Raw genomic sequence first — 144,179 nt, forward strand, 5'->3', positions numbered from 1 at the left:
TTGGGAGGCCGAGGCAGGTGGATCACTTGAGGCCAGGAGTTTGAGACCAGCCTGGCCGAATTGAACAATGAGAACACATGGACACAGGAAGGGGAACATCACATTTCGGGGACTGTTGTGGGGTGGGGGGAGGGGGGAGGGGGGAGGGATAGCATTGGGAGATATACCTAATACTAGATGAAGAGTTAGTGGGTGCAGCGCACCAGCATGGCACATGTATACATATGTAACTAACCTGCACATTGCGCACATGTACCATAAAACCTAAAGTATAATAATAAAAAAAATAAAATTAAATTAAAAAAGAAACCCATTTCTACTAAAACTACAAAAATTAGCTGGGCGTGGTGGTGCACGCTTGTAGTCCCACCTACTCAGGAGGCTGAGGTGGGAGGATCTTTTGAACCCAGGAGGTGGAGTTTGCAGTGAGCCAAGATCATGCCACTGCACTCCAGCCTGAGCAACAGAGCGAGACTCTGTCTCGAACAACAACAACAGCAGCAACAAAAAACATATCCAGTGAATTTCCAATTTTCCTGTTTTTTTAGGACTGGAGGAAGTATTATCAATAATGGAGTCCTAGTATGCACAGAGGGAGATAGAATAAGTCCTAACTTTGTTTTTTCATCTTAAAAAAATAATTAATAGTATATATCATCACAAGTAGCCTACAAATGTAAATATGAAACAGGCAAGTAATAAAAATCCAGGATCTTCAATCCATACAAGTTTTTAAGAGGATAAGTTAGACTCTAGGGTTTTGAGTAGTGGATATAATTCTTGGGTGTTTGGACACTTACTACACTCTCACAATGTAGGCTCCTTACAATTTCATTAGAGCCAAGAGAGACAGAGAGCAAAAGAAAGAAAGAGGAGTTAATTTACAGGTAATAGTCATAACTGGAATATTTCATAAAAAGAAGTCAAACACCTTTGGAGATGGAGTTGATGAAGTAAACTTTGAGAAACTGTAGACAGAGAGATGCAAAGAAATAATCATTCCAACTATAGGCAATAATGTCTATGAGGAAGATGCATGAGAAAGAGAAGATTAGCAAAATACTGCAGAGCAGTAAAATAAAATACCCTATGTCACTGGGCATGGTGGCTCACACGTTGTAATCCCAGCATTTGAGAAGCCAAGGGGGAGGGTCATTTGAGCCCAGGAGTTCGAGACCAGCTTGGGCTGGTAACAAAGTGAGACCTTGTCACTACAAAAAATAAAAAAAATTAGCCTGGTGTGGTGGAGCATGCCTGTGGTCCCAGCTACATGGAAGGCTGAGGCAGGAGGGTCGCTTGAGCACAAGGAGGTCGAGGCTGTAATTGCACCACTACACTCTAGGCTGGGTGACAGAGGGAGACCCTGTCTTAAAACATAAATAAATAATAATAAATATACCCTATGTCTATATATCTGTATCTGTATCCACATCCATAACTATGTCTGGAACAAATATGAACATACACAAATCTGTGTCCTAATCTGTCTTTTCAAATAAGTCCTCCAGCATCCTTATGATAATTGGAAGCGGATAGCAGAAGCACACTCCATTATTTGTGCTTTGTTGTGTGTAATATAAATATATCCAAAATTCAAAATTAATTTAATAGTAAACTACATAAAAGTTGTGGCTATTGTAGCAATCTTTTTTTTTTTTTAGATGAAGTCTTGCTCTTGTTGCTCAGGCTGGAGTGCAATAGTGCGATCTCAGCTCACTGCAACCTCCGCCTCCCAGATTCAAGCGATTCTTCTGCCTCCCCGAGTAGCTGGGATTACAGGCACCTGCCACCGCACCCAGCTAATTTTTGTTATTTTTAGTAGGGATGGGGTTTCACCATGTTGACCAGGCTGGTCTCAAACTCCTGACCTCAGGCGATCCACCCGCCTCGGCCTCCCAAAGTGCTGGGATTACAGGCATGAGCCACCATGCCTGGCCCTGTTGTAAAAATTCTTAACTAGTGATCATTCTCATTTAATTTTTTTTGTCCTTATAGAAACCTGTCAGATATAATTAAAGATACACTTTGGAACATGGCAGTCCTGGCTTTGTTACTCAGAACTGACAGTTCAGTTAAGCACCATCCTCATAGAATGTTGCCTCTACAAGTTGTGCTTCTGATGGCACGTTAAGTATTTTAGAAGTAATGATAAAAGAAAAGAGAAAGATTTACAGTCAATTCCCTCAACCTATGTAACCAACACAGTAAACAACAACAAAACCCACAAGATCCTTTCAAAGGGTAGGTTATTACTTATTTCTTTCTTGGCATACATTTGGACTTTAGCCCAAGAGTGGTCTTGAAAGTTAGTAATCCCTTATTAACATTTTGTTACTTGGTTTCCATCTGTGAGAATGCTAAAAGCAAAATTAAAATTAAAAAGATGCTAGGGAAGTTGCTGAGCACTTTGATATGAGTGCCGCACGGTATCAGCAGGCTGCGGTCTGATCTGGATGTGTCTGACACGGCAGCTATTGGAATATGTACGAAGAATTTCTGAGAAATCTGTAGGAAATGCCTTGTAAATGATCGACAACAATTCCGACCTTTGCTCACCGATCAGGAACAGCCACCAAAATGACAGTAAAACATTCTCCACAGCCACCTGGAGAAATTCCAGAAGTCTCAGTAGAGCCACAGGAAAAAGGGGTTTTCCTGCCTGTATTGGAACTAAATTTATGGAAAGGAGTAACAACTAAGGAACAGCATAAACTTATGATACTTACTGGCTTCTTCCCAAGAGAATACAAATGAACAGAAAATTCAAAGAGCACAGATATACTTTCTTCTGTCTTTACCTTTTTAAAAATATGTAAAATTATCAAGTTTCATTTTAGCTCTTTCAAAAGACTAGTGCTCATTAATTAAAAGGGAGAATAAAAAATAGCTACCACAAGCTTGGAGCAATTACGTATCTTTCTTTCTCTTTCTGAATAAACAAAATTTTCACTTTATTCACAGTGCACAGAGAAACATAGTTTTGAGCTCAATTTTCCTTCCATTCTGCCCAGATTTTTGCAGTGAATTTGAAAAAGTGATTTCTTTTTGTACTCCTTTTACCAACAAAAATGAATTTAAAGGATAATCTTTTGACCCTAGTAGTTGATGGCTTTAAAAGTGCTGGAATTTCAGGAAAAACTGTGTTATATAAATTTTAATATTGTCAGGTTGTTCTTTGACAATATATTATTTTAGATATGCTGTTTTGGGGAATCACATAGAGAAAAAAACACATTTTAGGAAAAATGAAATTGTGTTAAGAAACTATTATTTACTTGTTACTGAATTGGTAAATGCTTATTGAGTACCTGCCACAAGCTGGGCATGTGATTAGATACTATGCAATCTTTAAATAATATGACATTCATGATCCAATGCAGTATTCAAAGAATTATATGACGTTTCCGTTAATCAGGCCATATTTGTGGTGGCACTGGGTTTGAATTCAGGCTTTACATTTACTAGCTGTATGGCCTCGAGCAAGATGTTTAAACTGTTTAAGCCTCGGTTTGCTCGTCTGTAAAATAAGAATAGAAATAGTAGCTACCTCATTGGGTTGTTGTGACACTTAAATGAAATAATATATATGGCATAAAGATACTAATTTATTTTTAATTTTCCTTCATGACTAAAAATCAGCAGGAATGTAATGGTTAACTTTTTATTTCCTTTTTCTTCCCTCTTTCTTCTCATCTCCTTCCCTCCTCTTCCCTCTTTTGTCCTCTTCCTCTTTCTCTCCGAAGCAGTGTACATATTTTGGTGTAGATGGTGGGATGGGGTGTGAAGATAATTTCATTTTATGGCTTTTCTTGTGTGTGTGTGTAAACTTGAGCTCATTGTGGGAAATATACTATAGAAAGAAAAGGAAAACAGAAGTAACAGGAAGGAGGAGAAAGATTTTTCCTAGACTGGGAAAGATTTTTCCTAGCCCAGAGATATGTGAGTCCCATGATGAGCAGGAACTTGAGTCCAGATCTGTGGCAGTGGCGAGAGGTGGCATGACCTTGGTAGGCGCTCACACGGTGCTCCCTGTAGGTGGGGCCTGGCACCCAGACTTCCAGCCTCTCAACATCCCTACAACCAGGCTTGGCATGGACATGCTAGAACTGCCTGTTTTCAAAAGACCAAAGTGTTTCAACAATTTTATGAGAGTTTATAGTAAATAGCTGTCATAAAAGTGGGCCAGGTGATAGAGATTGGTCCTCATTTTCTGGAAATCCCATAAACCTTACATATTTTTTGGTGATCTTGGGAAGAAAGAAGTACCCATCAATAATTACTGCGATTGAATTCCTAGTCAGTTTGGCAGAAATTTGGTTTGGCATATAATTTAATTTGATTTCAAGGCTATAAGTATATATAACTTTCCAAATAGCAGGTACATGTATATAAAGCATTCAAGACAGTACCTGGCAAATAGTAAGCACTTAATAAATGACACCTATTACAATGGCATCTTTAATTCCCATAGAAAACATTTTATTACTTTAATCTTTCTAAGGTTGTAGCTGCTTGCAAGGGTTGTTAAATTTCCTGTGCTACATGAGTCACCAATATCTGAGTAGTTCATGTGCTCTCATGTATTGTATAATGGACAATGGCATCCCAGTTGCAGCACAATAAGAATGTATATCACATCCAGTTTAAATTGAGTGTTCCAAGTATTTTAAGATATGGAATGGGAGTTGTCAATTATATGGAGCTATCCCTCCATTATCAACCAAGATTCCAATGCATATGCTAACGTCAATGAGTTGAGATTCCAGAGTAAGACAGTTAATAGACATGTGAGTTTCTCCCTGCTCTCCTATAATTGAGCTTTGAGGCCTTATGCTGAACAGAAGTTATCTAGGTGGAATGGAATAAATCCCCAGGGTTTCTAACCAAGTCCAAGTCTAACCCAGCTGCAGGAAAGCTCATTTAACTTGCAGACCTTTGCATCAGCTTCTCACAAGCTCCTCCTTCCTGAGGATTGTGTTCTCAGCATTCATCTCTCACCCTCACCATGGAACCGTACTCTGATGAGCATCTAAGAGACACAGAAACTCAGAAATGAAACTATGTGGCTCTGGCACTGCTGACATAGAATCACTGACATTTCAAATATCAGAATTCTCAAAAAGAAATATGTAAACTCCCTATTCCCGTAATTGCTCAAATTACTATCTTTGAACACTTATATATTTCTCTGTTGGACCTGATTAAAGTACCAAGAATTATATTTTACTAAGTGTTCTAAAATGAACATTTGAAAAGCCTCACGTTAAACTAAAATCCCTATTTGTTCTGTAGAAGTTTGCCTTTTGGATAGAGCATGGGAAAATCTGAACTAAACAAACAGGTGAGAAAATAGAGGCAAAGAGAGGTCAGAGTCATAGGGTTAAACACAGGCAAAGCACGAGTTTAGACTCAGACAGTCTGGCTCTAAGCCCTGATTTGACCATTGTGTTGTACGTTTGTTTGATTGCTATTTACACTCACATTTCACCTTTTCCAAGTTGCTTATTGATGCCCTTTGCCCATTGTTCTGTTTTCCTCAGAGATATGTAAGAGTCCTTGGAATGTTAAACTTTTGCCATATACTTGTTGCAAATAGTTTTCCTAGATTGTCCTTTATGCTTTACGTTGTTGTGTGTTATGTGTTTTGAGGGTTTTAAAATTTTGATATTTAAAATGTTTTTGAGCCTTTTGACGCATTTAAAAAGCATTTTAACTTCTCAAATCACAAAAATATTTGTCTTTTTCATTTATAAATTATTTTTTCCTTTTTTAACTTTAATTCTTGAATCTGTATGGAATTCATTTTGGCAAAAGATAAATCTCCAACTGAATTTTTTCTCCCAAATGACTATGCAGTAGTCAAAAAAGAAGTTCATTGATTAATAAATCTTTTAACACTGATTTAAGTTACAGCTTTTGTCATCTATTAAATCCTCTCATAGAGTTGGGTCTCTGTCAATACCATTTGACTAAACTTAAACTGCATTGTTTCATGCATTTTTTCATGATTTTATTTTTATACCCTGTAATAGCCAGTACCAAAGGTCCCTACTTCATTATTCTTTTCCGGAAAGAAATTGCCTGTTTTGACTCAATGATATGGTTTGGATTTGTGTCCCTTCCCAAATCTCATGCCCAGTTGTAATCCCCAGTGTTAGAGGAGGGGACTGGTGGGAGGTGATTGGATCACGGGGGCAGACTCCCCCTTGCTGTTCTCATGATAGCCAGTGAGTGCTCTGGAGATCTGGCTGTTTAAAAGTGTGTAGCCCTGCCCCTTTCTCTCTTTCGCTCCTGCTCCAGCTGTGTAAGATGTACCTGCTTCCCCTTCACCTTCCTCCATGACTGTAAGCTTCCTGAGGCCTCCCCAGCCATGCTTCCTCTACAGCTTGTGGAACCCTGAGCCAATTAAACATCTTTTCTTTATAAATTACCCAGTCTCAGATAGTTCTTTACAGCAATGTGAGAATGGACTAATACACTGAATATTTGTGTTCCTTGCCAAATTAGTACATTGAAATCTTAATCCCCACTGTGATGGTCTTAGGAGGTGGAGACTTTGGGAGGTGATTAGGTCTTGAGGGTACAGCCTTCATGAATGGGATTAGAGTGCTTATAAAAGAGACCCCAGAAAGCTCTCTAATCCTCTTGCTGTCGCGTTAGGGTACAATGAGGAGTCAGGAGTCTGCAACATGGAAGAGGGCTCTCACCAGAACCCGGTCACGCTGGCACCCTAATTTTAAGTTTCCAGGCTCCAGAACTGTAGGAAATAAATCTCTGCTGTTTATAAGCCACCCAGTTTATAGGACTTTGTTGTGGCATCCCAAACTAAGATACTGACTGCCCTTTCTCTAAATGTGTTATTCCAGGAAAATTTAAGAGTAATTTTAGAAACAAGATCTCCTGTATACCCAAGTTCCAGTGAAATTTTTATAGGAACTGCATTGATATCATTAAGTTGATTGATTTGGATGAAACTGAAATCTTTAAATTATCAAATTTTGTCATCCAAGAACATGAGTTTTTTCATTCATTCAAGTCTTTTAATAGAGTTTTAATCATAGGTTTTCCACATTTCTTACTAAATCTGTTCATAGATTTTGTTTTATCTGGTTATTATGAATAATATCTTTTCCTTTTTTGTATTTTCTGATTGCTGTTTTACAAAGGCAAGTTTTTGATTTTTTTTAGTGCATTTTGAAATAAATACTAATTAAACTATTTTAAATAATAACTAACTGTGTTATTGAGCCCTCTTTTTTTATTATACTTTAAATTTTAGGGTACATGTGCACAACATGCAGGTTTGTTACATATGTATACATGTGCCATGTTGGTGTGGTGCACCCATTAACTCGTCATTTAACATTAGGTATATCTCCCAGTGCTATCCCTCCCCCCTCCCCCCACCCCACAACAAACCCCAGTGTGTGATGTTCCCCTTCCTGTGTCCTGTGTTCTCATTGTTCAATTCCCACCTATGAGTGAGAACATGCGGTGTTTGGTTTTTTGTCCTTGTGATAGTTTGCTGAGAATGATGGTTTCCAGCTTCATCCATGTCCCTACAAAGGACATGAACTCATCATTTTTTTGTGGCTGCATAGTATTCCATGGTATATATGTGCCAATTTTCTTAATCCAGTCTATCATTGTTGGACATTTGGGTTGGTTCCAAGTCTTTGCTATTGTGAATAGTGCCGCAATAAACATACATGTGCATGTGTCTTTATAGCAGCATGATTTATAGTCCTTTGGGTATATACCCAGTAATGGGATGGCTGGGTCAAATGGTATTTCTAGTTCTAGATCCCTGAGGAATCGCCACACTGACTTCCACAATGGTTGAACTAGTTTACAGTCCCACCAACAGCGTAAAAGTGTTCCTATTTCTCCACATCCTCACCAGCACCTGTTTTTTCCTGACTTTTTAATGATCGCCATTCTAACTGGTGTGAGATGGTATCTCGTTGTGGTTTTGATTTGCATTTCTCTGATGGCCAGTGATGATGAGCCTAGTTTCATGTGTCTTTTGGCTGCATAAATGTCTTCTTTTGAGAAGTGTCTGTTCATATCCTTCACCCACATTTTGATGGGGTTGTTTGTTTTTTTCTTGTAAATTTGTTTGAGTTCATTGTAGATTCTGGATATTAGCCCTTTGTCAGATGAGTAGATTGCAAAAATTTTCTCCCATTTTGTAGGTTGCCTGTTCACTCTGATGGTAGTTTCTTTTGCTGTGCAGAAGTTCTTTAGTTTAATTAGATCCCATTTGTCAATTTTGGCTTTTGTTGCCATTGCTTTTGGCATTTTAGATGTGAGGTCCTTGCCCATGCCTATGTCCTGAATGGTATTGCCTAGGTTTTCTTCTAGGGTTTTTATGGTTTTAGGTCTAACATTTAAGTCTTTAATCCGTATTGAATTAATTTTTGTATAAGGTGTAAGGAAGGGATCCAGTTTCAGCTTTCTACATATGGCTAGCCAGTTTTTCTAGCACCATTTGTTAAATAGGGAATCCTTTCCCCATTTCTTGTTTTTGTCAGGTTTGTCAAAGATTAGATAGTTGTAGATATGTGGCATTATTTCTGAGGGCTCTGTTCTGTTCCATTGGTCTATATGTCTGTTTTGGTACCGGTACCATGCTGTTTTGGTTACTGTAGCCTTGTAGTATAGTTTGAAGTCAGGTAGTGTGATGCCTCCAGCTTTGTTCTTTTGGCTTAGGATTGACTTGGCAATGAGAGCTCTTTTTTGGTTCCATATGAAGTTTAAAGTAGTTTTTTCCAATTCTGTGAAGAAAGTCATTGGTAGCTTGATGGAGATGGCATTGATGTACAAAAATCACAAGCATTCTTATACACCAATAACAGACAAACAGAGAGACAAATCATGAGTGAACTCCCATTCACAATTGCTTCAAAGAGAATAAAATACCTAGGAATCCAACTTACAAGGGATGTGAAGGACCTCTTCAAGGAGCCCTCTTTTTATTTCTAAATGTTTTTCAGTAGCTTTTTTTTGGGTTTTCAAGTCGACAAATATATTACCTGCCATAATGGTACTTACTGTCTTATATGTATGTTTGTGTATGTATACTTTCATATATATCCTTTACATTTTTGAGTATAATTATATTAGTTAGCATTTCCAAGTTTACTGTAAGTGAGCAGCCATTTTTACAGTAGACTTGAAATTTTCGATTAATTTGATATTAATCAGATTTTACTATAGTAGCATTTTTCAACTTATTAAAAGCCGTAGCCCCTAAGTACCTTATCATTCTATATTTTGTGTATCTCACACTGAAGAAAATATTGTCAATTTTGTTTTCTGGTGCTTTTTAAAACTGTGAAAACAATTTGTAAACGGAATATATATATTTTTCGAATGTATTTCTTTCCCATCCATCCCTATTCCCATCCTATATACTCTGGCAGACTGGGGCTGGAGGTTCTGGTTAAGAATCAGCATTCAGCTTTTAACCATATAGCATGGTTCCAGTTGTTTGCTGGATCTTAAGGTATTTTTAAAGGTCTGGTTAGTTATTTCAAATGTATCTTATAATTTCGAACTATCACCATATTACTGGAATGAACTCCACATGACATGATGTAGTATTCTTTTAATATTTTTTTAACATAGCATGAGATTTAAGGGTTTCATTTTAAAGAAATTTCCTGTAGATCCTTTCAGTATGTAACAAATCAAAAACCTCTTAACAAGATGGTTTCAAGAAAAGTGATTTAAATACTTGATTAGCTATTTAGAGTCAATATTTGATCAATTAGAAGTAAAAGGAAAGGCAGAAACTGTACCATTATAAGTGAAAAAAGAAATCTAAATTACCAAAAGCTGAGCTACATACATTTCTATGTATTGAATAACTTTGAATGTAACTATCTGGGGGCTAATTCACTGAGGTAAATGCTCTGATGGGCCATCAAGACAAAGCACCCAGAAGTTTAAAATGGTGGAGTTTACTAAATCTTTAACCTACCAAACAACAAACAGTGAAAACTACTTTATTCCAGCAAGAATCTTGTTTTGCAAAAAAAAATTAAAACAATATTGTGTTAGTCCATTCTCATGCTGCTATAAGGACATGCTGAAGACTGGGTAATTTATAAAGGAAGGAGATTTAATTGACTCACAGTTCAGCATGGCTGGGGAGGCCTCACGAAATTTACAATCAGCATAAGAGGAAGCAAACACATCCTTCTTCACACGGTGGAAGCAAGGAGAAGTACAGAGCGAAGGGAGGGGGAAGCCGCTTATAAAACCAACGGATCTCGTGAGAACTCACTCACTATCACAAGAACAGCATGGAGGTAACCATTCCCGTGATTCAATTACCTCCCACTGGTTCCCTCCCATGACCTGTGGGGATTATGGGAACTACAGCTCAAGGTGAGATTTGGGCTGGGACACAGCCAAACCATATCAAAGATTTAGTATCAGCTTGGAGAAATAAAAATTTCATAGACATCTTCTAAACTTCTATCTGCTGCTTTAAGTTTAAATCAGATTAATTTTAGCAGGAAAATTGCCAGTTATCTGTGCATAATTGAGACTGAGTTAGCCAGCACTTTCCAAGACACCTCTTGTGGTTGTCATTTTCTGTTGGCCCATTCAGCTCCGAAGTCTAGTTTAGTTATCTAAGTTAGTTGGACTAGTTGCAATACAGTTACCAGATTATCCAGTTATAGTAGATGGCCAGATGACTTATTTATTTTTCTCTTGGCAGGAGGAGAACTGAGAGGGTGGAGAAATGGGTTAAGTTAAAAAATTCTTAGAGCTTTACTTCTTAGGAAATTGAAATTTCTGAGGAAATGAATATATTTCTAGCTTTCTGGATAAATATCCATTCTTTCATTTACTTGTAAGCCCTGCAAGATAAATTAAAAAATAAAATGAAATTAATTTAGAAGAGTTAACATCAGCTAATTTAGTGTACTGAAAAATTTTGATAAGCCAGTATCCTCATGCCAAAGGACAGAGCTGTTGCAGTATTTTGATAGATGAATATATATTTATTGACATTGGTGGTATAGAACTCACAGTCACCACTTAATTGAATTTATTTCAGTTGGGGAAATAATTGTTTAGTTTCCTCTTAGCATGATGGGCGGGTATTGTCATCTTCTCCTGGCTTGATGGTACTAGTACAACTTTACTTGATGGAATAAAACAACGAATCTGAAGAGGAGGTAAAAGTCAGAAAAGTAAAAAAGAAAAAGTCAGAAAAGTAAGAAGTAGAACTGTGAAGAATGATTGTCTTAATGTTAGGGTTAGAAAAGAAACTTCTAAACTCATTATATTTTTTTAAAAATCACTTGGAAACTGTTATGGGACAAATCATGTTCTCCCAAATTCATATGTTGAAGTCCTAACCCCTATAACCTGGGAATGTGACTGTGTTTAGAGACAGGGTCTTTAAATAGATAATTAAGGTAACATGAGGTTATATGGGTGGACCTTAATCTAATATAACTGGTATCTTTATAAAAAGAAAAGATAAGAACACAGACAGCAGAGAGGAAAGACCACATAAAGACACAGGGAGAAGACATCCATCTACAACCAAGGAGCGAGGCCTCAGGGGAAACCACCCTGCTGACACCTTGACCTGGGACTTCCAGCCTCCAGAACTGCAAGAAAATAACATTTCTGTTGCTTCTGCCACCCACTCAGTGGTACCTTCTTATGGCACCCCTTGCCAATGAATACATATGGGGCAAAGTTCTTACTTACTGAGATAAAAGTGAACAAACATAATACTCCAAAGAGAAGTGATATGAAACTATGCATGATTCCATATTCTCTTTTCTCCTGATGAAACTCTACTTCCTATTTGATTGCTCTTATAAATCTGGCATCTGTCCAGTATTGAATAGTGTCACGGAGAGACGGAGAGGCCAATTACACTGTTTTGAGTACTCGTGAGTCCTAGGGCGACTGTGGCTCCAGGCCAGGGTTTCCAGGGTTCACCTTGTTAAATCTAAGTAGTCCTCTTTCAGTGGTTAAAGGACAGAGGATGCTAAGGCTGGAGTACTCTGGAAGGAGACCCAGTCTTAGGAGGATCGACAGGAGATTCACAGGCGTATCAGTGGCTTGGTGCATGTCAATTCAAATTGCAGATTCCTTGGTACCCTTTACATCTAAGTGGAGCTTTTTGAACTTAAAATCCCTCTTAAAACCCTGCCTTGTCTCCTTTTGTCATTAAGAAATATTGATGCGCACAAATGAGCAGTAAGGGCACACTGGCTTCATCTGTGTTTCTTCCCTCTTTCTAATGGCACCATCAAAGGCAAAATGGATTGAAATAAATAAAGATTGTATTTTATTGTATTGCCTCAGGCAACTAAGTCAGATGGGTATCTGTAGAAATGATGTATTTTCTGATTCTGCCATGCATTTGCTTCAATCTTCCTATCAAAAGTGAGGCTTATTTTTGTAACAACAGAATTCTTGCAATATAGCTAATGTGGTGTGATCCTCAGTGATTTACTGAATAGAAGTTTGTCTTACTAGACAAGTTACTTGGCCTGAAGGCAAATATGTTACCGTGTTATCTGCCCATGCTGAAGAGCAAATATAAAATGATGTCTGTGCATATGAAAGAGAATAAAAACAGGCTTTGATAGGGCAACTGCTTTATCAAGTATTCTGTGCCACCTGCCTTTTTTGCATTTTTTGATGCAGAAATCTGAGTTACTATTGGCTTCCAGTGACATTAATAGAGTGTAAGCATTTGATAACTTAATCACGTTTGCTTTAAGCACATTTGGAGTAAGGGGTTCTTTCTATTTAGATTTTACTAACACTTTTGCAAACCGTGGTCCCCAGTATGCAACAAACTTACCAGGAAGCATGGTGAGATCACATCACCAGTAAATGGCAGCATATGAGATCCTTTCTTTGTTTACATATTTTCTTGTTTCTTACACTGTTTTTCATGAGTCCTTAAGTCCTTATACAAACTTTGGTTTTGGCAATCCAAATAGGGATTAAGGGATCTGACTAAATTTCAGCCCATAATGGATGCTGAAATATTGATGCATTAAAATTCCCCTGGAAATATAATGAAATGGAGAAAATGATACTCATTAGAGTTCTTCTCATGGAGATGTTCTCTGTACAATTGGAAGGAGCACTTTGATATTGTACTCTCTAGTAGCAATGCAACCAATGTGTTCTTGGTTGCATGCAGGGTTTTATTTTGCTAAGTAGGGTATGTGAATTTGGGGCCAGAGTGGAATTGCTAGAGATAATAAGAGAAAGGGCAAACTGCAGCAGTGATGCATCATCACCTGTTTTCCATGAAGCTTTTGGCATCACCTCAAAATAAATATTAGACAAATGCTTCAAAATAGCAGTGTGACTATCTATAAAAATAACATACATGGCCCAACAGAAACACAGGGAAAAGATATAAATTGGAAGATCACATAACAGCAACCCAAGAAGCAAATATATACATAAAAAGATGCTCAACCACACTGGTTATCAGAGAAATGCTAATTAAAACCAGAGATATTGTTTCATACTAATCACATAGTCAAAAATTAAAAGCCTGGTAATATTAGGATATGAAGTTCATTATAATATTTTCTATAATTTTTGGTTTGTCTGTGAAATATTTCAACACAAATGAATTTGAAATAAAAGAATATTGATTTGAAGGGATGTTGTCTCAGCCTATGTAAACCACTTGTCATTTGGCCTTTTATCACTATCTTATGTGAAAGACTTTCTGATATTCCAGTTTCCATGCATTAAGCTACCGAATATCTTCACTAAAATTCCTCCTAGGCACTGGCATTTTAGGTTCCAGGCATTTTGTGAGGAGCTGAAGGACTTAGAGCTGATGGTGTAGGTGCTGGAAATGGAAGCAGGTTCCCAAAACCAGACTAGATGTTTGTTCCGTTTTCTTCTGAGAAATTTCAGAAATAAAAAGTTACAGATTTTATGTTGGGTTGCATATCTTCATGATTCTTAATAACAAGGCCAGAATTATTAAGCAATGCACTTTGGATTTAGGCGAGAAGTCAAATAAAAATATATTAAAGACCAAAAGAGGAAATTATTGCAGACAATACTATATGTTTACCAAATCATTTCATTCTCCTATAATGTACACAGGGAGACTATGTTGGCAACCATACTTGTTACTGCTTGTGAATATGTGACTGAGTTCTGGGTAAGGTGATTTTTGCTAATTCTAGACTTGGCCACAAAATATCTTGTGCCATCTTCTTCTGTATCTTTCCCTGTTCATATGTCTGGCAATGGAGGACTATGAGATGGTGGAACAACCTCATGGAAGGAATCTGGATTGCTTAGTCATGACCTGGAGTAGAGCCACCCAGGACAGCAAGACAACAAGGAATACCTACATTGGGACTGTATGTATATGCAAAAAAGTCTTTGTAGTGCTAAATCACTAAGATTTTGGGGTTGTACCAGGAATTTTCCAGTAATTTCTTATGGTAAGATATGTTGTCTTAAATGTCCTAGGAGGCTCTTTAAATGTGCCAAGACAGCTACCACTTATTTTAGAATAATTTAACTATTAGTTACACATTTAAAATAAACAGCTTTGAAATGACACATTCTGTTTTCCTCCTGCCATTGTCACTATAGAGAAGGAACAATGCCAAAAATACAAGATGCTGTATGAACAAATAACATGAAAGCTGGAAATGAAACTAGATTGTTGAACTTGACTACATATCCCTCAAGGTTAGATGTTAGTATAGACTATTTCCTTTGACATATTAAGGGTGAATAATTCCCAGGAAAATGCAAGGATCGGGCTTGCTTTTTCTAGCCATGGTGGCTCATCAAAACACATTTCTTATTGCTAGGACTCCTTAGATTTTACCAGTTTTAATCTTGGATTATGGCTGTCATGAAGAGTTGGCGTTTTAAAGATATTCTTTATATTGAAGAATTTTTACTTTTCAAGTAGGATAATGAAATGAAAAATATTTGAGATGTAATAAATTTGGTGGGATGAATCTGAGCAGTTCACACCATTTAGATGCTGAGAGGAACATAGGCCCCCTGAGACTGAAAACAAATAACCGTGGGATGGTAGATGACAGCCTTTCCAACATGTGCGGTCATGACTCAATTCAAACACTTTTTGGCCATCCCTGCCACACTGCCACCATCTCTCGCCTGGATTATTTAATAGCTTCTGGACCGTTCTGCCTGCTGCTGCCTTTGCTCATGGCTTCCTGTGTCACTCAGAGTAAAAGTCAACCCATAAAATGGCTTCCAGGTTTTACACCATCTGTGTCCTTCTCCTCCCCGCATTCATTTCTCACCTCATCAACAGTCCCTCATCCCTGCACTCACTTTGCTCCAGCCACGCTGACTTCCTTGCTCTTTCTAGAATATATCAGCCATGAATGACCTCAGGGCATGGAATTTGCTGCTTTCTCTATTTGGAACTCTTCCCTCTGTGGATTGAATGTCACTCCGATGTCACTTCATCAGTGAGACCTTCTCTGACCACCCTAAATATAGCAAACCCTTTCCCAGCACCCTGTCCTCTGGAGCACATTCTTCCACTCACCGTCCCAGTGGGTGCTCCTAATGTTCTCTACTCTTTATATTTTCCCCTGTACTGCATATTACCACTTGACATTTTTATGTTTTTAAAATTTTTTTATTTTACTTTAAGTTCTGGGATACATGTGCTGAACGTGCAGGTTTATTACATAGGTATGCATGTGCCACGGTGGTTTGCTGCACCCATCAACCCATCATCTAGGTTTTAAGCTCAGCATGCATTAGGTATTTGTCCTAGTGCTCCCTCTCCCCTTGCCCCCGACTCCCCACCAAGCCCCGGTGTGTGATGTTCCCTGTGTCCGTGTGTGCTCATTGTTCAGCTCCTACCTCTGAGTGAGAATATGCAGTGTTTGGTTTTCTGTTCCTGTGTTAGTTTGCTGAGAATGATGGTTTCCAGCTTCATCCATGTCCCTGCAAAGGACGTGAACTCATTCTTTTTTATGTCTGCATAGTATTCCATGGTGTGTATGTGCCACATTTTCTTTATCCAGTCTATCATTGATGGGCATTTGGGTTGGTTCCAAGTCTTTGCTATTGTGAACAGTGCTGCAGTAAACATATGTGTGGATGTGTCTTTATAGTAAAATGATTTATAATCCTTTGGGTATACACCCAGTAATGGGATTGCTGGGTCAAATGATATTTCTGGTTCCATATCCTTGAGGAAACACCACACTGTCTTCCACAATGGTAGAACTAATTAACACTCACAACAGTGTAAAAAGTTCCTATTTCTCCACATCCTCACCAGCATCTACTGTTTCCAGACTTTAATACTCACGATTCTAACTGGTGTGAGATGGTATCTCATTGCGGTTTTGATTTGCATTTCTCTAACAACCAGTAATGATGATAAGCTTTTGTTCATATGTTTGTTGTCCACATAAATGTCTTCTTTTGAGAAATGTCTGTTCATATCCTTTGCCCACTTTTTGATGGTTTTTTTTTCTTGTAAATTTGTTTAAGTCCCTTGTTGATTCTGGACACTAGATCATGTTTTTTTGTCTCTCTTTTAAAAACCATCTTAACCATTTTTAAGAGTACAGTTTAGTAGGATTAAGTATATTCACATTGTTGTGCAACAGATCTCTAGAACTTTAATTTTGCAAAATTGAAACTCTAAACCTATTAAACACTAATTCTTCCTCCTTCCGGCCCTTGGCAACCACCTTTCTATTTTCTGTTTCTATGATTTTGAACATGTTAGATACTTAATATAAGTGGAATCATATAGTATTTATCTTTTATGGCTGGATTATTTTGCTTAGCGTAATGTCTTCAAGGTTCATCAATCTTATAACATGTAATAGGATTTTCTTCTTTTTTCAGGCTATGTAATATTCCATGGTGGGTATACATCACATTTTCTTTACCCATCATTTGTTGATGGACACTGGGGTTGCTTCTGCTTCTTGGCAATTGTGAATAATGCTGCAATAAATACAGGTGTGAGAATATCTTTAGAGAGCTTGCTTTGAATTCTTTTGGATATGTACCCAGAAGGGAGATTTATCTCTTTTTAATTATCTATTCTGCCATCCCCAGAATGTAAGCCCCAAAAGGAAGGGAAGCTCTTTTATTCAATACTACATGCCCAGTGCCTATACAGGAACATGCAAAACATGCCTGTTGAACAAACAAGTGAATATTATCTCTTTATTTGAAAACTTTCTGCCTTTCTACTAGGGTGCAAGCTCTCTGAGGGCAGCAATACTTACTGTTTTGTTTACTGCAGTGGCCTTGGTACCAAGAACAGCTCTTGGTTTGTGGTAGGCTCTTGTCCTAGTCTGTTTTGTGTTGCTATTAAGGAGTACCTGAGGCTGAGTAATTTATAAAGAAAGTGGTTTTTTGGCTTATGGTTCTGTAGACTGTATACATGTATACAAGAAGCATAGTATTGGCATGTCTCATGAGGACCTCAGGTTGCCTCCACTCATGGTGGAAGGTGAAGTGGAGCCAGTGTGTGCAGAGATCACATGGTGAGGGAGTAAAAGAGATGGAGGAATGTTGGCCCCTTTATTTTAACAACCAGCTTTTGCGGGAACTTCTCTCACCCCTGAGGAAGGGCACTAATCTATTAATAAGGGATCCACTCCCGTGACCCAAACACCTCCCATTAGGTTCCATCTCCAACACTGGGGATCAAATTTCAACATGAGGATTGAAGGGGACAAATATCCAAACCATATAGCTCTCAAAAATATTATACATATTTTTAAATGAAAAAAATTAATGTTCTTACATGAGCAGACAGGTAACAGAGGAGCAAATATAAGTTGCCCAGAAAAATCTGAAAAACAAAAAAATTATTCTATCTAGAGATAAAAATACAAACTTACATGAGACCATTTTGCCCTATCAAATTAATACTTTTTCATGCATGTGTTTTAAGCTTTAAACTTAAAAGGGAAGTCATGAGAATAGTACAATGAGCTGAATTTCAGCTGCATTTGCCTTTGTTAGAATTTTTGTCAAATTTGCTTCTCTCTCTCTGTCTCCCTCTCTCAATGTTTATTCATTTATTTTGCTGTACTATTTGAATTTGATGCAGATATCATGACCCTTCATCTTTAAATACTTTGGCCTGTACCTTGTAAGAAAAAGGAAATTCTTGTACATAATCATTATTTAAAACTACCCTTAGATAAATTGTCATTAATATAATACTACTATATAATTGTAGCCTGTATTAGCTCATTTTCATGCTGCTGATAAGGACATACCCAAGACTGGATAATTTATAAAGAAAAAGAGGTTTAATGGACTCACATTTCCACATGGTTGGGGAGGCCTTACAATCATGATGGAAGAAAAAAGGCACATCTTACATGGAGGCAGACAATAGAGAATGAGAACCAAGTGAAAGGGGTTTCCTCTTATAAAACAATCAGAGCTCACTCCATTCCACAACACATGGGAATTATAAGAGCTACAATTCAAGATGAGATTTCGCTGGGGACACAGCCAAACCATATCATAGCCCCTATTCAGATTTTCCTACTTGTCCCAACCATGTTCTTTATTAGTATCTTTAAAAAAATCCAAGATCTACTCAAGGGTCATTCTTTGCATTTACTTGTAATGTTCCTCTAAGTCTCCTTTAATCTAAAACAGTTTTCCAGCCACTTTTTCCTCTTTCATGACATTGGCATTTTTTTAAAGTCCTTGCCAGTTGCTTTGCACAATGTCTCTCAATTAGGATTTGTTTGATTGCTTCTTTACCATTATATTCAGGTTAATCATTTTTGCAGGAATATTACAAAATTGGTATTGCATTCCCAGTGCCTCATATTAGGAGCATATAATATCAGTTTGTCCCAAATTTTTAAAAAGTTAAATTTAACCTCAGATTTAGCAAAAGTGCAGTTTATAGGCACTCATATACTGCTGTGTACTTCCATATTATCAATTAAAAAAACTTGTATGAATTTTAGACAGCATGTTTAGCAAATAAGTATTTTCTTTTGGAGGAAGAAAGATCAACTGTTTTCTCCTCCCCTCCAGTGAAGGAGAAACTGAAAAGTTTGCCAAGTAGACGCTGTGGACATTAGCTAAGAGAATTATAAATTTGAGATTCTGAGCACTGCAGCAGTTCTTGTCATTGTCCTTGGACAAGTTATTTAGTTGTTGGTTGCCTTGTTTTATCTTCAAAATCATGGGAAATCATGCCTGCTGCTTACCTAATCTCTCTCACAAAGGTACTGGTGGTCTGGGCCAAACAAAGGCATTCAAAGGGGTGCTAATTTTGTAATGTAGATAAAAGACATGCAGAGGCAACACTCTAGTATTATACAGACTGTTTTCATAATTAGCTTAATAGCGTTTTTTGGAAGCTGCAATTTCAGTGTATTGTACATTTACTAAAAAATAAACAACAGATGAGGCTGGGATGAGCATATCCTCAAGAGCAAATAATACCCTTATCTCCAAAATCTTTCCAGTAGTGAAGAATCTACACTCTTAAATGCAATCCTGTAATTATAATTAAGTCCCATTTATTATGAAAAATTAATTGGCCTTTTGTACGAAAGTGGTGTATCAGTTTAATGGATCAAAGCCTATTAGACTGGATATTGTCATGATTCCAGATGTGAAGGTGTCGGGATGATGGCATTGTAATTATTACACTAGTATCTGTGTAGAAAACAGACACTGTGTAGCTGAACAAGATTAATTATACTTTAGCCAATTATTTTTTAGATAAGGTCTACATAACTGTAAAAAATGCACATAACTGCTAGTCAAGGTGTTCTTTCTTCCTCATTGTCTTTCTTGGGGTTAGTTATTGACAAAGGATAGTGCTCCATGCAGCAACTTGTTCTCCCAGATCTCATGTACCAAAAAGACACAAAGGGCATTCTTTTGGTTGTCCCTTTCTTCCAGACCTTGGCTGTTTTACCATTGTGAAGCTTAGTCATCTAGCTAGAGCCTCCAAAATCCCATTTCTGCCAATAATCTGATGTTCTAACCTTTTGTCCATGTTTATTCAACATCTTGGGATCTAGCTGACCCATCTGCCCCAATTCATGCAATTGGAAATTTCAAAGTATATAGTTAGAAAGATAGATTGAAAAATAGATAGATAGATAGATAGATAGATAGACAGATAGATAGATAGATAGATAGATAGATAGAGATATGGTTTGGCTTTGTGTCCCCATCCAAATCTCATCTCAAATTGTAATGCACTGGTGGGAGGTGATTGGATCATGGGGACGGTTTCCGCCATACTGTTCTTGTGATAGTGAGTGAGTTCTCATGAGATTATCTTATAAGAGCTTTTCCCCCTTTGCTCTCTCCCTCTTTCCAGCTGCCTTTTGAAGAGGTGCCTGCTTCCTCTTCACCTTCTGCCATGATTGTAAGTTTCCTGAGGCCTCCCCAGCCATGCAGAACTGTAAGTCAATTAAACCTCTTTTGTTTATTAATTACCCAGTCTCAGGTAGTATCTTTATAGCAGTGTGAGAATGGACTAATACAGGTAGCTAGCTAGGTAGATTATTATAGGACCAGCTTCATGAGTATGCAACATGTGCAGTCATACAGAGCTGTGCTTAGAAGGACCTATTACATGGTACAATGCTCTGCTATTGCCATCTTGAAGTTCTTAATTTTTTAACAAAGTGCCTGCAGTTTTATTCTGCTCTGGGCCCCACAAATTATATAGGCAGTCTTGACATTTGTTACAAGTTGAGTTTCCCAGGAAGGAGATTCTGAGGTGGAGATTAGCAGAGGTTTACTGGGGATTGCTCTTTGTGTTGCCACTTCTGGAAGTGAAAGAAAGGAAGAGCACTGAGCAAAGGGAGGAGCTGATATTCTGATATAAGCAAAGGGAGGAGCTGAGTTCTGATGTGGTCTTGATGGAGACCTCAATAACCCCATAAAAAACTCTGATGCTAGGATGGCCTTTCAGAATTCTTCCAAATTGAGGCAAGGGAGCCAGGAAATTATACAACTATGTTACCCGGTCATTGGATGTGGGACTTCCCAAGAAAGGAACATGGCCTTGGGAGAGCTGAATCTCTTTTCAGCCAAGGAAATTCCAAAGGCAGCTTACAGCTGAAGGCTATCTCAGCAGCTGGGGGAATGTTGGCAGTTCAGCACAACATCCACCTCAACTATCCATTCAACAATTTGGCCTTTAGGTCTTTTTCAAATGCCATTCATCCAATAACCTCAAAACATTCCTTGGCACTTTGTCAATGCAGGGACCTGCTTTACATTAGAAATCTTCATGTCCATGTCCTCCCACAACTGCTGTGGCTGAGTTGATGTATGTTCACCATATAACTCCCTTTTCTGGGGACAAAGGCAGACTACATTTTCCTTGTATTTAGGTTGAAACTGAGTCCTTGTCAACAGAAATGTAAGTGGATATAATGGGCCACTTCCCATCTGAGACAGTTAAGTGTGGATATGGGTGCTTCCTACTTTTTTTATTTTTTCTCCATTGGTTGGCTGTAAAGATCTCCAAGACTGGGCAGAGTTACAAGATAGAAGCAGCTCAGGACTAAGTCACCTTTGGAGGAAAGCCTTGAGGGAGAACTACGTTTACCATATTGGACTGTGATGAAAGTGACTGGAGCACTGCTCTTCTTTAAGTCAAACCAAATCAAAACAGCTCCATAATACCCTCCAGGAAACTTCAGACTTTTAATTTCTGCTTGTATTTCCCCAAAGTTGTCGGTTCCTCTTGGCTGTCTGACTTCACAAGCCAGTCTGCAAATAATAGTTGATGAAAAGCAATCTTTCATCTACACCTTTATTTGCTTTGCACATTTTTCTCCTGCTGTGTTCCCTCAGCAAAACCCAGCTGAAGAGCAATTCAGCAACCCATTTTTTTTTACTCCAATGCCAGAATGGCTGAGGATTGCTGGAGACAATCACACAATTTATCTGACTAACATCACTGAAAAGTCGTGATTTCCATTCTCGGTGGAGTCTTTAGCATTGCCTGGAAGTCCTGTGTCAGAATCCTCCTCCTCAATTACCTCAAAAACCTTTTCCCAGTTTACCCCTCTCATATGTTCTCTACTCAGTCCCTATCCCACTTAATTTTGGAATCTTGCTTTCTTTTCAGAAAAAAAAGATGCTCTATGAAGAAACTTTCTCTAACTTCCTTTAACTATAAACTTTTGAACCATACTCAAGACAGACATGGAGCAGAAGGTGTGATTTTCCCCTTTAAATTTTTCTTCTTTGTGTTTTGAAATGAAATTACAAATTAAACTTGCCTTTGAGTTCCCATTCACCAGGGTTGTGAAAAATTCAATCACATTTTTGTCCTGAGATTGATCAAGGATCCTAGGAACTTGTGTGGGGCCTGGCCCATTGGGACTTCATCTGTTATGGTTGCTGATGATACTTCAGGGTCCAAACCTGAAGCCTGGCAGCCGCATTATTTTGTTTCTACCTTCTGCTTGTACTCTGAGAGGTGGAGTATTTCTCTGCCTGATGTCCAGCATCCCTATATTGGCCACATCTCATTCTCCTCTGAGTTTCAACCACCTCCTGAGATGCTCTTGAAGACTGGGTAGTGGGAGTGGGTGGCAGTGGTGGTGGGGAGCGTCATCTAGGTTTCTCTCTAGATAAGCCAACACCTCCATGCCTTCCAAGTTTAGGAAAATTCCATTACCATTCTTCTCTGTTTCAGCCTCTCCTCTTAAAGTTATTCAGCCTATCTCCCTACTTGCCAAAGAAATGACCTAGTATTGACTCTCTCAGTGCATTCCAGCTTTCAAACACAAAAACCGGGGTCACTCTGTCTTCAAGAAACTTCTGCTTTCTGCTTCCACTATGCAAATGCCCCTAAGGAAGAGAACACAAATGCTTGGCCACCTCATTGGGGAGAAAAATTTAATAAGATCAGATTCCAACTTCATAAATTTGTCACTTATTTTGCTACACTTAATTGCATCTATCTCCTTCCTCCCTTTCTTTAGGCTTAAGACAATTTCTTAAACTTTACCTGTATCTGTTCCCTTTCTTCTCCTCTGAAACATTAATAAGAAATGTCTTTTCTTTTTACAGCATCTTCAATGTTTCTCTCTCTTCTTCCATCACTCTGGAAACATGTTCCAGTCTCCCTCTGTCAAAAAATTGTCCTTCAACCCCATGTCCCTCTTGAGGCTTTCCACTACTCTCTTCTTTTTTATACCCAGACATTCTCAGTCAGTCTTCACTTCCTTGTCTTGCATTCATTTCTCAAAACCCTTTTATCTGCCCTCTGACCACGATTCATTGAAAGTACATCTGCTAAGATGACTTGTGACTTCCAGTTGCCAATGCCAGTTAGATAAAAAAATTAATTCTTATTTCACTAGACTATCTTAATGCATTTAAAATTACTGATTGGCTGTCTTTCTGGAGGCTGTCTACATGGTTTCTGCTTAACTCCAGTCTTTCTCTGACCCCTTGGAGGGCTCCTCTTCCTCTGGGGGCCTTTTACATATTGGTGATTCCAAGGGATTGACCAAGAATCACTGCTTTCCTCATTGTGCTCAACCTTCCTGAGTTATTTCATCCACTCCCATGTTTCTTTTTTTAAGTAGGTAAAAATTGGGTCAAAAATTTATATCCAGAGGTCTACTAAATAAAAAACTCCAACCCTAAGCTCTCTGCAAAGGCTCAGATGTTCATATCCAGTGGTTTACTGGGCATTTGTTCTGGGTGAGAAAAAAGTTTACTCTCAGAAACCCCCAAGTAGACATATATGGCAAAGTCCTACCACTTTGTTATGACATTTGTATATTGATTTAAAATATTGCCTCATAGATATTACAAAAGTATATGTATGAATATTTTAGAGACATTCACCAACCTTGCATGAATAGAATATAAGAGTTTAATGAGTTCTATAGGCTGTAACCTTTGTAATGGTGTTCTAAGCTGGATCCCATGGGCCTGAAGTGTCCCATGGGCCTCAGGCAGTCCAGATTCTGTGATACCATATGATTAAAACAAATGCTAGCCAAAGCTTGTCTCTGGAATGGCTTTACACTCGCCTCAGGTGAAGCTTTTCATGAAAAGTATTTTTGGAGCTGAAGGATAAAGAGCTGAGACTTTGTTATTTTCTTTTTCTCATCATTGTTAAAGAACAGGTTACACAACTGGGCTGTGCCTGTTTGCTAATTGTGGCAGATTGTATTTGCCAGAGCCAGCCAGCACAGATTGTATTTTCCCCCAGAAAGATGTGACCTTGTCATTCTCCCAGTAAGATACAGAAGCCTCTTTCTTTACCCCATTGAATCTGGAGAAGGCCTGTGGATGCTCTGGTGATAGAATACTGGCCTGGCAGTTTCTGCTTCCAATTGCCATGCTGTGGGGGGCCCAAGCTCTGTGGAGAGAATGTGCGTAGGTGTCCCGGCCCCAGCTAAGCTCCCAGCCAAAGTCATCATCAAAAACCAGCCATGTGAGTAGCCATCTTGGATATTTGCTTCAATTCATCCTCCAGAACCCCAACAGGAATGACCCCTGAAAGTCCTTAAGAACAAACAATCCGGCTGAGATTGGTCATATGTCAGAATTGTAAGAGGTAATAATCAAATTGTTTTCAACCCATTAGGTCTTAGGGTGGTTTGTTATGAGAATGGATAGCCAGAACACTAATAAATGTCTGTCTGTGCTACAGAGTTTGATGTGAGACCTGCTTTGTTTATAACCTAGCATTGAAGTTTTAGGGAGGTTTAGTCCTTACCCCCTACCTCTAAACATTCTTGGTTATTGAGACATAACAAAAAGAACATTAGAGTTGTACGTGACCAAGTTGACTTGGGTAGATAAGGTATTTTCCCCAGTGCTAATACAGCAAGAATTTCAAGGTCCATAGCTCAAATCTTAGGCCTGTGTGATGTGGTTTGTGGAATAGCAGAACTGTGGCTTCAAATATTACCATAAGTTACTGGTACTGACATGGCTTAGAGTACAAAGCCAACAAGCCCATAGATTCATAATTCTTTTGTCCTAGTGGGCAAAATTTCCATATACATTGCTAAGACAGTGCTTTTTTAATGCATCTCCTTAAGATAAAAAGGAGAAAAGGAGGAAATATGTCAGCCATTTGCATCCTTATCTTTGTATTGCTTATTTGCTGCTTCAGAAGTGAGCCAAGCAGAAGCAACCTTGCATGAGTCCAAGTCAATATTCTCACCCATTCTTGAACCTGGACCAGGTGGCCTAATGCAATACATCCACCTGAACACTCCACAGGCATCTCAAATGCATTGTGTTCCAAACAGGCATGTCATATTTCCTCCTAAACATACTGCTATTATTATCTTCTCTATCTCAGTAGGTGTTAATCTTCCACCTGTTCACCAGATTGCTCTTTCTACCTTACTTGGCACTTCCAAACAATACTTGAGGCCATCTAATATGACTTCCTAAACAGTTTTTAGGAATCCCTCCCAAATGCTGTGTCAAGAGTCTGTCCTTGATAGTGCTTCGCCTGGATCTCCTGAGTCACCTCCCTGCCTCCTCTCAGCTAGCATGGTAAGCTACCCACCATGTAAATCTGACCAGGTCATTTCCTAGCCTTAAATCCGTTGTCCTAAAGGCAGCACACTGGCATCCTTGCCCATCTCCCACGCCTCATTTCTCACCACCCCTGTGGTCTGAACTTTCATGCTGTTTTTTTTCTTTTTAACCTTTTTTCAGAATGCCTTTCCTGCTCACCAAGCTCCTTCTTGCCTTAGTGCCTCTTTGCTCATGCTCTTCTCTGCTCGACATAGCTTCTCTCCATGCCCTTTCCTACCTTCTCTGTTTTCATGTTGGATAGTTTCCACTCATTCCTTGGAATATTAGAGCTTTAAAAAGTCCTTATGCATAGGCAACACCCCAGAATTTATGTGAGTGAATTAAAAAATATAGGAATCTGAGTTTTAATAATCAGTTTCCCAGGTGACTTCCATGGAAGCTATGGCTGAGAACACTGCTTTAGAGTCAGGTTAGTCATCCTCTCTCCAAGGATGCCTTATCTGATCTGACACTCCTTTTCTCCTCAGATTGAAATGCTCTTTTATGATCCCATAATATTCTATAGCATCTCTATTATTGCACATTCCAGAATGCATTATAATGAGCTGTTTACAAGTTTGTCTCCCTAGAGGATATGAGCTCCTTTAGGGTAGGAGCTGTGGTTTCACTGTAGTTTGTATTTTCAGTATTTAGCTTAGTGACTGGTAGTTACCAAATGTTCAACCAGCCTTTATGAAAGAACAAATGAATGAGAGAACAACTAAGCTTAGGCTAATAAACATTTTCAGAATATTCATATATAAGTAAGTGAAACTGTCCTGTTTCACTCCAGTGCTGTTCCTTTTTTTTTTTTTTTTTTTTTTTTTTTTTAGCTCCAAAGCACCTAGGCATAAAAAATAAGGTTGGAATAAATAAAGTATGTTTTATTAATTTTGGAATGAAGATGATATGGTTCAGATCTGCGTCCCCACCAAATCTCATGTCGAGTTGTAATTCCCAGTGTTGGAGGTGGGGCCTGATGGGAGGTGATTGGATCATTGGGTGTATTTCTCATTAATGGTTTAACACCATCCTTTTGGTGTTGTCATCCTTGCGATGGTGAGTTCTCGTGCCATCTGGTCATTTACAAGTGTGTAGTCCCTCCCCGCACCTGCTCTTGAGCTTGCCATGTAAGAGTCCTGTTTCTCCTTTGCCTTCCCCCACAATTCTAAGTTTCCTGAGGCCTTCCCGGAAGCTGAGCAGATGCCAGCGTTATGCTTCCTGTACAACCTGTGGAATTGTGAGCCAATTAAACCTCTTTTCTTTATAAATTACCCAGTCTCAGGTATTTCTTTATAGCAATGTGAGAACAGACTATTACAGAAGATATTAACAAAGTTGTGCAAACACTGTGAGTTTTGAGCAGGGTCCCCTTGAAAAGGTACTGACAGGTCCAGGAATGGGACCCAAGCTAGTGAGCTGGCAATGGAAGGTAAGGTCCTGCCTCACAGAGAGAGATAGAAAAGGGAAAGATTTAGTATTTACTCGGTATCTTTGTAGAAAAAACGTCATTTATTTGCTGTAGGTTGACAAGAAACTTCAAAGGGATGGGCTAGATAGAATATAAATATGTACCTTTAAGAGTTGAAAATTGTATAAAAAGGACAACGCTAATTTAGAGCAGAATACTGGTAAAATGAGAATGTTTGACAAACATATAAACCTGCAAAACCATACTCTGAAACCACTTCACTTCACTAACCCATTTTTGAGCACTCACATTTCAAGTTTCTGTGAACTTCAACAAGAATGCCCCTGTGCCAAGAAACTTAGTTAATAATAATGGCAATGGGAACCAGAATAGTATACATATTTTGAGCATCAACTATGTGCCAAATATTGTCCAAAGATCTTTATGCGTGTGTGTCATCTAATCTTCCCAATAACTTATGGTTAACTTATTATCCTCACTTTTTTTAGATGAAGTGTACAAGGCTTAGGGAAAGTAAGTCATTTTACCTAGGTTGGTAGAATTAGGATTTAAACTCTTATTTTTCTGGTTCTAACCCATTCTGCCTCCCTAATGGGTGAGATTAAACATACACAAATGCCACCTAATAGGTGAGATTAAACATATAGTGATAAGATTTAGAATGTGCTATACGAAATTTAAAAAGTCCATCAGAGAATGTACTATAAAATTTTAGTTCTAACCAAGGGTATAGAAGCAGACATCATGGGGAAGGTAATATCGGTTAATAAGTCTAACATGAGGAGTAATTTTTCCCGTTGTTCTGAGTTTATTAACTCTCCTGAAATTTTTTCTTTAGAAAGTATTTATTACAGTCATATTCTGCATAAAGACATTTTGGTCAATGATAGACCACATAAATGCTATACCCTTAAGATTATAATACCATATTTTTACTGTACCTTTTCTATGTTTAAATGCTCAAATACTTACCATTGTATTTCAATTGCCTACAGTATTCAGTACAGTAACATGCCATGCAGGTTTGTAGCCTAGGAGCAATAGGCTATACCAGGGGTCCTCAATTCCTGAACCATAGACCAGTACCAGTACCGGGCCGCACAGCAGTCGGTGAGCAGTGGGCAAGCAGCATTACCACCTGAGCTCCACCTCCTGTTTCAGGTCAACGGCAGCATTAAATTCTCATAGGAGCGCTAACCCTATTGTGAATTGTGCATGCGGGGGATCTAGGTAGGTCACACGCTTCTTATGAGAATCTAACAATGCCAGATGATCTGAGGTCAAACAGTTTCATCCCAAGACCATTCTCACACCCTACTCCCATCCATGGAAAAATTGTCTTCCATGAAACTGGTCCCTGGTGTCAAAAAGTTTGGGAACCGCTGGGCTATACCATATAGCCTAGGTGTGCAGGAGGCGATACCATCTGGATTTGTGTAAGTGAGCTCTATGATGTTTGCACAATGATAAAATTGCCTAATGATGCATTTCTCTGAATGTATCCCAGCATTAAATGACACATGGCTGTATATTTGGATTTACAGAAGACTTGTGTGGGAGACCAGAATATGCCTTACCATAGCATGAAGGACTGTTGAGTTGAAGGCATTTAAGAAGAAACAGATACAGTAGAGCTCTCTGCCCTCCCTCTATTTGCCTGTAAGCAGGACATAGATTTATAAACACAAAAGGTATTCTGCCCCTACCCTTTGTTCTCCCCCAGAGCAAGAACAAAGGTTAACCCCTGAAGAGAACTTTAGACCCTCATCTGCCTGAAGATGATACCAGAGGAATTTATACTAGCAAGCTTTACTCACTAGTCTTTATCTGCCATATATTTACCTTTCCCCACTTTGCTGTCCATAGAAACTCAGAGTTATTTTCTTTTGTGTTGTTACTTCTCTTAGAATTGAAAATGCCATATAAGCCAGAATTCAAAGCCAACTCTTTGAGCACTACTAATTCTCTGGGTGTCTTTATTAACATTTATATGAAATATAAATGTTAATAAACTTCTGTTTGTTTTTCTCTTGTCTTTTGTAACAGAATTCTGTGTTCCAACCACAAATGTAAAGGGTTGTGATTTTCCCTCTAAACTTGCAAACAATACACATAGAATTTGTGTCTATCCTTCACCCAATTTCCCCATCATCTTATATAGCCTTGGCACAACTAGAAAATTAATATTGGTACAACACTATCACTAAACTATAGGTTTTATTCAAATTTCTCCATTTTTCCACTAATATTCTTTTTCTGTTCCAGGCTCCAAGAAATGGAATTTTATTAAAAGATGGAAGAGGAAGATATTTGAGAGAAGGGGAAGTACCTAATACTGAAAACTAATACAGTCCAGGATACATAGAAGATGATCAATAACACTTATTCAATCTAAATTACCCTATCAGCAAGTAGACAATTCTCTCTCTGGATTGCTGTTTTCTTTCCTGCCAGTCAGCTCTGTCAGGTTGAATAGAAAGTCATAAATAAAGAGGAAAAGAATTCATTTTGTGCCCTTGCTGCACTGTTGCTTTTTCCTACTGTACCACCAGTAATAGAAAACTAGGCTGTGAGCATTTCAGTGCTAACGCACTCCAATGGCTTTTCTGTCTTGGCCTTCTAGCTTTTGCCTCATTGCATCACACTACTGACTGGAGAAAAATATGCCAGTCTGTGCTGGGTTTCCCCAGATAACTTTTTTATTTTGCAGGGTAGAAAGAACTGATGATAATGTACTCTATAAAAAAGGGATAAACAAAGGCATTTTCATCAACGACCTTCTTTCTAAAAGGCTTTCCAAATAGCCCATTTTAAAAAATGAACAAACACCCATAAACCCATAGAACAACAGTACACTAGACATACATTTAAAGAGTATGTCTCCATTAAAAACAGCTATGTCAGAAGCAGGCACCTGAGTTTCTGGGGAAATATACATGATAGAAAATCTTAAACCTGGCCAAGTTCTCCACGTTGATCTTCTTTGTTCTTGTAGGATTTGATGACATTCAACCATGGTCATCTACTTTTCCATCTTGTTCTACAGGTGGACTATCTATCTACATATTTTTAAAAGACAGCCAGGAAAAATTGATTGATTAAGAAAGGTTTTCTTAACCTTTATTTGTGGTAAGAACATTTAAGATCTCTCTTAGAAAATTTCAAGTAAAAACACAGTATTGTTAACTCCAGTCACCATACTGTATATTAAATTTAGATCCCCAGAACTTACTCGTATATTAGATTTAGATCCCCAGAACTTACTCATCTTATAACTGAAAGTTTATACACTTTGACCAATATCTCCTTATTTCCCTCAGTCCCTTACCCCTGGCAAACACCACGCTACTTTCTATTTCTATGTGTTTACCTTTTTTAGGTTCCCTATATAAGTGAGACCATATAGCGTTTGTTTTTCTGATTGTTTTTTTAAATGAAAGAGCTAGGGCCAACTTCCATTCTTTGACTTAAAGATTAAAAAGCATGGATATATTGTGGTATGACCTAAGGCACAGGCTGCAAGCTAGAGGTGCCCATGTGATCATGGACAATGGTGCACAGGTCACTAGTCATCACTATTTCCTGTCATTGGTGGGACTGCAAACTAGCACATTTTTAGTGACATTACTCATAAGCACACTGTGGTTGTTTAAATTGGTAGGGATGATAATGAGAGTAATTTGTGGGTAATTAAGTCTCTCCTTTCCACCTGACAGTTATGCAAACTAGAAGGAGATGAACAGCATAGTTATGTGTTTCTTCAACTAAGAAACATTTCATAAGAATTTTGAGTAATGTGGGTAGGTGATTAAAATGTTAAAGTGGAAAAAGTTAGAAACTTATGTTTTTAAAAAAGTTTTATTGAGGTGTAATTTACATACCATAAAGTTCACACATTTTAAGCATACAATTCAGTGAATTTTAGTATATTTACAGAGTTGTACAATCATCACAATCTAGTTTTAGAACATTTCCATTATTCAAAAAAAAAATTTGTGTCCATTTACAGTTACTCCCGATTTCCACCTCCAGTCCTAGGCAGCCACTAATCTAGTTTCTGTCTCTCTATACGGTTTTTATCTTTCCAGGACATTTCATTTAAATAAAATCATACAGTGGGTGTTCTCTTGTGTCTGGCTTCTTTCATCAAGAATGTTTTGAGGTCCATCCACGCTGTATATCAGCACTTCATTCCTTTCCATTGCTGAATAATTCTCTATTCTGTGGCTAGATCATATTTTATTTGTTCACTCATTAATGGATATTGGGGTTATTTCCAGGTTTTAACCAATGTGAATAATACTCCCATGAATATTTGTGTGCAAGTTTTTATGACACTGAAGAGTGAAATTTCTGGCCGGGCATGGTGGCTAACGCCTGTAATCCCAGCACTTTGGGAGGCTGAGGCAGGTGGTTCCAGACCAGCCTGGCCAACATGGTGAAACTCCATCTCTACCAAAAATACAAAAGTTAGCTGGGCATGGTGGCTCACGCCTGTAGTCCCAGCTACTTGGCTGAGACATGAGAATCGTTTGAACCTGGGAGGTGGAGATTGCAGTGAGCTGAGATCACACCACTGCACTCTAGCCTAGGCAACAGATTGAGACTCGGTCTCAAAAAAAAAAAAAAAAAAAAGAGTGAAATTGCTAGGTCATATGGTAAGTCAATGTTTAACTTTTTAAAGAAATTGACAAGCTGTTTTCTGAAATGGCTGTGCTATTTTATATTCTCACCAGTAACGTATGAGGTTCCAGTTTCTCCACATCTATGGCAAGACCTGTTATTGCGTGGCTTTTTATTATGCTTATCTTAGTGAGTTTAAAAAAAAAGGTATCTCATTGTGGTTTTGATTTTGTACTTCCCTAATGAATAATGATGTGGAGTATATTTTCATGTTACAATTGGCTTATTGGTATAATTTATTGGCATTGGTCATTTGGCTAAATGTCTGTTCAACTCCTTTACTCATTTTTAAATTGGGTTATTTGCTTATTCATCTCCTTTTTACCTCCAGGATGGAAGCACTATTTCAATTTTTTTTTTTTTTGAGATGGAATTTTGCTCTTATTGCCATGGCTGGAGTGCAATGGCGCGATCTCGGCTCACCGCAACCTCTGCCTCCCGGGTTCAAGCGATTCTCCTGTCTCAGCCTCCCGAGTAGCTGGGACTAGAGGCATGCGCCACCACGCCTGGCTGATTTTGTATTTTTAGTAGAGATTTCTCCATGTTGGTCAGGCTGGTCTCAAACTCCTGACCTCAGGAGATCCACCAGCCTTGACCTCCCAAAGTGCTCGGGTTACAGGCGTGAGCCACCGCACCCGGCCAGCACTAGGTCAAATTTTAAGGTCATTATTCCTTTGCATTTAAAAAATTGTTTTCCACCACATATTCCTAAATAACACATTGTTTTGTTTTGCTTCTTTTTGAGCTTTATAAAAATGGATTTATACTGTATGGAGTCTTTAATATAAAATTCTGAGTGTCTTCCTAAATTAAGTTTTCATGTTGGGCAAAAACAATTGTTTTCCAACAATGGTACTATGATATTTAAAGCAGAAAGTTATCTTTAAGAAAGAAAAGATTACAAATGGGAACACAGGGCTGCTGATTCTTGTCTTTTGGAAGATTTAATGGAGTTATCATAAGTGGGGTATAAGAACAACAAAAAGATGTTCTTAGGATTTATGAAAATCAACTCTTGCACTCATTTGATACTAGGTAGGTCTATCCTGCAGATATATATTTTTTTCATTTTGTGAGACTAATTTTCGTAGCTTTCATGTCTCTTCCTCACGCCAAATATGTTAATTACATCTCTTGTTAATTTCAGTGCTTTCAACATGCTGTTTCCTATCTGACACGGATTTAGAAAACAGATAATCTAGAATTGTGATAAGGATTAGACTGAATAGGCTCTGATTATGAGTCTGAGGGATTCCCTCTGGGATAAGTTAATGAGCTTTAGCACATGGACTTTGTGACATTTGTTTTGGTTGCAGAGGCCTCTTTTTGTTTCCTTCCTTATTCTCAACTTTTACTGAACAGAAATGTAGGAGTATGGACTTGAAAACAAACACATTTGGTTTTGAGTCCTTGCTCTGTCATCTTACTGATTTTTTTTTAAAGAATAAATCACTCCATTAGAAAAATTCTCTAAATGAGTATAGGAATGTATTGATCACAGTATGACATAATATAAGATGATATCTTTAAAGCACTCAATAACTTATAAATATTATTATCTTTTTAATATATAAAGAGGCTTATCAACATCAAACTCTTAAATTGCTCTTTGGTGACATCTGAGAGTAGGAAAAATAAAAAGAGTTTAGACAATAAAATACAAAAATTAGTCTCGTGAGCTGAAAAAAAAAAATCCTGCAGTATAGAACTACCTAGAGACAGACTGTACTTCATAGATAAGATATATAATGCTTATTAGACAGGACAAGGGAGGAAAAATTGAGAATAAGTATTGGATTTGTTGGAAGTGATAGTGGTAGGAATGGTGATAGGGAAAAAGTACTCCAGGAAAGTTAGATAAGAAAAACTTTCACATTCCTGGTGAGCAAGTTGATGTCAGAAGTTTTATCATCAAGAAAAAAAAGTTCTGTAGGGGGGCTTAAGCATAACATAGCTCAGGGTTCTCAAATTTGATTACCACCAAGACTTCCTTTTATTACTTTTCCCTCCATCTACTCCATTGAATAAACTGGTTTACCAAGAGAGCTGATCTATCAGTGAATTAATAGGTAATGTGCATGGGAGAACAGAATTTGGAGGGGGAAAGATTTTTTCTCCTTTTCCTCTCCAGATAATAAAGACAGGATGAGTTTGGGGCAGCAGAGACCATAAGATAGAGAGGTTAAGAGGAGGTTTAGCTCTCAGTTTGGCCAAGGTTTATGGGTTTTCTCTGAGCCTTACGTAGAGACACCATTATTTTTGCTTATGTGCTGAATTGAGTTTAGCTTAAGTGCAGTAAAATTATAGGGTTCACTAGCTCAAGGGTCTTTAGGCATTGGAAAGTCAGGGAGACAACTTCATGGGCTTGGCAGACGATCCCCAGAAAGTACCTGGAGCTGTGGTAATGGTATTTATGATGGATTTGCAGACAGCAGAAACCATCTAAAAGCTAGGAGGGGAAGAATACAATTTTAGTGTTTTGTGGGCATTTGTGTAACTCCCCAGGGATTCTCAGAAGTAGCCATGCGAAATATACTTAAGGAGGTAGCTGATAATTGTACAGATGAGCATGATAAATCAGATAAATTTTGGCTTAAATCATGATGTATGGTTATTTAAACCCACAGAGAGGTAAGAGCTCAAGGTTTTTGAATTATGTAAATAATTTATTTTTTCAAATATGTTAATCTAGAACAAAAGTAATTATAATTATGCAATTATAATTAAATTATTTAGAAATATGTTATTTTAGTTAGCATACACATTACCATTCATGCATGGGTCTCTTGTAGGGCATAGATCTTTCTATTCCATTCTAGAATAGCTGTGTGTTAAAGAAGATAACTCAGAGGCATGAGTGGATTGTACAGCAGTCAGCTATGCTTGTAGCCTATTTTGCCCATCTCATCTCTAAAGATAAAATACTTCAGTTTTTTTGGGTGGAATTGGTGAAGAGACAGATATCTCAGGCTTGTGGCAGAATGTCACCTTGGCAATTAATGGGGAAAGCAAAGATCCACGGCTTACTTACCACTAGTTAAGAAGTCACAGTACAGACCTAAGGAGAAGAAAGATCTAGCATGGTGCAGGCTGGAGCAGACAGGGTGGAGGCTGTAGCAACTAGCCGATGGGGCATTTAAGGGCTTAGTTGTGTGAACAAATGTGAACTTGAAAGAGTCAATCCTTCAAAATGGATCCCAAGTGGCTAACTGGGCCTAAATTTAAAATAGAGCCAAGGAGCTATTTGCTAACTAAAGGTCACACACATACTCTGAGTTGCACAAAAACCACACCTTTTTTAACTTTGGGACTTTCAGAGCTCACATGAACCAGCCAGTCAGAGCCTGGCTCTATCAGTCAATCAGAACTCAGCTGTGTCAGCCAATCAGAAATAAGGAAGTTTGAATCCTTTGTTTGCATAAAAGGACCTGCTTGGGAAGCTGGGCTGAAGCCTTTGCTATAAAACCCATACTCTTTCTTTGTTCTCTGGAACCACCTTTGTTTTACACCTAAGGCTGTGTCTCACCAGTTTGCAAACTGTTCACCGGAATAAAGACTCTTTCCTTCAAATTCCTTTTCAGAGAACTTTTGTTCACAGTTGGCAGCAGGGAGAGTGGAGGGGAACTACCTCTAGGGCCTACCAAGGAGTTTCAGAGACAGGTCATCCAGACCTTTCCAGCAGAGGGCAGTCACAGCTTGGTTTTTCTCAAGCAATCGGTGGCTTAATTCCTTGGGTTTCACTGCCCTGGCAAGGCTAACTCCAGGTTCCAACGCTTAGGGTAGGGCAGTTCCCTCTCTTTTTCTCTAATCCATGGATACGGAAAAGGCTTTTATTGAGGTCTCAAATTCCAGAGAAGACCTTGGCGATATTGTAACTACATTTTTTTTTCATACAGGGTACAGAAATGAAGATATATCCAAGTAGATTTTCTTTTTGCTTCCCTGCTCTCAAGTTTGATCAACGATCATGTTGGAACGTGTCTGTTCAGAATTTAATATGATTTAGACAAAGGCTTTAAGTTATGGTTGCTTAGTTGAAAGTTTCTTGCAAAAGAGAAAAAATACAGACGTTTGAAGGTGGAAAACTTTAAGAGATTTAAGAAATATATGAGGAAACTCCTTTTCCCCCTCCACCAGCTTGAGGAACTTCAAACACCTAGAAGGCATTTATTATTCAAATAATTATTTTGTTAGTGATTACTGATAATTTATTAAAGTCCATAGTCCAGAAATCTGTTAGTTAACTTTATATTTAAAAATTAAAATGGAATGTTATGCCATTCTTACCAACAACAAGGTTTTAGATAATGATGTAGTATAAATGATTTCAATTAATTACTGTTTCCTTCTCTTATTTACATTTAGGATTCAATCTTTATTTTTGCCAAATTATTAAAAAAATTTTTTCCGTTTCATTAGGGAAGTTAGTTTAAGAGACTTAACCTCGCAATCAACTTCCAAGCAGACAGTTCATTACAAAGTCTTACACAGTGCATTCTTAATTTAAATATTATTCATTTCTAGCTGAACTTTCACGAATGATGTAAAGTTATTAGTTACTGATACTACAGCTGAGTAAAGTAAGTCTTTGGTTCCAACTGAACCAGAAGAGAAAGGTCATTATATTTCTAAGAACTGGGCCCGCCTTACCTTTGGAGGAAGGGTACGACAGAGCATGGATTTATGTTCTAAAGATGGCGGCACCAATATGATTATCAAACTCGCATGCTTTCCTTACAAGGCGATTGACACACTTCTAAGTGGGGTTTGTTTTCTCCCCTTGAATCTAGGCAGGGCTTGTAACTGCCTTGACTAATGGAGTATCTCAGAAAGGATGCTACACAATTTCTAGTGCTAGTTCATAAATGGGATGTAGTTTCTGCCTGTTTCTACTGGAGGGACATATAGGAATTGTGTGCCAGGTACAGGCGACATCAAGGAGTGGTGTTGATAGCTACAAACGCTAACACTTCTAAGGTGTCAGCTTATATTATAGGCAGCGTGTGGGCTTAGAAGATTTTAATATTACTCCTATTCATGTTAGGGGGATAGAAACCCTCTGAAATCTATAGATTGAATAGTCAAATTGTGAAAATAGGATTTCTCTCTGGCTCTTTTAAATTAAACTGGGATAATTTTGGTTTTGAAGACTCTTCAATATCCCAAGACTATAGTAGAGACTAAAAAAGAAAACCCAGGCCACCGTAACATTGCCTGTTTCCATGACTAAGACATGCACTAAACACAGATAAGCATTATGAAACAGAACTGTACAACTTTTGACCATGTAGGACAAGGTTGGAAAAATAAATATGTTGTCTCTCAAGAACTTGAAAGGATGCATTAGATAGATTTAGACCAATGGCATAATTTATTATTCATTCTTGTTGCTTCTTTAATGTTCATCAATAACCAGGCAAGACGTGGACAGTGAGGAGCCCTGTTCTCTGAACAGGGCTGCTAATGAATTGATATCTGCTGTCACAAGAGTGCAATCACTAAATTGCATCTGCCTCAAATCCTGACATACCAAATTCCTGATGGCTATGTGAGAACACTCCTTCTACACTGTAGTTCCTAGTGTGGGGGTGTGAGCATACTAAGCACTTCAAGGCAAACCAAGTTAGAAGACACCCAAGGTGAGCACGATGAGAAGTAGATTCCTGTTTTAGACCAATTTTGTGTTGATCCACATAACTTCTCCACTGAAGAATATAATGTGATTTATTGTTTTTGTATTAGGAAACATTGAACACTGGTAGGCCATTTTTTTTCTGCACTGACATCTGTCATTCTTTGTTATATATATGTTCCATAGATCACAAACACAATAGGTAAAAGCAAAAGGAAACAATGGGCCTTATACGTTTTGTAGGAAAAAAAAAAGCACTCTTAAAAATTATTTTGAATCAGATGTATCTTCCTCAACTACTGGTTCCAAACATGATTTAGGGGTTCTGAATAATGAAAGTTCATCTCTCCATGTCATATATCATACTGTATCATCTCCTCATATTATATATATATATAATATAATACATAAAATTTTTTCTTTTCAGTGTTCATTCACACAATGATTTTTCATGTTACAGTCCACTTAAAAGTATCACATCTAATCAATTATGTGACCTAAAAAAAATTACATTAGTAAAAATTTACCTATGTGGTGGGTATTATGTGTCCAGTGACAAATAACTTATGACATTATAATATAAGAAACTATAAATATACAGGAGTGCAAATATACACACAGACAGTGTGTACGGTGTTCTTTTATTTCCATCCTTTATCTTCATGATTGAACTATGTAGGCAGGGACAGTGCTCAACTTCTGGGCTCCTAAAGTAACTGATAATGGCTCTACCATGGCCCTACTCATATTGCTGTGTTTAGTGGTTTACGTATCTGGGAGCCTCTGCAGGGTAAGAGTTGAGGGTCATTCAAATTTCTAATACATGTTGGGTGCAGGTGCTTAATATATGTCTGTTGAGTAAAAGAGTGGTTCTGATTTCATTTTCTTAGAATCCATTTTGGGTTCTAGGATTCAGATTCAGGTTGACATTTGACCTAGTGTAGAAAAATTCTCCCAAATATAGGCAGAGCTGGTTATTATGCCCTGGAAAGTTTTCAGAAGGAGATATGATCTGTTCTTATTTTTTCTAAATTGACCAGTTATCTAGCAAGTCATCTGTGTCAGTGCTTATTTCTTTAGTGTTTCTGATACTTTTCCCAAAGAGTACTAATGCGTTGTGTTTGTGACTTCCTTTCCTTCCTTTATAAAAACATTTATTTTTAAAAATTTCTCCCTAGCTTTATTGAGATATAATTAACAAATAAAAATTTTATGTCTTAAGGGTGCACAACATGTTTTGATATACATACACATTGTGAAGTGATGACCGCAATCAAGCCTTCCTTCTTCACCTGTGTCAGATGTGTTTCTGGCTCCTGTTTTGTTGCAATGTGCCTCCTTTGAAAATAGATAAAAAATTGTCACAAAATGAAATGATTGCATCACCTTTAAATTTATAATTACTTTAAAGCCCTACCTTGGGCCAATGTTACTAAGATTAGTATCTTTAAATGAGCGGTTCACCTTCAAGGGAAAAAGGAAATTATATTAGGTCTCAGTTCTTTCATCAAGGAGCCTGGTGGCAAAATTAAACACTTATTTATACTTTCCAATAATTTTATTAATTATTTGCAAATATGCTCAAGGCTTGTTCATATATTTTATGAATTGCATGTATAACGTTTATAAAAATTTAACTTAATTATTAAAACACTAGTGAGCGTAGAAAGCAATCTCATTTGCCACAATCTCATTTGCTACACGAGACAATACGTAGCCTTTAATTTGTACAACTGTACTTCAGATTGAACATAAAATGCCTTCATACACCCATATGTTGTTTTCTTTTCCCAAGAAAAGGGCAAATAATTTTATAGCTTTTCTCTTTTATATCTTTACATCATTTCTTAATGTTTTCCTATGTTTTATGTAGTCGACATAAAATTGTGGTTAATGTGAATATGAGGTTTGCATAGAGTATGAGTGGATATTTTGACGGCTTAATCTGTCTTTTTTCTTTTCTGCCACTTTATATATTATTTAGAGGAAATATATCTGAGTGATCCTTATTTACTTTCTAAAAATAATTCTTCCCCTTTTTATATTCTGACTTTGATTTAGGGAAAGTTGTTACTATATTAGTGACATCAAATAATTCTCTGAGTTACTGAAACATTGAGTTACTAAAACATTGTAATGGTCAATAGGAGAATGTATCAGGTAGGTCACAAGGAGAAAACCATTAGGTTATATTCAAGTAGTATTTAACATCCTGATAATCACTTTTGTTTTTATCAGCATGTCAGTGTACAATAATGCAGTGCCTAGTTAGGTGCCTGGATGATGACACCCGGCTTGAGCGGTTTGAGTCTTGGTGCCACCATTTACTCACTATATGCTCCAATCTGCATTTTGGCTCGACATCTATAAAATAGGCACAATAATAATAATAATGTTTACATTGTAGGTTATTGTGAAGCTTAATAAGATAATTGATATGATTTGGCTATGTGTCCCCACCCAAATCTCATCTCAAATTGTAATCCCCATATGTCAAGGGAGCGACCTATAATCCCCATATGTCAAGGGAGGGAGGTGATTGGATCATGGGGGCAGTTTCCCCATGCTGTTCTTGTGATAGTGAGTGGGTTTTCATGAGATCTGATGGTCTTAAAAGATTCTGGCATTTCCCCTGCTTGCACTTCTCTCCTCTGCTGCCATGTGAAGAAGGTTCTTGCTTCCCCTTCACCTAAGCCATAGTTGTAAGTTCCCTGAGGCCTCCCCAGCCATGTGGAACTGTGAGTCCTTTCCTTTATAAATTAGCCAGTGCCAGGTAGTAGAGGGTAGAAGAGTTTGGAGGGGTCAGAAGAAGATAGAACAATGTGAGAAAGTCTGGAACTTGTTAGAGACTTGTTAAATGGTTTTGGCCAAAATGCTGTTAGTGATGTGGACAATGAAATCCAGGCCGAGGTGGTCTCAAATGGAGATGAGGAACTTACTAGGAACGGGAGTAAAGGTCACTCTTGCTATGCTTTGGCAAAGAGACTGGTGGCATTTGCACTTGCCCTACAGATCTGTGTAACTTTGAATTTGAGAGAGATGGTTTAGGGTATCTGGTGGAAGAAATTTTTAAGCAACAAAGCATTCAAGAGGTGACAGAGCATAAAAGTTTGGAAAATTTGCAGGCTGACAATCTGATAGAAAAGAAAAACCCATTTCGGGGAGAAATTCAAGCTGGCTGCAGAAATTTGCATAAGTAATGAGGAGCCAAATGTTAATCACCAAGACAATGGGGAAAATGTCTCCAGGGCACAGGGCATGTCAGTGACCTTCACGGCAGCCCCTCCCAGCATTCTATGTATAAGAAACATAGAATAATGTCTAGTATGTAGTAAACACTTAATATAACTCAGCCATTATTATTAATAATTGAAACAGTCTGGACAAAATATCAAAGCATAATCACTTATGATATGGTTTGACTGTGTCCCCACCCAAATCTTGAATTGTAGCTCCCATAATTCCCATGTGTCATGGGAGGGACTTGGTAAGACATAATTGAATCATGAGGGTGGGTCTTTCTGGTGCTTTTCTCATGATAGTGAATAAGTCTCATGAGATATGATGGTTTTATAAAGGAAAATTCCTCTGCAAGTGCTCTCTCCCTTGCCTGCCACCTTGTAAGACATGACTTTGCTCCTCATTTGCCTTCCGCCATGATTGTGAGGCCTCCCCAGCCATGTGGAACTGTGAGTCCATTAATCCTCTTTCCTTTATAAATTACCCAGTCTCAGGTATGTCTTTCTTTATTAGCAGTGTGAAAACAGACTGATACAATTTATATATAAATTTAGTTGTGACCAGAGACAAATAATACTGTCTTATTTTGTGAATGGGGAAAATGAGGCATATAATTTCATGAAATATTTATACATGAAGACATCTGTGACAAGTTAGTACCTATTTTACATCAGTAGCTTCTCTTTTACTGAAAATGACACTTTATCATGTAGTAAAGAAAATCATATATACATATGATCTACACTATTTACACAAAGAAATGCTTTTCAAATTTTATGCAGTGTTATCCCTAAAGGTGGGTAAGAATAGTAAACTTATAAAACTGCAGGGTAGAGGGGAATTGATGAAGAAAGCCAGCCAAAGAAAAATCTGTCTAAAATCTCCTGTTTTATCATTTGAAGACTGTGAATTTGTCCTTTGATGCCTGTATCAGTCAGCTTCTGGCAGGAGACAGCTGTCATTTTCAAACTGGGTAATTGAGGAAAGTGTTATAAAGAGATTATTTATAAAGGTATAGGTAGGTTTTTGGGCAATCACAAAGTAATAGCACAGTACTGTCTAGTGACAAAGTGGGGTCAGACACATTGCTCTTAGGCCTGACGAGTCAAAGGGAAGGAGGAGTTGACAGGACCCAGCCTAATGGAGAGATCTGCCTGGTAGGGGTTCTGACTTTGTTGAGCTTGACATGGCCAATGTGAGGCATCCTATTAGGGGTTGGGGGGATTCAGGAAACAAATGCTCCAACCTTACTCTCCTCCCTGCCACCACCTCTAGCCAGCACTTCTGAATGGCTGAATGCAATGGATAGCAGGATGGCAAGGGAGCCTGTTGAATCTGCCAATGCAAGTCAGCCTCCATGTGAATAGGACAAGATGAACAAGGGTGAAGAATGGATAGAGAAGAGCAAATGAAAGATATCCAGTACAATAAATTTATGTTTGCTACAATATTAAAATGACTTCAGCATTTACTCATTAAAACTACCATCACATTTTTCAGTAAAATTGATGCTTCAGGACAGAAGGGTTTGTGTGTCCTGGTTTGGGTAGCATGGACATAAGCAAGTCCTTTACTACAAAATTGATCTTTGGCAATTTTGAATCCCTAATTGAGTTGAATGGTGTTGTATTAGTTTTCTGTGGCCACACAATGAACTACTGCAAACTTAGCAACTTAATATAATATAAATTCATTATCTCACAATTTCTGTAGTCCAGGCAGGCTAGCTTGATTCTCTGGTTAGGGTTTTGTCTGGCTGAAATCAAGGAGACCGTCAGGGCTGCAGTCTTCACCTGAGCTTGGGTGTCCTCTTCCAAGATGGTTGTTGGCAGAATTGATTTCCTTGCAATTGTATAATTGCATTCCTGTTTCCCTTCTAGCTATCAGCGGGGATCACTCTCAGCTCCTAGAGGTTGTCTGCAATTCCTGCAAATGTGGCCTCCATAGACAGTTCACAAGGATGTTTGCTTTCTCCTAGGCCAGCTGGAGCATCTCTCTGACTTCCTCTTCTGGAACCAGCAGGAGAATACTCTGTTTTTTAATGGGCTCATGTGATTATGTGAGGCCCACCCAGATAATCTCCCTAATTGCAACCTGTATTACATCCAGCAGTGATTGAATAACTGGGAAAAGATGTGTGCACACCAGAGGCTGGGAATCTTGGGGAGCATCTTCAGGTTTTGCCTACCATAGTGGGCCTTAAAAAAATTGCAGCACTCTTTCTTTCCACTCCCTGTGGAGGATCTGATGTTGTTGCTGACCTCTAAAACTTATGCTAACTTTGGGGCCTCTAGACGAGCAGGAGCCACAAATGTAGACGCCTTTAGGGGCTAAGTAGATCTCATAATCACGGTAAGGTCATCATTAGTGACAACATTTATTTCAGTTTTGGGTACGCTTCTTGATTCAGTCACAGGTCATTCAAAATTGCAAATATAGTCTCAATTCAAATTTAAAATGCCAAGTCTCATGTAATAATCATGTAAGTAATACTGTAATACTTGTTTATAACTCAGGGTTCCCTCCTTACCAACCCTATAGACCTACATTGGGGAGAGGGTTGTGATTTTGATTCTTTTCTCTTTCCATCCCTAGAGATTCCATTTCTGCCAAATAATCTGGTTGAAGACCAGGGAGGGAGAAGAAGAAAGAGGGTCTGGAAAGGTCACACTTTCCTGAGTGCTGCACTCTGCCTGTGGCAGGTGTTTACATTGAACTCCTCTCATGGGCTTCCAGGTTCTCTTTGGAGAATCTTCCCCCTACAGCCTCACTCAGACACTGATATGGTTAAGCTTTTTGTCCCCACCCAAATCTCATCTTGAATTGTAACCTCCATAACCCCGTGTCAAGGGAGAGAGCAGGTGGAGGTAATCAAATCATGGGGTTGGTTTCCCCCATGCTGTTCTTGTGTTAATGAGTGAGTTGTCACAAGATCTGATGGTTTTATGAGGGGCTCTTCCCCCTTCGCTCAGCAATTCTCCTTCCTGCCGCCTTGTGAAGAAGGTGCCTTGCTTCCCCTTTGGCTTCTGCCATGATTGTAAGTTTCCTGAGCCCTCCCCTGCCATGCTGAACTGTTAATCAATTAAGCCTTTTTCTTTACAAGTTACTCAGTCTCGGGTAGTTCTTTATAGCAGTATGAAAACAGACTAATACACACACTCCCACATCACCAGGTATCTCCAACTGGAAGATCTCTTAATACAGGGGAAGGACCCTCTTCTAACTCTTGCACATAAAGCTCTTAATTCAACTCCCGTGAATCTGGAAGGTTTCCCCCAGCAACATTAAACTGTGGGGATTAGAGATTTGTTAGTGAAGTTTAGCATATTTTCATATGTTTATGATGCTTGCTTATATAGTTTGAGTAATCTATTTTATTGCTCATCTTTTAAAACTAATTTGTAGGTGTTCTTTCTATTTGCTGGATTCCAGTACATGACTTCTCTTTCAATTTGTCTATGAAGTCTTTTTATCAAAGTTTTAAGTGTTAATGTAGGTAAATTTACCAATTTGGTTTCCCCTTTCCTCCCTTTTTGAATTGGTAATATTTTATTAGTACTTAACTTTATGTTTTAGAAATCACATTTAATGTGACCCAGTTAAACTTAATTAAAATCTTTTCCTAATTCTTAAAGGTCTGACAATTTTACATTTGGAAAGTATTTCCCTCATGCTTTAAACAAAAAAGAAAAATACTTTTAAAGTCACAGTTTATGTATCTCACAGTCATACATTAAAACCATTCTTGGGCCAGGAGCGGCGGCTCATGCCTGTAATCTCAGCACTTTGGGAGGCTGAGGTGGGTGGATCATGAGGTCACGAGATCGAGACCATCCTGCCTAACACAGTGAAATCCCGTCTCTACCAAAAATACAAAAAATTAGCCGGACGTGGTGGCGGGTGCCTGTAGTCCCAGCTACTCAGGAGGCTGAGGCAGGAGAATGGCGTGAATCCAGGAGGTGGAGCTTGCAGTGAGCTGAGATCGCACCACTGCACACTCCAGCCTAGGTGACAGAGCGAGACTCTGAGGGAAAACAAAACAAAACAAAACAAAACCAAAAAAACATTCTTAGTATTTATCCAGATTTATTAAAAGTTTATTAAATAGGATAAAATGGCAAAATTCAAGGCTTTTAACAATTGAGTGGTAAAGTTCAAGTGGAAGAAAGCAAAACTCAGAGGAGTAAGAGAAGAAAAGAAAAATATTTTGCCTATGCCATTTAATTCCCACAAATTTGCAAAGTGAGCATTGTTATTCTCAGTTTCCAGATGAATGCACTGAAGTAATTTGGATATTTATCCTCTCCAAATTTCATGTTGAAATTTGGAGGTGTGGTCTGGTGAGAGGTGCTTTGGTTTACTCAGCCAAATAATTTAGCTTGTTTGATTCAAAGCTGAGATTTGAACCCAGGGTCCTTTGATTCCAAGCCCAGATATTTACCACAATATCTCTGTGATCATCCAATTTATATGTCTCAAGTATCTGTGCCATTGAAAAATTGTAAAACTGTGCATGTATACATTATACCTCCTAAGGTTGAGACGTAGATGGAAGTGCCCAGCAAAACGTTTGGCACAAAGGCATTATTTTTTGTTTTGGCTTTGGGCTAAAAAAATATAGATAACAAGCAAATGCTTTCAGGCCCTTTAAGAAGTCTTATCTTGCTTTTAAACACCTATAATATCTTTGGCAATGACATTCTGCTTATTATTATTTTTAATGGCAGGTCAAGGCTCTTCTGCAGTTTGATTGAGAGATGTCAAGCGGGACTAAAAAAGGTGTAGGGAAATACCATTCTTGAGATGCCAGTACTCCCACCAGAAATCTCTGCAAGCACTTTCAGCTTCCATCCAGACAATTTGAATTTCAACTATGTTAGACCTCTGTGATATATTTAGAAAAACCAGCTTCAGAACACTGTTAAGGTAGTTACAAGGGTCTAAACATTTTAGAACTCTGTAAATTAGCTCAGTGGTTGTGTAGAATGGTGTTGAAGAAAATTTAATAATGTTGGCATTCAGAAGTTCATTAAGAATGTGTGTGCTATGGTCTAAATGTCTGTATCCCTCCAAAACTCATGTTGAAATCTGAACTCCCAAGGCGATGGTGTTAGAAAGTGGGGGCTTTGGGTGGTGATTAGATGGTGGTCACAGAGCCCTCATGAGTGAGATTAGTGCCCTTTTGAAAGTGGCCTGGGAGGGGACACTTCATCCCTTTTACTGTGTGAGGACACAGCAAACAGGCACCGCAGGTGAGCCGGCAAGTAGGCCCTCACCAGACACCAAATTGGCCTTGATTTTGGAGTTCCCAGCTTTCAAAACTGTAAGAAATAAATTTATTTACAAGCCTCCCAGTTTATGATACTTTATTATAGCAGCCCAGATAAACTCAGACAGGGTGGTTGACCAAAAGTGATCTTATATTGTTTACAAAAGGCAAACCCTTCACAAGAAACAAGAGGTATTTTGAGCTCACAATCAGTCCAGTGAAGCAAGATTATGCTAAGAAGGATGTTCTTCTGTTTGCTACTCAACATTGAAGATGTGAAGAATGAGAACATTTGGCTGGAAATGGCACCTAATGAAACAAACACCCACTGGTGGGACATAAACAGCTATAGGCATAAGACAAACTATCTCAGCCCTTCTGAGACTTGCAAGATCTAACTTCTCCAGGCAAGGCATTTATATCTTTGGACATGCATGAGGTTTTAATTTGGCCAAGAATAAATGTCTAAGTATGCAAGAGTTAGAGAATGGCAGCCACAGGGCACCATTTTAGGTTAAAATAGTGTGCATTTATACACACACACAACAGTTGGAGGGAAATTATGGCTCTTGGAAATTTTGAAGCAATCACTGTTGAAAGTTCATGGGAAATTCACTAAATCATTGTTTTGAGATTTGGGTTTCATATATCTTGTACCTCTCCTTCTTTACAGATCCTTGATGAATTGAAGATACTCAAGGAGGTAAAAAGGGATCAAATTGTAGTGCTAGTTTTACTACTGGTCAAGTCAAACTGGGGGATATGGCTGGGCTTTCCATCTCCTTCTAGGAATCCAGACTGCAGGATCCCAATTTATCTTCTCAGGAGTAGGCAGAAAGGCTGGAACTACACAGGGTACACCTGATGGCTCTGGGTAAGAGGCATCTAAGCCTGAACAATAAGGCAATCTAAGTGCCCTGGACCCCTACCCAGCCCTGTTACCCCATCCCCGCCTGTATTTTCACAATGCTCAGCTCTCATCATTCTCACCAAACAACACACACACAACACACAAACACACACACACTCTGCTCTGCCAAGTAAAGGAAAAACCTCGCTTTTGATGACCAGGAGGCATTGTTGATTCTATGGGAATTCTATTTTAATTAAATAAAAAAGTTCTTTCATTGCAAATACTTCCAGTTCCACTGCAGATTCCTAGCAGAAGTTGTCACATGGAAAATCAACTGATTCTGTGCATTCATGGTTAAAAGAACGATTTCAATAGCAGTGGAAACAACAATAACATCAACAAAAAACAGAATAAATTGTATCTGTATTACATTTATTATGAAAAGTGAGATGCAAAAAAATCATATTCTAATTTTTTGAGGGTAAAATTGAGTCATTAGTTGAATTTCAGGATTTTAAGCATCCATTCAAAAACCAAATCCAAAATGAAGGTGTAAGTATATGTAATTCCAAAATCTTACTTCAACTTTGTATAAATTATAACATTTCTTCTTTTTTCTAGGAAATGAAGTTTTATTGGTCAATATCTGGAGGATGAGAACTTTCTTAAATGATTTTATGACCTTTGTGTATAGACATTATAAAAAAACTTTATATTTTAATATTAATACATTCATAAATGGACGTTCCAGTTTGAATATTTTTTCTTTTAATATTATACCACACTTTTGATCTTTCTTAGTTGAGTATTTACACACATAAATGATTCTCACATTGAAAACTGCAATTTTTAAGTTATAATTTTTCTGGGTATTATTTAAATTAATACACATCTTTCAAAAATAATCACATAAATTTATCTTTTAAGCAACCATAAGTATTGACAAACATCAAGATTTCAGGTATGCTACACTTATAAACACGTATACTTTTAGTATTTAAAAAACACTGCCACAATAGTTGTAATTGTAGTGTTCTTACAGCTGGTTAATCTTTGATTTTTATTTAATATACAACAATGGCACATTCATTCTCTAAAACATGAACATGTTTTTAAATGTTATTCTTAACTTTCTACTGAGAAGTGGTTGTTTGCACTTTGCCAAATGGAATTCTCTACCAAGGGGTGATTCTGGTATTTCCATTCATATTTTCTTTCCATTCATATTTTCTTTTTTTTTGAGATGGAGTCTTGCCTTGTCGCCCAGGCTGGAGTGCAATGGTGCGATCTTGGCTCACTGCAATCTCTGCCTCCCAGGTTGAAGTGATTCTCCCACTTCAGCCTCCTGAGTAGCTGAGATTACAGGCACACACCACTACGCCCAGCTAATTTTTGTATTTTTAGTAGAGATGGGGTTTTGCCATGTTGGCCAGGCTGGTCTTGAACTCCTGACCTCAGGTGATCCACCTGCCTTGGCCTCCCAAAGTGCTGGGATTGCAGGCGTGAGCCACCCCGCCCAGCCTCCATGCATATTTTCAATCTGATACCCAGCCAACATAATTTTTAGTGTAAAGGATTCAAGGTCAAATTGTGTTAGGTTTTAAGAACCAGGTCAGACTTTTTGATCCCTAATAGAGCACTTCCTTTGAGAAGAAATGAGATAAATTCAAACAATATCAATTAACTGGTTGGAATTGTGATAAGCTGACAAATCTTGTCCAGAGTTGACACTTGCCAGCTAATGATTCTAACGTTGTTACCTAGTCCACACAGTATCACCTGTTATTGATAATACTAATTTTTTATTTGAGTCCATCTTAAGGAACTCAAGACATGAGGCAATTTAAGTGCCCTGGAACCCCACCCAAGTTCATATCCTATTATCTCACCAATATCATCTGTGATTTTTTTCATTTAAATCTTTGACTTCTCTTCAGTGTTGGTAAGCATAGTTTTGCTGAGCTCAAGAGAAGAATGCCTGTGATCATATCCACTTTGAGTGATTATACGTGCTTGAAATCTAGGGATCCATTTCCAAAAAATGTAGGGCTTTTATTGGTTTGTGCCAATCAACACATTGATACATGTCCAAAAGGAGTCTCCAAAACATAATTGGTTTTCATTACTGTTTGCCATTGCCAGATATAAAATTAGGTGCTTAAAGAACAGCATTAATTCTCTGTAGCTACTCAGTTACCAGTCTGTGCTTCAGATGCTGGACTTTTCTAAGCACAAAATCTGCTACCAGGCAGTAACACCATTAAATAGGGGGCATCTGATCCAATAATAATATTTGTAAAACAGAGCAGTCATGGAAATATGCAGCTTTCAATTAGTGGTTTTAATTTGTGATTTATTTGAATATACTAGTATAAATAAAATGTATTATGTGTGCATATATATGTGGATAAGCTATTTACATTTTTATGTGTAGAAAATGAAAATACATATTGATTAGCCCTTTTGAGGCTTTTGAACAACTGTTTCATCTTCCTTCTTTCCTGCAACTGCTTTGAGGATTTAGATAATCATACAAGGTATGTACACAATCACACCCATAGTATGTACATCCTAGTCACACACTTAACACAGAAAGGATGTGTGAGGAATGTAAATTATCCCAGTGGTCAAAGAACTGACCTTACCTGTGACTAATGGCATGGTTAATTAGCCCTGACATATTTAATAATATGCCAATGTACTGATTACTATATTCAGCCTTTGTGATAATTATGTTACCTACTCAAGGAGATGATAAAAAAAAAAACAAATCAAACAGCCCCTTCTGACCTTCAAAAATAAAAGGACAAATTCTGTTACTGAATACATGTGCACACTTTTGTTGGCTTTATTCATGTATGTACATATGCCTGCCTGAATACAGAAATTGGCCTTTAAATGGGATACGACAAGTTTTTTTTTACACATAAAAATAGAAAACTGATCACTCAGACTGTACACACTCACAGAATGTATTGACATACCACGACCAGCTACAGTATTATGCACGACATATTGTTCACACATTAGTACAGCAGAGATACACACATTTAGAAAATTAGTAATTGCTAGCATATATTTTTCTTATTTTCAGGCTGTGTTGACCTTTTTCAACCTTAATAAAAGGTATCTCCAGGGGCCCTTAAAACAAGAATTAGTCTCTCCTCTCCTCTAGGGATTGGGGGGTATGACTATAATACTGCAATCTCCTGATATACCAGCATCATTTTAAGACACGATGGAAAACATTAGGAAAAATAAGTTACGTAAAGATGTGATCTAAAATAAATGTTAAGGAATCTAAACTAAAATCATTAAGGATGCCGATTAACATGAGTAAGCCCTTTCTATTCATTTTATATAGTTTGCTCTACACACAGCCTTTACATGTTATTAAAAGCAATGATATGAATCAGAAAAAAAACTGTTTAACTGCTCAAGAGTTTTTCTAAAGAAAGACAATTTTTAAAGCAACAAAGAACAATACTAGCAGCAATGTCAAAAAGCAAGCTATAATTTTTGCCCCAGAAATAAATGAATGACATCTCCATAGTTAAGAGATCAAGAAAGCTGTTAGCATTTCTCTCCCATTTAATTCTTTCTAACATCATTAAATCACTGGGGTGTCTCATCATAATTATCACTGTGCAGGTTGATCATCAGTATCCTATTCTAAAGTGTAAAATGTGTGATTTTTATTCCTACTATTTTGCAGCCAATTAATTTTGAGCTTGAATCCAGAAAGATACTTGATGAAGAGTTAGCATTTAGAAGTGCCCATCTGGAGCATCATTTTCTGTAAGGCATCATTTGAAGCCTCTTTGGATACAAGATCTCATGTTTTAGTGATTTTACATCCGGGAGCCCATTTTTTCACAGCTAAAGCTGGTAATCCTCTGGGCAGAGTTAACTGAATTGCTTTCTACATGCTAGTGTCCAGAAAGAGTAATTACCATAAGTTTAAAGTCTCCATTTCAACAGAACTTCTGGTTGCAGCTGTCTTTGAGTTTTAAGCCAGCAAGACTTTGAGTGGCTCCTCTTCCCTCTGGGCTTGCGTAAAAACATAGATGCCAACTGTATCCTTACTAACGCTCATTAGTGCTGTGCCTCTTTATGAAGCTTCTAAACAAGATTTTCCAGGAAGAAAGCAGAAACTATGCCTTCGCTTATTTTATCCTGTGGGTTACAGTCAGTCTTCATAAAGCAAACCATCATTATATAATGGTGTGCCCATAATAGATGCATTTGCTGGTATAACTGCCTCTTTTTGGCACATTATTGCTTGGCTTTAATTTCATAGTCAACAGTCTTTAGTCTCATTATTAGTATCTGAGATATTTGTGTCTTAAAAAAACTTGTAAATAACATCTTGTTGCACCATTCTGGCCACCACAAGTCATTTCACCAAGGTCCAAGGTTATTTGAATGTTGTTTATAATTATCATCACTTACCTAACAGCCAAAAGTAATGTTTCAGGATTGTTTTTTGCTGCTATCTATACATATATACAGATGTACTGGATTTACTTTGAGAGAGGTTATTTTGTTGTGGCAAGTGAGTAGTTTAGCTGGTGACTGTTCACAGTTAAAAGTAGCTGTAATGACCTCTGGCAGATGCCACTGATCACTTGGGAGACAGGATTTTTCCACTTCAATCCATCTTCATTTATGTCCTTGGTCATTGCAAACCCAGCTTATTTGATTTCTGCAGCCAAGGAGAATTGTTTTCTTTCCAAGAGTAGGATAAAGTTCATGGAAATCTGCTTCAGTATTTACAAGACTATTTTTTTTCCCGTTTGCAAAAATGTCTAAAATTTTGTAGACATCCTTAAGCCCATGTGTCTGGACAGATGACATTTGTAATTGCTCAGCCAGTTGAAGAATTTCATTAGGAAGGATATCGTTACAAGGATGGACAGGAGATTCAGCATATCCCCTGTTATTTGCCAGGTGGCGGCAGCTGACCCGAATTTGGAGAGAATCAACCAAAAAGGGCCACGCACAACATCAAGAAGCATTGCTAACAGAAAACAAAATGCTCAGATACATGTGTAAAATAACAAACACTAAAGGGGATGTTTGACTTCTGATTTCACCATGTAGACAAAAACAGTGTGGGAATAAGGTAGTCGGCTCACTTATCCAAGATACTGCTGAGTTCACTGTTCTATCACAAAGGGAAATTCACAGGCCTCATTTCTCAAACACCACTTAGAACAAAGCAGGAGAGAGTAAACAGCATCCTCTCCATGGCAGCATTACAGATAATTAGTAAATCAGGCAGGTAGAGGTCTATACAAGGCTACAAGTGCCCAGTTTTCAATAAAAACACATATACATATATGCAAACCTTATCCTAATGTATTGTTTTTCTTTATACTGATTCATAAAAGTAGACAAGGGATGTGGTTAATTATGTGTTACTAGGAGTAGACAAAATTTCAAACACTTGGCACAATATGTAGGAGGAAGAGAAGACACACATTTCACACATTTTGGCAGCAAAACAGTAACAAAGTGGATGCAGAAAAGGCCAAACAATTTATATTAACAGCACACTTGCATATATCCTCTGTAAACACATTTTAAAGTAACATCATACTCTGTTCTTGGTATGCTATATATAGGGATTCCCAGAATGACAGGCATTCCCAGAAATGAGAGGAAAAACATTAGTATAAGCAAGGAACAGTGAAACCTCAATATGCTAGAATACAAACAAATGCTATTTTCCTCTTCTGCTTTCTACTTTAAGACAGCAAGCTCCTATTATGAATTTGAATTTGGTTCTGAAATCCAACCTCTAAGGTATATGTTACACATGCATATTTAGTTCAATTTATTTCAATTTTTATGTTTGACTTTATAACACGGTGAACACTGGTTTTCAAAACAGTATCAGAGAATTCTCAAGATTAAAAAAATTATCAAAGATCAAATTACATTCAATATAGGTGAACTTATCAAGGCAGGAAACATACTAACACATTTTATAAATATTTCATTTCAGACGTGAACAAAAAGGTTTCTGGTTAACCTTGACTTAACAGGATGTTCAACTTTTGCCAGTGACCCAAAACACAGAGGTTAATCAATATTTTACTCTATGTAAAGTAGTTGGTTTGTGGCATTCAAAGTCAATAATCCAGAAATACATAATTAGAAAAGCATTCAAGATAAACATATGACAGCTGAAGCTGTCACATTTTTCTCATGGTCATAAAAACAGAATAATCAATCTTTAAATTAAAAATTTTAGTATTCACTTGTTAAGTGGTATAGCATCTTAATATTTTAAATGTTGAATTGTCTTCCAGACATGGAGTTCTAACTCATCTTTTTACTACTGGTTTAAGGAATATTTTCTATTTCTTGATTCAATAAAATACTTCCTCCATATATTTCAAAAATAAAATGCATGAAAAAGAACCAAATCATATCTAAGAGAAATGAAGGGTAAAACCAAACAACTTTCAACCCAATGTGTGTCATCCAGGTAAAGTAAAGAAAAAACTGAGCAAGTTCCAAGAGTCTGCCACGAAAACTGTTTTGCAACTTCATCTGTTGAATGAACCTTAGGTTTCACAAATAAGGTATACTAAATGCCTAATGCTATGTCACAGATTGAAGTGAAGGAAAATTCTCAAATAGGGTTTTATTGTGAGAGTAACTTAGGGGAGATATCACAATATAAAAATGCTGTTGTCTTGAATAGGTCCCTGTCTTATTTATCCATCTGAAGATATATTTCTGTTATTGTCCTTAAAAGCTGTTCGTTCTATAGGATTTAATCAGCCACAAAACAAACAACATTTTTGTAATATTTTGTGACAATCTCTTGAGTGTTGTAGAAGTGAAGAATTTGGTTCTAGCACCCAAGAAAACCAGTTAAACTTAGTACATTAAACACATTTTCTTAAAGTTTTGATAGGCATAACCACAATAGCAAATTTAGCAATTTTAATGTATTTAATGTGAGACAAATGCTAACAACTCTCTCAGGCTTCTGCTTCATTTAACTGTTTACAAATCATGTGGTTACTCTAAAGTCATGAAAATAAATATTATTATCAGATGCGAAATTCCTTATTCTCGCCTATTTTAATGCAGGGACAGCCTGTTCTAGCCACTTCACAGCAGAGGATTACCTGGGGCCACCCATCTGGAGTAGGCACTGTTGACAGCTGCCACTGTGTACACAGGCTGTACTCTGTGTATACACAGCATGTATGCCCATGTGGGAGGGAGAAGCCAGCTAGCAAGAGCTAGCAGAGAGATTATGTCCTGGCAGAGGCATCTGAGACAGAAGTGACACAAACACAACTACAAATGAGTATTTAAGGCCCAAAGAGAGAGTATTAGGCTAAATCTCTAATCATTAATAGTAATTTGCTTGGTAATTTGATGGAAATTTCGACATTACATAGTATTCTTAATAGACACCAATAGGTAAGAAACTGAAAAATGTGCCTTATTAAAAAATTCCTTCTAATTTCCAAATAGAACAACTGTAACAACTCTCAGGCTCTGAGAATACTGGTCCATGTATGCAAGCTTTGTCTACAGTTAAATTGCTTCAAAATAAATCCAAGGCTTTTTACTAATTTAGATTGTGTCAAGTGTAGCTTGTGCTAAGTTCAGGAATGATTTTTTTTCCTGCATATGTTCAGAATGTGCAAAACAGAATTAAAGTGAAAAAAGCCAGAACAGATACTGTGAATTGACTATACCCACGGGACACGAGAGTCTCTAGAGAGAATACCTACGGTTAGGTACTCTTTTCTAGCTCATTACGGGGAATGAGTTCAAAGAAAGCAACCAGTGCCCCTCCAGCCTCTTAAGTCTGGTTTTCTAAACGCAAAATGGAGACCAGCACTCCCCCAACAATGTCTGCAGGAAGGGAAGCCTTCCCAGGGCCATTGTTCATTCTTCCTTTCCACACTACCCCAATTCTCAAGCCGATGCTGCTCATCCATGCCAGTGCCTTGGAGGATACTCATGTGTCTCAGGACACACATCTCTTCTGGAGACACAGGAGGGCTGAGGTCCCAGGAAGTATAATCCACCCAAATCACAAGCCATGTTTTTGTAAAGGCCTCTTCTTTCATTGGGTTTGAAGGATATTATGGATATTTCTCTTAAAATCAATAAGTTTGCAGAAGTTACCTTTTTACTCCAGAGTATATACTTAAGCAATTAGATGATAGTAGTCTATGTACAAAAATTGTAAGGAAGCTCACATTCTAATTTGGTGTTGACTACATTTGTTACTGGAAGTTACTGAATCCAATTAAAAAAAATCACTAATTGCATCCTGTTTACAGGAGTCTAAATTAAACATTGTTTTTGTTACTTATGAGGCTTTTATCATCACAGAAAAAGCAGTGTTTGGTAATCTGCTATTTATAGTTCCTGACCAGAACCTTGGCATTCTCCGTACAGTATCACTGGAGAACACCTGAACAATATCAATTTAGTATTATCCATAATTTGATGACTCTTTTCAAGAATTCAGTCCCATGTACTTCCTCTAGGGTAAGAAAATATGAATATGTCTGGTCAGAATCACAGAGATGTGTCTTGCCTTTAGTGCAGGAAAATGTGTCTATATAAACACATGTTTAATGTAGGCAGTTTTCATAGTCAAAAGCTTAGCTAATGTTCCTAATTAACAGCAATAAGAAGGTTTATAAAAAGAGTTGTCTGCAGATGTTTACAAACATTAATTCATATTTTGTATTTTACACATTTAACTGCTTTTATTTAATGTTATCTGGCCTAGGAATGAATCAAATTTGTTCTCATTTTTTTCATTATGGTTCTTATCATATGGTTCTATTTAAAATTTGTGTGGTTACAGCATTCTTACTGCAATAGGACTAGAAATTATAACAATGTTTTTGCCAATAGTGTTTTTGCTACTTTCAATATGAAGCAGGGATTTTAATGGAAATACTATTGTGTGATAAACTGAGGCAGTAATACAAAATAATACATGTATAATGATATAATAATGCTATTTCTATGAACAACATCATATTTTTAAAAACCCAGTGAGCATTATTTTCAATTTGTTAAGGTTGCAAACCTTCAGTGAAGCTTGTTTCTCTTCTCTTGTTCCTTCTTTCAAATTGAAATGACATTGTTTATAGAGCTCCAGGTCAAAGGATCTAACAATTTTTAATAGCAATTTCCTATAGTGAATACTTGCTTTTTCTTCCTAGTCTTGCAGCAAAAAACTAAGCAAGCTTTGACATAGAGGGACACATGTGAATACCGTAAATTTATACACAGACTCCCATAAGTACTCCCTTTCAATCTAAGACAGAAGAAGGAGCAGGGCGGACGCAGCAGTTGGGGCGTCGGAAGTTCTGCAGCATGGACTGGAAAACACTGTGCTGCCTTCCTTTGAGCTTCTTATTTGAAGAAGTATCTGAGGAAATGGATCTCCGGGTCTGGCTATTTTGAGTTTTGATTAATTTCTCATGTTCCCTGATTTGTCTTTGTAAATGGTTCTGGATCGCGATTCCCAGGGACTCTGCATCCAAGGATGCACCATATACTTCCCAGGTCATTCCCTGCTCATCCCACACGACGTCCCTGACACGCTTGGACTGTTTCAGCTGGAGCTTGGAGTCTGCGCCAAGCTGCTTTTTCTTATCTCCTGGAGCGAGTCCTACCTGAGCAGCAGCTGCTGTCACATTTAACTTTTGCTCCTTGAGGAACTCGCTGACGCGGCTAGGCCTGCGTGGGCTGGCTTTGACGGAGCGAGATGGGGTCTTCTTGCCGGAACCTGGGCTGGAGTCACCCATGGGATCAGATGGCAGGCTCAGGCTGGTGGCTGTTTTGGTCTGTCTGTTTTCTTCTAAGGTGCTCTCCTGGTTCTTCCTAATTGGGGAGGGTGTAGGATTAGCGGCTGATTCTGTGCCTCCACTTTCTTGAGATTTAGGATCGAGCAGTAGGGCTTTGGCATCAGAGGTATCAGTGCCAGTAGACTCTTTTTCTTTTACTACCTGAGGAGATGCAGGCTTCTTTTCCCTTGCATCTCCTTTATTAGTGGGATCCAAGCTCCCAGAATGATCAGCTTTGCTGATAGAGCCACAAGAGTCAGATAGTTTGCAATCTGGGTCTGTTTTGTGGCCGTTTGTGGTTTTCTCTGCAAACTCAGATGGCCTGGTTTCAAATTTCCCCAATCCATAACTTGTTTCAGGTTGACTGCATGCACTGATAGAAATCTGGTCAATGGCGGTAGCTTTCAGGGAGCTAGAATTAGTACCTGCGAGCTTTTTAGCAGTTGACTCTTCCCTTGCTGGAGTCATTCCTGCTAACCTCCCATCTTCTTTACACGTATGCTGGGCATTACCGGAGACCAAATTGATTGATGAGGTTTTAAGGACCCCACCTGGTAGGCTCACTAGTTTATTTTCCCGTTGGAAAGCTGTAGTCACAGCTGCAGCTGCCTGAATGTGCACCTGTGGCATGATGCCAGGGCACTGGCTGGACTCCTGGGGGGCTAGCGTGCTGTCAGAGAGCTCCAGTGTGTGGCTCCCACTGCTGTGGCAAATGACATGCAGCTGCTCTTGTTCAAAATGCTCAGGAGCAGGGCTTTCCTTCAGAAATGCAGTGAGGATACTGGGGCTGGTGGAGACGGATCTGCTCTCGACACTCGCCACTGCCTGCACCTCCGCATCTTGCCAAGCCCTGCTGGGAACTTCCTTGATTTCACTTTCAGCTTGGTTGGTCATCGTACTGGCTTCTTTGAACCTTGACATCTGATGCTGTGCTGGCAGTGGCACCTTCTCTGGACCTGGGGGACATGCCGAAGGTTTGCTAGTGAGGGGGGTTGGTTGAGGTGTCACAGAAATTGTGCCTTGGGGGCCCGAGGCAGTGACAGAGGGCTGCTTGTTCTCTGAACATCCAGATTCTCTAGTTAGAGGTTTAGAGGACCTTATTTCAGAGTCACAGATGGCTCCCTGCCTTTCTCCTTCAGGTCCACCTACAGGAGAGGATGAGTGACTGACCACCCTGGCTGCTGTCACTGGAGTCTGCACTGTTCCCTGGATTGTTTCTGGAGAAGGAATCTCACAGGACACCTGATCTTTGCTGCTACTGAGGATGCCTCCCACAGGACAACTTGGTTTCTCAGGTTGCTCTCTATTTGAGGTTCTCTGTGATCTCAGCAGGGAATCTTCAGGCATGGATGAGGTGATGGCATTGGGCTGATCACCTGGGATGGACTGGCAGGTGTGCTGATTGGCGGGCATTGTCAATGGTGTGTGTATAAGATCCCTTCCTGCTGCAGAACTCGGGGCTGATGCTGTGGGCTGGCTGCTCCCTGGCAGCTGGGGATTGCCGGGAGAGTTGAATGTGGCAGGTGCTTTCTCCACTTCATTGAAGACACCAGGAGAAGACATATCTGGTTGGGTGGTCTCATGCTCACAAACCTGCATCAGGGCTTCGGCAGCTGCCCTGGGGCTGAGGTCTGGTTCTGCAGGGGCACCTGAAAAGCCATTGGCATTCTTACACAGGAGAGCTGGTCGATGCCGAGGTGAGGCAGCCTGTGGCTCTCCTAGATCCTCTTCTTTTCCGGAAGCTGCAATCAGGGATGTTTTAGCTGATCTCAGAGGGTCAGGTACAGTCCCCATGGAATTTCTCTCTTCAGTAGCACTCCAGAGCTCTCTTGAGTAGTGTTCCCACTGGTGGGGGAGGGGAGCGCAGTCAGAGCTCAGAGTGATGACACAGTCAGGGATGATTCCTCTGAAGAACCAGCCTGTGAATCAAGGAAACAGCATCATTAATACAGTACGTCACTTAAGGATTGAAAAATAAACCAAACTGTCATTTTTATAAGAGCACATTAAAAACTTTTCTTCCCACACCTGTTGATATAAAAATAGACATTGTGGGGAGGGAGAAGAAAAAAATTAATAAAAATAGACTTGAGGAAAAGATTTTGAAAAAAATTATAATTACAAAAATATTATGTTGATACATTAGTTTCTGCTTGCATCCCACTAATGTCTAGCAAATAGGTTTTTCATGTATCTACCTAAGTTTGCTAACTACCTCAAAAGTTATTGGTGTAATCTGATTTAGCAGATGTCAGAAAATCCTGTAAAGCCACTCTAATTAAATCAATAAGTAAGTATTGAAATAGGCATAAACAGATATGTGAAATAAGAAATCTAGGGATAGATTCAAATATAAATGGGGACTTAATCTATGACAAAAGAGGTATTACAATTTGGTGGTGAAAGGCTGAGTTATTTCATAGAAGGAGCTGGCAAACTGTTTATTCATCTGGAAGAAAAGAAAAGTAGATGTTTATATTATACCAATTCCAAAAATAAATCCTAGATGGATGCAGTGGATTAAAGGTTAAAATATAAAATAAATAAATAAAATCATATAAGCAAACCTAGGAATCATAAATGTAATCTAGAGACAGGTGAGCTAGGCTTTTTCTGAGATGGTAGAAACACTGTAAGAGAAAACATAAACATAGGTAACTAAATAAAACTCAAAACCTGAATTTTATGGCATGACAAAAGATGCTATAAAAAATACAAGATGTTTGGGGGAAATAAAAACTGTATAACCCTAGCGGGCAGGCAAAAATGCCTATAATATAGCAGGAGCTCTTTAACATTTACGAGGAGACCAAATAATCCATTGGAAAAATGGATAACAAATATAAAAACATAGTTTACAAGATACGAAATTTAAATAATCATCAAGCTTATGAAAAGATGATCAAATTCATTTGTAGTCAAATAATGCAAATAAAGTAACAATGCAATTTTACTTCATACCAGTTGCATCTGCAAAATCTTAAAAAAAAAATAGACTTTTAATAGTAAGGCCTAGGGAGACCTAGCAAAAGGAAGTATTTTTATTAATTGTAGGTGCAAATAAATATATATTGTTACAGCTTTCTTATGGAGGCAGTTTAATTTTTAAAACTATAAATACACATTTCCTTGTGTATTTATACCAACTGTATCAATGATACCAACTCTATCAACAGAAATAGAAACACCAACATATATGAATATGGGGATGTTTCCTGAAGTACTATTTGTAGAAGAAAAACAGACTGGTCTTTATAAATAGGGGGAATGATAGGATAAGTCATGACATATTTCTACTACAGAGTATTATGCAACCAGTAAAGTAAATAATTCAGTTATAACTTTACATGGAAGAGATTTCCTCAAGGTATGACTGAATGAGAAAAACAAGGTCCAGAAAACAGCATATACATTTTCATTTTTGTAAAACAATGACCTAAAACACTGCATACGTATGCACACAAACAGGCACACACACAGATATGTCTGTGTATGATGACATAAATTCTAAAAAACATTTGGAATGAGACATATTAGGTGTTAAATAGAGGGAGAGTGATAAGTTGGGGACAGAGAGGGGAGATGAAAGTACCCAAAGGTGGAAAATGCTGAATTTTAAAAATCTGAAATGATTTAGGGCATATGATTATGTAAAATTACATGTGTGTGTTTATGTATAAACTTTTTTTTCTTTTTGAGACAGGGTCTTGCTCTGTCACCTAGGCTGGAGTTCAGGAATGCAGTCATGGCTCACCGCAGCCTCGACCTCCCAGGCTCAAGCTATCTTCCCACCTCGGCCTCCCAAGTAGCTGGGACTACAGGTGAATGCCACCATGCTCAGCTAATTTTTAATTTTTTTGTAGAGACAGAGTCTCTCCATGTTGCCCAGGGTAGTCTTGAACTCCTGGACTCAAGTGATCCTCCTGCCTCAGCCTCTGAAAGTGCTAGGATTATAGGTGGAAGCCCATGGACCTGGCCTACAAGCATTTTTTAGAAAGGATAACTAGACACTAGGTCATGTGGATAAAGCAATGGATCAGAAATTAGTGGATGACTGTGTTTTAATATTTATCATTAATAAGCCATGTTACTTCAGGCTAATCACTTAATCTTTCTGAACCCCAAATTAACTCACTGGCAAAATGAATTAAATGATTTGTGAGGATCTTTCCAGCTCCAAAATTCAAGGATTCCACTTCTTTGCACATGATGAATAATACATCAAACTATACGATCTTCACTCAGGCTACAAAGTGTCAAAATAAGGCAAAATCAAATCCGGTTGGGCCTAGATTTTGAAAATACATAATTTTATCTTTTAGCTCAATGTAATCCAGCTGATCTACTATCACATAAGATCTAACAATAAATAGAATGCATTTTCTCCTCTAAACAAACTCTTCCTTCTAACTTCCTTCTTTATATGAATAGGTTGAATATTTTCCCATCCCTGGTCTTAACTGCTTTCTGCTCAAACCATTTCTGTAGGTTTCTATTCTATTTCTTCCTTACCCCAGTATTCTGTTGCAAAATCACTTGCTCTGCCCCAGCCAGTCTTTCACTGTGTTTTGCATTTGTGTTTATTATACTTTTCCTCCCACTGTCTGCCTTCCTCATCCTCAAAAAGCCTACCCATTCTTCAAGGCCCCACTTAGATCCCATTTTTTTTCTGAAGTCCTCTAAAGCCTTCAAGTTATGAAGTCTCTCTTTTCTCAAAAAAAAAAAAAAAAAACTCTTACAGGTTTGTTGGTTGTCTGTGTCCTTTGTATTGTTCTTTTCATGCACTGTTTTTGCACCACTGTTACTTATATAAATGCCTCATTTTTCCAAAAACACTTCAAGCCCCAGAAGGAAAAGAAAGAAGCCTATTGATTCTTTTCTGTTGACTCCACAGGACACAGTGCAGGGTCTTGTGCATAAAAAGTTGTTAATTGATCCTGTTACCCTAAAATGGCCATTATTGCAGCTCTGCCAAATGTCAAACTTACAGGAAAATTTGATCCATGGCATGAAATGTTAATAAAAACATAATGTAAAAGAGTGCTTTTGGAAGTGATAAAATGGTGTTATCTTACTTACTAAACTTTATGTATCTGTAATCCAGGTTTAGATAACTAAAACCAAGAACACTGAACACCTGCTATGAAAAGTTGGAAGGTCTCATAAAGCCAGGAACACAGAATATCTCCTGTGTTGTAAGGCTGGTGCCAAGGAAGCTAATTCGCCAAAGAGGACTATAAAACATGAACAGCTCAAAGTCCAGCAACTGAAAGTTAAAAGATTTAGATGAAGATGACTTCACAAAACTCTCAGAAGTCCATTGTGTTTACTTCCATTTCCAACACATAGCTAACTTTTAGTTTAACTTTGAAAGTGTAGTTTATTTCATTTGCTTTGCTAGTAGAGGTTTAATTGTCCATCAACTGAAGATCAAGAAGAAAAGCCCAAATTGCTTGGCTAACACCTGGCACTTGAAATCTCTGTATTTATGCATAGATAACAAATCAATACTACTCTCCAATCTGTCTGCTAATGGAATTGTCACAGCATCTCCCTGAGCCCAGAAGAGACTCGCCGAAGTTCTGAACCAACACTCCTTCCCTTCCTCACTGAATGGCAGAAATCTATGGGCTCCAGTAGGTCAGACAAATCGGACATTTAAAAAGTATAACTACTTGTTGGTTTAGAGTGGGGAGTATGTGTCTTTATCATCAACCAGAGTCCATTATGGTAAGATTTAATAACTTGCACTAAAAATGAGGTGCAAACAGGTGGCCCCCAGACTTAATGAGTCCCTCCTACAGAAGGGTGTGTTGCATCTGTGTGTGTGTGTGTGTGTGTGTGTGTGTGTGTGTGGAGTGTGTGTCCTGCATGGTTTTCTCTTCCTCTTTCCTTTCCTCTTCCCTTTCCCTCTCTTTTTCCTTCTTTCTCTTTTTTTAAACTTTTTTTTTTTAAGTTCAGAGGTAAATGTGTAGGTTTGTTACATGGGTAAACTCATGTCACAGGGGTTTGCTGAACAGATTATTTCATCACCCAGGTATTAAGCCTAGTACCCGTTAGTTAGTTTTTTTCTGATCCTCTCCCTCCTCCAGCTCTCCACCCTCTGATAGGCCTTAGTGTCTGTTGTTCTCCTGTATGTGTCCATGTGTTCTCATTATTTAGCTCCCACTTAAAAGTGAGAACATGCAGTATTTGATTTTCTGTTCCTGCATTAGTTTGCTAAGGATAATGGCCTGCAGCTCCATCCATGTTTCTGCAAAAGACATGATCTCATTCTTTTTTTACGGCTGCGTAGTATTCCATGGTGTATACGTATCACATTTTCTTTATCCAGTCTATCATTGTTGGGCATTTAGGTTGATTCCATGTCTTTGCTATTGTGAATAGTGCTGCAATGAACATACACATGCATGTGTCTTTACCACAGAATGATTTATAATCCTTTGGAATATACACCGTAATGGAATTGCTGGGTTGAATGGTAGTTCTGTTTTTAGGTATTTGAGGAATCGCCACACTGTTTTCCACAATGATGGAACTCTTTCCCTTTTCCCTTCCCTTCCTTTTCCTTCTTTTTCTTTTGAATTGAAGAGATCTTTCATAAAAATCCAGATTTCTCCCTTGCCTCTATTTATTGTAAGATTTGCATTTCCACAGGGCAACCACTAGGTGGCGCTGAGAAGAACTGTCCCCCTTGATGGGCGTGGACTCTCCAAGTGACCAGGAGTCCTGTTACACTTGTTAACATTACTTACCTGGGGTTGTGTGTGCAGCTGGGTTTGAAGACCTTGCTCTAAGAGTACTGACAGTAGACTTCCCACTCTAATTTGCAGGCCTCTGAGGGCAGTCTGACATTGTGTTTAAGAACATGGACTCTGGGGCAGACTCCTTGGATTAGAATATCAGTTCCACTACCTAGCTTTAGCTCTGTGTGCTTGGGCAACTAACTCAACCTCTCAGGGCCCCAGTTTAATCTATAAACTGAGGATAATAATAGTACAGCCTCACTGGGTTGTCATGAGGAATAGATTTGGCCTTTAGAACAAACAGCATCTTGGCACATATTAAGCACCATAAAAGTGTTAGCCTCTTTTAGAAACCTTGGTATTTAAGCTTTTATCTGTGTTAAAGTAAAAGTTATTCTGACACTTGTTAAAATGGTAAGAAGCCTTTATTCAGGACTTTTGTGATGGGTATCAAGAATATTGCAATAGAGTAGAGAGATGGGGCTCAAATTCAAATACAGCAAGAACAAGTAGAGATATTTAGCCAAGGAGAGGGTTGTGGTGGGGGGCAGGCGTGTCAGTGGATTTAAAATTACTAAGAGGAGACATCAAATGAAGGGGGATTTTTGCTAAACCACTTAACAAATTCTTGCTGAAATCATGGTTGACCAAAGTGATCAGATGTCAGGGACGGGGAATTCTCTCTAAGCTGGCTCAGCAAGATTCTTGCTAAAATTGGACTTTGCAAAAGATGAACACAGATGCCTAAGGTCAAGACCTGGTTGAGAAGAGGGCTCAGCAAATCAGATTTTCTTAAAAGACTCTCTGCAACATTATAACTTTTTCCTGAATTGAGCAGAAATCACACAGAAGCTAATGGTACCTCTAAGTGAATTTATCTTTAAGTTTAATGGGAACCGTATCCTTGACAGCAGACTCTTTTGGCACCTATTCTTAAAATCGTGAGCAAAGACTTAAAGCCTTGTTCTGGTAATACAGCAAGACTGCAGGGTAAACATTATCCACCTTTTACAGGGAGGGAAACTGAGGCCCAGAGGCTAAGTAACCCACTCAAGGTGGAATACCTGTAATTCCTGTTGAACTGAATTCTAATGGATACGAATGCCTAGGCCCTTCCTATGCTGCTTCCTTATTAACTGTAACCATGAGAAGAAAATGGAAAGAAAGAAAAAATTTTAAAATTTTTATAGATATCTATAGATCTATATATATCTCCCTAGAGGAGAAGGAAACTTCTATTTGCAAGTGATTTGCAATCCAGGGGCAGCCTAGATGGCATTAACATCCTCTACAGTGCCATTCATAACTGGTCACCTTAGGAAAAGTCCAGCCAGCTTGTTGAAAGCTGACACTGACACTGCCCATTCTGAAAATAGTGAGTTCCGCTACTATGCCACACTGCATATTTTCATAACAGACACCTGCACTTAATAAGAGAGGCAGCAGGGAATCTCAGCCCTTTGTGACTTCCCCCAAAGCCACGCTGATGGGAAGAGCATTAAGCAGAACGGATGGGGAGAGGCGTGGTGGCCCTGGACCGACAGGAGGCTGATGTAGTGCAGGTCATAGTGATAATCCTGTGGGCAGCAATTACCTTAGCCCACTTCAGAACCACTGCACTGCTAGAACAAGGGCTCCAGGATGTCATCATGCCTCTTTAGTGATATTAAATGAGAGTTACAGGGACCTCAGTGAGCACCTTTCTTTCCAGCCATCGGACAGCTGTTTTTAGTAATCAGATAGCTCATGCAAAGACCCTCAGAGAACAGCAAGGCAAAAAGTAAGAGATTACTAATCCTCAAGAAAAGAGTAAAGAAAAAACATCATCTGGCATCCTATTCAATCTGATCTAATTGCTCCCTTTAATTGGGAACTTTTGCCTGGATCTTTTGCATTCTGAACCCAGCAGATTCTGCCAGTGCAGAGTTTGAAGGAGAAGTGATTCAATCCCAGGAAACAGCCACAGGCTGGGAAGAGCAGTCCCTTCTTCTTTCTTTAAAAACATCATACCGGGGCACTAATAGCTGCCTAAAATGCACTTTTTGAAGACATTAGCTGAAAAATTGTTTTGTCCCTTCAGACTGTGGCTAAAGCAAGTCAAAATGGCTGAAGAGAAAGGAAGACTGCTTTGCTTAGTGCTACTAACAGTGTCATGTGGACTTTCAATTATAATGGTCACTTTAATAAAAGGCTCATGAGAAACAAGCTGCATCCCTTCTCCCCATCCAGTTGGTCTTTTCAAAATTGTTCTAGAAAAACGAGTGCATGGCCTGTTATCTTACTGAATTCCACTGTAAGCAGGACTGGATAAAAACCAATAGGTTAAAAAAAAAAGGGCTTTAAGAAGCCCGATGACCCTAAATATTCCCCCTCTTTTGTCAAATACAATTTGAACAGATGGCTTCTAAATTCACAACAGATTAGAATCATGGGACAGCATGCACTTATTTCTTGCTTTCTCTATTGCAGACACTGTTCTGTATGTGAACTCATTTACTCCTTAGAACAGCTCTACAAGGATGGTCTTACTATGTGCCCTGCTTTGCAGATCTGGAATCTGAGGCAAGGTCACACCACTAGTGAGTTGTGCAGACCGAATTTAAATCCAGACCATCTGGCTCCTGAGTCCACATTGTTAACCAGTTTTACACAGGGAAGAAAGACCTTTTTTTATTTTTAATTTTGTGGAGGCAAACTCAATGACTTGGACAAGCAGCATCATCAGACAATAAGAACAGTAACAGAAAACTCAAAAAGCATAGTGGTATAGGAACATTCCTTTAAACCCTATTACTAACCCAAGCTAATAAAGGTCAATTAGGCAATACAGAAATCCATGCTCTTCATAATGATTAATCCAATTTGGACATTTTAAGAGCCACAGACTCTTCTGAGAAGTTGATGAAAACTATGAACCCTCTAGAATCACATGCATGTACGTGTACACACACATATTTGCAGATCATTTTAGAAGGTTTACGCTCGGTGTTTTAGGGGAGGGAAAATTCTTTTTCCTCTTACCTTCCTAGGTTCTCTGGCTGGAGCCCTGAGAACCTAGGAAGGTAGTAGGAAAAAGAATTTCCAGACAAAAGCCAGATTATCAAAAGAAAAGCATATAACTGTATTTAACATAAGCTTTATGTGACATAGAAGCCTTCATAAGAAAATGAAGACTTGTAGAAATGGTTAAGCCTGAGCATTTTTTTTTTTTTTGAGACAGAGTCTTGCTCTGTCACCAGGGTGGAGTGCAGTGGCACCATCCTGCAACCTCCACCTCCGGGGTTCAAGCAATTCTCGTGCCTCAGCCTCCCGAGTAGCTGGGATTACAGGCACGCGCCACCACACCCAGCTAATTTTTGTATTTTTAGTAGAGATGGGGTTTCATCATGTTAGCCAGGATGGTCTCCATCTCCTGACCTCATGATCCGCCCCCTCGACCTCCCAAAGTGCTGGGATTACAGGCTTGAGCCACTGTGCCTGGCCAAACCTGAAAATTTTTATAGTAGGGTTGATGAAGAGTGGAAAATCATGGAAAAATGTGATAAGACAAATGGGCAGGAGCTAAGAAGAGTAAACTGCAGGAAACTTAGCAAGGCCTGTTCCTTCGACTCCACTTGGATTCCCTCTGGATATGGGGAGGGCACCCCTCACATGAGGGTCATATGACCTGCTTTGGAGAGAAAGGGGCATGAGAGTCCTTCCTGTACTTGCCATTTCTCAAATTCCTTCAGCTTAAAATAGTCACTATGCCAAGGCGCCCTATGTCAGGGTAGTGTGTTCTGAGCCCTGTCACTGGCAGCCTTTCCACGGCTGCACATTAGTATCCTTTTCTCTATGGCATTGGAAAATGTCACAAAATAAAATGGACCTGCTTCAACACTTGTTATGAGCTCAAATGAAATAAGTTAAACACTTAGCATGCTACTTAGAATATAATAAACAATCATGTTATTATTCTTAAAAATTAGTATTTTGGCATAATTCACCTATGGAGGCAGGAATTATGCAATATATTTTACAGAGAGTCCATCTTACATGGTCCAACATTTAAATAAGTTTACTATATGTTACCCCAAACCCCAATCTAAAGACTACCACTTGAAGAAGTAACATTTAGCTAACTTGAAAATTAACACACAATGAGCTTTATTCTTTTACAATCAGGTGGGAGGAATAGACTTTTTGGTCCGTTTTCAACAAAAATATTTTTTAAAAAACTTGAACTCTTCTCCAGAAGAGGTGATTAAAACATTTAGGTTTGTTATTCTTTCCTTCTCTAATCAAGCTGGATCTTATCATCTACTTGGTTTGCCTGACAAATATTCAAATCTGAATATTTTCTTCTTTTGCAACTCAGCTTTGAAGGACTTCAATTGCAAGCTTATTTTAATTGCAAAGAGAATGCAACAGGATCTCAGGGCTAAGTGGTGGTTAAACAACACGCTGATAGAAGTAAACTAGGCAGTCTCCATTTGCATGTTTTTGCACTTGCATTTTAAAATCCTGTGTTAGATATGATCAAAGCTGTTCTGCATCCCAATTTTCTACAGGATATATTTAGCACCAGTAAAGTGCCACTCAGCCTTACAAACAAGTATTCTTGTCCTTGCCGCATTCTTGACCTTACTGATCTTGCTGCCTTTTTCCCTGGCTGCCACACTGTCCCCACTACCACCCGCAACTGTTCCAGGTTCGCATTAAAACAAGTCTTCCACTCCACTTGCTTGCCTTTTGGCAAAGGCATCTTCCAAATGCAGAGGTGGACACCTAAGTGGGAGATCCCTGCTATGCCGTAATAGGCTAAGAGCTTATTGGTAATTTCTGCTTTTAGCTCACATCAGACACCAAGTCAGACACCACCAAGTTCAAGCAGTTCTCTTGCCTCAGCCTCCTGAGTAGCTGGGATTATAGACGTGTGCCACCACACCTGGCTAATTTTTTTGTATTTTTAATAGAGAAGGGGTTTCGCCATGTTGGCCAGGCTGGTCTCGAACTCCTGACCTCAGGTGATCCGCCCGCCTCAGGCTCCCAAAGTGCTGGGATTACAGGCGTGAGCCACTGCGCCTGGCCCTACTTGGGTCTTTAATCACATTGGAGGATGGAAAAATGTCTGGTGGCAATATATATACAGTGAGGAATCCACAGGGAAAGAGAGCTGTTCACTGAGATGGTGCCTTGGGGCTCTTCCGCTCTTAGAGAACACAGAGAAACCCAGGAATAGGCAAAGTTGTGAAGTAGATTCCTCAGGGTCTTGTGGTCTATACCTGCTCTGTGCTCCCCATTTGCTGTTTGCAAGGAGAACCAGGCTGCCTGAGAGAATGTGGGGTGCTCTGCTCTTGAGAATGAATAGCTTCTTTGCTGGGGCCACAATCTTCAGGTTTGATCTGTCAGTTGTGATTAAAAAAGCGAGGAAGAGAAGGAAAGAACCCGCCACTCTCTTGCTTTACAGTCTGTAAAACATTAAGTTAGGCATCGCGAGTATATAAAGGTTTTGCTTTTTGCCCTTAAGGGAATATCAATCCTTTTGAGGAGACAAGACAAATTCAATCAGAAGCTACAAGTGAGCAAGAGTGTATATAATTAAGTGGCTTAATGCAGTGGTAATAAACTACTTTATAGATGTTCAAATCAGGGAAAAGGCCAATATTTCTAATTCAATTGACGTTTCCTGTATAGCTATTCTGTAGGCTAGAAAAAGTTGCCCCTATGTAAGTCTAAAGAAAAGTGAACATTTGAAATAAGAGAAAGATGAATCAAGTAAGGATGAAAAAGAATGGTCTTTGATTAAAGATAAAATAATCCCTTAAATCACACGAAGACAATTATGAAATACTGTTGACATCCATTCATTTATTTAATAAGCTAACTGCCTTTTTGTGCCAGATATTCAGTATACAAATATAAATAAGACACACTTATGTCTCTGAGGAGCTCACACTTCCTGCATTAAACAGAATTAAAGTGTTGTAAAAGAAACAAAACACAACCCCCACAATGTCCTATAGAAGTACAGAGGATTTGTCATTTTATTCAGCATAGATCTTAAATTAGAGTGGAGAATCCTAAGCTTTGTAAGACGTATTTAATATGATCAAGAGGAGCTAGATGTTAATCTAGGGTAGAGTTTCTCACCCTGGAACTATCGACATTTTGGACCAGATAGCTTGTAGTGGGGAAGGGAAGAAAGGTGGATTGTCCTATGCACTGTAGGATGTTTAGCAGCGCAATCCTGGCCTCCCCTCCCTAGATCCCAGTAGTGCCCCTACTTCCAGCTGTGACAATCAAAAATGTCTCCAGACATTTCTGGGAGGACGTAATTGTCCCTGATTGAGAGAACCACTGATCCAGGAGGTTAGCATATTTACCTTTGATAGACAGAAACATCCTTAGAATGAATGCCTGTGAGTTGATGTAAGAGAACTTATTCCAGCTGGATATGACTTAATGACATAGTTTTCGGCTCTCAAGTCAAAGAGAGCACTTCTCATACTCTACCTGTGAGAATGCAAGTTAGTCGAATTCCTATAAAGAACAATTTGGCAATGTTTATCAAAAATACCAGGTTGTATACACACTGACTCTGCAATTCCACCTCAGGTACTAATGTTGTGAGTAAACTAAATAAATGTGCTAATTGATAAATGCACAAGGTTTTTCACTACATGAAATAACAAAAGATTAGAAGCAATTTAAATGTCCATTAATAAGAAGTTAGTTATAAAAATTATGCTATTTTGATGTAGTGAATACTAAGCAGCCATACTCAATAATGAGGAAGCTCTTTAAGAATTGATATGGGGCTGGGTGAGGTGGCTCCAGCTGTAATTCTAGGACTTTGGGAGGCTGTAGGGGGGTGGATAGCCTGAGCTTAGGAGTTCAAGACCAGCCTGGACAACATGGTGAAACCCCGTCTCTACTAAAAATACACATACACACACACACACACAAATTAGCCTGGCATGGTGGCAGGCGCCTGTGGTCCCAGCTACTTCGTTGGGAGGCTGAGGTGGTGGAACTGTTTGAGCCTGGGAGGCAGAGGTTGCAGTGAGCTGAGATGGTGCCACTGCACTCCAGCCCAGATGATGGAGTGAGACCCAGTCTCAAAAAAAAAAAAAAAAAAAAAAAGAATTGATATGGAATAATCTCCGAAATACATTTTTAGGTAAAACAGCAACTAAAAACAAAAATCCAATAATAATAATAATAAAATTTCAAGATACAGGCATATTTTGTATGCTACCATTTGTATTAAGAAGAGAAAAATGAGTATCTTTGCTTGTAGACATATAAAATATTGCTGCAAGGATAAATAAAAAAATTGCTATCAGAGAAGGAAAATGGTGCTTGGGGGACAGAATGGATGAAACATTTTTCGCTTAATATCCTTTTGTATTTTTGGAATTTTAAACTACATGAAATTATTACCTACTCAAAAATAATAAAAAAATTTAAGGCCTGGTGCTCCTCACCTAGGCAAAACTGAGCAAGCATGCACGCTGAAGTTTCTGTCAGTGATGATGGATTTGTGCTGGTCTACGCTTCAACACCCATTCCATCTGCTCTTTGCTGTGCGGGGAGGTCAGCCTGGCCATGCAACTAAGGAAACCATAATTTTCTTATCCATCTTGGTTATCTAAAAGCTCCAAGCTGGGCAATGTGAGTAGTTTTCAAAGTCAACAGCTGAGAAATGCTTTTTAAAGTAATGTCTGTTAGGCCACAAAATAAAAGTTTACTTAAGTTCCTTTTCCCAGACTTTCTGACTCCTGTTTATTAGTTGATTTCTCTGCCCTGCCCACCCCCCGCCATCCGCCTACTTTCCTATTCCTGGTAGTTCTGGCAGTTGGTTTTCAAATCATACATTCCTCAAACAATAAATCCAAAGATGACCTAAGACAAACAACTACGAAATTAAGTCAAAACATCAATAAAAGTGATTAAGAAAAAAATGCATTTATTTTTATTTCTCTAGTCTATATTTTGGGAATTGACTAAATGTCAACATACATAATTTAGAAAACATATTTTAATTGCCAGTTATCAAATCCACCTCTTCTGTCAGTACTGGGCTTAACTGAATTTATCATATCTCATGAAAGCGCAATATTATACTAACTGGTCTCATTTAGTCAATGCTAAACACTTACCCTCCACTTGCTGCTAATGTTACCTTTGTAAAACAAACAAATATGCCACTTCTCTGTGCAAAAAAAATTTTAATGGTTCCCCATTCACCTACAAAATAAGATGTATACATTTTGGCACAGTTTAAAATAATGTCCTTCACTATCTGATCCATTTCATTTTCTGATTGGTATGTTCTCTTATTGAGACAGCCAGGTGGGAGGGGGGTCCTGGGAGAATCTCCAACCAGCCTGTGCACTGGCAGGAATGTGCACTGGGGTGGAGCCCCAGGAAGTCTGCACCATTTGCCACAGGGAGGAGCCTGGCCCCTCCTCTTCCTGTGTGAAACCTGGGATTCAAACGGCCAGGCAGGAAGCACTGTAGCAGGGACTCAGGCCTTTGGAGTGTCCCTGTTTCCCCTTTTTCTTCCTTTTCACTCAATAAAACCCTGTCTTACTAACCATTAAAATTGCCTGTGAGCCTGAATTTTCGTAGCTGTAGGACAAAGTACCCCATCTTTAGCTGAACTAAGGAAAAGTCCTGCAGCATTATTGTCATTTGTCAGACTCTGTTATTTACGTATCTGAAAACAAGCTTCAAAGAAGGATTATGGTCTTCATTTTACAGACGAGGAAACTGAGGCCCAGAGAATTTCAGCTCATCAAAGGTGCACATTTACTAAGTAGCAGAGCTGAAATTCAAAACCAAGTCTGACTCCCAAACTCATGTTCTTAAGTGTCTCCAAGAGTACAGAATGGGAAATAAACATGAACTCATGATGTATGGGGATAAAAGAAAATATAGACAAAAGGGGTAAATTTCAAAAGCATTTTTGAAAGGTAATTTCGCCCCAAGATCTTTTCTGATAACATCAAACAGTAGCAATTGTTCCATTTCTCTTCTTCTACATCAGTTTGTTTTACCAACCTCAGGACACTTTGCACATATTGCATCTTCTATAGTTTTGATGTTTGTCTTTCCAAACCTCATGTTGAAATTTAATCCCCAGTGTTGGAGGTGGGGCCTAGTGAGATGTGTTTAGGTCATGGGGGTGGATTCCTTGTGAATAATGTCCTCCCTTGCAGATGAATGAGTTCTCTATTAGTTCCCATGAGAGCTGATAGATAAAAAGAGCCTGGCACCTACTGCCCCTCTCTTGCTTCCTCTCTCCCCATTTGATCTCTGCACACACTGGCTCCCTTTTGCCTTCTACCATGAGTGGAAGCAGCCTGAAGCCTTCCCCAGAAGCAGATACTGGTCCCAGGCTTTTTGTACAACCTGCAGAACTGTGAGTGAAATAAACCTCTTTTCTTAATAAATTACCTAGCCTCAGGTATTCCTTTATAACAACACAAACAAACTAAGCCTTATACTTGGTTCTTTTTTGGCTGCCTTCTCTTCCCTGCATACATGGGGAAGACAGTTCTAGGCAGAGGGTGCAGCTAGTGCAAAGGCCTTATGCAAGAGCTCATGGGGAAGAGTGAGGAGTTCAGAATGGCAGCTGGAGCCAAGCAGGTGAGGACAGAATAAGGGGCAAGATTAGAGATACAAGGTGGAGGGATCATGCAGGGCTTTGCTCATGTGTCCATTTGCAAAGAGCTATTTCCTGCACACCAAGCTATTGTTAAACTGCAAGTCCACTGACTTCCACTCTCTGCCACTTCTGAAGCCCAGCTGAAATTACTATTTTTTCCATAACATTAATCACCTAAAATACCAAAACATTTACCCATTTATTGTGAGTATTATATATGAAATGTCTTCCCCTGCTGGACTGCAGGCTTCAAGAGGGCAAAATTTTATCTTTTTTTGCTCATTGATACCCTAAGTGCCTAGATCAGGGAACAGCCCATAATAAGCTCTCAGCAAACATCTGTTAAATTAATAAATACTGCCTTTTGTGTTTTAGCCTGCATTTGTAGTATGCTACCATTTTTATGGTTTTCAGTTAGCTTTTACTAATTGCACTCAAAGATAGATTTTTCTCTAAGGACATATATAGGTGAGGTAATCATACATCCTGGGTGTTTCGGGGATAATTATAGTTCAAATACTAAGCAATACTGCCACCATAATTCTTCTTATACTATTCTCAATTTTCACTTAAGATACGGTTTTAACGTAAAGGGATATATATCAGTGTTTTGAGGGGCTAATTTAAATAATAAATTCTATTCCTCTAAAGTCATCTGCTATGGAGACAGGAAATTTCTAATTCTGTTTGTAGATAGGGTACATCTTATTTGGGGACTTGTAAGCAACTGATTATAATACCCCTTTTTGTTTAAAATACTTTGGAAAAAATGTAATAATAAATACATTTACAGAAAAATACCCAAAATTAAACAATATTCTTTCAAATTTGTCTTTCTAACCTAGGGAATACTTATAACTATATTTGCTCCTTGGATGTTTTCTGGAACATTTAAAACTTTGTGATGAGTTCATTAGGGTAATAGTGGCTAGGAACATATGTTGACCTTGCAAACTACTATGCTTTAGAACAAAGCTAAACATTAAAATATTGTTTCCCTTCCAAAAAATTTCAGCTGATGCTTATTTATTATACTATACCACTGGAATTATTGGACTTTTCTTCCTTCCTTCCACCCTTCCTTCCTTCCTTTTTTCCTTTCTTCCCTTGCTCCTCCTTTTTATGTTGGCAGAGGCCTAATATAATTTATTTGCCAATATTTTATAATAGAATAAATATGCTCTTTTTCATTACTTACTTTGTAACAATGTAATATAGTTTGTAACTAAAATGATAAGATATGACAATTTTTAAACTGCTTCTTAGGAGAAGTTGAAATGCATGCAGGGGTGAGCTCCACCACATTATGTAATACCATACTCAGGTAAATTAACACAAAGCACCGTATTTTTGTGTATTTAATGTCAAAGATTAAGAATAATGTTCAGTTGTTGTAAGGGTGGGGTGCAGTATTCTCAGTACTGCTTATAGGAACACAGATTAACCAATTGATTAAGAACACTACAAATATCTATACCCTTTGAGCCAGTAATTCTACCCCTTGGAATTGAATTTAAGATAGTAAACAAAATAACTGGTTAGGGTTTATGAACAATGAAGTTCATTGTAGGGTTATACAGAAGAAACTTGCTCAATAACCTGCCCCTAACAGACAGACAAGCTTTCTGTTCCCGAAGTAGGACTTCCTGAAGACGCCATGGCTCAAGGAATCCTGGCAGCTGGTGGGCCTCTCTCTGGCAGGCCTGCCCAGTACCTGTCACTGATATTGCATGAGACCAAGAGTAAGTGGCTCTTCATAAACTTATGCATGCCACTTACTCTTGTTCTTTTCACCATATAATTTGACTACAATTACATTATATAAAAAGGATGAAGCATGAGTTCAAAAAGTGTTCTTGCTCCTTTGAAATGAAGTTGAATGGTTTGGGAAAACTTGACAAAGGTGGGTTGCTAAAACCAAGTTGCTATTGAATTAAGGGTGAGTGAGACAGCTATAAAAGATAGGAAAATCATTGTAAACACCTAACATTCTTATTCTTAATTACAACTGCGTCTCTCTATTGTAACAAAATGGAAGCAGAAAAATATTGAGGTTCCATAGTGAGTTTCTGTAAGAAAGATGATCCAAAACTCCAATCAATGAATCCATTCTCAAAGAAGACATCTGGCCTTATAAATGATTAGTGAATGATATAAACTCACTAAATCCTTAGTGAATGATACAAATTCAAGTGTTTTAAGTTGAAAGAAAAACCTTAGGAATATATGCGTCATTTTTATAATTCTTAATTTTCACTAATTTTTGATAAATTATATCAATAAATTATGATGCTATAGGCTGCAATAAATTTATATCTAACATAACATGTAGAGAAAATATACGTGTAGAAAAAATATTAGAAGGAAGTAGACTAAGTGTCAGCTGGTTACCATAGGGTGGGGTTATGGGTGATTTTTAAAACTATTCTTTTGTATTTGAAAAACTCTGGAAACATAGTCTTATTTCAACTGTGTAAAATGTAGCAAAATGTAAAGAAGGGTAAGACTGGGAAAACAAGATTCCTACCAAGTCGAACCCCATAGCCAAGAGGTTTCCCATTTTATAACCCTTGTTAAAACTTCCGAGTTAACCACCGCTAAGAATATTCATGGTGCAAAATTGAGAAGGGTGTTCCTCTCTGCAATTGCACTTTTGAATCTTGTTTTATCTCAATGCACTCTCTGGATTTTCCAATATTACACCAGTTCTTACTTTGTTTAAACCAGTTCTACACACGGGTATCAAGTATGTAATTAGGCTGTACTAGATATCTGGGAAGAAATCTGGGGTTAGACCTGCCTCGTTGAGGTACCTTTATTATATGTTGCTGCTTGAGAGTACTAACCAGCTTTAGAAGGTTCACTGTGACCCTGACATGGAGGCACATGATGCTTCTGGTTCAACAGCATTAAAATGCCTTTTTTAGGAGTTGCTTATCACTGCTCCTCATTGGTCCTTAACATTATTTCTTGTCTGGGCCCCAGTCCATCTCTGGCTTTTGGTGTAAGCCACATAGATGCCACAGTCTCTTTTACTTCTGAATTTAGGATCTATTATCTCTTCTTTTGTTATTAATGTCTATAAGTGCTACATGCATTTGAGTTGGACTTTAAATGATAGGGAAGATTTCAACTGTACAGGAGGGAGGACATCAGAGAAACCTACACAAAGAAAGGTGCAGATGTTGGGGGAATATTCCACTTATTCAGGAAAGGGTGGGTTGTCCTGAAAGCTTCAGCATAGTATATTCTGACTTATCAGATTGCGTGATGTTTGTAAAACCATAATACTGGGATGTAGTTACACAAAAGTGGCTATTACTGGGAGACAACAAACATCTTAGATTGAGTAAAACTGGAAAGCCTTAATAGCCCCAACAAGTTTGGGCTTTTGTGGTGGGCAATAGGAAGTTACTAGAGGTTTTCCAACAGACCGGTGAAACAATTAGAAAACTTAAAAAGGAAGTAGTTTTAAAGTTGCACTGATTAGCAGGGGAAAGTCCCAGGTAGAGTGATCAACTATGAGGCTATTTCCACACAAGAGATAGGAAAGAATCCATCAATGTTGTTAGTAAGAAGACAAAGAGAAAAGAGATATGGAAATTATTACAGAAGTGGCATTGGCAGCATTTAATGACTGGTGGCATGTAGGAAGCAAGGCTAGAAAAAGAATCAGGGATGATTCTAAGATTTCAAACCAGAGTGAATAAGAGAATGTTGGAGAGACTGCAAAGATGGTTCAAGCACAGGGAACAAGGCTAGATTAGAAGATGTCTTTGGGTGGCTATGCCAAGGGTAGGCAAAAGGCACAGGCAGGGCACCTCTGCTACCCCTCCCAAATCCCCCCACAACTCACTTCAAATAAATGTATAGTCCAATAAAAGCAGTGTACTTCCTATGAAGGCACCCCTTCCAACTGAGATGATCCTGAAATTCCCTTTTATGTAAAAATTCTGAAGCCACTACTGAAGTATACAAGTGTAGAAAGATGGGAATAGCGGGCCCACAACCAATTGTGTGGTGGAGCTGGCTCACAGAGCTAGTTGTGTTCATCTCTTTCCAACCCCATGATCAGTGACATCATGTAGGTAGCTTAAAATTGGGCCACTGAGGGAATATTCACACCCCAGAATTTGGCAAGCTCTCTAAATTCAGGCACTTTTCCCCCAGAAAGCCAGTTGTTAAATATTTATATCTCTCTTGAGGAACTGGCTATGAAAGCAAGAAAAATAGTGAAGTATTACATAACCCTTGAATGACTGTTAAGATAAACTTTAAGAATAACAGCTGGAAGAAGAAAAAGGAGAAGCTCATGAGTTTGAGGTATGATTGATATGCATGGCTATGAAGGTTCATGACAGGTGGGATGGCAGATTTATTCCCATGCAGAAGGGATCTCCAAATATTTCTAGGTTAGTCATTGGTACCTTGAGGAAAAATTTTCTTCTGATTTTATAAACAATGTTTAATACTCTGGTACAAATAATGTTTTTCATAGATGACTATTGTTTCTGCTTCTCATTCTTCCTGTTAGAATGGTCCTGCTGGGTTTCCTTTACAAATTAGATGAATACTTCAATTGAGCAATAATGAATTTCTTCAGCAGGCTAGCCTGCTGAATGTGGGAAGCAATTATTAAGGAGATAGCAAATCACCATGGTAGTATATTACTAAACTTCTCTTTCAGGGCATCTTTTCAGAACTAGATCTGTGTTACAACGTCCACACCGCCCCCTCTACAAGCCCCATCTGCGCAGTCTTTCTCCTACCTCCTCCAAAAGGCTAGTGTATTTTGTACTCACTCTTTTCATAATGAATCATTGCTAAGGCTTAATCCTTCAACTGTGAAATTTATTACAGAAATTGTTCACTAGAGCAGGCAAGATACAAGAAATGATTATATCTAACTGACATTTTGCTTGGATTAAGGTTAAGATACCCATTATTTAGAACCATATTCTCCTATACAAGACAAAATACGGTTCTTCAAACCTACTCAACTGTTGGAAAAACCGTGAGGATTGTGCAATAGGAATTTCCATTTCATCTTCAAGAAAGATGATTAAGTGCTACAAAACAATCCAATCTCTTTCTATGTGGTTGAGCACATAACTGGTGCTCAAAAATGTTTGTGGAAAGACTGGAATATTTTCCTGTAACAGTAGGGTTCCATCACACTAAGCTTTAAATCAAATACTTGTGGAACTAAGAGAATAAATGTCCTTTTAACTTAAAATAATTTCTTCAACTGTTGGATTAATTTACTCAATCAATAATGTGCAAATCTTGAGTATTAATTCTCTTAGCTTAAGTGTCTTTAATTCTCATTTAAGGAGAAAATATTTAGCATGATTTGTCGATTCATTACCATTTTAAAGTTACCAAAACAGAATACATGGTGACATTAAAAAGTATAAAGAAAGTGACAAGAGAGAGATGATGAATTTATTCACCATAAAAAGGGCAAAAGGAACAGGAGAAATAAAGATATAAAGGCTTCCCTTTGTCTAGTGGTGGTACAGCTTCTCAGGAATGAAGATGGTAGATTAATATTGATGACTTGTAAGGTTGATATAAAAAATCTGGTGACTAAGTAAGGCTCTCTGCAATTCTCTTTTATGGCGAAAAAAAAAAAAAACCCAAAAGTGAGTTAACTGGTATCAAATAACTTATCAAAGTTGACAGACAAATGTATACCTCTCTGAGTCTGGAAATACAAATGACTCATCTATTTCTTATTCTTTCAACTGTATTCTTTTTCCTCTATGTGTTTACCGTATTTGGCATTTTAATTTTTTTGTTTGCTATGACATCTCTCATATATATATATATATATATATATATATATATGCAGCCTCAATCTCCTGGCTCAAGTGATCCTCCCACCTCCACCTCCCAGTAGCTGGTACTTTAGGGGCACACCACTGCACCTGGCTAATTTTTTTCGCATTTGAAGAGAGGAGGTTTCACCAGGTTGCCCAGGCTGGTTTGCTATAAATTTCGTGCATCAAGGTACACATAGGAGAAACAATAACTAATTAGACATATTGCTAAGGGCCAAGTGAATGAAAGAAAACAAAAAGTACTATGCAGAAATTGGAACTTGGTGCAGCCTAGAAGAATAAATATGCATTGTGGAAGTGGCGACTGAAAGAGAAGACAAACATTTCATAGGCTACAATGCTCAGGGATAGGTACCATGGTCAGGCTGTGAAGCGGAAGGATCTGACTAGTGTTTTGAATACAATGTGTCAGACTATGGGAAGTTGATTAGTGGCCTGAAGAGGATACATCCCATCCTAGAGGTTAGCAATATATTATGATGTGGGAACATATTTTGTTGAACAGTTACTATGCTCTAGGTGTTTTTATGTTCTAAAGATTTCATAAGCATTATCTTATTGAAACTTCACAATAATCCTAGGAGGTAGAACTCATTTAACTCATATTTTATAGTCAATGAAACTGAAGCTCAGAAAATTTAATCAATTTGCCAAAGTCAAATAGCTACTAAGAAATACTACTGACTTTAGAGCCTGCATTCTTTGTAAGCTTATTGACATGGTACCGTGATAGGAATGGCAGGATCAAAGACCCATTGCCAGTGCATGGTATAGACATACCATCATCCAGGACCCCCTTTGGACACCAAAATCCACGGATGCTCAAGCCCCTTAAACAAAACGTAGTATTTGCATATAACCTACCCACATCCTTCCACGTATTTTACATTTTTTCTGGATTACTTATAATACCAAATACAATGTAAATGCTACGTAAAGAGTTGTTATATGGTATTTTAAAAACTTGTATTTTTTTATTATTGTATTGCTATTTTTTATGTTTTTTTTGAGGAATATTTTTGATCCATGGTTGGAGGAATCCATGGATGTGAAATTCATGGATAGAGAGGGTTGGCTGTATTAGGGGTAGTGGAGTAAAGGAGATGGACAAATGGTTAAAACAATAGTCTGGACAAGCAATAAGAAGGGCAGTAGAGAAAGAAAGACAAGGATGTAATACATGTTTTGAAGCCAGAATGATCGGAACTTGCTCTCTGCTACAGACTGAATATTTGTGTTTCTCCACAACTCATGTTGAAATCTCAAACCCAATGTGATAGTTATTTGGAGGTGGGGCCTTTGGGAAGTGATTAGGTTATGAGGTCAGGGACCTAATGAATGAGATTATTGCTTTTATAAAAGAGACGCCAGAGTACTCCAAAAACCTCTTTCCACCATGTGAGGATGCGGCAAGAAGACAGCTGTCAATGAACCAGAAAGGGGACCTTCTCGAGACACTGACTGCCGGAACCTTGACCTTGGACTTTCCAGCCTCCAGAAATAAATTTCTGTTGTTTGTAAGCTATGCAGTCTGTGGTATTCTGTTACAGCAGCCTGAAAGGACTAAGACTTTCAGGTTATGGAGGGTGGTGGAGGAAACAAGAACCTGGAAATGAGGCCTGTATCTTAGTGGGAAGGCTGTAAAAGTTGGGTTTCTAGAAAAAGACTGCAGGAAATGAGTGGAAAGCGGAAGGCAATAGATTCACAAAATGGTAATCGCTGGTGTTGGGCACTGAGTGGGATCATGCCTACCATACCACACACATCTCTGCTGACTCCATAAGCAATTTCCTTTTGAAGATTCATGATCAGTCATACCAGAGTGGCAATCACGATTATCACTGCACTTACCAGTTTAGAATTTATGAAAATGAAATTTTCTTTTGACATTCTCCATTACTCTTTGAGCATTTAACTCAAACTCCCATTTCCCCTGAATTTGTTTGGTACTTTTCTGATGGTATGTTTCTAATTGTTTTAAAATGACTGTGGTTAGTAGAACTTTTGCTTTAATGGAATATTTAGGCTATCACAAACACTCTCTGTGAATCAGCTATACCAGTGGATTTCATGCTTTTTTGACACCATCCAGTGTAAAAAAAAATGATATAACAACCCAGTACACACATTCATATTCAACCACCTACCTATTTTACCAAAATCAAAGGTTAATAAAACAACACTTATCTTCTGATATTCTCTATTCAATTCTATTCCATTTAAAAATGCTCACAGAAACTCACCAAATTGATATCCATAGTCACCCACAGATTGAAAACAGCAAGCTTAATTCAGAGCCCCATCCAAATAGGTAACCATCAGCTTGGGCTCTCTGGTATCTATCACAGAATCTAGCTCATAGAGCTTTAGAAGTGTTGAAAATGAGAAAGAAGGAATGAACCACATTTTTTTTTGTAGATCATTTATTTTTCTTAATTTAAGAAACATTCAGTAAATGCATTACATGGCAATCTCACTAAGTTTATGCCATCTGAAAATTTAGTAAACTTGTTCCCAATCCCAAATGATAACCCCAGTTATAGCTTTAATGCAATCACCACTAAAAATTGGAGCTCAAATCTACAAATTGGGGTTCACATCTCCTGAAGGTCATATTCATGACAAAGCAGAATATTGCATCAATTTAGAACGTAACATTAATTGATATAGAATTTCAACAAGCTGCAAAAAACAGTTAATCTGAAGCCAAACAGATTTATGGCAACAGAGCCTCACCACTCCTACCTCTGTAATTGCTAGAACATATACTAATGTTAAAAAACATGCCTCGGTCAGGCGCAGTTGCTCAGACCTGTAATCCCAGGACTTTGGGAGGCCAAGGTGAGTGGATCATCAGGTCAGGAGTTCAAGACCAGTTCAAGACCTGGCCAAGATGGTGAAACCCTGTCTCTACTAAAAATACAAAAATTAGTGGGCACCTGTAATCCCAGGTGCGTGGTGGCGGGCACCTGTAATCCCAGCTACTCCAGAGGCTGAGGCAGGGAATTCCTTGAACCAGGGAGGCAGAGGTTGCAGTGAGCCAAGATGGGGCCATTGCATTCCAGCTTGGGCGACAGAGTGAGACTCCGTCTCATACAAACAAGCAAACAAACAAACAAACAAACACATGCCTCATGATTACAGAAACACTTTTTTCATAGGCGCTCTATTCCAGCAAGCAAATCTCTGTGATATGACCTCACGAACCCCCTGGAAATGACCTGTGTGTACAACACCCATGACTAATATGTTATGGTATGTGTCCCTCCTTCCAAATGGCAGATCTTCCTCACTGTTATATCCAATGCCAGTTTAATCTAGTCCAATTAATTAATTGGACTAGTGTACTAAGTGCTAAAGTGGGCACTGAGGATACGACATGAATAAACATAGACTCTGCCCTCAAGAAGCGTATTATGAAGTCAGAAAGGGAGATGTTTAAACAAATGATAATTCCAGAGTGGGAAAGACAGACAATGAGAAGATGAGACAAATGGGGGAACAGGGCTTTACCAAGACAGACAAAGACTCTGCCCGATGAGTGGTGTCATTTCTCTCATGAGAAAGAATCTAGCACTTACAGCAACACGCCAAATAAACGATTGGTAATAGAAGACAAAATAACCCCGAAGTGCTATTTAACTGTGTTGTTGTCAAGGTGAATTATGTTTGTGTTTAATTGTGCTTGTTGAAATGAAACATGTTTATTTTTGCCTGTTGTTGCTATCCTTACTAAGGTGTGGGATAACAGCAAGGGAGCTGAAATGTTTATTTGGAAGTTCTCAAAGTATAGTTCCTGGGCTTTTTAGGGTTCCAGGGTCTCTTTCCAGGGGGTTCGTGACGTCAAAATTTCTCTCATAATTGTACTAAAAGTTACTTGCCTTTTTGACTATGTTGATATTTGCACTGACTGGACAAAAGGGTAATTATTTGATAGTAATCATGTTGATTTTCACAGTGTCCCTGAAGGCATGTCCAAAAGAAAACTTGCAGCAAGGCAACATAGGGCAATGGGGAAAACACTGTTATTTAGAAGACACAGACTTGATTTTTTTGGAGCCTCAGTATCTTCATCTGGGAAATGAGAAGGTTGGCCTGGATTTTGGATCCCAAACTTAGTTTTGCAGCAGAATGATCTGGAAGGCTTTAAAAAAATTACAGGTGTCAGGAACTTGTAGGACGAGGCAGAGATTGGGCCTTCTGGGATGATGCTGTGGGTGGGGAAGGGTAGAAAGGACTACATTTGTCAGCAATTGTCTCCCAACCCCTTGTCTTTCCAGTGTTGCCTGCCTTCCTGATAACCTTTCAGAGCTAATTAGATTGGTACTGAGGTAGAGGAGTGACGACAGGTAGCTGCTGTCCTACTCCAGAAAAGATCCATTACTGACAGGTAAATGAGGAGGCGTGGATGGCTGGTGTTTGTCACCAAATATGAACACTGAGGCAGGATGGGTTTAGGAGCTGTGGATGTGCCCAGAAAAGCTTCAGCCTCTTTGGCAAGCACTGTGTTCTGGTAGCTTCTATATTTTCCAATAATGGACCAAGTAACTCTGTGTGTGTGTGTGTGTGCGCGCGTCCACACGCATGTGCAAAGTGTATGGTATGTGAGCCCACACACAGGGGATGGGTGGGAAGCAATTACCCTAAGAGTAAAGCAATGACTTTGTTTGCAAAGAAGGCTCAATTGCAAGACAGGTTTAGCCCTGTGATTTGGGTAATAGAACAAAAGCTGCGTATCTAATTTGAAATTTTTACCGATAATGTCTATATTTTGCTAGTCAAGGTATTCTAATCAATGTTAAAATAATAGTACTCTGCCGAGAGACAACAGCCACTCAATGCCGGATTGAGTTAACACATTCCTTGACCTTAGGTTATGTAGGTATCTTGGAATCAGTAGAAAAAGAGAATCAAAACAGACATAAAAGACAAAAGGATAGCTTTCCTCTTCCTTCTTCAGAACAGACTCCCTGACAGTTCGGTAAGATCTGCTCTGGCAGTTTGGTGCCCTGGCTAACAAGATAATAATTGCATACACTCTTGGAGGAGCAGAATGCAGCTCTCCTTTCTCCTCTCACCCATTTACTACCAGCCCTGCAAAGAGCTGCCCAAGAAATGGTTGTGTAACCTTTGACTCGGTTGTTATTTTTTCCTTCCTTTAATGAAGTAGACCTTTGTTTGCCTCCTTGTCCACGTCACCAGCAATGACGAACTATAATGCCGTCATGGTAATGCAATCTGGGATACCGATCAGATGGGTTAATATTTGCCAACACATTTCACAAAGAAAAAACTCCAATCTGCCTAACTCACCTTAACGGGGGTCAGTTTTATGCGGAGCTCCCGGTTCCATAATGAATAATGCCTACAATTAACCTAGGCCAGGCCGATTTAATTTCGAGGAAAAGTTCTGCGAGTTTTACCCGCCTCCAGAGAACTGAATTCCAGGAAATTCTTGCTATAATTAGTAGAATAGGGATAAACAGTAGTACTTTTCTCTGAGCCCAAAGCCCATCTTGTCCCTCGCCGCACAACAAATAATATAGAGTATTTTTTGATGATAACGATGAATTTTGAATAGACCAACCATTCTTTAACAGATATTTATTTAGTACCTACTATGCACCAGATATCATGTACAATTTTATTTTATATAATTTTTACTTCTCTTCTTCTTTATTCTACAACTTGTCTATGCACTGCTCTTTAGGTGTCTTTAAAATATTTATTTTAGTAAGATTATTGTAGTTCTTGTTGATGATATTCTAATTCATCTTTTAATGGAATCTTTCTTAATTACAGACCCCTTTCATTAGTTAATACTGCACTAGTCACTTCAATTATCACCTAGATTTTGAATTTTGCTTTTGCTTATCATTTATATGTGCAGAGAGACTAGTTGAAAAAGACACCATCAGCAATTTATTTTGAAAAACTAGCTATCTCTCTAGTGTTCCTCTACAGAAAGTACAGGTAATCTGTTACACATGAGACATATAGCCTCCCCTCACCTGAAATCCTTGAAAGGTAAAAGAAGAAGATAATGTGAATGCATTGCAAACTATTAAGAAATGAAGGAAGAAGCTAGAGACTATTATTCTAGTCAGGCATATTAGCACAGTACAGTGTTTCCCAGTCACTTTCCTATTACCCCATGATGGGAGTTCAAAGTTGATGGCATCGTTTCTCCTACTCTCATTTGTGGAGGGGACAACGTTGGCTGGGTGGTGCTTCACCTACTGAGAATCTAGCAGTGTGAGATGAGCTCTTGCAGCTCTAGTTGGAACTCATAATTAATATTCCTATATGGGGGTGGGAGGAGGACATGTCCAATGAAATGAAAGCTCATAAAGATATGTGTCAAATATGCTGGTTTAGGTGGACCTATGTATAACAATGTACATTAAAAAAGATAATTTTAATGTCTTTTTTTTTTCCTTTCAACTATTTATTCTGATACACAAGCTTTTCACACACATCTTGGGAGGAGTCTTCAGTCCAAACAAAGAATTTTTCTCCTAGAACCATTAAAGTTGGAGGGTGCTGTGGCCTCAGAACAATCTATTTTCTATTGTAGTGGCTTTTGGGGCATGGCTGGCTTCTCAAAATAGTTTAGAAAGTTTAGATCCAGGCTCAAATGGTAACCACAGTGGCCAGTATTCCCTTCATTTGTGGGCTAAATTCATGAGAAAACTGACAGAATTTGTCCAGGTGCGAGGCATGAGTGACGTGCAGGAGCGGAATGTCCATTCCCAAGGAGTGGTCTGCAGTCCACAGACTGGGCGTGCCAGGGAAGGGACCAGGACCCCCAGGGAAAGCAGGACTGAATGTTTCCTGTTCACTATCCCTGGCTGCTGACCCTCATTCCACCCACCAGGTCTACAGCTTGGCTTTGCCCCTTTTGTCACAGGACCTTATATGGTCAGTGGGCAATGCTGACCTTCAGGCTACTTGTCTGCAACAAGCAGACTGCCATGTCTGCCCCGTCTGCCAACTGCTGAGTCACCTGATGTGGACATCTTAGTAATTCCAAACTCCTTTTTCATCCTCTGCCTTTGGGTGTCTGAGCCTTCTGGGCCCACTGTCTTGTCACCAGTTGCCCATTGTTTGACTCAGAAAGCTCAGCCTTCGTCACTGGAGTCCATCTAGTTTCACGCTATGGTCACTGATGACCTTGATGTGGAGGGATCCAAAGAACTTTCTGCCCTCATCTTAGTTGACCTCTTGGCAACATGTGCAGGTTTCTTCCTTGAAATATGCGCTTCTATTGGCCTCCATGATCCACACAGCCTGTTTGTTTTCTTCCGTCTTTCTGCCTGGTTCATCTTGGGTAGTTCCTGCTCCTCAGCTCAGATCTATACCTTGGTGTTTTTCACTACCCCCTATTTTCCCTGGGTGATCTCTCCCAATCCCACAGCTTTATAATCCCATGTATCAGTTAGCTATTGCTGCAATATTGCTGTGTAACAGACTACCTTGAAACTCTGTGTCAGACAGAAGTTGGCACTTTCTGAGTGAGGAAAGTGAGGCTCAGCGAGAAAAATGAACCTCTCGGGGACATGAGTGACATGAGTTCCAAATCAGATTTCCAGTTCACTGTATTTTCTACTGTGTTCTGAACTTAAAGAAAGGATCGATCATTATCTGTCTCATTTCTATGAATAGCTAATGAGCTACCATATTTCAAAAAATTTTCAAAAATCTCTCCCTTATTTTTGTTCTCCAAAATTCTGTAAAAACATGCCATTAGTGTCTCTCATTGACTTCCTTTATCTGATTCTTAAATGAGAGCTTTCGTTCATTTGCCACAGCGATAATGACATATTTAAATTCTCCTTCTTTTTCCAAATTGTCAAAAATAATCAGTTTCTATAAAATTATTAATTATGTCTACATTTTCAAGTTCAGTACAATAAAATGTTACTAATTTGGAATGAAGGAGGCATCCATTAGGATTCTTTGGCGGCACACAGAAGCAAATGATCCTGGCTAGCATACGGACAGGAAGAATTTATTAGAATAATAATAACCAGCACCTATAGCACTTACTTTGATTAGGCACCATTCTAAGCACTGGACTCATTAATTTCTAGATTAATGCCTATATAGTAGGTACTGCTATTGGCCCCACTTTACAGATGAGGAAGCCAAGGCACATAGAAGTTAAGTAACTTGCTCCAGGTTGTGCAGTTAGGGTATGGCTAAATATGGATTTGAACCCAAGCTGTGTAGCTCCAGAGTCTTAGGCACTACAGCCTGTCCAAGGATCTGGGGTAGTCACAGAATTGAGGGGAAACCTATGGAAGCAGGTTCAAAGAGGGTAGAAACCAGGTCATGGTAGAGGCCTGTCACTGGAAGAAACTCTAATCACCCTCATCTCCCAAATCCCTGATTCCATTTAAAGGCTCCAGATACAAATTCCTGGGAGAGAGGCCCAGTTAGGCCTTGATGAGGAGAAGGCAGGGCAGCTTGACTGGCAGTTTCACCAAGGCTGAGCACAGAGGGAAGAACCGATTCCCCTAGAGAAGACAGGAGTGTTGTAAAAAGAAAACAATGAATTTGGGAGGTTGGACAGCAAAACACTGCCCATTACATGGAGCATGAAGGAAAGGAGATTTTTATTTCATATGAACAAATAGCTCATAATAGCAGTTGTGTGAGAAATTCCTCAACTGCCTTTAAAACGTGTCCTCAGTAGACTCCTTTATTTGGAAGAGATGTCCCAACTTTTTCCTGTCTCACCACCCACACCCTGCCACCATGGCCATACCCTAACTGCTCTATAGAGCCCATGTGTTCCCACTTCAGTTGGATGACAGCGTGCTCAAGCCTCTATCATCAGGGAAAAGTCTTTCCTGGCCCATGTAGCTACTGACTTACATATAGCTCTGCCTTCCTCACAATTCGACTTCTTAAAAAGACAGTCTACAATCCCCACACTCCCCACTTCTTGCAGAGTTACTCCTAAATCTACTATCATGTTGTTTCTTTGTCATTTCTGCCATTCCACTGAAACTGCCCTTGCTCAAGCCACAAATCACTGGACTTTGCCAAAACAAATGAACATGTTTCTCCCCTTATCTTTGTTGCCTTCTCTGCAGCACTCCATATTCTGACACTGTCCTCTGGAAGCTCTTATCTGCACTAGGCTCTTACTTGGTTTTCCTCTTTTCTCTACAGAAGTCTCCTCCTTAATGCCGTTCTTCAGTTCTTTTTTCTCAGTTCATTTCCTAAATGTTGGCATTTTCCAGACCTCCTATTCTTCTCACTCTATACACTCAACCTGGAAGACCTAATTACTTATATGTTCATAAATCTCAAAATTCATCTTCAGCCAGAGCTCCCTTATTGATCTCCAAAATAGCAACTCTCCATTTAGAAGTCCTATTGATATCTCAAATTAAATATGTCCAAAACTCATCCGTTTTCACTTCTAAGCTTGTTCTTCCTTCTTGATTATCTCAGCGAATGTCATCTGCATCTTCTCGTCCATGCCAGAAACTTCAAAGTCATTCTCGCCTCTCTCTCCTCATTGCTCACATCCAACTAAACACCAAGTCTTATGGATCCTTCCTTTGTAATATCTCCTATGTCTACCCACCTCCTCTCTAGTCTTCCTACTGATATAATGTAGGCTCTATCATTTCTTGCCAGAAATAAGCCTTCTTAAGTGATCTCTCTGCCTCTGATCTGTACCTTCTTCAATTCTCTAAATTGCTGCTGGAGAAATTTTTCTAAAATGCAAATATGATCATGCAAGTCCCAGAATTAAAATCCTTTTATGGTACCCACATATTTCAAGATGAAGTTCAAATTCTTGAGTTTGGCATACAAGTAAGATGAGGCTTCTGTTGCCTCTTAAGCTTCATGTCTCTTGTTAGGTCCTCCAGAGCCTTTCAATACAACCATAAGGAAGGATCAATGGTTGCTCAAATACGTCATGGCCTCTCTGCCTTCTTCCAGGCTGCTTCCTGTTTCTTGAATGCTCTCTACTGTGTTGGACACTGTCTCCTAAAATTCAGGTCCACCTAGAACCGGCGAATGTGATTTTATTTGAAAATAGGTTTTTGTAGATATCATCAAGTTAGGACAAGGTCATACAGGGTTAGGGTGGGCCCTAAATCCAATATGACGGGTGTCCTTATAAGAAAGAAATTTGGACATAGACACAGACACAAAAGCAAGAAGAGAAGAAAGTCCTGTGGAAACTAAAACAGAGATTGGAGTGATGCATCTATTAACCAAAAAATGCCAAGGATTGCTGGCAACTACCAGAAGTTAGAAGAGGGGCATTGTATTAGGCTATTCCTGCATTGCTATAAAGGAATAGCTGAGACTGGGCAATTTATAAAGAAAAGAGGTTGAGTTGGCTCACAAGTTCTTCAGTCTTTATGGGAAGCATGGTGCCGGCATCTGCTATGTTTCTGGAGAGGCCTCTGGAAGCTTACAGTCATGTTGGAAGGTGAAGGGGGGGATAAGCACATCATATAGCCAGAGTAGGAGCAAGACAGAGAGCAAGGTCCCACATAGTTTCATGTTTTGTTTTTTGTTTTTTGTTTTTTTTTTAGATAGAGTCTCGCTCTTGTCACCCAAGCTGGAGTACAATAACGTGAACTCGGCTCACTGCAACCTCCACTTTCTGGGTTTAAGCGATTCCCCTGCCTCAGCCTTCCAAGTAGCTGGGATTACAGGCACCTGCCACCACACCTGGCTAATTTTTGTATTTTTAGTAGAGACAGGGTTTTGCCATGTTGGCCAGGCTGGTCTTGAACTCGTGACCTCGTGATCTGCCCATCTCAGCCTCCCAAAGTGCTGGGATTACAGGTGTGAGCCACTGCACCCAGCCGCCACATAGTTTTAAACAGTCAGATCTCACTTCTCACAGAGAAGTCACTCACTGTCGTGAAGACAGCATTAAGAGGATGGTACTAAACCATGCATGAGAAATCTGCCCCATGATCCGATCACCTCCCACCAGACCCCACCTCCAACACTGGGGATTACATTTCAACATGAGATTTAGGCGGGGACACAGATCCAATCTATAACAGACATGGAACAAATTATCCCTTAGAGCGACTGGAAGGAACTAACCCTGCTGACACCTTGATCTCAGATGATTAGCCCACAGAACAAGGACAGAACACATTTCTGTTGTTTTAAGCCATCCAGTTTGTGGTACTTTGTTATGGCCGCTCTAGGAAACTAAAATACCCTCTCTACTCTTTCTTGCATTGCTAATAATCTCAACACAACTCAGCATTTTCTTCTATGGGAAGCCTTCCTTGCACTTTCCCATCCCTAAACCATTCCCCCTTAATTACAAGTCTTTCCTCTGTTGTCTCATTGCATTCTAAAGATCTTTATTATAATGCATTGCTATGCTGTCATTTTTTTTTTTTTTTTTGGTTTCTTTAGTAAGAGTACTGTAGAGAGTGAGTGGGTGCCTACCTGGTGGTCTCAGTATCCTGCATGCTGCTGGCAAGAAGAAAAAGAAGTACAGTTACTGTTTGGTGAATGCTAACATGCCTCTAAAGAAATGTGATTTTTATTTCGTTCAAATGGAGTATTACAAATCATTAAGTAGAGTGGACATGTTAATAGGAAAAATAAAATCTCACATAAGGCCAATGTGTATAATGTGTTGCCAACAAAATTACTGTAACATAAAAGAATAGAAGTTTCTACTACTGAAGTTAACTATATTCACTAGCAATGATGAGAATTATGTCCATCCTATCTCAAATCATGAATTATTTGCTTTGAATTTATTTTACTGTTTTGAATAGTAGTTTATAACAAAAATCAATGTTATATGAGTATCTAAATAATAGAAATATCCTTTGTAAACAATAAGATACTGGGAGTCAGGAATGTTTCCAACATGCCTTGTTACCTTGACCCTCAAGGGGTTGTAATCTCTCACCTGCTTCAGCGGTGTGCATCTATTATTGGGATAAACTCACAGGTTTATAAGCCTCATTAGGAAAGGAAGGATCCAAAGTGTGTAGAACAAGCTTGTCCTTATGCAGTCCAGGGCAGTTTTGAACATAGCCCAACACAAATCTGTAAACTTTCTTAAAACATATGTGATTTTTTTGCAATTTTTTTTTGTTTTTTTAGCTGATCAGCTATTGTTAGTGTGTTTTATGCGTTGCCCAAGACAATTCTTCTTCCAGCGTGGCCCAGGGAAGCCAAAAGACTGGACAACCCTGGTGTAGAATATTAATCGGACAAATCACTTGTCAGAAGTATGGGGTTTTTACCCACTAAAAACTACCTCTTCGTGGCCTGAGGTGGCTCAGAGAGCTATCTCCACTTTGCTGTCATGGGAACTATGAATCACAGTCTCAGAGTCTATATCGAAGACCTCACAAATCTGTGGAAATTTGCCTAATAAAAATATAATAAGCTGGACTTTTAAGAATTCACTAATTTGATGACTTGCCACACATGCAATTATGTTACCCTCAGATGGTAATGGAGGACTGTTTTTCTGAAAGTGATAAGAACATTATGCACATATGTTCGGGCCTAAAAAGACCAATTGTTATTAATATTAACAAAGATAGCCAAGGCCTTTTGTGTTTTGTTTGTAAAATCCCTTGCTTCATTGAGGGCTATGAGAGGGAGTAAAGCCAGGCCTTCAGAGTAATTATTTTTCTTATTCACTCAACTCATGCAGCTAAACAACAGGCCTATGTAGCACAAACATGAAACATTACTTTTTAGGCTATCCCAAATTGTTTAACACACACAATGTGCCAGGCCTGTGGTGGGTTCTAGAGAGCCACAAAGACTCAATCCCTGCCTTCAGAAGCTCACATCTACTGGGGAGAAAGGTGATTTCACTGCCACAGATTTCAATGGTAACACAAGAGAAGAATGACTCATTCCAACTTTTGCAATCAGGGAAAGCTTCCGGGGAACGAGTGGAGATCTGCTGCAAAACAGGGAAGGAAAAAAATACCAGGAACAGAGTAAGTAATCACACAGATTACGGTACACACAAGGTGGGTGGAATCTGCCAGTCCTCACCTTCAGGAAGTTCCTATCTAGTGGGGGAGGCAGAAACATAATGGGAGACTGGACTACAGTATAATGGTGAGCCCTTTGGTAGAGCTCGGCATAGGGTGTTATGAGTGCACAATGCTGGCACACGTAAGAGAAGGCCCACCCAAGGCCTCTGAGTGTAAGCAACAGCAATGCTGCCTTGAAAACTAAGCAGGACTTCACCAGTGGGGAGGAAAGGGCATTTCAGGTGCATATGGACAAAGCATGAACAGATATATAGGCAGCCTACTGGGGAAGTGGTTGAGGGTGGGGTGGGGCTGGAACAATATTTAGTTGGCGTGGCTGCAGCTCCGGATGCAAGATATAGGGCTATAGGGTGTGACAAAGTAAAACTGCGGGGTGCTTTGTAAGCGGAACTGTGAGAAGTAGGGCACTGGCAGCAGGAACTGAGGGAAGGATGGACCTAGAAATGCTGAAGAGGTCAAATCAGCTGTGCCCTCTGATTGAATGCGAAGGATGAAAGAATGGAAGGATCCAAGGTTTTAAGACAAGGCAGAAAAGCAACTGTGTTGAGGTAAATGCTATGACAGATGGTATCACAGGGTACCCACCACAAGCTGGTGAGGTAAGAGCCTCAGCAGGATTCTGGAAAGGTGTGCTGGGCAGGATGAGCCCTGAAGGATGGGGAGTCAGCCAGGTGAAGGAATAGGTGGGTGGAAGAGGCCACTAAAGCAAATGAACGGCATGAGCAGAGACAGGAGGCTGAAGACCACACGCTGGAGGACTGCCAGCCATTCAGAATTACTGTCCCTTACCTTCCGGAAACATTTCACTGTGTGAGAGGCACAGTGGTTAACAATGCCTCTAGGATCAGATTATTCAGGTTCACATCTGGTTGGCCACTTATAAGCTGTGTGGCCTCAGGCAAATTAGTTGACTCCCCAGTGCCCAAGGTTTGTAACACTTGCCACCCAGGAATGAAAATAACACCTTGCTCTAGGATTGTTGTGCGCTCTTAGAAGAGAGTTTCGCACACAGGTTAGCTAGTAGCAACAGCAATAATATTAGTGATCATGGTAGTAGAATTACTTGGGCTTTCTTACTAACAGGAACTCACCACCAAGTCTACCTTACAAGTCCACTGCTCCTTCCCTAGCTCCCTTTTCTCACCCTGAAATCGCCTTTGCAAAAATTATATCAGTGAGAACATTATGGCAGTGGGGGAGATCTGATCTAGCCAACCCAACTCCCCATTCCTTGCCTTTAGCTTTCAAGCTGCCTTAATTATTCCTGGACTTAGGCCTAGGCCTAGCTAACTTTGGAAGACATTTAGGTTACAGTTTAAATGAGAATAATGAGACCATCAGGCTAGGGGAAGGAGAGGAGCCTGAATTCTGCTAATAGGCTGTTCACAAGATATGCAACTTCCCCAATTACTCCTGCAAATAACATCACCAACGTAGAGTGGCCTTTTGAGATATCTTTTCAGGCTTTTTGCATGTCTGACACTGATGGCTCCACCTGGTCCTGCCAAACTGCTCCTGCGGCCCCACAGAGGAGTGACTCAGCTCAAGAGGACAGACAGCTTTGACTCCCTATGATTTCATCTCCACCCCAACCAATCAGCAGCAACCACCTAGCCACTCTCACCCCTTCCCCCAAACTGCCTTTGAAAAATCCCTACCCTATACAGGGCGGGGTCTGTTGGGGGGTCGGGGGGCGGGGGAGGGATAGTATTAGGAGAAATACCTAATGTAAATGACGAGTTGATGGGTGCAGCAAACCAGCATGGCACCTGTATACCTAGGTAACAAACCTGTACGTTGTGCACATGTACCCTAGAACTTATAATAATTTTAAAAAAAGAAAAATCCCTAAACATATGAGCCTTTATGAGATTGATTTGAGTAATAACTTTGTCTACCATGTGGCATGGCCAATCTCTCATCAATTAAACTCTTTCTTTACTGCAATGCCATGGTCTTTATTTGTGCAGTGGGCAGGAAGAACCCCCTGGGTGGTTACAACCGCATCTACTCCACAATCATAGAATAACCAAAAGATCATGCTTTATAACATGACATTTTAATTCTGAAAATGTGTTGGACACCTCAGGCTGCATCACAAATATCTCAACTTCCTGTTCTGTCACCCAATTCACTTCTTTTTACTTTTCCCAAATTTTACTATCTCCTTTCTCCACAATTACTCCTAAAATATTCTTCTGTAAACAAACTGAAACTGACAGAGATGGGGAAAAGGCATGCAAAGTAAATCAGTATATCCAAGAAGAACTGGCTTCATGAACTGCTGTTTGGGAGGGAACTACTATGGATAAGTAGCTTGTTAGAATGCTCATTCTTTTGCCTAAATCTCTAACTCTGCTACTCCAACTGCTTAATTTATCCTCAGGGGAAAGAAAAGCCATATACTAGTTCTTCATTTGGATTAATCATTTTCTAGCCTGACTTCCTCAGTTGCAAAGACTGTCAGCTCTCTCACTTTTTCTTTTGCAGAACATATCGTTTTCTTTAACTTTTAGACATTTTCCTTCTTGCAGAGGTTGCTCAATTACATGTGTATGTATATATATATATGTAAACTAAGATGACATATTAATTTGTTAATAAAAATTAAGAAAAATAATGCTTGAGTAGTTGTGATATTCTCTGACTGTTTTAACAACGGTAGTGAAAGGAGGCAGAAGTTAGGAGGAACACCAACTTGCAAAACATAAGAATGTTTCAACTAAACTATGGTTTTTGCTGACGGTCTTATTAAAGTTGTACAGATGGTATCAGGCAGACGGTGTTCATTACAACTATGGTATAATGATGGTCTGCAAAATCTTTTGCTTGTTCTTTGTCTGGGACCTGCTTGGGAACAGCTTTGGTATTTCCCTTTCAGCCAAGTTTGCCTTTCGTTGGTGCTTTCCTACACTGTGTCTTTATCACAGCGGGTATTTCTCTTTGTCAGAGAATCTACCTCATCATATTCAGAAAGCTTACTTTAAAAAGTTTTATAGTTCTCTTGCCTTTTATCTTTGTGTTTTTTAGAATGTGACTCCCATTCAATTTTTTTTTGTTTCTTATGTACATATCCTTTTATACATTAATTTTCTCTTTTTCCTTTGAGAAAACAAGACTCTCAAAAAAGAAAAGTCACCCATTAATGATAGGGAAAATATTTTCTTTCTCCCATTACAATGAAGACACCAAGACACTTAAAACAACACACGAAAAGAAATAACTATTAATCTTACAAGGATTTAGAAGGTAGTACCCCCAAAATACTTAGAAAGCAAATTATTTTTGAATTCTACTACTCCAGCTGGACCCAGTGGTATGTGTCTGTATTCCCAGGTACTTGGGAGGATGTGGCAGGAGGATCACTTGAGCCCAGGAGTTTGAGGCTATAGTGAGCTATGATCATGCCTGTGAATAGCCACTGCACTTCACTCTGGGTAACATAAGGAGACCCTCTCTCTAAAAAAACAAACAACTACTCTACCCTCAGAATCTTGAGGAATTCAGTAGTGAACTCAATAGAGAACTGAAATGAATTCAAGAACTATTTATTAAGGCTTCTTATGTACAAGACATTGTGCTAAATTCTGTGGGGGCTATACAAAGATATATACAAGACATACAAAACTGGCCTCCAAAACTAAATATTTCAGGGAAGATACACCATGAAAAATAACTCTTGTACTAGACATGTAGAGAAAAATGCCATGAGAGAGCAAGAAAGCAAATGATTAATTAATATTAGGATGAATTTAAAAGGTATTTTGGAGGTATTTGGCAGAGATTTTAAAAAATGCATATAATTTTATTTCCTTAAGCTATTGAAATTTTGGGGTTGTATATGTTACAACCCGTGGTTAATACAATGAAACTGACCAAATTGAACTATGTGCTATTTCCTAGCACCGCATAAATATTCGAGTTGGGTTTTAAAAGCTGAGCCTTTGGGCAGAGGGAAGAGGCTAAGGAAAGATTCAAAGGCAGGGAGGTACAGACTTACTGTGGTCCCTGTGGTAGATTGTTACCTGGAACTTAAAAGTATATGCAGGAAGAGCTGGGATGGGAAGAAAATGGGCTGGGGCTTGGGATACTCATTGGGAAATTCAGTTCTAGACACAAGCCTATTATGAATAGACTTCAATGCCAGGTTAAGAAAATGGATTTAATTCCAGAAACTATTTCAAAGTTCTAACCCTGAAACGAGTAAAACATGAATGACTCCATTAAATAAAATGTGGAATGAAAAAGAAGAGAGAAATGTTGGGAGTGTTTAGAAGTGTTATTGAATATTAGGAAAACCATAATAAATCCTAAAGTTAAGAAAGACTGACAGGCTGGTGCCATGATAATCTTGATTTTTACCGACCCCTGCAAATATGGAAGAAAATTTGCACTAGTTTCAGTGTCAGGCCAGTAAACTTATATCATATAATGACCAAAAAAATTGTTTTCATCAATTTTCTTGGGAGTGCTCATGATTTTTGACTGATCATTTGAACACACGGAATAATGTACTGTCTAATTTCGGTGCCTCAAGGGCCCGTGCAGTTCACAGAATCTTGCTCCTGGCATTGGATAGTTTTTCCCAGAGCAGTGGCAGATGTCCCTGAGCCGTGTCTGTTTTCTCTCTGTGACTTCTTAACTGCATACATTTTTAAGGTGGCCGATTTGAGAAAAGACATGTGATCCCAAAGAAAGGTTTTTTGTTTTTTTCTTTGCAAAGCCAACTAGCTCTTGCTTGGCTTTCTATATCAAGAATAAAATATAATCAGTATGACACAAATAGACTTGATGGTCGTTCTATGCTGTCTTGGTCACTCATTTATGAGAAATTGTTGAAAGGGTATATATTAAACCAATATTCTCTTCAACTTTTTCCTTTTCACAAATGATTTTCTGGGTCAATTAAGTTTGCATAAATGCAAACTTCAGGAGTGAAATTCAGGTTTAATATATTCTACATGAGGGCAGCAGGCAGCTGATGAGCAAGTTGTTCTTATTCTGTGTACCTTGATAGGATTCAACTTTGGCCTGGATGAGGGGAATTTGTTTTCCATGCAGGGCACTCTCATGAGAGTTTCAGAAAAACAATATGCTCTTGTCAGAACAGTATGCAGTTCTTCTAAAACTGGGGCTGAACTACATTTTACCCTTTAAAGGTCAGGAGATATTATTATGCAGCAAATTTAGCCTATGATTTATCTTAAAAAGGAACCATCACATATAACCCTCACAAGATCTGGGTAACGTTAAAAATGAGAATAAATTTCAATAACAGTACTAATAATAGCTCCTCCTGTGTATAAGAGATGGCACTCAGCACTGTCACTTATTTACCTCCACAACAAGCCCACAGGCAGGCATTAGTTTTTCAGTTTTAAGATCAAGAAACAGAATTTTATTCTTCATCTACCTTGAACTCATGGCATCGTTTTCACCACTGGTTACCTCTCTGACATTTTCCTATGTCGACTTTTCTTTCCACTTTCAGATCATCCCTTTGTAGGCTTAGATCAAACTAATTCCTTCTTTGACCTGAAATGTTGGTTTTACTGAAAATTCTCTCCTTCAGGCCTCTTCTTTCCTGTCCTTGATAATCTCCTCTAATCTTAGGATATCTAATGGTACTGACCTTAATTGCTCTCAATCCAGGCATCTCCCTTTCCTCACGTGCCTGGTCGTCTTCTATTATATAATAAGTGCGGGCCAGATATCTGACCTGCATATTCTGCCAGGGTCCCAAATAATATCCACCACTAGATTCAACATCATTCTGCCAAAACAAACTTTCCCTCTTGACATCACTAATTCTGTTAATGGCACCAACGTTCTCCAAGTCAAAACCTGAAGTCATTTTGACAGCTTTTGTCCCTTACCTCCTAGAGTCATAGAGTCACCAACTCCTGTGGCATCTCTCTCCAGAAACATTTGCAACTATCTTTCCAACAGCCGAGACTCAAATGCCAATAATTTGAGTCTCTATATAATTTACATTCATATAGCTCTTTAAAATAAAACAAGCTCCCACAGATACTACTTCTTATAATTTCCACACTAACCTCACAGATACAAAAACTGAGGTTTCAGAAATGTATGAATTTTGTTACACAGTGTAGAAGCAAAGTGAGGACTTGATCCCAGGTCTTCTGATTCCTGTTTTCCAGGTGTAATAGTCCAACAACTGCCTGTACCTTCATGCATGAGGCACAGCTGCCTTAGACACAGTTTTTCCACTGCTCCAATGCAGCTTATGTAATCACTAATAGTGACTGTCTAATAATCATTGTTAAATGACATCTTTTTTAAAACACAGATCTGATCACATCACTCTCAGCTCAAAAGTCTGTCAGTAACTTCTAAGACTGAAAAATGTTCAAATCACTTAACCTGGCACTCTCCAGTTTGTTTCCAACACCATTTTGAAACATTGCTTCCCATATCCTCCCATACTACAGCCAAGCTGAACTATTCTCAGTGTTTTTGTTTTGTTTTGTTTTCGAGACAGGGACTCACTCTGTCACCCAGGCTGGAGGGCAGTGGCACACATTAGACTCCAGCCTGGGCGACAGAGTGAGACCTGGACTACAGGTACGCGTCAGCATGCCCGGCTAATTTCTGTATTTTTTTGTAGAGACAGAGTTTTGCCATGTTGCCCAGGCTGGCCTCAAACTCCTGAGGCTCAACCCATCCTCTTGCATAGGCCTCCCAAAGTGCTGGGATTACAGGAGTGAGCCACTGTACCTGGCCCTACTCTTAGTGTTTCAAATACGCTTGAAGCATTTGCCTGCATTCCTCTGCTCAGGCCATGCCCCCTGGACTGCCTTCTCTGCCTTTGAAAATGCTGACTGTTCTTTCTTTTATTCATTAATTAACACCAAAGCATTGATGGAGCAATAGTGTATCAGGGACTGGGCTAGGTATGGAAAAAAGCAGGTGAATAAGGCAGGAAGGATCCATTTCTCAAAGGGCTTAGGATCCGCTGGAAGCATTAAGTTTCAGGACAAATGCCATACTCTCCACAAAATAACCCGTTCCTGATACCCTCGGCAGGAAGTGAGGACTTTCTCTTCTCCACAGCCATAGTACAGTGAGGAAACCTCGATTATAGGATTTACCATAATCTGACTGAATTAGTTATTGAGGCATATGTCTTATCTCTCATGCTATAAGCTCCATTTTTGATAGGAACTCTAAGAAGCTCCCTATTTAGCCCTCACAGCATGTAGTGCAGGACTTCTCATTTAATAAGACCTCAATAAACAATATTGGAATAAATAATTTCTCTCAGCTTCTGTGAGTATGAGGTTGGGGAGAGACTGCCGCATGCCCCATTCACACACAAACAGCAGAGGACAGTGAGCACACACTACTCCCACACACGCTCACCAGATGGTGAACATAACATTATTTTAGGCAACAGAACTGTCAGCTGACATCCAGGGTCCCATGATACTTGCCTCCATCCATTTAAAGAGATGTTTGAGACAGAAACTAACCCAAGATTTCTGGACATCAGAGTGCAAATCTGTTCAGAGAGCACATTTTTCTGTGTCAATAAACAGAGAGCAGGATTAATATCTCCTCCATATGCCTGCTTTTCGGACCTCAGAACTAGGAGGACGCCATATTCCTGACCATGATTTGGGACTGGATCTTTTCTTTAAGAATTAACACAAGTCTCATACAGTTACATTTACTCTTTTTGGTGTACAGGTCTATGAGTTTTGACAAATGCTTCTGTGTAACCACTACCACAATCAAGACAAAATAATTTCCATTGCTCCCCACCAAGAAATTCCCCTTCATGACACTTTGTAGTCAAACTCTCCTCACCTTTAATGCGGACCTCTTTCTCCACCTGCATAGTTTTGTGTTCTCCAGAATGTCACATAAATGTAAAAGCACCTAGTTGTTTCAGTCTGGCTTCTTTAATTAGCATAATGTACTTGACATTCATCCTTGTTGTTGTGCATATCAATACTTTGTTCCTTTTTATTTCTGGACATTGTTTCACCACATGAATGTGCCACTGTTTGTTTATTCATTTACTAGTTGAGGGACATTTGAGTTATTTCCTATTTTTGGAGATTATGAATAAAGCCACTATAAATAAGTTTTTATGTTATCATAGGTTTTCCTGTCACTTAGCTAGATAGGAGTGGTCATATGGTAAGTGAACGTTTAACTTTATAAGAAACTGCCAAAATGTTTTCCATGGTGTCTCTACCATATTTTGTATTCTCACTAGTAACATAGCAGCATTCCAGTTGCTTCATATCCTTACCAACACTTGGTACTGTCAGGGCTTTTTTTTTTTTTTTTTTCTTTTTCTCTGCTGTTCTTAGTATATAGTGTGGGATGGAATTTTAACATTTCTTCTTTTTAGAACCAAAATATTTCTACTTTGATACTTAGCCCACATTCAGTTTTTCCTCCTCTCCCTTCATTTGGTTCTTTGTATTAGCTCTCCCACTAGACTAAAGGTTTCTTTGCAGGTAAGGAAAAACTCCTAGTCATCTTTGTGTACATGAAGCTCTGCCACCCCTTCCCAAGTGCAGGGATTTGCAAATAACACATGCTACTTAAATAAATGCTTCTATGTGATCAGATTAGATTATTAGATTAACACATACAGTGACACAATTAATACATCCAAAGGCTAATCTAGTATTGGCTAATTTTGTCAACTGGGGAACACCAAAAGAATTTTAATAAAACTATATACTTTCTTCCCTTTTTATGAATTTTTCCATTTTCATTTATATGTCTGAAAAAACAGATTTCTGTTTTCTTGCTTTACCAAGGGCTAAATTGGAAAATATATTTGGGATTGTGAAATATTTGTGTAATAAATTTCTTGTGCTTATACAAAAGACAAGATTGTTATTACTGGTACTTAAGTAAGAAATTAAGAGTTATTAATTAATTAACTTCACAAATTAGATCACATATATTTCAATGTGTTTTTTAGGTGAGAGAGAAGAAATTGGAATTACAGAGGGGACCTGATCTGTACATACTATTTGTCAAGTGAGTTGGGGCAAAAAAGAGGTTGAGGGTCACCGATAAAGACTCAAAGAATCTTGAAAATGGAAAGGTTCTCAGAAGATACAGAGGCCAATCTCCATTTAAACGCTATAGCCATTTATTGATGGCTATAGCATCTGGCTTCCACCACTGGTAAACTCACCACTTCATACAGCACCAATTCACACATCCTTACAAGCAAGAGACTCAAAACAAAACAATAAATAAAAGAAACATGGGGGAGGCAACTTCTTAACTGAACTTTCATTTTTCTGTAACATATTATATAAACCTTCTGTAGCACCTACAGAAATCTAAAAATAGAGATTAGAATCTATTGTGGCAGAAAATAAGTTTGTCACTACATCAACCAGCCACATGGGAGTTAATCTCATTAACTTTTATATTGCAGGATGATGCATACCTTGGAGAGATGAGTTCAGTGGTAAATGACATGAATCTTGGGATTTCTTTACATTAATATCTACTTCTTCTGAAACTTCAGTTTTTGAATGGAAGTAAACCAACAAGTTCTAGTTGTGTATAGAAGAAAATTTGCATAAGTCTATAGAAGTCTATATAAGAAAACTTCTTAAACATAGTTCATGAACAGCACGGATTAGCTATCCTTCAGCTGGAAGGTTTCTTGGAGAACTTAAAAGCAAGGGACTTTCTGCAGAAATGACTGCAAACATTTCTCCTTTTATGGGCTAGCATCCTCTATGGTGGTTTTATACCACTGTCTTACATCTGATGGAAACTCATTCCCAGAATTCCCTTTCCTAAATCGTTCTTCATTCCAGTTGGCTACAAGGGAAATTCGTGTGACCTTTGGAAGGTAAAAGTGAAACAGCAGTATTCTGCTCTGAAGGTCAGTGTAGTCAGCAAGTGCAGCTCACTGACCTCCCAGCTCACCTTGTCCATGTCAGGCAGCAGCCAGGCTGCCGGAACTTTGGCTCCCCACAGATCTCCTCTTTTGGTTTCTGGGCCAGGTGCACAAATGGCTTTGCAGTGAAGAGTGCCAGTCCCTTTTGGGCTGTTCAAGTCAGGGTCATTGAGGCTGGAGAAGTATGAGTCAAATACAAGTTCCAGTTTATCTTTATGGGTTTCATTTTCTCCTGCAGATTCTAGTTTGCCCTTGCTCAGCTCTACTTCAAATCTAGCTTTTCTTCCCAGTTGCCAGCTCTGCTAACCTATGATAACTTTAGCTCCATACCAGATGTGAAAGCAACTGCAAAGCTCTCACAATTGTGCAAGGTCTAAAACTGAAAATAAATCCATTATTCCATATTACCATAGTGGTTCTGCTTTTCTAAGTGATAGGGATTCCACTAAATCTTTTCTATTCAGAATACGTACTTGGTTAAAAATATTCTTTTGTGCTGCCTTTCTTTTTTAAAATTTATGATATTGTCAAATGAAATAGTACTAATGTACTGAGCCTAAGTATGTTATTTTATTCTCCCTTGTTTTGGGGATAGGGACTTGGAATATGCTCTTTTACACAATTCCTCTCAAAACTGGTAAGCCGAGGAATTGGGAGTCTGTTCCATAACCAGAGAATACCGAAAAACTAACAATTAATTTGAACTTCGGCATAATAATGAGTTAAAAACTACTTGAGTGAATTAGCTGCTTCTTCGAAATTTGTTTTAATGTGACACTTGGAAAGCTATGTCACTCATGATGAAATCTAAACATTAAAATTTTGAAAACAGGCTGGGCATGGTGGCTCACATTTGTAATCTCAGCACTTTGGGAGGCAAAGGTGGGAGGATCAGTTGAGCCCAGGAGTTTAAGACCAGCCTGCGCAACAAAATGAGACCCACCTCGTCTAAGAAAGAGAATTGAAACCAATTTCAGTTAATCAATTTTTATCATAATGTATGTGCATTGAGAATAAATAATTACTGCCATGAAGCACTTCGACCTTTTTACTTAAATTCCTAATGTTTTACATAATTTCTGAAGATTTTATGGTCTTTAAAGGCAGGGATGCATCTTCTCATTTTTACATCCTCCCATACTGGCACACAGATAAGTCCTTATTAAACATCAATTGAACTAAGTAAAGAACACATTTCAGCTTCCTGTTTTTTACAAAAAAGAAAAGAGCAGCAGGGTGTGAGCAAACAACCACAACCAACTACATCCTCTGATGCTTTTCTCACTATTATATAGAAACTCCAGCAGGAAACCACTGCTATATCCTTTTCACCACTATAGCAAAATCTTATGAATTAAAGGCAAGCATAAAACAGCTCCATTGACATCACATAAACGTTTGTGACAATTTATACTCACCACACTCAAGTGCTTTAAAACATCTTAACAAAGTTTCTCAAGGACAAATTCCCAAGGAAAAATAATCATATACTTTAACCACGTGTTCGGAGTTTAATTATATGAAAAAGCACTAAGCACTATTGAAACTTGTTGCCCCTCTCAATGTAGCTGATGTTTACAAAAAGGTCAAAAAACTGACAAGTGTTAAAGTTCCTCATATGACTCAGACTTATAAAGATTTCTAACAGACCCAAGATGTATTAACGACTACTCCAAAACACGAAAGTACTAATTTTTTCCCTTTGTATTCAAAACGACCCAAGAATTAGGCATTTCTAGCTAGGAAATGTAGACCCCCCTTTTTCCATTCTCACACATTATGCACTCATATGTACAGCAACACACATTTTAAATTTGTAATGTGAGCCTTGATAATGCATTTTATCAATGAAGGAGTCTTCCATTGAAGATCTCTTATTCGTCCAAGAACTACAAAGACAAGATGATGGCAGAAGTCCAGGCCTTTCATTCAAGGGCTTTAACTTCAGTGTGAAACACAGACAAACATATTCATTTTACACAGAAGTCAGAGGTCTAGAACTCTGTAGCTTTCTTGCATGCCCACATTCCCTAAGCTCTCCATAGGGCGTAGGGCTAAATGACTACATGTGTAAATGAATGAAGGCATACATGCTTGGTGATGATGAAGAGGGAGAGATAAGAAGGGCCTGTTTTGATTTCAACAAAGGCAGAAAGGGCCTAAAATTCAGAAAATGAGCCCATGAATGAAGAAGAAAACAAGCAAGATTTTAAAAAACAAGTGGTGGGGCATCAGAGCTAGAATTGATCTTAGGGATTTCTGGACCAGCCCTCTCATTTCTAGAGAGAACCTGAGGTGCCGTGAGCAATGACATGACTTCATGTACCACTTTCAGGGACTGTGACATTTGTGTACCCATTTCATGATTTTAGCCTCATGTGCTGCCTATCTAAACCATTTTTTTTTAACTCAATATTTTTCATTCAATTGACTTTAACTGGTGCACTGATTGAAAATATTAGCCTTGTCCTAAAAAATAATATCTGTGAAATTACAGGTTTGATGTACTGGTTATATTATTTTTCATAGCATATGTTTTTAAAAGTATACTTTGAAATGTGTTCTGAACATATTTCTACATTTAAATAAATTCATAAGTATTAAAATCCAAAGCAAATCTGTATACTACCTAAGATCCTCTCACAGGTCACTGCTGGAAATGTGCACTCTGAAAAGCAGTGCCCTCTACTGTGTTATCTCCGGGAACAAAGAGTTTGAATTCTGAAATGACATGAGGTGGTAAAGACATTCCAGAGTGATTAAAAGGGTCCAGTAATAAGACTAATGCCTCTAGGTGATTTCTGTCCATTTTCTTTTACTAGAAAAAAAAATCAATTGCTTATTAAGGAACTAAAAAAATAAGGCAGAAATCATGGCTTTTTTCAGTTATTGGATTTTCACTTTCTAAATGGACAGACAGGTATATTCATCCTCCTACCAAGTACCATTAATTCATTAGAACTACAGTTTTAAGAAGGAATTTGTCGGAAATAGGCCTCCTGTGTGTGGATTACCTTTTCTTTTCTTAGTATTCCATTTGCAATGAGAACACTTAGCTGTAAGCTATAATAAGGAATTGCTTAACTTTCATAAGTAAATGAATGTCTATGATTAAAACATCAATCACGGAAACACTAGTTCTATAAATAGTTTCTAGGTCCGAAGTCCATAGGCAGTTAAACAAGACACATGTTTGTTTTTTCTTGTTTGTGTGTGTCTGTGTGTGTGTGCGTATGTGTATGTGTGGGTGTGCACGCACATGTGACATAAGAAACACATTTGGTTTTTCTTTTGAGAAACAAAAAAATGTTATTTGCTGAACATATGTGTTACCTGGTATTTTGATAAAAAGTTATGTTTGCCAATTTTATCACCTATGCAATGATCTATAAAATTTTAACCTAAAATACCTGTCCTTGAACTCACCCTGTTTTTTTTTTAAATGTCTTATCACTGATTTAGAAGATTTCACATTTGTTTTTTAAGCAACACAAGATGAAATCCAAGATAGAAGACAGAAGTCCATAAAATCGTACTGAGTCCTTACATTTTGACCCACTGTGATTTGCATCACCAACAGAGTCCTGCAGTGTAGCGTAGCGGTGAAGCTCATGGCCTTTGACATTGAACAACTGAATTCACACAGCTCCATTACCATCTGTGGGACTTTGGGCAAGTTATGTTATCTATTTCCTCATCTGTAGAATGGGGAATTATTAATGTGCTATTATTTAGTAGTACAAACCTCAGAGATTTCTTTAAAGGAGAAGTGGTTTTAGCAAGATGTCACTGGCAGATAAGCCTGAAGAATAAAATTTTGAAGGATTTATACATATCTGTAATCTAGCCCTCACCCATTTCCTTTGGAAAGTAGATGGATATATATGGAGACATGTATTAGGGTTCTCTTATGCTCTAGAATCAAGATGGCAAAGTGCCTCAAGTGTTTTTTTGTTTTGTTTCTTGTTCACTCTTTAATGAATTTTAAACCTTCTTCCCGCATGTGTTTAGTTGGTCTTTCATTCTCTTCCACTCATCATCATTGATTCTATAATGGAGGCTCCATCTCTTTTCTTTTATTTCCCATACCCCACCAGTCTCTGCGCTCCAAGGCAAATGAGGTTCTCCTCCCAGTCGGGGCAAATACACAGAGATGGAATCACTTACTAGGCATTTCAGAGGCATGAATTACCACTTAAACTTCCAAGGTTGAAGCCCTGGAGAGGGAGACCAATGGAGAGTGGTGAGCACCTCCTCAGGATAAAAAGATAGCAAGAAGGCATGGGGTATTTCACAGAACAGCTACGTAAACAGCTGGGTATTTACAGTCCCATTGGAATGGGTACATTCCCCAATAATGATCTGACTCAAGATCATTCCCCAAGGGTGGAAGAGCTTCCTGAGAGTCTAAGCAATTATCTAAAACAGTGGCCCTTAAGCAGTCTTAAAATACACTCGTGTATCACAAACAATTTATGAGCAATGATAAAGTACCAATGACAGCAAATTATTTATTAAAGTATAATTTAGAGCCGTTTTCTCTAATGAATTATATTAACCTCAAAAATCAAGTTATTTCTATAATAATGTCACTCTTACTCATTTCACTGGCATGTGTGGATATTTTCTTGAATAGGAAAAAAATGGAAATGAAGTTACACTGAGGTTCTGGTATCCTCATGAGAAAGAAATTTCTCATAGTACACAGACCAGCAGACTCTTATAAGAATTCTACATCTTATATCTGTTCCGTTTTTGTCACTTCTGCTACTCTCTACTTCTTAGTTGTTTTTAGGAGAACTAAGTCAAAAATGCATGTGTCTGTCACTTTATTTTCTACAACATTAAGGAAGTGGAGTATGGGAAAGACATATTGTTTTCAAGTTAGCTTGGCAGGGAGGAAAGGAACCCAGGTGTGGCAAGCAGGTGGTGAAGCTGTGAAGAGGAACGGAAATGAAGCTGAATTGCTTGGCATACAGGAAGGAAGAAAGAGGTACAGGGCTGCTTGGTTAGGACAGAGGAGGGACCCAGGTTGTTAGGCTACCAGGGGAATTCTCTGAGATCGTGACCAGGAAAAGAGCCCATTCTAATCTTGTTGAACTATATTTATTACTAAGCTTATTCCCGTTGTCTGGGAATTATTTGAGAGTTCAGACTATGTATTATTCAATTTTGAGTCCCTAGCACACAAAACAGGATTTTACATACATATATATATATGTGTATATATATATGTATATGTGTGTGTGTGTGTGTATATATATATATATATATATATCTCAAGTACTTGATACAGATTTATTAAATGATCCAAAGAATTCACCTTTCTTAAACCAGGGCCCTCTACCAACCCCATTTCACATTCTATCTCTCACCTCCTAAATAAATTCCTATTTCCAGTTGGAGGAAAGCTTTGATTCAATTTGCAAAGTAGAAGGAGCTGACATGCCCTCAATCCAGTCCAGCTCAGGTTATTAACTTTTCCCCTCCCTCTCGGAGACTCAGATTTCATCACTCAAAAGCCACAAACCCCAGAGGGAGGATTTTTTAAAAACCTATCATTATAGTTCTAAACATCAAAATAGCCACCAGGGGAATAGCAGAACAGTTTCTTCATAAAACAGCATAAACATTTCAGTGAACTAAATTTGTGTTTTAAATGGCACTTTCAGAAAAATAACTTTATCTCTAAAGACTTTTAACACCTATGGTCTTATATATATTATCAGTTCATTACAGTGACAGGACGCCTGATACTTAAACACAGCCACTATTCTATAAGGAAATGCCACTCGCTCCAAAGAAAGCGTAGAGTCGATGTGGCACTGTGTCCTCTGTTAGTTTCGATTGGTACTATTCTCGGCACTGTCTTCTTGGAGTGAAGCTGTTGAAACACCGACACTTTAGGATTAATAATTAGATGAGGGGATGTTTTTAGAAATAAAGTAGGAGGCATGAAGTGGGGGTGGTATGCAGCGAAGTGTGCATGAGGAAGGAAAGTGGCAGCAGAAGTTGAGAAGGCATGAGAGATTTCAGAGCGCTATGAAGACAGCTTTCCCTACCGAAGAGATCTGCCTGAGTTTTCCATCTTGTTGCCTCAAAAGGGCATTTGTCTTTATTTGCAACATGAATAAATCAACCCTGATGCAGCCACCTCATTTTTTAGCCATAGTAACAGAGCAGTTCTACACAATCAAGTGGCCAGACTGTGCAGTGATCTGCCTAGCCTCAGAGAGGGGTTGCAAACACAGCCTACTGCAATCATTAACTGAGCATTTCTAGGCTATACAGAAACACAAGTTGGGATATGAGTTGATACTACTCCTGAAAGTTTATCTCAACTGCCAGGCCTGCTAAATAAAATGCAGCATCACTTGAAAGACTGAGATACACTCTGGACTTTCAGGAAGCTATGCAAGTTTGGTCTATATATAAAAAGTTATACATAAGATAAAGATATGGTGCATTTAAAAATACATAAAGCAATCCAGTGTGAGATCTCAGTCATTGGTCTTTAAGGTAAAGAAAAAATAAATTACATTATTGTTAAAACTGCTAATATTTTTTATTTGCCACTTGTGGTACAGTAAAAAGCAAGCAAGTACACAGGTGAAAAACTCCGTTATTCTTTAACAGACTATGTTAACTCAATTTTTATTCATTAAACTTTCACAGACTCTACATATTTTGATATTGCAAAATTTTTAGACCCTCACTATGGTTGATGGGGGTTAACTATATTTGGTGCCATTACCTTTCTGCTTTGTAGACACATCAATTTCATGAGTACAGTCATAGCATTTTGGAGCTCAATGGTACTTAGGGAACACCTAAGTAGTCCAGACTTTACAGACTCAATACCTACAGGTTTGGGGTAGTAACACAACTAAGTGAAGCTGTTGGGCACAAGTGACTTGTATAAATGCTCAATGTCAGTGAGACATTGAGAAGTGGTGACTACAGCGAAGTAATGAAGTAGCATATATATTGCTGTTCAGCTCCAGCCTAGAGAATGTGGGTGAGGGCTTCATTTTTTATAATAGATCTGATGTTTAAACACTGGCTTAATTAAAAAATAAATACCTGGAGGCCACAGTTTTCCTGCTAGGCCCACAGACTGCCAGTTTTCAATTCTGATTTGGTACATACATCTCCAAATCTGAGGCCCAGACAGGTAAAGTGAAGCGTATCAGGTCTCTCAGATGCTCACAGCAAAGCTTTCTTCTGCTCTGAGAATCCACTTGGGTAGACAATCCCTCATGTGAAAGGAGACTGTAAGTGCATTTTCACTCACTTAATCAGAGCTCAGCCCCTTTCCCTGACAATGACAGACTTCTGCTCTCTGACTGTTTTCAGAACATGTTCGACATGAAAACAAGAACACTCATCCATACCCACTTTGTCATAAGCAATTTTTACTCAACCAAGGATGCAGGTGAAAATGAACATGCATTTACTAACTTACTAACTTTAGCTCTGACTACAATTTTTACCGGAATTTAAAATTCTTAATTTTAATTAACAATTACAATTTTAGCTGCTTCATCTTTATCTGCATTTTTCAAGGAGAAATACCTTATGGAAAAATTCAAAGAAAGGCATGCTTAATTAACAATACGACTAAGTATAAATTTAAGAATCATGCTATGTATAAAACAAATTAAAAACAGGTCTTCAGAATTACAAAAGTTTTGCTGCAATCATGGAGCTTTAAACCATGCTTTGAGTGGATTGAGAAACTAATTTAGAGTGAAGGAATGAGCATTTCAAGGTGATATAATGCCAAAGACAAAGATCAAACTCCAAGAAAGTGGAATTCACAGTGAGTAAAATGTCTTTTGCATTTTTGAACAACAATTTTAAAAAAATGTATACTGAGAAAGCACATTCATATCACAGAGTAAAAAGGAAGAAACACAATAAAAACTTCTATGTTATATTCAGCATATCTGTCCTGTACAGTCATAATTCAGAATAAAGACACAGAGGCAATGCAAAATTTCAAATCCTGATAATATTTGCAGGCTATTACATTTTAGAAAAATTGTCAACAAGAATTGAAACAAAAAATGCTCCGATTACTCAGAAAATATAGTTCACACAAACACTTCACTCCCTCAGGCATTTCATTTAACCAAAGTTATACATTACAAAGAAAGAGAAGAGTCTCCCATAGACACAATATGGTTATTTTAATTTTATGCTATTTAGAAATCAATAACAACTGATTTCTGAAAAACAATCAAGAATCTATTAACATAAAGCATCTGATTATTCTTCATAAACCAGATCTCCCACTTGGATGGATTATTTGCAATTCAAGTTTTAAAAAAATTCTCTGTAACTCTTTTTTCCTCCAGAAAATTAACAGATGCAAATGTGATTGTCAAAGGAGCTTTGGAGATAGATCTCCGTCCTCCAGCTGTCCATTACTGAATTAGCAACAATGCGGAGGTCCCCGGAGATGCCTGACATTGTGAGTTTTTACTCTCTGGCCTCTAGAATTTTTTTAAGGGTTCTCTTGCTTCTGTAAGTGTCACAAAGCTGTGACTCCTGACTAAACCAATCCTCTAGAGGTGGCTTGGTATCCACACTATTTAGGATCCAATAATTAAAAATTTTAAATGGAATCTGGTGTGTAAGGCCAAGAAATTGTCTTGTCTTAGATCACCCAGCTGATCCCCACGATATTTCTGCTACGCTGGACCCTTGGGACAGAGATGAGATCATGGCATTGTCATTTAGAAAGACTTACTGAACTGACTCTCAATTTTGGAGGAAGGGGTGCATAGTAACTGATTCTCCTCCCTCACCATGGAGAAGACTCTTGGACATTGTCTTCAGGTCCTGGTTCTTTTCCTCTTAGCCAAGAATTAGCAGGGAATTAGAAAGAGGAGTTCTGGATTTTTAGCTTCAGCTCTATTAGTGACTAGAAACAGTTATTAACTTCCCTGGGACTCATCTGTAATCATTTTATTTCTTTGTAAATAAAGGCAATGGTTTCCAAATCTGGGTACTGGAATCCTTTTGGGACCTTTATAAAAATACAGATTTCTAAGCCCCACCTCCAGATTCAGATTCAGATTCAGATTAGGGTCATTTATAACTGTCTGGTAATAATAATTGGGGCCCCACATTATGCTGCTAGCTTCAAAATAAAGCCAATAATTTAATTACCGACATGAGCAATTAGAAAGCTGTTACTATGTTGCCAACTCCAATATGCCCAGTTAAAAAGCTGTGAAAACTTTTCTCACTGGCATTCAAGACAGTGCGTAATTCAAATTGTAAGAGTATATACATTTTCTCTCTGAAATTCAGTAATTTCAGAATTTCAATCCAAATGCAGACTCTAAATGTTTTTATTATTCCAGACTTGACTCTTATGTGAAAAAAGTTAGATTATCACTAATTTGAACACTCTGATACGGATAAGAAAGAGGTCCAAGTCATTTTTATTTTTTTAAAAAAAGCAAAGTTCCATATTTGGTTGCACTCCAAATCAACTAATTCAAGCAGATGAATCTCTGACTTAAGTGGCACTGGTCTTCTGTTTAAAGGTATAGCTTCATTTAAAAGGGTGAAAATATCACAAAATTGTTCTATTCCAGAGAAAAGACAGCAAGAGCTGAATGAAGCCCACCAAGAAAATGTTCAGGAACACAAGTAAAGGTTTTCTTCTCTAACTTTGTCTCCTCAGAATAACTGTTAGGGTACAGCAAAACACAAGAATAAATTTTCTAGAAATGCATACAAACATATTTAAATATCTAACTAAGAAGATGGACAAGTCATAGAGCAACTGACGAAAAGAAAATATGGCAGATGCTGCCCTTCCTTTACGAGTTCATGGCTACCAAGCGATCTGGTTCATCTTCACAGCCTGTCAGTTCCTCACATGACCACCTCGGCCTTCTGCGCCAACGACTGTAGTTGCATTCTGAGAAATGAAATAATCACGCCACAGTGTGGTGTATCTCGTAATGTCAATAGTTCAACAGTAAGATTCAACTGAACAAGGCCTAACCAGTAAATTACTGCAAAATAAATAAAAAGATGGCAGGAAATGGCAGATTTATGATGTTATGGCCACTCTGGCTAGATTTTCTTAAAGTAGCAGTATTAGGAAAATAGATCTTAGTCATAAAATAATTAACAACTCCAAAAAGGTCAAATATACAGAGCTAGAGAATAAAACAGTGATTACCAGGGTGAAGATAGTCAGGGGAGGAAAAGGGGGCATCCAGGTCAAAGGATACAAAGTAGTAGATACAAAAGATGATGTATACGTTATTTGGTTCCACTACAGACACCGTCACCATTTTACATTTTATGTATATAATGTATACCATTATATATGTTTATATATAAAAATATATAAAATATGTATATATGTATATATATATAAAATATATATAAAATATGTATGTATGTATCTTATAACATCATGTTGTATACTTTAAATATACACAATGAAATTTATTTTTTAAAAAGTAATTCATGTAATATTTCAGTCCAAGCAGAAATTCTACTGCAATTCTCTTCCAACTTGATATTTATTTTTTCTTTTCTAAATGATTCTTAAATATAACTGCCATTACTCCCTCATTCGTTGTTTCCTCCTTCTATAGACACGAGATCAGCACCCCTTCCTCACTGCCCAGCCAGATCCATCCATCTTTCATAAACTAACTCAAGATCCCCCTCCTCCTTGAAGCCTTTCCAGATTAATTCAGTCCCCAAGGATCTTGCTCTCTGAGTTTACTGCCACGCACTCAGTAAATCGTAAGTCTTGCCTTCCTCAGTCAGGCAATTATGCTATTCAGAATATTGCGGAAAATGCTTGTCTATCAGATCTGTCAGATCTCTTGGTCGGCTCTTGGCATCTTGCAAACTGGGAACGTCTCTTCTTTGTATCACTTAAAGCAGTAGCTTTCAGACTTTTTGGAACATGATGTATAATGAGGTATACATTTTTTATCACAGTCCATTATGCAGGTGTGCACACACACACACACATATATATATATATTTAAGGAATTTCATGAACAATACTTACTCTTCTGTTTTAGTCTTTTATTTTTCAAAAATAAAAATGCTGATCAGACTCACTAAACTGACTTCACAGTGTGCTAGTTTGAAAAGCGCCATTCTTGAAGGGCACTTAATGATTACTATGGGATTACTGTAACTATTTCTCTCATTTAAAAAATAATTTTTAAAAATGTATGTGGCCTTTGGGGTCTATTTAGCCTGTGTTCCTGAGTTACTTGCTGGTTCAGTCCGTTTTTTACACTATCATATGTTTGCCTTTTGGAGTCATCTAGGACAAATAAATACTTAGAATATGCACTCTTTGTCATTCTTTTCCCCTGAGCCCTATTCTCATAAAAATAAGAATCCTTGAATTTTTATAACTCATTTCTATAAAATTCAAACCTCTATTCCCTCATTCTCTCTCTTATTTTTCTAATATGCAAAGTAGGTGGTAGACATTTGTAGATGAAATATTTGAGCCAAAAATAATTAAGACTTTTCCCCCTTTAAGCAGCCTATTGTAAATTAAGGTAAATATAATTTCTAGATATTTGAAGAATATAAATTTGGGTAATCTGAATACCATAGATCCTCAAAATGAATGCATTCACCTAAGTCACCCAGATAAAATGGTTTACTGACCAGATGAGTTGGCAGGCCTTTTGGACTTCAGTTTGTAGGTGGATCCTGCTGCCCTCTCTATTCTCATCTTATCTTTATGTACTCACACTGTTTTTCAACCACTTGGAGCTATGTATTTTCCTTGGTCTCTGCTTATTTTGGTCCCCATGCCAGGAATGTCCTTCCCTCTCTTCTTCACCGGGCTAGGTCCTTTCATCTTTCAGGTCCATGGGAAACTCTCCTTATTCTCTCCACCTCTACCCTGGCCTCCACAGCACCCTGTCAGGGCACTCCACCAGCGGTTGCTGGCAGTGTCCCTCCCAAGTTTTGCAGGCTGAGACTATGTATTGTTTATTCTTCTATTCCACAATCTAGGACCATGTCTAGTCCAGGAATAAATATATGTTGAATGTATCAACATATATTCATGAAAAAGTGAATGAATGAGTGCATAAAGGGCAGGAGCAGCTGCCAATGAAAGAGCTCAAATATAAGCTGTGACTAGAATCATGTGTCCTCCTTCTCTGAGCCCAATATTTTATAATTTTGTGGTTCCAGGACCAATATTTCCGTGTTTCCTGCAGGCTGCAGATTTTGCAACTGGAAATTCAAACAGTGAAGGATAGCTGGATCTAAATATAGTCTTTTAAGTATGTTGAGGCATAATTAAGAAAATGTTGCAGGAACAAATAATTAAGCATATTGGGCAATTCTTTTGAGGCAATTAAAACACTCAAATTTCAAAACAGCTTGCTGGAATCCAGCCTGCCCTCCAATTGACACTGATCTGACTCATATAACGCTTCAGTCCTCTACTTCCCATGTGAAGCTGATGCACTTGTGATTTTGTCCTAATCATTTTCGTAGAAGTCTAGTTAGTGATTAGGTGAAGACTCACCACACCACAACACACTGTACATGGCTCTCCATGAGTTCCTCTGCTGTTTCCAAAACAAATTTCAATCATATAACATCTAGACTTGCAATTGCAATTGCTGGGTTTTTTTCCTCTTTTGAATCAATAACCTATTCCCCTGATTAAAGACACACAGAACTTGAAAAACTAAACACACACAAAAACTCGAAAAGTGTTCTTCCTGCTTCTATTTCAAAGAACATTCTCTAACGCAAACTCCTGTCTTTTGCAGATAGCAGCAGAGATTTTCTGCTTTGGGCTGTGACTCATGTACCTTTATTCCCACAATTGTTACTCAGGGCAGGCCAATGGTGAGCACAATGCGAAAAGAAAGAATAGTTTATAACTGGAAAATAAGCACATTCGGGCGAAGTACACTCAAAGCATTATCAAAGTAAAATATGCAGCAGCACCAACAAGAGCAAACAAAAGCCCACGCAGGAGATGTGTAAATATTTCATGAAGCAAAGCCTTAATCAACCCTCTCTCCCAAATCTTGCTGGTGTTGTAAACACTTGTTTCTTCTAGTCCCACCGTGACCCAGATACCTTGCGAAAACAAAATAAAAACATAGTCCAATGGATCTTTAAACAAATGTGTTGTGAAAATATTTAGATGGAGCATACCCAAGTACCGCTTTAACCAAGAGGAAGAAGACACCTTACTCAAAGGTGGGTGCTTCTTGAGTGACTGCTCAGAGCTCCGTTTCTCCCCTCCCCCTCCAAGCCCTTGCCTTTTGCCCACCTCCTCGGCTGCTTTGTGGACATTCACATCGTCTTAACCTTGAACTGCCTACACCCCAAGCAGTGATTTCTCCCAATGCCCCTCCAGAAAGCCCTTGAAACCTGGTCTGGATTCGATGCCTTCCCATTACCCAAAATTCACTTCCCAGTAGCATATTAAGTACCTCTCCTTTTTTCCCTCTTTCACTGTCCATTGTTGCGTCTGAAATGATGCCTACATCGTTTCCATCTGCCTGGAGAGCACGAAGATCTTCTGTGTGTTGGCTGACAGGCTCCTTCAGACCTCTTCTAAAGCCCATCTTGAAAGAACCGTTTATCACCTCTAGTCTCTACCCTGATTTAATGTGGTTCCAAAGTTCGCCTCTATTAGTGAACACGTCTCTACAACGATTTCCCTTTATCAACCCCTGCCCGCCCTTCCTCTTTTCTCTGCCTACCTCAAGAAAACCTATTTACATATGCATTTATGTATGTGTGTGTATACATACACATACATACACCCATATGTAATATATATTTCTATGATGTTTTGACCTTAAAGGGGATAAGCATAGGAAAATGAGATAAATGTTACACACACACACACACACACACACACACACACACCCCTCATATTCGGATATTCGCAGTGTGCAGACCCGATTGATTATAAATCCCCCTGCCCACGATCAGCAGGCGTCTTCTCCCATTTACCTTCAAAGCCAGAGCCAAAGAGAGCAATGACCTTGCAGAGAAATTCATCACCTGCGAGAAAGACTGCCCCTCCTAGAGCGCAGAATGGGACGGAGACAAGAGCAACAGGCAAAGGATCCCTGGGCAAAATGTGGGACCGAATCCCTTCCGCATCCCTACAGAGCACACCACCAGGCTCCGGTCCCCCGCGCTGGCTGCCGGGTGGAGGTGCGCAGGGGGCGTCTCCTACCTGCTCTGCCCGGCTCCGCTGCGCGGCGGGGCCACTGCCTGCGCTGCGGCGGGGGCTTCCCGTCGCATATCCCAAGCACCGTCTCTCGGCGCCACACCGATGGCTCCGGCGGGCCCGCGAGCTGAGGTCCTTCTCAGCCCGGTCCCGGAGCGAGCTCCGTGCGTTCAGGAACTGAAATTACTATGCCAAGAGCAGAGGCGGCGCGCAGCAGTCGGGCGTAGACCGAGGGGGCTGCCCCCACCGCGGGGCTGCAGACGCCGCCGCCGCCCCCGCCGTGCGCAGAGCCAGTTTAGAGGTGAGAGTTCACTTGCCCGACTGTTCATCCGTCAGGCCTGGGGTGCACCCATCTGTCCAGCGCTGCCCAGCCTGAGCATCCGAGAGAGGGACGACAGCTTTGCAGGCGGCGGCGGCGGCAGCAGCAGCAGCAGCAGCGGCGGCAGCAGGAGGCCGAGCTCCGCCCCCTCCAAACCCCCTCCCCCGCCTTCCCGGTCCTGGGGGAAAGTGTTGCAGCCCCGGCTGCTGAGCGCCGGGTCGGGAGCTAGGAAGGGTCTGGTGGGTTGTGATTCTGCACCCCTGGAGACCAGAGACAGATGGAAAGTTAAGAAGGGATTAAGGAATAGGGCTGGGGGCCCAGAGCGATTTAGCAGGCATTCTGGCCCTTGCTCCCTCCCACAGGTCACCAGACTCCATGGCTGAGTCTAGACTCTAGCAGAAGGTTTCCAGTAAAGCCACGTGCAGTGAAGATCTGAAAGCAAGATCATCCGATAAGTAATATGTTTTGCAAAATGTACAGTATCCTGCGTATTCGGAGAGGCACTGCTGACCGTGTTCCTGTCCCCACCCCCTTCCCCCTACCCCATGGGCTTGGAGGGCTTTGAGGGCTTTGGAAATCTTCCCTGTTGAGCAGTTCCAGAATCCTGAATGGATGTGTAGTATGGTTAGCAGCTGTAGATGGTGCAAAATGTTACGATGAAAAAAGCTTCATTATTAACTGGGTATTTGTTGGAAGGCTCTGTGAAAAATGCCTTACATACAGCCTCAGCCTCTTTAATTCTTACTACAACCCATTGAGGTGCCTCACCATGTGGATGAGGAAACAGGCTTGTATGATCTAAACATTTTGCTTGAGGTCACACAGTAGTAACCTGCTCAGCTGGGATTCAAACCAATCCAAAATATATCCTCTCAACTAGTACACAGCACTCACCTAGGGGGTCTTGTTAAAATGCTGATTGTGATCCAATAGGTCTGGGGTAGGGACTAAGGAAACGCTGTTTTAATTTTTTTTTTTTTTTTTTTGAGACGGAGTCTCCCTCTGTCTCCTAGGCTGGAGTGCAGTGGCGTGATCTCGGCTCACTGCAAGCTCCGCCTCTCGGGCGTCAAGCGATTCTCCTGCCTCAGCCTCCCAAGTAGCTGGGATTACAGGCGCCCACCACCACGCCTGGCTAATTTTTGAATTTTTAGTAGAGACAGGGTTTCTCCACATTGGCCAGGCTGGTCTGGAACACCTGACCTCAGGTGATCCGCCTGCCTCGGCCTCCCAAAGTGCTGGAATTACAGGCGTGAGCCATGCCTGGCCCAGGATAGGCATTTCTAACAAGTTCCCAGGTAATGCCCATGCTACTGGCCAAAAGATCAAACTTTGTGGCACTATTCACAATAGCAAAGACTTGCAACCAACCCAAATGTCCATCAATGATAGACTGGATTAAGAAAATGTGGCACATGTATACCATGGAATACTATGCAGCCACAAAAAATGATGAGTTCATGTCCTTTGTAGGGACATGGGTGAAGCTGGAAGCCATCATTCTCAGCAAACTGTCGCAAGAACAAAAAAACAAACACCGCATGTTCTCACTCATAGGTGGGAATTGAACAATGAGAACACATGGACATAGGAAGGGGAACATCACACACCCGGGCCTGTTGTGGGATAGGGGGAGGGGGCAGGGATAGCATTAGGAGATATACCTAATGTAAATGAGAAGTTAATGGGTGCAGCACACCAACATGGCGCATGTATACATATGTAACAAACCTGCACGTTGTGCACATGTACTCTAGAACTTAAAGTATATAAAAAAAAAAATCAAACTTTCTAAGCCACTAGATCAGGGATTTTAAATAAGTTTCTTCTTTTATGCCAGGTGTAGTTAATTGATAGCTGCTTCCTGAAGGTGGGTTAAGAAGGATTCTCAGGCTCTGTCTGGGTTCTCCGGCTAGCCATGTTCATTTTGGTTGAAGATGAAGGGAGCTGGGTCATCTTCCCTACACTAGGCTGCTTCTAAAAGGACATCTTTATTACAGGAGTGGTTGTGGCATAATATTTATGTCATCATAGTACTCGTATCATAAATATGCTAAGCACAGATGTCTTTATTCCAGTTCTCCCTCTCATTAAGCAAACTAAGCCAAAGTTTTAGGCCTAAATTTGTATAGGATGAAACACTTTACAAAGTGCTCATGTGAATAATTTTATTTGTCTTTATACAACACAGTAAGGCAGATATAATGTCACTTTACAGGAAAGGAAACTGAGATAGGGTGACTTTCCTGAGATTATACAATTAATATATGTGTGGTAGGGACTAGATTGCAACCTATCTCTAGTTCTGTCTAGGGCTGTTTTTACTATCTTACTGTATTCATTTCCTCTTGCTGCCAACAAAGTACCACCAACTGAATAAAATACAGATTTATTACTAACAGTTCTGGAAGTCAGACATCTGAAAATGGATCTTTTAGAGTTGAAATCAAAGGCCCGCAGGGGCTGTGCACTCTTTCTGGAGACTGAGGGGAATCACCTGTTCCCTCTTTGTCTTTTCTGGCTTCTAGAGGCTGCCTGCATTCCTTGGTTGGAGATCTCTAACCTCTACTTCTCTTGCCTCATCTCCTCCAAGTCTGATCCTCCTGCATCCCTCCTGGAAGGACCCTTGTAATGACATGGGGTCCACCTGGGTAATCCAGAGTAATCTCCCTATTTCAATGTTCTTAATCACATCTGCAAAGTCCCTTTGCCATGTAAGATAACATATTCATAGGTCCCAGGGTGTAGATATCATTGGGGAGGGTCATTATTCTGTCTATCAAAACCACATTTAGTACTTATTCTGTAGTTTCTACTAGACCTTATTCATCCTTCTCCTCTGTTTCATTTCTCAGACTGCTGGGAGGTTTTTACAGCTCAAAAATTCACAGGAAAGTTATTCAAAAGACAACAATAACAAATCAGTATTGACAAGAAATACCTCAAAGTCATGAAAAATCATGAAAAGGACACATAGGATTATGATCATGAAAAAGACATATAAGATGTACAGCTGCTTTTGGTCTGACTGACACTGAGATGATCCTTGAGGGACATCCTAAATACAATTAAAGGACCTCTTTAGCAATACAAAGGTTTAAAAAATTCTGCTACTCAAACAGTACACAGTTCCATGATGAATAAGGTGATTCAAAACTCATGCAGAATTGAGTACAACACCAAATTCTAAACAGGGTGGTGGTTTTCGGAGTGATGATACACTTTAAATCAGTCCATCAAACAAAATCAACAAATGCTATTGAATGCCTTTTGTACTCAAAGCATTTATAGAAAGACTGATTTGTGCACATGTACCATAAAACCTAAAGTATAATAATAATAATAATAATAATAATAATAAAAGAAAAAAAAATGTAAAAAAAAAAAAAAAAAAAAGAAAGACTGATATATGGAAGTTTGTCATTTCATTGGGAACACACAATTTATGAAAAATGAAATCATAAAGGATTTAAACAGAAGAAACAATAGAAGTGACTTGAGCTGGTACATGATTAATTGCCAAGTGAATTAGATGAAGTGAACATTTCATTTGCAAGTTAGGTTTATCCAGGAGAATGGAGACAAAACTAGAAATGTAGGTTGGAAGTTTGTGTTGTAAGGATCTTAAATGTCAAGCTAAGGAGTTTAGGCTTAATCCACAGTAATAATAATGGTAATAATACATTATGTTCACACAGTGCCAAGTAATTTACTAAGTGCTTTTTACGTATTTTCAGTCATTTGACCTCCTCTTCTCTCCCCCTAGACAAGCAGGCCAGTGCATGGGGGAGTGCGTACACACACACACACACCCACACACCCACGCACACCCACACGCAATATGGGAAAGGAAATGCAAGCCTCTTATCAAAGAGACTTTCTTGACCATTCTATATAAATTATCAGCTCCCCTCAACACTTACCTGGCATACTTTCTATCCCCCTTACCCTGCTTTATGTTTTTCTGTTGAACTTAGTACTACAGCTTAATTGGTATACATTTGCTTATTGTACATCTACCTTCGGTGGGATGGAGATCTTTGGCTCTTTTGTACACTGCCGTATTTCTATTGCCTAAAACAGTGTCCAACACTTATTAAATGCTCAGTAAATATTTGTTACTGAATTATTACTCTCAGTTTGCAAATTAGGGAACCAAAATCCCCAACATTTAAGTGAACCTTTACAATGTCCTACAGCTATTTAGCGGCTTTACCAAGACTAAAATCCAGTGTCCAGCCCAGTGCTTTTTGGACAGTGTGTTTCCTTTCCAAGTGAAAGTGTTAGTGGTGTTTAAACAGGAACAGCAATGAATTTTTAAAATATAAGAATTTGAGACTAGAATCTTCTCTAAATGTCACATCTTTCCTAAAAACTTCATCAGTTTAACTGGATTGGCAAGAAGAATTGGCAGGACAGAGTTACCAACAGTGGATTCTGGAGGGCTGCCATTGGTTCTGAGTTATTTGGCACTGAGTAATACTGTAAGTTGCTTTGTAATTTTTTCAAGTTAATTTGTGTGTGCACATCTTGACACTTGGTATTACAGGCTCTCTGGGCACAGGGACCATCACTTTTAATTCCTTTATATCCCTGCCTTCTGCCCAGTACTGGACTCAAAATAGACTTGTCACTGAATGACTACAAGAAGACTGCCATCTTTCTAAAAATCATATCTTTACAAACCGCACACAAGGCTGGAAGAAACAGAACCTCAGTGAAGACAACAGCTTTTATACATTTATATTTATATTTTTTTTTCATGGAGGAAAAATATATTTTCTAGAACCCATTGCCTTCCCTTGAGCCATTGGCCAGAATGTGGTCACTAGATCACTCAAGGAGGCTGTGGAAATAAGCATCTAGCATGCAGCCATGGTCTTGCCTTGCTTTTTCTAGGCTAGACATCTTGCTGCCTAAATTAAAACTGAGCTTGTGTTGGTAAGGGAGAAGGAAGGCAGGTTGTAGGATCATCCCATAGCAGTGTCTTCCCCAGAGAATCAGTGGAGAAACACTGAAGGCTAACATTAAGGTCCATTTTGATATTACCTGAGTGTGTCTGGATTTCTGGAAGATCATGGCAAGCATATAAGTCAGGCTCCTGTTTCTTCCCTCTTTTCTCCCTCCTGTGCTCCCTCCCTAACTCCTTCCTTCCTCCCTGCCTCCCTTCCCCACTTATTCCCTTTCTTCTTTCCTTCCTCCCCTTCTTCTCTCTCCACCCCTTTCTCTTTGTTACTAAATAAGGCTTCTCCAGCATCAATTTTTGGTCATACTTAGTACTCCATTGTACGTTTAATCAATGCCCTATTGTTGAGTGTTTAGATTGTCTCCATCTGGAATACTCTTAACATAGGCTTGTTCGACTGATTGGATAATAGATACTCGAATCACTCCTTGTCTTACTTTCTCATCTTTTGCGGCTCCTAATTTTACATGTTCCATTCCTGCAATAGTAGTTTTTATAACACACTAATATATTGTTCCACAACAACATGAATTTGTTATTTGTGCCCCAACCTAACTCCTCCTGAAATTCCCTTTCCTCGTAGTCACTTGTGTTATTCAGGGTTCTGCAGAGAAACAGAACCACTAGGAGATATATAGATATAATGAAAGAGAGGTATGATGTTGATGGCTCACTTGAATATGGAGGCTGCCATCTGTAAGTTGGAGGCCCAGGAAAGCTGGTGGTATAGTTCCAGTCCAAACCCAAAGGTCCAAGAACCAGGAGTACTGATGTCCAAGGCGAGGAGAAGATGGATGTCCCAGCTCAAGACAAGAGCACATTTGTCTTTCCACTGACTTTTTATTCTATTCAGGACATCAACTGATGAATGGAAACATAAAATGCGGTATGTATATATATATATAAATACACATATACATAAAACGCGGTATATATATGTATATATATAATATTTGGCAAAAAAAGAGTGAAATGATATTATATTAATATAATAATGATATTAATATATGCTCCAGTTTGAAAATGGACAACAGACATTTCTGTAAAGAAGACATAAAAATGGCCAATAAGCACATAAAATGATGCTCAACATCATTAGCCATTAGGGAAATGCAAATCAAAACCGTAATAAAGTTTAAAGTACCACCTTATACCCATTAAGATGTCTATTATCAAAAACCAGAAAATAGCGAGTGCTAGTGAGGATATGGGGAAACTGAACACTCACACATTACTCATGGGCATGAAGAATGGTGAAGCTACTTTAGTTACCATATGACCCAGCAATTCAATCCTGAGTATATACCCTTGAGAAAGGAAAACATATGTCCATACAAAAACTTGTACATAAATGTTCATGGCAACATTATAAGTGATATCCACACAGTATAACCAACTCAAATATTTACCAAATGATGGATGAATGGATAAGTAAAATGTGGCGTATTTATAAAATGGAATTTTGTTCAGAAATAAAAGAAACAAAGTATTGATACATGCTACAGCATGGATGAAACTTGAAATCACTACACTAAGTTAAAAAAAAAGCCAGTCGCAAAAGACCACATACTGCAGAATTCCATTAATATAAAATATCCAGAATAGGCAGATCGATTGGACAGAAAGTAGATTAGTGTTTGCCTAGGGCAGTAAGGCTGGGGAAAAGAGGGAATGGGAGCTGACTTCTAATGGGTATGAGATTTTTGTTGGGGTGATGAAATGTTCTAAAATTAGATTACGGTAATGGTTTCACAACCCTGTGGATGAAGTAAAACAATGAATTGTACATATTAGAAGGGTGAATTGTATAGTATGTGAGTTATATCTCAATAAAGCTTCTTGAAAATATTATTTAAACAACTAGTTTAGCCTGACAGAATACTTTTTAAGAATTCTTAACTACCATTACACTTAGGCTGAGCTCACTCAGCAACCTTTTAATCTCTAACTCAGTTTCCCTGGTATATTACCTGATCAATGACACTTATCCTGCCAAAATGTCAACTTATATAAATAAATTGATTCTCTGTTTTTCATGTCCTTCTCTTATAGGTTTTTCCAGTCCAAATAATTTTCCCAGAGTGTGATCACACTTGGAGTGAACTGATAGAATTGACTTTAGCAAATCACACAACAAAACACCTGGCCTGTGTTAATCTCACACAGGTACTACATCCCCAAGGGACCCTACCTAAAACAGCCCATGAGCCAACCAGTTGGCCTCTTGTTCTTTCTTCTTGACAAGTCTAATCTTCCATATATTAAATAGGATATTATTTTTTACTGCAGAACTATAAATATTTCCGGTAGAAACGTGGTATCACATAACAAGAGAAAAATAAAGCAAAATAAATTAAAGCTAAAATATAGTTCTAGAACAATGCAAGAATAAACAGTGATTTGGCATTCAGCACCATTATATCAGTTAATGACTGAGTTAATGAATGAACTCATGTCATAAGCATAATGTTTATGGATTGATGAATGTGTTCAGTTTGCCCCAGATTGGTTAAGTTTGTCTGGTTATAATGAAATTGGACCACTCAATCAGTATGACTGGAATTATACTCTGCAAAAACGGTGCCTCCTAGATTGTAGAAGATGGAAAGTCTGATTTACCCAATAAATCTTCTAGAATGGTACCTCAAAGAAATTTAGAACCTCAAAAAAGTGGTTCTCTATATCCTATTTTTTCTGTTGCTTATTACACAGAAAATATATATATGCATATAGGGATCCATAAACCTAGATACAAAAATAATATGTTTTATTTTATATAGATTGAAGGTATCTCTGATAAGATTACATTTGTCTAAATGCTGCCAGATTTTATGGAAATGTTTTATACACATGAAAGATAAATACAAAAAAGCCTTGTCTAGTTAACAAAAACACTTAATTCTTCTAATCATCTAATTGAAAATCATTTCAATTTGTTATTTCCAGGAATGGCTTGTCTCTCTAATTATCCATTTACTATAGGAAATCTCCATGTTTGTAGAAGTTGAATCACAATGCATATCAATATGAAGTGGGTTCTTTTTCCCTACAGCAATAGTGTTGTAATTAGGCCTGTCTTCTCTGATCATGAATACACTAATAAAATAACCCAGAGTTTAAAAACTAACACTGTTTCATAGAAACAAATACTAAAATCTCTGCAGTCATTTAAAATAAGGCTATGTTCTAAAATCTAGAAAAATAATATAAATAAGTTGTGTACATCAACTATTCAAGGAATCCCAATGTACTACAATGTATATATATAACCCTTAACAATTTTAACACACACTCACATTACTTATTTAAAACAAATATTCCAGCTCTAATAGCCATTGTTTTAATTATACATGATTCAAGGATTAATTCTGTTTGCATTCTTGTGATTCAGAAGATGATGGAGGAAATAATGTTTTGTCAAATTTGCACTGAAACTGCTTAGGGAAGTTTGCATAATTTTTTTTCTTGATTTCCTACAGCAAGAAGAAGCCTTAAAAATTATTGAAAAGTTCTGACTAGCAAACATATGTTGAGATTCTACAATATGCCAGACACAGTATATTAGGCAATGAAGACACAAAGTTGAGTAATATGTAGCCTTGCCCTGGTCTTGTAGCAGATTTCCAAACAAGTATGAGTTATGCATGAGGCTCTATAGGGCACAGGGCAGCTAGAGTTTTGGGAAGAGAGAGGATCCTTGAAGTGAGGATTTAAATGTGAGATAAAAATGGGTTAGTGAGGTGAGGAAGTGGAATGAACAGGAGATAATTTAGAGAGTGGATAATTCAGGCTCTGCTCAAGATTGGGTCATCAGAAAATAGGGTTATTATAATGTGCACATATTTGAAGTGCTTATTAAGAAACATAATTCATTAAATAAAATGCCTACTGAGTGTTTTATTACGTACTGGGCAATAGGTTGTAGGTGCTGCAAACATGATGATTAATGAGACAGTAAAAAATCTCTGACCTTTTGGAAGTTAAACTCTAGTGTGGCAAACAGATAAAAATTGAATATACAAATAAATGTATGCCATAATGTCAGAGAGTAATAAATGTCATAAAAGAAAAAAGCAGGGTCAGGGCCTGGAAAGTGACGGGGTGCTATTTTAAATTGAGGGGTGAAAGGTTAAGGAAATCCTCTCTAAAGAGGCGGTTTTGAGCAGAGACCTGAATGAAGTTAGGGGGCAAGCCATGTGACTGTCTAATGAGGAAGAGCATTGCAGATACTACGAACACCCTGTACAAAATCTCTGAGGCAGGACCATGGCTTGGTATGCTTATGGATCAGCAAAGAGGCCAAAGTGTCAGGAGCAACCTAAATGAGTAGACGAATAACAGGAAATGAGTTGGCAGAAGTGGCTAGCTTATGTAAAGTCTTTGAATTTACCAAAGCTATTTTTTCTACTTCCTAATTAGGTAGCTATACTGTATTTCTCAGCATGCCTTGCAGTTAGGTGTATAGACACATGAAAGATTTCTGCCTAATGGAATGCATCACTTTCAGACTTACTCATATAAATGTTGTGCGTGATTCTGTCTTCTGTTTGCTAGCCAGATGCACAGGATCCCACAGAAGACCCAAAGGCCCTGGGGAGTCCTGGGTCTCCAATCACTTAACTAGGAATATTTACATTGCACTTTGTATAAGCACAAAATGCAGTTAATTACACTAAGTCACCAAGATGTGGGGGCTCTCACTAATAAAGCTTTGGAATAATTACGGTTTAAAAAGAAGTGTTTAATAAAGCTGACACTTGAGTTTATTGTTTTTTTATTCTTTATCCTACATCCCCCAGATTAGACAACTCTAGAGAAGCAAAGTGGCCACAGAAGATCAATTTGAACTTTTTTGTTTTAAAGAGAAGAGGGATGGTCATCTTACTTGTTTTAGTGATGCGGAGAGGTGCAGACATCAACTTCCAGGGTGCGAGGGTCCTCAGCTGCAGCCTCCACCCACAGCTGCCTCTACCCGATTCTTTTCCTGTCCAGTTCCAACACAAATAGCAGGAATGATCAGAACAAATCAGAAAAAGAAAAATATAGTTATCTATTAGACAGAACTGAAGTTGGATCACTTCCTTTATAAGTAAAAAAAGATGATATGAGAAAAGCACTTGTGTATTGAAGAATTTGGCTCATTAATTAATAAATTCACCTTAAAATTTGCATAATGCTTTCCCTGCCTCTTCATCTTTTGGGTGCAGACATGTGGCTAAGATCCCAACAATATTTTAAAAGATTTCTTTTTTCTCCCTGTGGAAATGGTCCCCTAGCTGCATTTTAAATCTGCCCGTCTTTGGCAATTTTTTTTTTTTTTTTTTTGAGACGGAGTTTTGCTCTTTTGCCCAGACTGGAGTGCAATGGTGTGATCTTGGCTCACTGCAACCTCTGCCTCCCGGTTCAAGCAATTCTCCTGCCTCAGCCTCCTGAGTAGCTGAGATGACAGGCATGCGTCACCACGCTCGGCTTATTTTGTATTTTTAGTAGACATGGGGTTTCTCCATGTTGGTCAGGCTGGTCTCAAACTCCTGACCTCAGGTGATCTGCCCGCCTCAGCCTCCCAAATTGCTGGAATGACAGGCATGAGCCACCATGCCCAACAGTCTTTGGCAAATTTAAAATGAAGTGCCATGGCACTATCAAGCATTGGGTGCTTTATTTTATTTTTTATTGTGCATGTACTCTGTTTCTGGCACTCTTCTAGGTACTTAAAACACAAAACTCCCTGCTCTTGTAGAGCTCAGAAGAAAAAAGGCGTTTGATTATATTAAATAATATGACTTGGTTTGGTTTCACTTTTTGTATTAGTTTCCAATTACCATAGTTAGAAATTACCACAAGCTTAGTGGCTAAAAATAGCACAAATTTATTCTCTTACAGTTCTGGAATGAGGCCTATGGCACTAAAATCGAGGGTTTGGCAAGGCTGGTTCCTTCAGGAGGCCCCAGGAAAGCACCTGTGCTTTGTCTCTTCCAGCTTTTAGAGGCTGCTGGTATTCCTTGGCTGGTGACTACATCACTCCAATCTCTGCTTCTATAATCAGATTATCCTCTCTTCTGTCTGACCTTCCTGTGTCCTTCTCATAAAGAAGCCTTGGGATTTTATTCAGGCTCACTGGAATAATCACAGATAACCTCATCACAAGATCACTAACTTAATCACATTTGCAAAGTGTCTTTTGCAATGGAAAATAACATATTCACAGGCTCTGGGGATTAGAATATGGATATTTTTGGGGAAAGGGAGCATGGTGTTTAGGCTACCACACTTTTTCAATATTTAAGACCAAAGAAAGTATTTTCTTTTTGGGAAAGCTTCAGACAAATCGTTTTGTAGAAGAATGATTCCATTCTCTTTCTCACAGATTGCAGGTAGACCACTAGAGCATGAAGGCATGTGTGAGTTCCATTATGCTATGGGAGCAGGGTGTTCAGAGATTCAGTTCTATTACATTGTTGTCTGGTGATCTCCAGCAAATCCTTTAGTCTCTGTGACCCTTGGTTTCTTCATCTTTCCACAGCAGTGATAATGGTACCTCTGTCAACTGTTGTCTGTTGTCTGAAGATCAACTGAGATAACTATGAAAACCAGTTGACATACTGTGGGTGGAGTTTCTCAAACTCTCATACACAAATTTCTAGGGAATTAGTAGATACTTTTTAATAAATTTTTGATTCTCTGGATTTACATGCAATTTTTGTTCATATATATGAACATGGGGGAAATATTATCTCTATTTTTAATTATATTTTCTGAGTGTATATATTTTTCAAATACCAAAAATCATTGCACTGGATAATTATAATAACATTTCTCTTTTTCTTTCAACTTCTCTAGGAATGGAATAGTTATATTCCCTTCCTTCATCAAAACCACAAAATCGACACAGGAAAACTCTTCTGATTGAACACTAATATCTGGAAACCATAGTGGTACATCCTTTTCTCTTTCTACAATGGTAATTTCTGGAACACAGAACACACCCTGTTTAAAGTAGATGACATGCTTACCGAAAACATCAATATCCCCACGATATTGTTGCACTTGAAGTTTTATGCCCTGTTCCAACTTCCACTACTCAACTGAAGGGGACAAGTATGACTTTCACCACTGATAACAATTTAGCCTTGATCTGCCTGGATTACTCATCACATTCCCAACTACATGCTTCAGAATTCTTCAAGTCCGCCTATCCTCACTTTGCCAGCACTCACTGCCATTTTTTTCTACCTGCCCTACTCACCCCAACTCACTGAATCATGAGTGGCTTTGTAGACTAAAGTGATTTGAATGGAGGCATTTTGTTGAATCCCTGTTCATGGCTTGCTTATTCTAGGACACAATATGTCCTTAAAACTGTGGCAGTGTGATACAATCTTATAATCTTACCACATTGTATGATAGATTGCAAGTTCCATTAGAGTGGAGCTCATATTTTGTCTACTTCCTTATCCTTGACACTGGATTTCATGCCTAGAAGTGCTCAGGAAATATTTTTTCATATTAAATAAAACATTTATTAATTTCAAACCCATTGTTTTTTTTCCCTCAGGAAACCTATCTTACTTTCTATTTTCTTTTTTATTAATGGCATCACCCTCTAAACTGACATCTAAGTTTGAAACTGTGGTAATTTATGTCGGGATCAATAGACTATGGTCCTCAGGCCAACTCCAGCTGCCACCTGTTTTTGTCAGTGAAGTTTAATTAGAACACACCAGAGTTGAGTAGTTATGACAGAGACTGCAAAGGCTAAAATATTTTCTATCTTGCCCTGTATATGGAAAATATTTGCCAACTGCTAAGTTATGTGATAATGCCCAGCCATGTTACCTCCTGTCCATATTACTTTCTTAAATATGAATCGTCTTCCTGATTCTTTCTCAACTCACCCTTAATCCCCACTTATATCAGGTGCTTCCTCATTGTTGAACTCTCCATAAGACAAGAACAATAGATGTGAGCCCCTGAGGACAGGAATCCAGTCATATTTACCTCACATCCTCAACTGAACTCAGTAACAGTTGCTTGTGTGAAGTACGTTCTCTAAATATCTGACCAAATATCTCACTGTCTGTGGTCATCTCTAGGCTTTCCTCTAGGTATTTCACGTAGAGCACAAAGTTATTTAAAAGATATTTACCTACACCTTTAGAAGCCTCTGCACAAATAGATGTTTCAGGGCTTATTAAAGGAGAATCTTCACAGTGGGCAAAAAGCTCGGAAATGGCATTGTGGAAAATACAATGAGAAAATTATGCAAAGAGATAAGAGTAAAATAACACTGATTTTCTGTAGCACTTTTAATGATTGTGAGTGTATTGTCTAGCAACTAAATAATCAATAACAGGAAGGAAAGGAAAATCTATGTGGCATGGAGTGGTATTTTTCAACTTTTATCTGAAAAAAAAAACCCTGCTAATATAAAAATGAGTGCAGAGTAAACTTACTTTGCAGTATTAAGAAATACATGTTTTATGCTGGACTGGCTGAATGACATTATTAACCTGCAGAGGTTAAGATCCATGAGATCAAAGGATTTATAAAATTTTTCTCTTTCAGGACCCTCTCCAGATTTTAACCATGGGAAGGGTTGGTCTTCTCATCCTCTAGGTTGTCAGTGGAGGAAGACTTAAAACCGAGGAACCTATTTCCTCCTATATTCTATTGTTCTTGTGACAGAAACTGAAGCTTCATAGGGCTTCCTAGAGTGTAAAGGGACCTCTTTGTTGTTCAATTTCAGAACTTTATGGGCATACATGTAAACCTTTTGGACAACATGTTTCTGTCACAAAATGGCTACAAAATAGCATTTAAATTATCAGGGCAATGAGAAAAATGGACTTATCCCAAACCTGAGCTGATTACTATGCAAAGAAGTAAAAGGACAAGAAAGGTTGTCTCAGAGTAGGAATGGTTGGTAGGTAGGCATGGAGGGATACAGGGGCAAGAGTGTTTATTTGTTTTCTCTTTTGAATATTTTTTCCTAATTGTTGCAACATGGGCTGATTTTGCAATTCACAAGAGATTTTAATACTAAAAACTTCTAAAGATGACAAATAGCCCGCTATGAGCCTGGAGATGAGTATTTAAAAATTCTAAAATATAGATATATCTCAGTTAATCAAAATTTGATCAAAATAATAAAATATGCGCATATCACAGAGACTTACACAAATACATGCATGTATTTGCCTGCCTATCCATTTCTATCTATCGATCTATCTATCTAATCAGCTATCACTCTATAATAAATATCAATTTCAGAGCATTGTCGACAACTATGCATAGTTTAAAAACTATAATTATAGGCTGGGTGCAGTGGCTCACACCTGTAATTCCAGCACTTTGGGAGGCTGAGGCGGGTGGATTGCTTGAGCCCAGGGGTTCCAGACCAGCCTGGGTAATATGGTGAAACCTTGTCTCTACGAGAAATAAAAAAGTTAAAAATAAAATTAGCCAGATGTGGTGGCACATGCCTGTCATCCCAGCTACCCAGGAGGCTGAGATGAAAGGATTGCTTGAGCCTGGGAGGTCAAGGCTGCAGTGAGCAGTGATGGTGTCACTGCACTCCAGCCTGGGCGACAAAATGAGACCCTGTCTCAAAACAAACAAACAGACAAAAAATCTATAGTTACAATAGTAATGAAGCCTGTACAGGTTAGAGTGAACAGTAACAATATTTTTTAATATGCTGCTTAATAGTTGAGACCCAGGAAACAGACATTATACATTTTTCACTCATAGGTTACGAAGCACGTACTCTTTACCTTTTAGTCCATTCCAATCTATAATTGCCTTTGAGAGTCAATAGGCCCAGTCCTGTAAGGGTAAAGATAACAGTTTAATGCATCACTAGAACCAGAGAGAAAAGGCAATGGATTCAGAAATAATATTTCTTTACTGATTTAATATATGAACCAACTCAATTATTAATCTCACTAAAAACATAAGGCCTAATTTCTCTTGGGCAATATATCAATGTTACAAGATTGTTGAATAACCCTGGACAAGATTAACTTCTATGTTATTGTGAAGGGTAGGTCAATTTCTATTGCAGAGGGAGTCAACATAATTATGTAATATTTTAAAAGGAGTTAAGAGACAGTAATAAATCTCTGATCCTGAGTCTCTGTATATACCTTATTCTAACTAGAAACTACTCCTCTGACAGCTCATGTTTAAATCTTATTAGGTATACACTTAAAATTATACCAAAACTCCACCCTGCCAACCGCACTATTACCCTCATCACCTCCTACATTCCTTCTATCTTACTTAGTATTTCTAAAACCTTTTTAATCTTATTGTTTCCTTCTCCCACTCTATCCCAAAGTTAGTACTTATTTTTGCTCCACTTTTTTTGGATTTGAATATTATTCTGATTAAGAAGTGTCAAGCTTCAATCTCTAAGTTTTCCTTTGCTCAAACATCTTCTTCAACCCACTCAAATGCTTATCTCATCAGGGTCCCCATATGCCCTGCTGAGCTGGAGAGTCTAGGAATGTGGATTTTGCTGTATTTCTTATTGAAAATGTAGGCTGCAGCTTAAGTGAAATGCACAACTTCCCCAGCTCTTCGTTATTTCAACCCGAACAATGTAAAGAAAGCAAGCTATCTCCAAGGCCAGAGCAAGAGCAATTTCTCTGAGGGTGGAAGTCATTTCCAAACCTTCAATTTAGGTATAATGTAGCCAGAAGATGGGGACTGTAAACCAGAATAGGGTTAGAAGAGAGGAGAAATCTCTAAAGATCCCCCGAATCAAATGAAACACAAGTGGAAGGTAACAGGAAGTTACCTTACTTGTGTGACTTTGGGCAAATTCTGGACTTCTCAGACTTATCACCTATAAAGGGTGCATCATAAGACCTATTGTGTAGGTTTCTCACGAGACTGGAAATAACATGTAGCCCAGTGCCTAGCATATAGGTAGAACTCATTTAATAGCAGTTATTGTTATTATTCTTTGTTTTGCAGAGACCAGGGCTTGTAAATGAATTAAGAAAGAGTTAAAATTTCCAGAGGCATTGTGGCAAACATATACTTACCCTGGGGTATCAAGTAAATGTGGGGGGGAGTCTAAAGAGCTTGGCTCTGACAGGGGTAGTCTTTAGTACACAATTAGAAAGCTATCCCCATTAAATCTACTAATATTTTTCTCACAAAGGCTCCCAAATGCCCTGCCAACTTTGAGAGTCTAGTGGTACGTATTTCACTGTTCTTCCTATTGAAAATGTAGAATATAGGTTAAATAAAATTCACAACTAAAAGCAACAGTCTGCCTCTCTTGATCCACTAAACAATTGCCTCTCCTCAGAGACATGTTTTCTATTTTAACTAAAAAGTGTCCTACTGGAGCTGTACTCCAATGGCACCTCATAACTTCTATTTTCTGTTGGGGTATCTACAATGTAACTGTGAGGTTAACCCCAAGTTAGGGCAGAAGATGGCTTTGTTCCTTCAAGTACCATAGGCATGGGGACATGACAGGCAGGTTACTGTGTTTCTTTCCAAAGACCAATTGTATGACATTATTAAGTTAAGGAATTTAGGAATGTCTTGCAGATTTTCATTATTTGGACTTTTGAAATAGTTTGCCTTACTCCATTTGGAGAAAGTCACCTACACAGAACTCTGAAACACAAGAAAATGACAGAGACAGTGAGGTCCCTGGAGCTGGCCTCACTTTTTCAGGTCGCACTACGTAGAGCCTGTTGACCACTGATAGTGATGGTGGTCGGGGAACAGTACCACTGGGTTCTGCTTTTCCTCTGACAAGGCATCTGATCTCAGACAAATCACAGTCTATCTGAGTCTCATATTTTTCACCCAAAAAATATGGGAGTTGGACTAGATGTCTACATTCCTTCTAGCCCTAACATTATATCAACATCATTATTTGTATTCTTGATCTGACCCTTCACATCCTCCAGGGACCCTAGATGTAGGAAATGAAAATTGGACAGGAAGTTAGGAGTCCTGTTCTCTTAATAGTCAGTGGAGTGATGATAGTCACCTCATACTCTCTGGGCCTTGACTTCCTCTTTTGTAATGAAGTTCAGTGAAGAGCAAACAAGGCAAATTCTTTGCCCCGACAGTAGGTCTGTGGGATGTGGGGGAGAATGCATAGGGCAGATGATGTCAATGTCCTTTCCACTTCTTGAATTCTCTGAGTCATCTTAGACACTCTGTCCACCATTAGTCAACCAAAGCTGAAATTAGAAGATTTCATGAAATCTAAATTCCTGGGTTTTTTGTTGTTCTATGTTAGTTTTATTTTTTGTTTTTGTTTTTGTTTTTGTTAGCAGCTCTTCACAAGTAGAAAGAAAGGCTGGCTGGTAAGAAGATGATGACTCCTAAAATATTTTAAAAATCAGTCTCCTGATATCATATAAAAGGACTTCTTATAAACCCAGGAATCAAAACAATTCACAAAAGAACAGAATTTCACTGCAGAATTGTGTCTTATCTGTCTCTACTGCAAGAGTTTAATGAGCAACATTTGTTTAATGTTACTTTAAATTCTAGCCCTTATTTGTTAAGAAAAACAAAGAGCAGAAAAACCACATTGGGTTACTGTATATTATTAGTCTTATTGATTGCTACTTCTCAGAATCACAAGAACAATTAATCTTAGTGATCAAAGAAAGGTGGTGCATTGCTATTTACCACTGGGTAATATATATGAATGCAATTGACTGCCCCTCCCAGTGCAGAGAACCCTGTGGGTTAGGAAGGACATGCCATTGTTTTCTGTTTAGTAGACATCTATTGGTATATAAGAAATCGAATTATCTTCTGTTCACATTTCAATTAAGTAGCAAGGAAGATAAACAAATAAAGCTAAATATAGCTTTGCAGAAAAAACTCTTTTCGGTTGTCTTCTTCAAAATTTCCCAAGCTCAGGCTGCTGTAAGAAATATGAACTAGAATCCTTTCTTCCAAGTTGTGTATATCGAGAGGCCACTAGCTTCCATTTTATAGATTATCTGCAATCAGCTCAATTGAGTCATTAATGGGTAGAGGCATTGTAGCTGTGTATGAATAAGAAAAAGAATGTGTGAATAAAACTGATAGGCTATGACTTTTAAAAACATAGTATTTATCCTTATGAATTCCTTACGATTCCTCAGTACACAGTATGTTGGCCCCAAGGAATTCTTGTTGTTTCTAACACAATTATTAATTTCTCTGTTGTTTCTGTTGTGACACATGTAATATCAAAGTATGAATAGCTAGAAGTGTCTTAATTTTTTTCTTGATAATGCTTTACTGTTTATAAGTACATAAAACACATCCAGGGGCCCAGTGAGATTTCATAGTCATTATTAATGATAGGAAGGTTGATATAGAAAGGGCTTCTTCTATTAAATGCTTTGGTGAAAGATGGTTTTTAAAATTTTTTCTTGGAATTTTTTCTTAATGCAAGGGCCATCCATTCAATACATTTATCCAATATATTTAGCCTCCTGCCAACCCCTGTTCAAGTTGCTATATTTGATGCTAATGTTTATCCGTTTCCCCTTCACATATTTGACAATTCTAGAAGATAACAGCAATGAATAAAACTGTCTTCATGGAGCTTACAGACTAATTACATAAAATAAGAGCTAAAGCTGATGGCACAGTGAAAAACTAGGAGCATTTCATTTGTAAGCTCTTTTTATTTATTTATTTTACTATAAGTCTGGGATACATATGCAGAACACGCAGGTTTGTTACATAGGTATACATGTGCCATGGTGGTTTGCTTCACCTATCAACCCGTCATCTAGGTTTTAAGCCCCGCATGCATTAGGTATTTGTCCTAATGCTCTCCCTCCCCTTGCCCCCAAACCCCTGACAGGCTTGTGATCACACACTGGGGCCAGAAGTATCTTTAAATAGGGTTCTGGTATTCTTAAAAAGTTAAATCAATAATTCAGTTATTCTTAGGATCTCAAAAATATAAACTTTCTAAAGACATCATCTTTTGTTTTAAAAGTATAAACTTAGCTCATTACAAAAAAAGAAAGAAAAGAAACAGTGATTTACTTAAGAAAGAAAGCTGACTTGGGTGCTTTAGTGATAAATGTAACTTTCCTTGAATGAAGAAAAGAATATCTTTCTGAAGATTTCCACTTTATAAGTTTCATTTCTTTTTCTCAAGTACTTTCTTCAGAGATTTATGATTAAATCTCTTCAGAATCCCTGATTAATTCCCTTCAGAAGACATCAGAAGCCAGGTAAATGGAGAAGTAGAAGGAATATCTTGCCAGAAGTACCTAGGTCTTCTCTGCGTTGTGTCAAATCAGCCAAGTGAGTCGTGTGTTTTAAACCTTGGTGTTTGGCTATTGCAGTATAAAATAATTATCATGAGCCTTGACTGAGGGACCCTAATAGGGCCTCTGAGGCATCATCTGGAGGGCAAAAACATCCTTGAAGAAAGGGGCATAAGCTCATTTGGAGCATTCTGAGAAGTCTCAGTGGATATAAACTAGTGTGCATGGTAACCCTTATATTGCTAGACTGTGGGGCACTTGGGAACATTTAGAATTTCTACAATAATTGCAATAGTTATTTCCTTGATTTTCTGGTCCTTTCCCCAGAATTCTCACTGAGATACCAGCACTCTCCTTTCTTTCTCTCTCACTGAGAGAGCCCTGGGGACCCCATGTTCTTTCTCAGTGGCTGCTACTTAGATCACCCCAGGCCAGTCACTGTTATTGCTGCTGCTGCTACTTTCATTCAGTGGTCTTGTTGCTCTCTCTCCCTATCAATACTTTGACTTGCTGTCAGAACTTCTGCTATTGGTACCAGCAATATTGGAGGGAAGTATTTCCATTACCAATTAATGCTTTCTGGACCTCCAAGGGTCAAATTTTCAGCTTTATCTTTACTAATACCACATTAGGAATTTCGAACATGATTGCCAAAGCCCAAGAGTAACACAGCAAACATATTCCTCGCCGGTGATTGCTCAGTAACAGAAAATGGGCATATGTTTGCCGTATTTTGACATCCTAAGATCCCTACCTTCTCTATATTATACATCTGCAGCCTCTCCTCCTAGCCTCCCTTTTGATGTGAGTGTGCTAACATCATCAACCTGAAGTTCAGGCCCAAAGTTTCCTTCCCCAAAGCCCAGATAATCTTTCCAAAAGAACTCTGGGAGGTACTGTCTGAGTCTCCAGACTCTCCAAGACAAATATAGCGATTAGAATTCATATTAATTTTTTATTTCTTCTGTAACAAATTACTACATATGTAGTGACTTGAAACAACACAAATTTATTATCTTATATTTTGTTGGTCAGAAGCCTGGTGTGGGTCTCATTAGACTAAAATCAAGATGCCAGCAGTCTGTTTCTTTTTGGAGGCTCCAGGGGAGAATATTGTTCTCAGGTTGTTGGCAGAATTCAGTTCCTTGTGGTTGGAGGACTGAGGTTCTCATTTTCTTCCTGCCTGCTGAAAGTCATTCTTAGCTTCTAGAGGACACACATTCTTTGACTCATGGCCCACTTCCTCCATCTTCAAAGGGAAAGTATGCTCCATGTTAGAATTTTTTGATTAATATATTGAGATAAAGAAAAAAATAGATATTTATTAGGTCATTAAATGAAGAAGTCTAGGTGGCTTCAGGCACAGGTGGATCCAGGGTTTCAAACAGATCTTCAGGAATTTGCCACTTTTCATCACTTGGTGCTCCTTTTCTCTGTGCTAATTACAAATTCAGGTAGGTTATCTCTTTGTCTGTAGGCTTTTGCCTCATCATTCAATTAACTCCAGTGGAAAGAAAGGTTCTTTTTCTTGTGCATTCCATCAAAAGTTTGGGGAACAATTCTTTTACCCTGCAAGGTTATAGGATCATCTTGGAAACAGTCACCTTGTGTCAGGGTAATACAGTTCTTTGATTGGCTAGACCCAGTCAAAATCCAGACTCAAAATCCTAACCAAAATTCCCAGGTCTGGAGCCAGGAGATGGGGTAGACCCATTTTAGTCATCTGGATTAAGGGTGCATAGAGGTGCTATTTGTTACCTGATGTGGGTGTGAATGCTAAACAGGCAAGAACAACAGATGTCTACAGTTGCTTCTCGGAATTCTGGGGAAACATCACATCGAGATGTAATATCTGAAGATAAAAATATAAGTTGCAGAAGTAAGAGAAAACAGAAGTAGTAGGTAGTCTTTAGAAAAATGCACATTATAAATTATCATGTGAATAAAACAAAGTGACTTTTATCTGTCATGTAAATATTACACACCCTCCAATATTCTATCTGTTCAACTTCAAGCAAAGTATTTAATCTCAAGTTTCTCATATGTAAAGTAAAGATAATATCAATTACCTTTTGGAGTTGTTGTAAGGACTCGAGATGATGCTTGTAAGGAATGCACTTCTGTGTCTGGCATTGTAGTTGGTGTTCAATGAATGACAGCTATCATTATCATCATGGTTATTATTTTAATGAATCTCAGCCTTTCTCATTCCTGAAGAACAGTTTGAACTCACCACACTTCTATATCTGTTTTCCTTGAGGGTAATTAAGCTACTTATAATGGCCTTGCTTTAATTGTCAGACTTGAAATAAAATTTTTATCAATTTGCTCTGAAGCCATTAGGCCTTTATTTATTGATTCAGGTCTAAGGAAAACCCCAGAAGTCTTAAACAGAGCAATGCTGATTGAGGTTAATTTTACTTTCACATAAACCAAACGCCTTAAAGTGAGGTGGGACTGGCAATGTTGCTGACATGAAATTCACGTCCTTCTGAGGTGTTCTGTCACTGCTGCTGTTCATCAAAATCCAGTTTTATTTTATCAACCAAGAGGCATATGATTCTGAAACTATATATCTCACTTCTCAATTCCAGTTCTTACAGAATGGTTTCTCCTACTGAAAAGTAGGATTGCTAAGGCCTGAGGCATGGTCTGGGTAGCAGGCTGCTGGAGTGGGTATCAAGATGGAGTCTGTGTGGAGATTAGGCCCACGCAGATCAGGGGATGGGGTGGGCAGGAAGTGCTGTGGATTCATGTGCTGCGAGATTCGCTCAGGATTCTCCCTGAGGGGGCCAGTTATTGGGCAGATAATGGCACAACTTAATCCATGTTCCAGTAGAGAGTGGAACTGGAGGTCTTGACACTCTTCCTGTCCTTATCCTGATGTTCTCAGGGTCAAGAAAGGGCTCAGGCCTGCGGGGACCCTGTAGTACACACTGAGTGTTAGTTCCTATGACTGTAACAAGTTTTCACAAATTTGGTGGCTCAAAGCAACACAGAGTTATTATCTCACAGTTCAAGAGTCAGAAGTCTAAAATGAGTTGGCATGGCTGTGCTCCTTCTGGAGGCTCGAAGAGAAAAATTGATTTCCTTGCCTTTTCCAGCTGTATTCATTGGCTGTGGCCCCTTCCTGCCCACTCCATTCCCTTATCTGCACCTTCAAATCCCTTTCTCTGTTGAGCTCTGCTTCCATCATCACATCTCCTACTCGGACTCTCCTGCCTCTTTCACTTACAAGGACTCTTGTGATTATATCATAATGACAGTCCAGGGTAATCTCCCATCTCAACATCCTTAATTTAAGCCCATCTGCAAAGTCTCTTTATCATGTTAGGTAACATATCCACAGGTTCTGGGGATTACAATGTGGTCATCTTTGGTGGGAGGGCATTATTCAGCCAACCACACCCCATCCTAAATATAGGCTCAGCTATTTAATTCAAGGGCAAAAATATTAAATTCCCCTTGCAAGAGAAACCAAGAAACATCACAGAGAAATAATAATTTTTTGCGCAGAAGTCGTTACTAGTCCCCAGGATCCTCAGTGTGTGCTTACAACACACAACAGCAGGGATATGAGTCTTATTGTGACATATTAATTTTTAGGACATTTTCCTTTTTAAAAAAGATCTTATCAATGCCCAGAGAGGATTGGCTGATATGAAGAAAAAATTGGTAGATATGGTAGATATGAACAAGAGACTATTTTTTAAAACTTTTATAAAATCATGGTCATTTATGGGCATAACATGAATCTTCCATTTTACCCAGACCTCAGTTAGGGGTTGTATTAGTTTACTAGGCTTCCCTAACAAAGTACCACAGACCGGGTAGTGAAACAACAGAAATGTGTTTCCTTACACTTCTACAGGCTAGAAATCTGAGATCAAGGTGACAGTACGATTGATTTCTTTCTAGGTCTTCCTCCTTGGTCTGTCTTCTCCTTGCGCCTTTACCTGGTCTTCCCTCTGTGCCTGTCTGCGTCCCTAATCTCCTCTTCTTATGAAGACATCCGTCTTGTTAGACTAAGGCCCATCCATATGACCTTATTTTAAACTATTTGCCTCTTTTAAAATCTCATCTCGAAATATAGTCACACTTTGAGATGCTAGGGGTTAGGACTTTACCATACGAATTTTGCAGGGACACAATCTAGCCCAGAGCAGTGATCAACCAAATTTACTGTTTTACATTATCTTTTGGTGGAGTAATTTGTTCCTGCTGCAACTGTCTCTCTTCCTGGCAAACCCAGAGAGAAGGGTTGACATAGGGGTTAGCTTCCTTGCAGACACCAGGTGTTATTTCCAGACCTTGCCATCATCAGCCAGTGCCATAGTGAAACCAAAATAAGATCGATCCAGTCTGAGTCCATGTCTTTGTCAAAGTTACACAGAACCTTGGGGATTTAGAAGTTATCACGGAAAGTTATTTAAAGCTATCCAAGCTGTTATCTGTTCCCTTTTTAAGTGTTCATATTAACTCACAATTCTGTTAAAACAGGGGGTTATATTCTTTGGCTTTTCCTGTTTTAGTCATTTTATTTTCATATGTAGTGGGGTGGTTACTTAAAATTATTGCTTAGAAATGCAGAAATATAGTTTTATTTTCTGTACCTGAACTCACCTTACCCATAAGACCTCCGACTCTGGTCAAGAATGAGGAGAAACTTTAAGTTGCCCGTTCAAGTTTTCTCAGTCATTTTCGGTTTAAATCTTCCTCTTTTCCAGGGTGAGTCAGTGCTTCTGCTTCCTTCCCTTCCCCAGGATGAGATCCAGACCCTGAATGGAGAAGCGAGCGGGAAGGCTCCTAGTCCTCCCTCTGTCCTCTTGTCCTTTCTATTCCTTGAGGTGTCTTATGCCCAGGGTTGAATTTGCTATGTAGTTAATGAAGCTTAAACTTCAGAGCTTCTCATTTGCAGGCCTTCCTCTGAGCTCTTAGAAAAGGCCTTAATGATGGATTCACATGGTCATAGCTTTTGTCACATTAATGAAAGTAAAACACTTTAACAGCAATTGATTGAGACACTGTTGCCCGCCACTTGACCTCCCCTCCACTAAAGCTGTCTGCCGTGTAAAGTGGCTTTGGAGTGGCTGTAAGAATATTGGTCATCTAAGGGGAAGGTGACATGGGGATACCCTCAGTTTGCATTTAGTGTGATGTGTTTATATGGTTTGGAGTCACTTTCACAAATGGTTAAGTTATATGCTGGACAACCTTTGGTAGTAATGGCTTCCAAAAATATTCTTGTCACTTGCTGTACCCACTTACAATGTGCAGGGCTGGAGTGGTATCATGATATACTACCTAGAATGCCTGGCACCAGAAGTGTGTTGGGAATGGAGGAGAAAAAGGCTTGGGAAAAGCCTATAGAAGTTTCCTCCAGTCATCAGTGGGGTAAAATAGGAAACAGAGGATTCAATTCTCACTGACAACTGGACATACAAAAGTTTTCTCAGGCCAGGAATATACTGAATAATGTAGCATATATACTTGTAAATGTCATGCATACATATATTTTTTCTGATGGAAATTATGCAAAATGGAACTTAGAATTTCTGTGTTTGTAGGACACAGGTACATCTGTGCATGAAGTCATGGGTTTTATGCTTTCCAATTATCAATAATAAAAAAGTCAATCAAGCATACTTGAGGAGAATGTGAATTATCTACCTTTTTATCCTCTCTATAGAAAATATTACAAAACAATTATCCTATGAAGAGGTGATCAAAGAGTATGCAGTACAAAATGTAGGAAAAATGTCTTACTAAGGTATAAACAAATAATTAATAAAAATGTTATCTAGATTTGTGAGACTTGTAGTATTTGTAAGCTTTCTTATATTTTTTTCTCTATTAAAAAAAATTCACTTTTGGCCAGGCACAGTGGCTCAGGCCTGTAATCTTAGCACTCTGGGAGGCTGAGGTGGGAGAAGTGCTTGAGGCCAGGAGTTCGAGGCCAGTCTGGCCAACATGGTGAAACCCTGTCTTTACTAAAAATACAAAAACTAGCCGGATATGGTGGCACATGTCTGTAATCTCAGTTACTCGGGTGGCTGAGGCAGGAGAATTGCTTGATCCTGGGAGGCAAAGGTTGCAGTGAGCTGAGATGGTGCCACTGCACTCCAGCTTGGGCAACAGAGAGAGACTCCATCTCAAAATAAATAAATAAATATTCACTTTCATTCTTAGAATGATATTGATCACTTTGTATACTTTTTTCTTAAAGTGGGCTCCTAAAATTCTATATGCCTCAGGCCCTGTGGATCTTACCTGGCCTTCTGTATACCCCTTGATCAGTGAACATTGAGTGCTGACACGAGGGGCCCTGGACCCCAGCCTGAGGCAGCTTATTCTGCATTCTCAGTGTCCAGACCCCAGAAATGTCCTGGCCAGTGTTCCCTGAGCAGCAGCATTTCAGCACACTTCTGTCCATTTCTGAATTTCAGAAGCACTTGATGCCTCAGTGACATTCAGGATGCCCCACTGGCACCACGGGCATGTGAAGTGTGGGGAGCAGAGGGCACGCGACTCCAAGGCCCCTTTCAGAGCAAACACTCCATGCCAGTGCACCCACCAGTGTTGGGATGTGTGCGTGCACGTGTGCTTGGTGGGGGTGGAGGTGGGCCTAGGGACCTTTGTGAAGTCATCTATTTATTTTTATTAAACAGGGCTGCACTTCATTCAGTGTTGAAAGGAAGACATGATGAGATGGGACAATCAGGTTTTGAGCGAATGCTTGACTTGGCATAAGACCAATTTTATTAGCCAAGAATGACAAGACACATTGAACAGAGGTGTCAGACTTGTGAGAAGTATATAAAATAGGATTCCAGAGCAGAGAGGGCAGCTGAACAAATGAAGAAAGTGACCCCTGCTCAGCTTGTGCACTTAGTTTCTGTCCCTGGAATCAGACACAGTGAGAATCAGAAACATTTCCTTAATACAACAAAGTAATCACATCATGATGCCCAAGAAAGAGACTGGCACCATATGGAACATTCTATAAGTGTGAGGCCATCTTGACCCAGCCTCCTTTGCCTTGGAAGTTCTAAACATGTCTGGAAATTTGTTGATCTACCCCCTCCAAGTGTTTGGATCTCGGAAGGCAGACCAGTCTTATTCCTACCGACACTCTCCAAGCACCTCCTCCCAACTTCAGGACCAGCTTCTATAGCACTGTGGCGTAATTTTTGAGAGCACAAAATGGAGATAAATCAAAGGGGTCAAATACCAGCACCATCAATTACAAGCTGTGTAATCTTGAGTAAATTACTTAACCTCTCTGAGCTTCAGTTTTCTTATCTGTACAAAAGATTGCTATAAGGATGAATAAGTTCATACATGTAAACTACTTGGAATACAAAATGTGTATGTTTTAACTATTATAATCCCCTCACTGTAGGACATGCACTTGTACCATATATTCTTCCTCTTTTCTGGCCTATGACTTAGAGTGAAAACAATGTGGTCAGGCCTTCAAGCTTTGTTCCCTAATGTTTAAAAAGAAGCTTTTGGGATTTAGAACATTCTTTTCTATCTCAAAGACTGAGTAGTTACATTCAAAAGCCCGGATTTCAGGGCTATTGTTCCTGAGATGGACTTCAAGTGCCTATTTTGGAAGTCTAGAAATGAACATAGATTTTTAGCTTCTGCGTGCATCCCAGCTACAAAGATACTAAACTTCTCTGAGGCAATAGGCACTGCTGGCTAAAAAGAGAAAGATCATGAGCAAAGATGAAAAAAGGGGCAGTAATTAAAGTAATAATATATTTCAAAATTCTACACAAATAATAATGAAGGAGAACAAACATTTAAAATTTCCTTTAAAAGTGCCAGGTGTCAGGCCATGAAATATATATATATGTATATATATATATGTTATATATGCATATATGTATGTATGTATATATATGTATGTGTGTATATATATGTTAACTTCATCTTTGCAACCACCTATTATATGCATAGTTTTATTTTACTGGTGAGTAAACAAAGGTTTGTAGAGTTTTGCTACCGCTCAAACAATACAGTGTGATAAGGGGTAGGCTATGATTCGAGCTGAAGTTTTGCTTCCAAGGACACGGTCTTTCCACTCATTGTTCCTGGTACCCCACCCCCTGCTCTCTAAAATTCAATTCTCTGAAAGAAAAGCATCTGACTGGAAAACAGCATTTTCTATCAAGAGGTTTCCATCATCAGCTGGGAATGTATCAATTGTGGGGAGCATCTTCCTGAACCTTCAAAGCCTTTTCTCTGTCAGAAGAGAAATCTCGACCTCATCAGAATCTAGGGTACTGTTTCCATCTGCAAGTTTGACATCTCAATGTGATTAGGTAGGTAGTCAATTCTAATTAACTCTCCTCTTCCAGCCAATTCTGCCAATACATTGGTTGTATTTTAAAAATTCAGACAATTCTTTTGGAAAAACATCATTCCATCTCTCTCCAAATACTTGTTACTTTGACTCTAAGACCTCATCTTTATTCTCATCACAAATTCCTCAGAAGAACGGTTAAATTGATTTTGCATAAGATGGTGACAATGAAATTTTGTTTACTTCAGAATGGAAATACAGACATCAAATATATGAACTCATTGCTCTGGCTAACATTGAAAATCAGCACCATACAAACTGTCATATGATTTCAATCTTAATCCCAGGTGA

The 144,179-nt window shown here is 38.7% G+C and overlaps 1 protein-coding gene across 2 annotated transcripts; it reads right to left on the bottom strand.

Annotated features, from left to right (window-relative positions):
- Positions 1 to 50,394: 50,394 nt before the first annotated feature.
- On the bottom strand, positions 50,395 to 116,391 carry GPRIN3 (GPRIN family member 3). Of its 2 annotated transcripts, none has more exons than XM_002814967.4 (2): positions 115,975 to 116,391; positions 50,395 to 58,457 (listed from the first exon to the last, which is right to left on the bottom strand). In XM_002814967.4, exon 2 carries the CDS (start codon positions 58,330 to 58,332, stop codon positions 56,002 to 56,004), a length of 2,331 nt encoding a protein of 776 aa, XP_002815013.2. In that variant the 5' UTR covers positions 58,333 to 58,457; positions 115,975 to 116,391; the 3' UTR covers positions 50,395 to 56,001. The 2 variants fall into 2 exon arrangements, with proteins under 2 accessions (XP_002815013.2, XP_054410137.1); XM_054554162.1 differs by having other exon boundaries at positions 115,217 to 116,391.
- Positions 116,392 to 144,179: the final 27,788 nt, after the last annotated feature.

Source organism: Pongo abelii, chromosome 3 (assembly GCF_028885655.2).
Source record: "Pongo abelii isolate AG06213 chromosome 3, NHGRI_mPonAbe1-v2.0_pri, whole genome shotgun sequence".
Taxonomy (NCBI): Eukaryota; Metazoa; Chordata; class Mammalia; order Primates; family Hominidae; genus Pongo; species Pongo abelii.

Bases quoted from the DNA above. Each gene is read 5' to 3' on its own strand.
- GPRIN3 (XM_002814967.4), bottom strand. From the start codon at position 58,332: ATGGGGACTGTACCTGACCCTCTGAGATCAGCTAAAACATCCCTGATT.